We start from the raw sequence: 144,179 nt of genomic DNA on the forward strand, positions 1-144,179 counted from the left end.
ACTACCAAATTTCACAATATTTATTAAAGAGCTGATGGTCTATATGTTATGTACTGAATTATAGGTTCTACTGAAGGTGCTTGTATTACAAGACAATGTTTTGTTTTATCATTTATTGTTTCTTTTTTAGTGGAATACCACAAACATTTATTATATATTAAATATACACAGGTTATCATTTTGTTAATAAATAGATATTAAAAAAAAGTAACAAATATTTTTAGTGGAAAGCCACAATGTTATTACTTGGAAATTTAAAATTTAACTGACCAAATTTTCTATTTTTACAATATTTCTAAAAAATGGTTTCGTTTTAAACTGACCAATAAAATTTAAACATTTATGTTTCTTAAATAACAAACTGACCAATCAGGTTTCAATACAAAATAATGTAACATAGCCACATAGAATTTATAACAACAATTATTACCTGGATATTTTATCAGTTATAAGGTTTAACAACATGATAAGTACAGACAGCTTAATTGTCCTTATTACCTATATATTATAAAACTTTTAGCACAGTTGATTGGACAAAGAGGAAAAGCCGCATTTTAATCTTTCAGTTACATAATTTTAAATTTGACATCTGTTATAGAAACATATACTATTTGTAACTTAACATATTTGAAATTTCACAAATTTTGTTTTGAAAATATGACCTTTTAGAAAATAATTATATATGTTTAAAAGAAAATTATCATGGAATTCATTTTCGATGAAATGCATATTGCATTATTGACATAGACTATTTTTTCTTGGAATTCCGTTGTGCCAATCAATTTCAATTTCTAGATTATGTGATAATAACCGAAATTGCGTCGGTTTTACTCTGTATTTATTTATATTTATACAATTAAAGTATTTTTCAAATGCGTACTTTTATTTATTTATATTTATTTCTGAATACCAAGTTTGTTTATATATATCTTCTATTCTTTATGATTTGAAATGATATACATGTATTAATTTCGTGTTTATGTAACCATAGTTTAAACATATTTATTTAAGCTCGATTGCGAAACAAGTTCTTGTAACTTATGTTTATCACTTTCGAATCCGCTTCTTGGAACCAACCCAGTATTGGTGTCAAATGAAGAAACATGGTCGTAACCAGAGTAGGGCTCGAAAACAAGTAGCCATAGTAATAATGAATTCAGTATCAAAACGCTAAAAAGTGTAAAATCTGATCGGACTGCACTGACGTTTATACTTGCCATCTACTGTACATTTTGCATTGTCAAGTCACTATACGAGTAGCCTTGGACACTCAGAGAATTAATCAAAGTACTTAAGTTTACTGACGGGAGGCCATTAATGTACATGTAAAATGCATTTCGCAAGATCATTTAAACTGCAGATTAATACTTCTTTATTAGCTCTCGAACGGAAGGGTCATCGTTTCCTTTCTACGCTCAAGCTCACCCTGCAACATTTTAATTATTTTTCCGTTTTGGACTCCTATTTCCCTCTATTTGCATATCAAAGCCACATTGGACTACATGTATATATGTAGATTTAACGAGAGATATTTCAACTCATTTTGTATTAACAGTTCAAGAGATCATAAAAAATAGAGAAAAACAGAATCCCTAAAGAAAGCGCAACACTGCAAAATTGAAAATTTTGCATGCTTGGTTTGACTGAGCCTGTTCATGGACGGTAGTGGTTATTGCAAGCTACCGTCCATTCCCCTTAGCACCGGCTTAAGCAGACTATGGGAACAAAAATGTGAGAATTACAAACTAAACTAGAGTCTACTCAATAAAGATAATGTAATATGAAAAATCACTCAAGTCCTACCGCCTCCGTGGTCGAGGGGTTAGAGTCGATGACTTCTAATCCCGTTACCTCTCTGGCGTGGGTTCGATCCCCGGGAGATGCTTTGGTAGTTTAGCGCGGAGGAAGGTAGTCTAGTTCTGGTGTAACTCTCCAGGAACGATGGTTAGGAAACTACCCGCCTATATGACTGAAATACTGTTGGGAAAAGGCGTAAAATGAAACAAACACACACTCAAGTCCACTAGCACCGATTTAAGCAGTACCGTTAACAAAACAATCATTTAGAGAGACCATAAAACTATTACGAAATTAAAATGAAGTACGGGACCAAAAATACCTTATATTGTTTGTAAAAGGGGTCTCTCGTAAGACCAAAAACATGGAAGTGTTAAAACAAAATGTGTTTATAATACTGTTTTCGAGAATTCGTAACAAGAACAATTTGAGAGCGGGATGCTACATATCTTTACCCAAGGTGAAAGTACAACTATTCAACAATAGGGTCAAATGATCCTAAATCTCTCACCTGATATCCGCTGCTATAGAAGTTCATAACTTTGTTTGTATCGTTTATTAAGTCATCTGAGTTGAACAAAAGTGTAAAATTATCAAAGCGGTAAAACTTGAAAATTTGTAAATTGACAGGAAATTGTGTGATATTTTGTGTGTTGGTTTTTTTATATAAAAGGCTGCATATCTTACATGGTGTTCACAGGCATTTATTACAGTCTGATAGCCCCTGGGCATGCTTTGAATGAACTGACTGGTGATTAATTGTGGAATTTGTGTTTCACTCCTCTTGAAACGCATCACAAAGTTCTGCAAGAGTGTCCCCCAAAACATGTCCAACACATGTTCAATCGGATTAAGATCCTGGGTAAGGCAGACCAAGGCAAGAGATCGAGTGTTACGCGTGTAAGGTATTGGACAAGAGCTGTCGGTAGGACAGCAACGCTCGACTATTCTTAGTGCTTGATAGTAAAAAAAATGCTTGATACAGTTACCTCCTCCTGTTTACAGGTTGGGGTAATGATGGTGAACAAGTGTGCAAAGTTTCAAAGCCATATGTCAATGGACTTTGAAAATATTTGAACTAATACAAAAACTTTAACGTAAATTCTAACTTGAAAAAGGGGCATAATTCTGTCAAAATGCTTGATACAGTTACCTCCTCCTGTTTACAGGTTTGGGTAATGATGGTGAACAAGTGTGCAAAGTTTCAAAGCCATATGTCAATGGACTTTGAAAATATTTGAACTATTACAAAAACTTTAACGTAAATTCTAAGTCGAACAAGAGCTGTCGGTAGGACAGCAACGCTCGACTATTCTTAGTGCTTGATAATAAAAAAAATGCTTGATACAATTACCTCCTCCTGTTTACAGGTTAGGGTAATGATGGTGAACAAGTGTGCAAAGTTTCAAAGCCATATGTCAATGGACTTTGAAAATATTTGAACTATTACAAAAACTTTAACATAAGTGGTTACGCCGACGCCGACACTCGGGTGACTGCAATAGCTCTACTTATTCTTATCGAATAGTCGAGCTAAAAATGAGGCGCGAGCATTTTCCCATTAGAAAACACCTGGGCCAAAATGTACCTGCAATGGGCTACCCGTATGCAAAATCTCGCGAAAACCTTTTTGCGTCAAGGGATTCGATTGGAAATAAAAGGAAAAAAAAGGAAAAAGGGATTTAAGAGAAAGAACTTTTTTTAGCTGATAAGCAAATTAATTTTTCCCAAAAAACTGCGTAAAAGAATGAAAACATAATTAAATTTTAAACGGTACTCATCCCTATCACAAGTGCCAAATACCCTACGCCAGGCAGACGTAAGAAGCAAGGGAAGTTTTGAATTGGCATGATACATTTTGGCCCCTTTTGAACAGAACTTTTTGACAATTTTCATTTTCCTTTTCTGTTAACGTTCTTTTCTTCTAGTTACAAGCATATTTTTTTGACAGAGGGCAAGACAAAATAACAGTTATTTTTACAAAAAAAACTTTATTTTGTAAATACAACAAAATAACAGTTTTCTGGAACAAAATGTTTAATACAATTTTTTTAAAAAACAAGAGGGCCATGATGGCCCCTGGATTGCTCACCTGACACACCGCATCCAACAATGTCTTAAACAAGCATCATGACCAAGTTTGATAACAACTGAGTCAAACAAGTGACCACTAGTGTGTTATAAAGATTTTTCCATATTTGGGCAATGTGAACCTAATTTTTGACCGACACGACCCATATTCAGACTTGACCTAGAAATCATCAACAACCTTCCTGACAATCTCCAGGAAATTTGGATCAAAACGCAGCCACTAGAGTGTTAAAAAAGATTTTTCTATTTTTAGCTCCTGTGACCTAGTTTTGACCAGACCATGACCAATCTTAGCTACTTGACCCAGAAAACATCAAAACAACATTCTTGACAAATTTCCAGAATATTTGAATCAAAACTGCAGCCACTAGAGTGTAAACAAGCTTTTTCTATTTTTAGCTCCTGGGACCTCGTTTTTGACCTGAGATGACCCATCTTCGAACTTGACCCAGAAATCATCAAAACAACCTTCCTGACAAATTCCAGAATATTTGAATCAATACTGCAGCCACTAGAGTGTTAACAAGCTTTTTCTATTTTTAGCTCATGTGACCTAGTTTTTGACCGGATATAACCCATCTTCGACCTTGACCTAGAAATCATCAAAAACAACCTTCCTGACAAATTTTCCAGAATATTTGGATGAAAACTGCAGCCCCTAATGTGTTAACAAGCTTTTCTATTTTTTAGCTCATGTGACCTAGTTTTTAACCCGAGATGACCCATCTTCAAACTTGACTTAGAATATCATCAAAACAACCTCTTGACAAATTTCCAGAATATTAGATGAAAACTGCAGCCATTAGAGTGTTATCAAACTTTTTTCTTTTTTTAGCTCCTGTGACCTAGTTTTTGACCTGAGATGACCCATCTTCGAATTTGACCTAGATATCATTAAAACAATCTTCCTGACAAATTTCCAGAATGTTTTAATCAAAACTGCAGCCACTAGAGTGTTAACAAGCTTTTTCTATTTTTAGCTCCTGTGACCTAGTTTTTGACCGGAGATAACCCATCTTCGAACTTGACCTAGAAATCATCAAAACAACCTTCCTGACAAATTTCCAAAAATATTTGGATGAAATCTGCAGCCCCTAGAGTGTTAACAAGCTTTTTCTATTTTTAGCTCCTATGACCTAGTTTTTGTCCAGACATGACCCATCTTCGAACTTGATTTAGATATCATCAAAAACAACATTCTTGACAAATTTCCAGAATATTTAGATGAAAACTGCAGCCACTAGTGTTAACAAGCTTTTTCTATTTTTAGCTCCTGTGACCTAGTTTTGACCAGACATGACCAATCTTAGTACTTGACCCAGAAAACATCAAAACAACATTCTTGACAAATTTCCAGAATATTTGAATCAAAACTGCAGCCACTAGAGTGTAAACAAGCTTTTCTATTTTTAGCTCATGTGACCTAGTTTTTAACCCGAGATGACCCATCTTCAAACTTGACTTAGATATCATCAAAACAACCTTCTTGACAAATTTCCAGAATATTTAGGTGAAAACTGCAGCCATTAGAGTGTTATCAAACTTTTTCTATTTTTAGCTCCTGTGACCTAGTTTTTGACCTGAGATGACCCATCTTCGAATTTGACCTAGATATCATTAAAACAATCTTCCTGACAAATTTCCAGAATGTTTTAATCAAAACTGCAGCCACTAGAGTGTTAACAAGCTTTTTCTATTTTTAGCTCCTGTGACCTAGTTTTTTGACCGAGATAACCCATCTTCGAACTTGACCTAGAAATCATCAAAACAACCCTTCCTGACAAATTTCCAAAATATTTGGATGAAATCTGCAGCCCCTAGAGTGTTAACAAGCTTTTTCTATTTAGCTCCTATGACCTAGTTTTTGTCCAGACATGACCCATCTTCGAACTGATTTAGATATCATCAAAACAACATTCTTGACAAATTTCCAGAATATTTTAGATGAAAACTGCAGCCACTAGTGTTAACAAGCTTTTTCTATTTTTAGCTCCTGTGACCTAGTTTTTTTGACCGGGACATGGCCCATCTTTGAACTTGACCTAGATATCATCAAAACAACCTTCCTGACAAATTTCCAGAATATTAAATTTTGCGATGAAAACTTGCGGCCACTAGAGTGTTAACAAGCCTTTTTCTATATTTTAGCTCCTGTGACCTAGTTTTTGACCCGAGATGACCCATCTTCGAACTTGACCTAGATATCATCTAAGCAACCTTCTTGACAAACTTTCCAGAATATTTGGATGAAAAACTACAGCCCCTAGACTGTTAACAAGCTTTTCTATTTTTAGCTCCTGTGACCTAGTTTTTGACCGGAGATGACCCATCTTCAAACTTGTCCTAGATATCATCAAAACAACCTTCCTGACAAATTTCCAGAATATTTGGATGAAAACTGCAGCCACTAGAGTGTAACAAGCTTTTTTCTATTTTTACCTTCTGTGACCTTGTTTTTTACCGGACATGATCCATCTTCAAACTTGACCTAGATATCATCAAAACAACCTTCCTGACAAATGTCCAGAATATTTGGATGAAAACTCAAAAACTGCAGCCTATAGAGTGTTTAACAAGCTTTTTCTATTTTTAGCTCCTGTGACCTAGTTTTTGACCGGAGATGACCCATCTTTCGAACTTGACCCTAGAATCATTTCAAAACAACCTTCCTGACAAATTTCCAGAATATTGGATGAAAACTGCAGGACTAGAGTGTTAACAAGCTTTTTCTATTTTTTAGCTCCTTGGACCTAGTTTTTGACCGGAGATGACCCATCTTCGAACTTGACCTAGATATCATTATAACAACCTTCCTGGACAAATTCCAGAATATTTGGATGAAAACTGCAGCCTCTAGAGTGTAACAAGCTTTTCTTTTTTTTAGCTCCTGTGACCTATTTTTGACCCGAGATAACCCATCTTCGAACTCGATCTGTATTTTTATTGAGACAAACATTCTGACAAAGTTTGATGATGATCCAATCAAAAACTGTGACTGCTAGACTGTTAACAACCCAATTGTTGACGACGCACGACGACGCACGCCGGACATAGGCCCCCATCACTATACCTCACCTTGACCACTTCGTGGTCAGGTGAGCTAAAAATGAAAGACTAAAGAAAACAATAATTACATAAAATATTAAAATTTATCAAAAGTCAAACATGACACTTATAAAACAACACAAATGTGACAAGAGTACCAACTAGGTTGGGCAAATAACGCCCAAATGCAAATTTGTTTTAGTAGTCAAAATTTTGAAGGTTATAGATAAAAGAAGAGGCCCATTGTTAGTAGAGAGATTTATAACTATAAGTCAATGGTTATGGCATTTATCTTTTTGTCGAGATAAAGTTATGTTATACATGCCAAGCAGCTATGTTTTCCTGTCACAATAACACTAACGATGACATGTATTCTAGTGGAAAAAGGGGTTAGTTTGTCCACGTATATATTCTGACAGTAAACAACAACAATGCTTGGGTTGGAAGGATAACAGTTTATCCTACAAATTATATTACACCAGTTCCATATATGGCACAAAAGCACAAACTATTACGCCCTAAAAAATAAAATCCCATTTTGCAAATATTTTATTACCCTCCCTTTTACATTAATAACACCAGTACCCCCCACAGATATTCTTCATGTCATTGATTTATACAAAAAACTTACATTGCTAAAATCAATTGCTCTTCACATTAGTAGGTTTTGGAGGAAAAAAGACGTTTAAGGCATGTTTGCTATAATTAAATCTTTGTATATGTAAATCACGTGTTCCCACCCTTGAGTAGAGCTATTTTTTTATCAGAGTGATGACTTTTGCAGTTTTTGTAGGTTCTTCTGGGCAATGATTTTAACGCAACTTGTTATACATAAGAAGACATACATGTTAATAAGTTTTCCTATCTGACCCCTGGGGGGATACCCATATCGACCCCAGGAGCACGATTAATATCACTTTTCGTAAAAGTTTCATATGGCAATGCTCCATTCAATATCAAAGTTGTAACAAAATTTTGAGGAACATGAAAATGTGTTGTTTTTTTTGAGGTTTCAAAAGAAAAACGTGGAAGTCAGTGGAAAAACTCTGCAACTAAAATTTTTGTAATTCTTCTTTTTGAAACATTTACCAAGAGGTATCAGAAAACAGATACAGAATCTTTACACCTTTATAAATATCAGTCCATCAATTTTAATTAGAGAAAGACTGCCCAACAAATAGGGCATAAAATATTGTCACATCTAACAGCTGCATGTACTCACAACATGTCTTATTCATGTCCAAAGTTTTGTTACCTTACCTTGTTGATAGAGAAATTTGTAATTTACCCTCTATATCAAAGCAGTAAGGCATTTGCATAGTTAAGCCACTGCATCGTTCCTGGGTAGTCAACCAGTACTATTTATCTTCCCTCTTTCGCAAGGAACTGATAACACTTCAGTTATGCCAGAGCAGAGGTATCATACAAATGACCATGAAAGCGATTTTATGACCAATCACAACCAAAGTTACCTTAAATCTCAGGGAAACGAACCCAGGTCACCTAACATACCTTTAAATTTGATCTGTTTATACTGACATTCACAACTTATTTGTAATATAGTGGATTTACATATTTTAAGTTTCATCAGTTACCATAAATAACATTGCTTTACTTCAAAATACTTAAATCAGATACACCTAAAATCTCCTTAATAATTATAATATGTACAGAAATGTCAAAAAATTTAAATTTTGCTTAAAAAAACAACTTTTCGAGTAATATAGTTTGGTAAATAAAGGGAAGTAACATAATAGAAAACTAAAACATAGGAATGTAACATTTTAAATTAATTAATACAGACACTGTACTCTCCCTTTGTTATAGACCTATAAAGCACTTTGAATGAGTTAGTGAGACCCTAGGAAGGCCAAACGTGTGATCTGCATATCTTCTCATTATAATAACATTCTACAAACCAATTTAATTTCCTTCCATTGGTTCAAAAGAGACAGATTGAACTTAAAAATTTTGAAATTCATAAATAATGACTAAGTGTGACATTTACCAGAGAAAGGAAAAACATGTGTTCTGCGCATTATCTAATTAGAGTTTACAGTTCGGTCAAGTACGTTTGGTTGCAGACACGAAATTGCTAAGAGAGGGACAATATTATGTGCATAACATTTTACACCAAATCTTTTCAAGCGTATAAAAATGAAACCTGTGAGAGAGAAAAACTACAAATCATCACAAATATTCTCTATACAAGTTTCACAAAATATGATATACCGAAATTATATATTAAATATACACAGGTTATCCTTTTGTTAATAAATAGATATTAAAAAAAGTAACAAATATTTTTAGTGGAAAGCCACAATGTTATTACTTGGAAATTTAAAATTTAACTGACCAAATTTTCTATTTTTACAATATTTCTAAAAAATGGTTTCGTTTTAAACTGACCAATAAAATTTAAACATTTATGTTTCTTAAATAACAACTGACCAATCAGGTTCAATACAAAATAATGTAACATAGCAACATAGATTTATAACAACAATTATTACCTGGATATTTTATCAGTTATAAGGTTAACAACATGATAAGTACAGACAGCTTATTTGTCCTTATTACCTATATTTATAAAACTTTTAGCACAGTTGATTGGACAAAGAGGAAAAGCCCGCATTTTTAATCTTTCAGTTACATAATTTTTAAATTTGACATCTGTTATAGAAACATATACTATTTGTAACTAACATATTTTGAAATTTCACAAATTTTGTTTTTGAAAATATGACCTTTTAGAAAAATAATTATATATGTTTAAAAGAAAATTATCATGGAATTCATTTTCGATGAAATGCATATTGCATTATTGACATAGACTATTTTTCTTGGAATTCCGTTGTGCCAATCAATTTCAATTTCTAGATTATGTGATAATAACCGAAATTGCGTCGGTTTTACTCTGTATTTATTTATATTTATACAATTAAAGTATTTTTCAAATGCGTACTTTTATTTATTTATATTTATTTCTGAATACCAAGTTTGTTTATATATATCTTCTATTCTTTATGATTTGAAATGATATACATGTATTAATTTCGTGTTTATGTAACCATAGTTTAAACATATTTATTTAAGCTCGATTGCGAAACAAGTTCTTGTAACTTATGTTTATCACTTTCGAATCCGCTTCTTGGAACCAACCAGTATTGGTGTCAAATGAAGAAACATGGTCGTAACCAGAGTAGGGCTCGAAAACAAGTAGCCATAGTGATAATGAATTCAGTATCAAAACGCTAAAAAGTGTAAAATCTGATCGGACTGCACTGACGTTTATACTTGCCATCTACTGTACATTTTGCATTGTCAAGTCACTATACGAGTAGCCTTGGACACTCAGAGAATTAATCAAAGTACTTAAGTTTACTGACGGGAGGCCATTAATGTACATGTAAAATGCATTTCGCAAGATCATTTAAACTGCAGATTAATACTTCTTTATTAGCTCTCGAACGGAAGGGTCATCGTTTCCTTTCTACGCTCAAGCTCACCCTGCAACATTTTTAATTATTTTCCGTTTTGGACTCCTATTTCCCTCTATTTGCATATCAAAGCCACATTGGACTACATGTATATATGTAGATTTAACGAGAGATATTTCAACTCATTTTGTATTAACAGTTCAAGAGATCATAAAAATAGAGAAAAACAGAATCCCTAAAGAAAGCGCAACACTGCAAAATTGAAAATTTTGCATGCTTGGGTTGACTGAGCCTGTTCATGGACGGTAGTGGTTATTGCAAGCTACCGTCCATTCCCCTTAGCACCGGCTTAAGCAGACTATGGGAACAAAAATGTGAGAATTACAAACTAAACTAGAGTCTACTCAATAAAGATAATGTAATATGAAAAATCACTCAAGTCCTACCGCCTCCGTGGTCGAGGGGTTAGAGTCGATGACTTCTAATCCCGTTACCTCTCTGGCGTGGGTTCGATCCCCGGGAGATGCTTTGGTAGTTTAGCGCGGAGGAAGGTAGTCTAGTACTGGTGTAACTCTCCAGGAACGATGGTTAGGAAACTACCCGCCTATATGACTGAAATACTGTTGGGAAAAGGCGTAAAATGAAACAAACAAACAAACAAACACTCAAGTCCACTAGCACCGATTTAAGCAGTACCGTTAACAAAACAATCATTTAGAGAGACCATAAAACTATTACGAAATTAAAATGAAGTACGGGACCAAAAATACCTTATATTGTTTGTAAAAGGGGTCTCTCGTAAGACCAAAAACATGGAAGTGTTAAAACAAAATGTGTTTATAATACTGTTTTCGAGAATTCGTAACAAGAACAATTTGAGAGCGGGATGCTACATATCTTTACCCAAGGTGAAAGTACAACTATTCAACAATAGGGTCAAATGATCCTAAATCTCTCACCTGATATCCGCTGCTATAGAAGTTCATAACTTTGTTTGTATCGTTTATTAAGTCATCTGAGTTGAACAAAAGTGTAAAATTATCAAAGCGGTAAAACTTGAAAATTTGTAAATTGACAGGAATTGTGTGATATTTTGTGTGTTGGTTTTTTTATATAAAAAGGCTGCATATCTTACATGGTGTTCACAGGCATTTATTACAGTCTGATAGCACCTGGGCATGCTTTGAATGAACTGGACTGGTGATTAATGTGGAATTTGTGTTTCACTCCTCTTGAAACGCATCACAAGTTCTGCAAGAGTGTCCCCAAACATGTCCAACACATGTTCAATCGGATTAAGATCCGGCGTAAGGCAACAAGGCAAGAGATCGAGTGTTACGCGTGTAAGGTATTGAACAATAGCTGTCGGAGGACAGCAACGCTCGACTATTCTTAGTGCTTGATTAGTATAAAAAAATGCTTGATACAGTTACCATCCTCCTGTTTACAGTTTTGGGGTAAAATGATGGTGAACAAGTGTGAAAAGTTTCAAAGCCATATGTCAATGGGACTTTGAAAATAATTTGAACTTAATTTACAAAAACTTTAACGGTAATTCTAACTTGAACAAAAGGGGCATAATTTGTCAAATTGCTTGATACAGTTGCCTCCTCCTGTTTACAGGTTTGGGTAATGATGGTGAACAAGTGTGCAAAGTTTCAAAGCCATATGTCAATGGAGGGCTTTTGAAAATATTTGAACTATTACAAAAACTTTAACGTAAATTTCTAAGTCGAACAAGAGCTGTCGGTAGGACAGCAACGCTCGACTATTCTTAGTGCTTGATAATAAAAAAAATGACCTTGATACAATTACCTCCTCCTGTTTACAGGTTGGGGTAATGATGGTGAACAAGTGTGCAAAGTTTCAAAGCCATATGTCAATGGACTTTGAAAATATTTGAACTATTACAAAAACTTTAACATAAGTGGTTACGCCGACGCCGACGCTCGGGTGACTGCAATAGCTCTACTTATTCTTATCGAATAGTCGAGCTAAAAATGAGGCGCGAGCATTGTCCTGCATTAGAATAACACCTGGGCCAACTGTACCTCATAGGGGCGTACCTGTATTCAAGAAACCCCGGACAATCCCTTTTTGCGTCAGGGGAGGTTGATTGGAAAAATAACAGGAAAAAAAAGAGAAAAGGTCTTTAAATTGATGAAAAATTATTTATGATAAGCAAAAGAATTTTAAACCCGTAATAACTGCGTAACAGAATGAACATCATAATGTAAACTTTTAAACGGTCACTCATCCCTATCACAAGTGCCATACTACCAGCTACGCCAGGGCGTATGACTTTGTAAGAATGCAAGGGAGAGTTTTAGAACTTGGCCTATGAGTACTATTGTGGCCCTTGTGAACAGAACTTGATGACAATTTGCTATTTTCCTTTTCTGTTAATCGTTCTTTACTTGCTTAGTTACATAGCTATATGTTGTTTGACAGGAGGTCAATGACAAAATAATCATGTTATTTATACAAATAAACTTTATTTAGATAAATACAACAAAATAACAGTTTTCTGGAACAAATTGTTTAATACAATTTTTTAAAAAACAAGAGGGCCATGATGGCCCTGGATTGCTCACCTGACACAACCGCATCCAAGCAATGTCTTAAACAAGCATCATGACCAAGTTTGATAACAACTGAGTCAAACAAGTGACCACTAGTGTGTTATAAAGATTTTTCCATATTTGGGCAATGTGACCTAATTTTTGACCGGACACGACCCATATTCAGACTTGACCTAGAAATCATCAAAACAACCTTCCTGACCAATTTCCAGGAAATTTGGATCAAAACTGCAGCCACTAGAGTGTTAAAAAGATTTTTCTATTTTTAGCTCCTGTGACCTAGTTTTTGACCAGACATAACCAATCTTAGTACTTGACCCAGAAAACATCAAAACAACATTCTTGACAAATTTCCAGAATATTTGAATCAAAACTGCAGCCACTAGAGTGTAAACAAGCTTTTCTATTTTTAGCTCATGTGACCTAATTTTTAACCCGAGATGACCCATCTTCAAACTTGACTTAGATATCATCAAAACAACCTTCTTGACAAATTTCCAGAATATTTAGATGAAAACTGCAGCCATTAGAGTGTTATCAAACTTTTTCTATTTTTAGCTCCTGTGACCTAGTTTTTGACCTGAGATGACCCATCTTCGAATTTGACCTAGATATCATTAAAACAATCTTCCTGACAAATTTCCAGAATGTTTTAATCAAAACTGCAGCCACTAGAGTGTTAACAAGCTTTTTCTATTTTTAGCTCCTGTGACCTAGTTTTTGACCGGAGATAACCCATCTTCGAACTTGACCTAGAAATCATCAAAACAACCTTCCTGACAAATTTCCAAAATATTTGGATGAAATCTGCAGCCCCTAGAGTGTTAACAAGCTTTTTCTATTTTTAGCTCCTATGACCTAGTTTTTGTCCAGACATGACCCATCTTCGAACTTGATTTAGATATCATCAAAACAACATTCTTGACAAATTTCCAGAATATTTAGATGAAAACTGCAGCCACTAGTGTTAACAAGCTTTTTCTATTTTTAGCTCCTGTGACCTAGTTTTTGACCGGACATGGCCCATCTTTGAACTTGACCTAGATATCATCAAAACAACCTTCCTGACAAATTTCCAGAATATTAAATTTGGATGAAAACTGCGGCCACTAGAGTGTTAACAAGCTTTTTCTATTTTTAGCTCCTGTGACCTAGTTTTTGACCCGAGATGACCCATCTTCGAACTTGACCTAGATATCATCTAAGCAACCTTCTTGACAACTTTCCAGAATATTTGGATGAAAACTGCAGCCCCTAGACTGTTAACAAGCTTTTTCTATTTTTAGCTCCTGTGACCTAGTTTTTGACCGGAGATGACCCATCTTCAAACTTGTCCTAGATATCATCAAAACAACCTTCCTGACAAATTTCCAGAATATTTGGATGAAAACTGCAGCCACTAGAGTGTAACAAGCTTTTTTCTATTTTTACCTTCTGTGACCTTGTTTTTTACCGGACATGATCCATCTTCAAACTTGACCTAGATATCATCAAAACAACCTTCCTGACAAATTTCCAGAATATTTGGATGAAAACTCAAAACTGCAGCCTATAGAGTGTTAACAAGCTTTTTCTATTTTTAGCTCCTGTGACCTAGTTTTTGACCGGAGATGACCCATCTTCGAACTTGACCTAGAAATCATCAAAACAACCTTCCTGACAAATTTCCAGAATATTTGGATGAAAACTGCAGGCACTAGAGTGTTAACAAGCTTTTTCTATTTTTAGCTCCTGTGACCTAGTTTTTGACCGGAGATGACCCATCTTCGAACTTGACCTAGATATCATTATAACAACCTTCCTGACAAATTTCCAGAATATTTGGATGAAAACTGCAGCCTCTAGAGTGTTAACAAGCTTTTTCTTTTTTTAGCTCCTGTGACCTAGTTTTTGACCCGAGATAACCCATCTTCGAACTCGATCTGTATTTTATTGAGACAAACATTCTGACAAAGTTTGATGATGATCCAATCAAAACTGTGACTGCTAGACTGTTAACAACCCAATTGTTGACGACGCACGACGCACGACGACGCACGCCGGACATAGCCCCATCACTATACCTCACCTTGACCACTTCGTGGTCAGGTGAGCTAAAAATGTAGACTAAAGAAAACAATAATTACATAAAATATTAAAATTTATCAAAAGTCAAACATGACACTTATAATACAACACAAATGTGACAAGAGTACCAACTAGGTTGGGCAAATAACGCCCAAATGCAAATTTGTTTTAAGTAGTCAAAATTTTGAAGTTATAGATAAAAGAAGAGGCCCATTGTTAGTAGAGAGATTTATAACTATAAGTCAATGGTTATGGCATTTATCTTTTGTCGAGATAAAGTATGTTTATACATGCCAAGCAGCTATGTTCCTGTCACAATAACACTAACGATGACATGTATTCTAGTGGAAAAAGGGGTTAGTTTGTCCACGTATATATTCTGACAGTAAACAACAACAATGCTTGGGTTGGAAGGATAACAGTATCCTACAAATTATATTACACCAGTTCCATATATGGCACAAAAGCACAAACTATTACGCCCTAAAAATAAAAATCCCATTTACAAATATTTTTATTACCTCCCTTTACATTAATAACACCAGTACCCCACACAGATATTCTTCATTGTTCATGATTTATACAAAAACTACATGCTAAATATCAATGCTCTTCACATAGTAGGTTTGGAGGAAAAGACGTTTAAGGCATGTTTGCTATATAAATCTTTGTATATGTAAATCACGTGTTCCCACCCTTGAGTAGAGCTATTTTTTATCAGAGTGATGACTTTTGCAGTTTTTGTAGGGTTCTTCTGGGCAATGATTGTAGTTATACATAAGAAGACATACATGTTAATAAGTTTTCCTATCTGACCCCTGGGGGATACCCATATCGACCCCAGGAGCACGATTAATATCACTTTCGTAAAAGTTCATATGGCAATGCTCCATTCAATATCAAAGTTGTAACAAAATATTTTGAGGAACATGAAAATGTGTTGTTTTTTTTGAGGTTTCAAAAGAAAAACTGTGGAAGTCAGTGGAAAAACTCTGCAACTTAAAATATTTGTAATTCTTCTTTTGAACATTTACCAGAGGTATCAGAAAACAGATACAGAATCTTTACACCTTTATAAATATCAATCCATCAATTTTAATTAGAGAAAGACTGCCCACAAATAGGGCATAAAATATTGTCACATCTAACAGCTGCATGTACTCACAACATGTCTTATTCATGTCCAAAGTTTTGTTACCTTACCTTGTTGATAGAGAAATTTGTAATTTACCCTCTATATCACAGCAGTTAGGCATTTGCATAGTTAAGCCACTGCATCGTTCCTGGGCAGTCAAGCAGTTTACCAGTACTATTTATCTCCCCTCTTTCGCAAGGAACTGATAACACTTCATTTATGCCAGAGCAGAGGTATCATACAAATGACCGTGAAAACAATTTTATGACCAATCACAACCAAAGTGACCTTAAATCTTAGGGAAACGAACCCAGGTCACCTAACATACCTTTAAATTTGATCTGTTTATACTGACATTCACAACTTATTTGTAATATAGTGGATTTACATATTTTAAGTTTCATCAGTTACCATAAATAACATTGTTTTACTTCAAAATACTTAAATCAGATACACCTAAAATCTCCTTAATAATTATAATCTGTACAGAAATGTCAAAAATTTAAATTTTGCTACAAAAAAAACAACATTTCGAGTATTATAGTTTGGTAAATAAAGGGAAGTAACATAATAGTAAAACTAATACATAGGAATGTAACATATAAATTAATTAATACAGACACTGTACTCTCCCTTTGTTATAGACCTATATAAGCACTTTGAATGAGTTAGTGAGACCCTAGGAAGGCCAAACGTGTGATCTGCATATCTTCTCATTATAAGTAACATTCTACAAACCAATTTAATTTCCTTCCATAGGTTCAAAAGATACAGATCAAACTTAAAAATTTTGAAATTCATAAATAAAGTGTGACCTTGACCAGAGAAAGGGAAAATATGCGTTCTGCGCATTATCTAATTATAGTTTACAGTTCGGTCAAGTAGTTTTAATTTAAATAAATACAGAGCAGACACGAAATTGCTAACAGAGGGATAACATGTGCATACCATTTTTTCACCAAATCTTTTCAAGCGTATAAAAATGAAACCTGTGAAAAAAAACAACAACAAATATTCTCTACACAAGTTTCACAAAATATGATATACCGAAATAACCGGCCACTCACTTGTTTAAGGAATTGTTTTTGAAACACCAACAAAATTCAATATCTTATGTAAATATATTTTTTTTTCATCGTTGTAAAAATCATTTTTTTAATACGTTTTTTCAATTAGGAATTGGACTTTTGCTTGTTGCTGTAGAAAATGGTGATAATAAAGCAATTACAGAGTGTTAAATCTATATTTTAGGATGAAGAAATGAATTTACTCACAAGCAAGTTTTACGTCAAATATTTTAAGGATTGCTCCGAGAATGATTCATAACCGATTTGGACAAAGACTTGTGTAGAGTTGTAAATTATTTCAATTATCGGTAGGAATCATTCGGTATATTTCATGGTTCATCAATTAGATATTTTGATAATGATGTAATTTCCATTACAAAAATCATCTTAATATAAATTTACATGTAGTTTCCACTTTTCAAAATATAACCAATACAATTTCAATATCACATAATTTTGATAGTACTATTTTAAGTGTTCAATTTCAATGTGTATTTATATTTGAAAATTATCCGTCAGAAAATGACCTGAATATGTACACATGATCAAATCATTCACCATCTTCATCGTTTGAGTGTTTTTCTTCCACAACTATATCAATATCAAGTCGGTTATATCGTTCTTTTAAGAGAAGAAGTACGGGTAAACACAGAAATACTGATCCAACCAGGCACCAGTTCTCCCACATAGTCCCTGTAAAAAAATCAAACTTTTTGTATAAACTGCATAAAAAATAATTGAAAAAAGTTGACAAATGTTTCACTCACATCAATTTTGAAACCATTTCATAGCTTTTAACGTAACAAAATCTTTATAATACCTTTAACAAAAGGTTTATACGTTTCTAACCCACTTAAAATCCTAAGTTAAAAAAAGAAAATACATTGGATTTGCAATACAGAGGTCGCAAGTTCAATCCTCGGACAAAGAGAATTTTTTTCCATGAGTGATGATCCCGGACAACCTCTAGTGGTAATCTGCATCTAACCATTTATTCAGAAACAAGGTCCTGAATGTACATAATCAACATTTTATGCTCAAGTAAACTACATGATAGCATGTAAAACTGGAGTACTTTTAATAACAATAGTGCATGCATCTTATTTATATGTTTTTTTTTCATAACATCACAAGAATAGTGATATATTTTCAATCTTATTGAGTGTTAAGGTAACTAAAACTGCCATGACCTAACAAAGATACCCAGGAACACCATTTTGTCAAGAGGATATTATAAAGTTTCATATTGATAAATCGTACTGAACTAAAGTCCTGCTTTGGATAAAGAAGAAGTATGAAAATTAGAAAAGACAAAACTCCACACAATATACTTTTTAATTGTAAGTGTATCCATCCATGAAGTTTTTTGTTGATATCTTCGATTCTTATAAATTTGTTATGCTCAGTAAAAAAAAATTCAGAATGAAAAGATTCAAAATCAAGTGATTTGAAAAAGTTGAAGACTTTCTTTATCTTGAAAAGTATCTTGATGTCTCTTTGTTAAACACCCCTGTCTTTTTGCATGAGAAATCATGGCAAGTCAGGTAGGTCTCCTGAATGCTTAAAATGCAATTGGCCTTTGGAATAAAAAATGTGCAATTGGCCTTTGGGATTCCAAAATAAAATTAAAAAGGTCATTACTGGGAAAAAATGCATTATCATTTCCCTCCTAGCACATCTACATTTTTGTATAAACAATTCAAGTGAAGTGAAACAATACGTATCTTGTCACTTCATATAATTATTATTTCCTATATGTAAGAATGTGCCTACTCATTCACATTTGATATAAGACATATCTTATAATAACTTTGCCTGTTATTCTTTCGGTCATTCATCTTTTTTTACATTGATATTATTTGTGTGCATTTGCAAAAGCTCATAGTTGACATCATTTATTTTGCATGCATTTAGTGTAAATAACGTTTGTTTGCTTGTCTGAGTATAAATTAATGTTTTTTCTTGAAGTTAACAATATTTACTTAATTGTACAATTATATATGTATCTGTAACTTTTTTTCTTTTCAATAAAAAGAGGATATTGATTGTCGGTTTAATACTGACTTTATGTAACAAGTTGAATAAAAATATATTATGCAATAGATAGATAAATACGGAATCCCTAAAGAAGCCTCTGGTAGTTTCACAATAAGAGTGTGTTAAACTTTGTTTTCTAGTTTAAAAATATCATAACCAGAGTTCATATATGAAACCTCATAAAGGTTTCTGTAACATATAATTCTATATATCTTTTTACCACTGAGTTTATTTCTCTTTTTTTACATATTTTTGTATTAAACTATGGCTAATTATTCTTATAAAATTAATGAAGGTAAATAAAATTTATATAAGAAAGATCAAAATGAAAAAATAACTTAAGAGTGCTTTTGTTGTTTTTCTGCTTTTTGGATATAATTTGAGAACATTCAACTTCCATTTCCTTCAATTTATATTCTAAATGTAAAATCCTCACACATTTTAATCATTTCTATTTCATTCAGCTCGGCAGGAGACTCTAAACACGTCCAACGAACTCAGGATTTCACAGAATTAGTCCTGGGTGCAGTACAATTCCTGTTTACCAAAAGACTTCCGCAACACGTAAATGTCTAAAATCATGTTTCCTGCCATCCTGTTTTAAATGACTTAAGAAATATGTGATGACTTACGAAATGTTTTTACATTAAAATCCAGAGAAATATGACAGATTCAGCATGTATCAACTGGCTAATAGTAAAGCGCAAAAGCACAATTAATACAGGTGTAAATTCCAGTAAAAAAACAACCATATTTACCTATTGGAAGCAGCTGTACGCAAAGAAACAATAATCCTGCAATGTTATTCACTAAAGTCAGAACGAGATTTGTAACCCCTTCTGCCACTGGATACGTCACTTCACATGCCATTTCAAAAAACAAGGGAGATGCACCACCAAGGAAAACATTTGCAATGATGTAGGTAGAATATATCACAGCTGAAAAGCAATAAACCAACTCGTTTCCTTCAAACATTCTTGGTTTATACAGAATTTATTTTAGCTTGATTCTGTAGGAAGCTATTAGCTTATAAACACACTTTCAAATCCATTCCTGGAACCAACCAGTTATGAGCAATTAGTGTAAATAAGTAACAAAATTCTTGCTCAGAAAACAACGACTTGCCCCTGACGGGGTTTGAACCCATGCGGTTAGCGATCATTAGATTACTAGTCCAATGAGTTAACCACTCGGCCATGCCGCCACTTACATTCTTATATCATCAACAATTTGTATAAACTACTAAATTTCACAATTTGTATCAAAGAGATGATGGTCTAAACCAACTATTTTATTCCAAACTTTAACTGAAAATATTTGTGCCTGTAGAGAGAAAGTATAATATCATATTCATATTCACTAAACCATGTTAAATATAAATTTTCCACAGTAACCTTTATTCTTCTGATAATACATGTATACCAAAGGTTCTATTACTACCGACACTAGGGCCATTACGGTCCTTGAAAGCTCATTTAAGATCCATTGCTGGATAAAGTTATAATGCACTAGTTCTTCAAATGCACAAGTTGGTGATTGGGTCATATGGAGGTGAGCCATTTTTCACAATAGGTCCATGTTTAATGCACTTGTAACTTAAGCTGTGGCAATATAGGAAATGCTTTGTGCAAAATATCCATTACAAAATTCTATAGACAGGTTACCTTTATATGACACCTGTACATAAATCTGTACCCACTTACATACATGTATTTCTATTTTAAATAAAAGTTATCATCTTACATTTACATATTCACACATTTCTTTCATAATTACAAACCATGTGCAAATCAAGAAATTGTGTATCTTACAATTGTTAGTGTAATGTACTTTATAACAATTTGATTGAGTTTTTTTTTCTATTTCTGTTTTAAGGATGGGACAGCTAGATTTTGTCACACAGGGTGCAAACTTGATGCCAACAATAGATTTTTTTTAAACGACTGCATGTATTGGATCACTTCTGAGAAGTTCTCTGTCATCTGTCTGTCTGTCTATCTATCTGCCTATCTGTCTGTGCTTACATTTGGATACTTATGTGGGTTCAGAAGAAAGATTGACACATTTAATATGAACTGTAAAATTGTAGCATAGAAGTAAATTTTATTTTGCAAGTACCACTACCGTCCATGAACAGCTAGGTTTTTATCAAACGGAGCCTGCATCATTTTCAATTTTACAGTGTTGGGATTCTGTTTGTCTCTATTTCAATATGTTACTTTAGTTTATATAGTATTAAAGCTTAGACTAAAATCAGCATTGAGATTATGATTCTATATCATGTTTGATTCAATCAAGTTGAATCCTTTTTGAAAAAGATTTCTTAAATTGTTATCAATTATTTTTGCTTTTGTTCATATAAATTTCCTATATATAAAAGGTTTTTATCTACCTTTAAGTTTGTTTTCATTTTTTCTTGATAAATGGCAATGGAAAGAATGATGATCCAGTCAGAAGCACTTATCACAACAAAATTACATGAAAATTGCAGACTTGGTTTGATTGACTCTCTACATAATGGGGAACAATAAAAAAGTGCATCATTCTTCACATTCCCTTAGAGCATCAGCATGAATGGTACTCAATTTTCAACACTTAAAGTGCTGGAATTATTGAGCCCAAATGACCAGAAATATATAACAACACTGAAATAATTAATTTAATACATTGATAACTAATAACTACTTATATTAACTAATATTCATATTAATTTCATGTTAATAGTGCAGGTCAATACACTATAGGTCTTACATTTTCATTTTTATGCCTGTTACCCTTCCCTATAACATGTAACCCTTCCCTATAACATACAAAAATATATTTATGTAAACTGTCTTGGATGACAGGACAATGATATGTTCATTTCAGAGGTTATTAACTCAAAGAATATGCTTGCATGTACAGGGATAAAATATTTGAGCTAAAGACATTAACCTGAGCATGTACATGTTTATGCCCCCACAGAGTGGGAGCATATAGCGTTGCACTTGTCCGTCCGAGTGTCCGTCCGTACGTCCCGAAATCTTGTGAACGCAACTCCTCTTATACCGGATGGCAGATTTTGCTTAAACTTCCAGGGATGAACAACCTTAATGTGTAGATGGTAGAAAAGAAAGGAATTTTCGCTCTGACCAAATTTAACAGAATTATGGCCCTTTGTTGATTTTTTCACTATATACTATGTAGAAATTTTGTGAACGCAACTCCTCTTAAACCGGATGGCAGATTTTGCTTAAACTTCCAGGGATGAATAACCTTAATGTGTATATGGTAGTAAAGAAAGGAATTTTTGCTGCGACCAAATTTAACAGAATTATGGCCCTTTGTTGATTTTTTCAGTATATACCATATAGAAATTTTGTGAACGCAACTCCTCTTAAACCGGATGGCAGATTTTGCTTAAACTTCCAGGGATGAACAACCTTAATGTGTAGATGGTAGTAAAGGAAGGAATTTTTGCTACGACCAAATTTAACAGAATTATGGCCCTTTGTTGATTTTTTCACTATAAACCAAATATATATGTTGTCAGTGGGGGCATCTGTGTCCTTTGGACACAGTTCTAGTTTCAACTCAATATTTCAAGTGGTGATCAAAAGGATTGGAATTCAATTCTGAACATTTGTAGCTTTAAATGTTATTAGAAAGGTCTACAATAAAGAATAATATTAATACGGCATTGCATTCAAAGTGTTTTAGTCAATCAGAATTAGCCACAAATTGTTAAAAAGTTTTATTATTACTATTATAGGGTAATTATGATCTGTAAAAAATCTTTCTTACTAATAATATGATGACAATTGCCTCACAGAATATTTCTAAAACAATCATTGCTTCAGTTTTTATGTTTTTCTGAAACGAGTTTTGGAAGATTTCAATAAAAAAATCTTTTACATAAGGATAAATTATTGACGTGTGTTTATATTAAAAAGAAAAATAGAAAATAAAAATCTCAGAGGGAACATATGTTTCCTTTTTTATCTGTTCAGGATTGAGTATTCAGGAATATGTTTATGATAGAATTTATGTAAAAACATTTAAGAAAATTAATACATTTATTGGTACACTTATAAAAATAGCATAACAAGGGAGTACATCCAACCTTTTGGTTGTTTATGTAAATGTTAAGAGCACATGGACAAAGTGTCACTGGTATTCAGTAATTTAAAGGAGCTTTATAAAGCTTTTAGTGAGGCAAATATTATTACTTTATATTAGCACTTAAACATATATGGACATACTTGTTTTTGAAATTAAAAGGCATACTAATTTGACTACTCCTGTTTTCTGTTGATTGCCTTTATTTGAAATTAAAGTACAAGTATTTTTATTTCATTAACAGTTTTTGCATATATATAAAATGTACTTTTCAAAGTGTTTATTTCAAAAAAATTATTTTATTTAGATCATAGTAATTAATATCAATTTTTCTTTTAAAGGTCCTTATCTTGTACCAGAACAGAAGTTTCACCAGAATAGTACAGAAGCTTTGAATTCCAGGTAAAAATTTATACATTATATTCCTATATTATGTTTTACTGTGAGTGAGTTGGTAATTATGTATGCACATTTATATCTTTCTCGCAAAGAACAAATAAGTAGTGGTAATATAAAGTGGGACAGCTTTTAGATGACCCCTAGTTTAATTAAGCTTATAATTTGAAAGGTCAGTAAGTCAAAGGTCAAGGTTATTGTTGTGTTGACTATTAAAAGCTTGTCAAGCCGATAACTAGGGAAAGCTTTTGCCTAAAGTCCTAGGATTTGGTTTGTAGGTTTGTCATGATTAGTACATGACCCTTTAAAATTTTGAGGTCATTTTGTCACACTGGTCATATTGGCACTATGTGTAAAATTCTTGTTCAATAAATCATTTGTGTTTGTTTGATTGGGTTTCGCCATACCGACACATTTTAGGTCATATGGCAACATTCCAGCTATTGATACATTCCGTAAGTGGAGATGCAAAAATAAATCTATATACCCAGAGTGAAGATGTGAAAAAAGACAAGAGCTGTCAGTAGGACAGCAACGCTCGACTATTCTTAGTGCTTGATAGTAAAAAAAAAAGACTTGATACAGTTACCTCCTCCTGTTTACAGGTTGGGGTAATGATGGTGAACAAGTGTGCAAAGTTTCAAAGCCATATGTCAATGAACTTTGAAAATATTTGAGGTATTACAAAAACTTTAACATAAATTCTAAGTCCAAAAAGGGGCATAATTCTGTCAAAATGCTTGATAGAGTTACCTCCTCCTGTCTACAAGTTGGGGTCATGATGGTGAACAAGTGTGCAAAGTTTCAAAGCCATATGTCAATGGACTTGGAAAATATTTAAGGTATTACAAAAACTTTAACATAAATTCTAAGTCGAAAAAGGGGCATAATTCTGTCAAAATGCTTGATAGAGTTACCTCCTCCTGTCTACAGGTTGGGGTTATGATGGTGAACAAGTGTGCAAAGTTTCAAAGCCATATGTCAATGGACTTTGAAAATATTTAAATTATTACAAAAACTTTAACATAAGTGGTTACACCGACGCAGACGCCGACGCCAACACAGACGCCGACGCTCGGGTGACTGCAATAGCACTACTTATTCTTATCGAATAGTCGAGCTAAAAATGAGTCTTTTCAGTACATTTATATCTATGAATATTAATTTACATCAGCACTTCGAAATAACCAACTTGTTACTTCAGGCATGTTTATTTAAAAACATAAGCTTGTTTACCATCAGTATCTGGTACCACAGAGATCAGAGCCAAAGTAAACAGAAGGAAACAGCCACCACCAACAATGTACAAAGCTATTAAAATCCATTTCATGTGCTTGGCAAATATATCAGCACCCCTAAAATTATAGAAAAAAACAAAGGAACAAAAGGACCCTGATAGGCATGGGTTGCACACTTATGTTCTATACATGTAGCTTGTAAAGTCCTTAATTATTCAATGCAGAAATAGATTATTAAATCAAATTGATGATGGCCATTTTTACCCTATAGCTATATATGAGCCCCGTCATGACAAAACCAACATAGTGCATTTGCGACCAGCATGGATCCAGACCAGCCTGTGCTTCCGCGCAGTCTGATCAGGATCCATGCTGTTCTCTAAAATACCAACTCTATTACAAGTAGAAAAACTGACAGCGAACAGCATGGATCCTGATCAGACTGCGTGGATGCACAGGCTGGTCTGCATCCATGCTGGTCGCAAACGCACTATGTTGGTTTTGTCATGGCGCGGCTCAAATATCTCATAATGGCTAAATGCTCACATAATATCTCTTCAGAAAACTATACAACTGATAACCTTTACATAAAATACAGCAGAGAGAGCAACCACATCTCATCACCTTAATGCAGTAACGGGTTAACTCCTTATATGATATAATAGGAGTTAACCTATAACTGCACTAAAAACAATTAAACATCACTCCTGAACACATTGAGACATCCTACACACAAAATGTTAACCTGACACTTGATATACTGGTCTGGAAATGACCTATTTAATTTAAAAAGTCAAGGATGAAAAAAAATATTTATAAACCTGATATATAAGATTAGGACACTGATAAATTTCCTACCTTGCTACAACAATACAGGCAACACATGTACCTACAACTCCATAGAAACCAAGCCAGGCTGCCTCTGTCTATAATTTATGATAAAAAGAGGTATAATTAATATTATGTATAGACTAGGAGATATCTATGGAAATGAGAGTTAGGAAAACAAAACAGTCATGTACTTAGATAGAAAAGTAAACAATTAATAGTCAAGTAGAGATTGGTGTCCCAAGACCTTAAAATTTGACCAATGTCAATTAGAGGTCTCGGTGACATTTCCAGAAGTATCACCAGGATGACCATGAGGTGTATGAAGTCCTAATAAGATATCAGATGCATCTGATTACACTTATTTTCTTTTTCTTTTTCAATTTTAATGGAATATAACAAATAACATGTAGAAAACTGTTCCCTATTTGCAGATGATTATGACTATTTTGTGGAATGCAAATATTCCTGAACATTTAGCAAACAGTTATCTGACATTTGCTTTTTTCTCAACACTGAACAGCAAATAACCCTCATGACCAAATGGTAGTTTTTCAAAATGTTTGACAATATTTAATGTCTAATATAAGAATCAATAAGATCTTTGGCATGGTAACTGTTTGCCGCTCAGCATGCACTATTTTTCATTTTACAATGATGGAGAAATAACATATGTATAGCAGTTTTTCTACTCTGAATTGATGAAGAAATGTTTCATGTGATTCGTTAAAATTATGTAATATACCACATAATATGGCCACCCTGATTATACTTAAGCACAAAAATATGGTTGATATTTTTTCTGACTTTTGAAAAAGTGAGAATTGTTCTACTATCACAACTCCTGATGGAAAATGATAATGATACATTCACAATAAAAAACACAATATAAATAGATAATCAAACTGGTTATACTTGAGATATGTTATGATCTTTGAGATTGACATCTAACACACCATTAAAACATCCAAGGATACCCATTGAAAGTCCATATATGAAGCAGATCAACCAAAATGTACGATTTCTAAAATGAAAGTAATATCTTATAACAACATCGAGCACTGTATATTTATTTGAAATATAGTATAATAAGTTATATGCTTTAATTGAAACGTTGTTCATTGTAACTGGTATTTTTGTTGAATAAATATGAAGTCTAAGAAGCTTCTTTGCAGAAGGCATTACTATTATAAGGAGATATTATGGAAGACATCCAAGCAGTCTGCAAGGTATTAAACTGCTGGTAGCTTATCAAAATTTTGGTATTTTAACACTGAAATCCCTTCATCTAAATATGGACTGTTCCAAAATCAAAGATGGAACAATACTATATACAAATATAGCAATTTATGGGTTAATTAAGCACCAAATATAATCCAGAATTGGACCGGAGACCTTAAGTGCATACTATGAAATACAATCATATAAAACTCCTTTAAAGTAAATCACCAATTCATTTTGTAATGATAACTTATAATCATTCATATTGATCCATATATTGTTGTTATGTCTGTCCAATACATTGGTCTATAGAATACCCTATAGTTTGCACATTGGCAAAGCTAAATCTTATGATATCATGTGTTCAAAACAATATATTAACTTATTCTAAACAAAAGGAAAACTGTACCAGTAGTTTTACTGAATTTGTACAAGGGTGGGCCAATATGTAATGCAATAAGAAGTATATTTTCTTATTTAGCTTGTGATTCTTGTGTTTGTATAAGCTATGCTATGCTTCGAAGTATTTGTTTACAAATGATACCAAAATAATGTGTGTTGTCAACCGATTAAGAATTTTATTCACATTTAAAAATACCTTACAGGGTAAACATGGTAAACGCTCTTTTAAAAGTTCTGAAATATGGGCTTCCATAAAAGCAGAAGTAAAACAACGAAAATCTGCTGTATTTTTTTATAATGATATTTCTAATATTTATGCCAACACTGAAGTATTTTAGGTAAATGTTTTAAGGTGGATGCATAAATTCAAATATGTGTACGAGTAAATTAAAGATGCCTATAAGTCTGGTAGAAAACGCTCCTTAATTACTGACAAACACATTCATTAAGTCAAGCTTATCATTGACAAAGATGCCAGATTTCCATTTATCCTGATAGCTCATAACGCAGGATATCAAAAGGGTCAAACCCATACGAATCTGAGAATCACTTAAAAGTAAGGCGAGTAACTGCCAGTCATGCAGATACCCTATTTGCTAACATTGCCCACAAAGTATTGCCAAAAGACTGAGAAGTGTCAATAAACATAGATGTATGCTATTTTTTCAATACCCGTGGAACTATTGTCAAATTCCTGTTTTAAGAGGCCTTTCGGAGTGTCACATACAAGTATTATATAGATGTCGCTTTAAGAAAATTAAAAAAATCATACTTCTATGAAGTTAGTCCTGCATGAGACTGATATGAAAGGCCTGTATTTACTGCATGACAATGCTCCCGCACACAAGGAGCTACTGTAATAGAAATTGACTTGGGTCGACCATTTCTCAGTGATTTGAAATATATACCTAAAGAGGACTATGTTGAAGCATTTAAAAATTGGATTAAATGTCTGTAAAGTTTGTATTTCTGAAGGAGGAGATTATTCTGAAGGTGGAAATAGAAAATTGTAAAACTTCTGCTATTTTGATAAATTTATTGACCATATTGCATTGTCACTATAATATTGACCCACCCTGGTCCTATAATGAACTTGTTCAGAATTTATTTTTTTTTATCACAATTGAAATTTAAATAATAATTCAAAATATCTAAACAAATAAAATTTAAACATGCATTATACTCACCCTAAAAGTTTCAAAATTCCTAACTTAAAGTCAAGCCTGACCAAAGATGCTGTGGGGCTTGGAGGAAGTGGTGGTTTGGATGGGAAATATGTAAAAAACAACAAGAAACAAAATCCTGAAAATCCGAATGCTGAAACATAAGAAAAATAAATAAGACAATTAAAATAAATCAATATGAAGAGATCTGATATATAAATGGAGACAGAATGCAGTTTTAATGCTCAACTGTTAAATAATCTATTTATGATAAGAGTTAAAACGGGGCATAACTTAAAAAATATAGCTTTCAGAATTATGTTCCTTGACTAACATTAATGAACCTTATGATAATAGGGAATTATTCCAAGTTTTATGTTGATGACTTTTAAAGGTTTGAATAATGGGTTAGATCAAAATTGTTGCATGACCACAACAATGGTAACACAGCAATCACAATACCTGTAGCTAAAACTAAAAAAAAAGTATTTTAACCCACTTAAAACAAATCAAGATAGAGGTATCTTTATGATTATAATATAACCATTAATGGTTATTGTGTACATATGACTGTATGTTGTAATCATATGAAGTTTTGAAAGTTTTGGCAAACAATACTTCAGTAAATTAGAAGAAATTATTTAATGTAAAAGAGCACTCACCAAGCCCAGTCACATCAAATTTCCATGTAACAGTGACTTAAAATATGGTGCAAATTTCTTTTGATTTTGCAAGAGATAAATAAGTTACTTTGAGAATACTAGTACATGCACATAAATTTGCAACAAGAAGTTAGTTTTTACCTATCTGAAAAGAGATTGATATAAATAGACAAAACAAGAACAATAGGTGCTGCATTAAGAGCAAATTAAAGCAACCCTGAGTATTAATGGAACAGACATTATATATTTTGGGAATCCTGAATTGTCAACTTTGCTCATATAACAAAAGCCTTGTTGACATGACTGCCAAAACAATAAATATGTTAAAGAGAAGGATATTTCATTATCAAAGAGTTCTTTGGTAATTAAGACTAATGGCAGATGCAATACAGAAGGTAAATAAAAACACAGCTTTACAGTTTGCCCTTTTTCATGTAGTCACTTATTCGTATTTCAAGTTCTAAGTAAATCTTTTGGAAAGTTTAAAAGTAATGCTCTAGACAATAAAATAATTGAAAATAAGAAAACTGGAGATATACATTTAAAACATACTAGACATTTTATCAGCCTCTATATTTCTCATTTTTCCTGTTTACGGTATTTGTTTTCAACTTTCAAGACCATCCCTTAAATGGTCCAAGAGTTCAGTGCTGTTTCAAAAGTAATTAAATGAAATTAAACATTTAATGAGATACAAGGTCTAGATAAAATAATCGTTCCTGATCAAGGCATAGCCCTTAATTGGAATCTATCTTTATAATAAGTCTCAGGTAAATACCAGACTATAGTTTTTTAGTTAAATAATATGGCCAAAAAAAATGCATCAAATTCAGGAAATCATGATCATTATACATGTAGTATTTGTTCTTTATCACTACATCTCTCATAAATGCCATTTGTTTTTATTAATTTTTATGTTTCAATTCAATTATACATATTTAGTATCTGAACAAAAAAGATACAGAGAATTGAAATACAAGGACACTAAATAGAGTTGAATAACTTCAAGAAAGGTACCAGACTGTTACGATTCTTTTAAATTTTAATTACAGTATCTCATTTCAAACTCAAGTAATTGTCTGGACCCTTGAAGTGGACCAACCTACCAATCGACAGACCAATAAGCTCACTCCTATATACCCCCCTTAGTTTGTGGACTTAATATGAATTTGAAAATAATTCTACATATTACTTATATTACAAATTATAAATGCAATAAGATATTGATAAGTTGAAACTTACAATAATACATATACCTCATAACAGAGTCTCTTTCAGCAGGTACATCATATTCTGTACAAGAAAAAATATAGATGATATTAAAACAATTGGAGCTGCGTCACGACAAAACCAACATAATTGGTTTGCGACCAACATGGATCCATTGACCAGCCTGCGCATTGGCGCAGTCTGATCAGGATCCATGCTGTTCGCTATTAGTTTCTCTACTTGTAATAGAGTTGGTTAAAGAAAACAGCATGGATCCTGATCAGACTGCGCCAATGCGCAGGCTGGTCAATGGATCCATGCTGGTCGCAAACCCATTATGTTGGTTTTGTCGTGACACGGCTCTTTATAATACATGACATTCACTACATTTGCCTACAGTACAAAAATTAGGTATATGAATAAGTAAGATAGATGCTTATCTAAAAACAAGAGGACCATGATGGCCCTGGATCGCTCACCAGAGATTCGTTAAGATAGTAATTAAGTCACATTGGATTTGTCTTTTTTTTCCAGGATACTTAGTACATAATCTTAAATTTTTTTTGTAGATATCTGTTAAAAACTGCTTCATGACAAATATCTTAGCTTTTTGGCAATTGAAATTTCTCTTAAGTAGACTGAATTATAATTACTTGTTTTCCTTAATAAGCCTATATAAATTCAGTGACCACAGGGGCATGACTAATAAAAGTTTTGTATAGGACCACAATATTATCATGCTTCATGCAAAATACCTACATCCTGGCCATTGTAATTTGAGTGAAAAAGACTTTTACATATTTTATCTAATTTTGTAAAAATACACCTAGGTATTATTCCTGTAAAGTTTGTCAAAATCAGTCTTTAAGGCAGAAATGTTGTTTAAAGAAATTGTGAACAACAACAAACAAAGCACACACTGCCATCACATATGCTGACACTTCAAAACAGTTAAAATCCCTCATATGTTGCTCCTTATGAGCTGCTTAAGTACTATTTTTGTACATTTTTTGCCATACATGTTACTCAATATATAAGCAGGTAACAGTATAGCTTTGGGTAAGATTTTGAATCATTGCAGGCTGGTTTGAGTCTTATACTGGCAATAAAAACAGTATATGAGCCGCATCATGACAAAACCAATGTAATGCGTTTGCGACCAGCATGGATCCAGACCAGCCAGTGCGCATCCGCATGGATCCTGATAGCGAACAGCATGGATCCTGATCAGACTGCGCGGATGCCCAGGCTGGTCTGGGTCCATGCTGGTTGCAAACCCATTATGTTGGTTTTGTCCTGACGCGGCTCATATAATTATAGCTTACCTATAAACTGTACTCAGAAAAATTATGTATACATTACCTGGTGAAGAACTGTTTGAAACATTTGAAGCTGATAACAACACTCCATAACTGTCTAATAACTGCAAACTGTAATAAAATGAGACTTCATACATCTGCATGTTACTACAAGTAGAGGTTTTGATGCTAAAGCATCAAGTCGCCCAATAGAAATATGATTGTATAATCATAAACATAAGAAAATATCAGTTTAATGGTTCAAGTATAAAGAAAAGAGGAACAATATTTTGAATAATGTTTATTCATAAAACATCATATATGAAGCAAACTTGCTTTGCAATATTGTCAAGAAACTGCAAATTTTTACTAGGTGAAGGGCAATAACTCTACAGAAGTGGAATAAATCCACAATCAAACCCCAAAGTGTGAACACATGCTGACCAATATTTCTGTAAAGTTTCATAACTTTAGGTCAAATACTTTTTGGGCTATGTGTGACAAAACTTTAAGGGTCTTGTCCTAAAGGATGTTGTGTCTAAAAACAAATTTATAGCCAGTTACAGCAAAAAAATAGCAAAGTTCAATTATTTGACCTTAAAGGTCAATGTCATTTATGACTCAAGGTCATTCTGGCCAACTTTGAAGGAACATTCCAAAGGATAGTTTTGTCCAATTATGAAGAGAGTTCATTTATTCCCAATAAAACCATAGCCCCTTTTAGGTACATTTTGGGATATTTTCTAAGTTAAAAAGGGCATCATTATGTAACCTAACTATCACAGTTATGAAACTTGACAGAGATAATTTCATTGTAATATTACTTTGATCCTCCAAGTATCTAGTTAATTTATCTCTCAGTTCCTGAGATAGGATGGGATGGGGGACAAAGTGATTACTATATAGCCCCTCACCCTACTCTATGTTAGGTGGTTGTATAACAAATTTATATGTGCAAGTACTTGAGATACAAATCAATCATGTAAAGTTTCACTCATATTGCATAAGTAGTGTAAGAATAAAAAGAATAAGGAAAGTGAAACACACGAAACAAAGTGGGTCAGGTTTCTATAATTTTATTTAAGACCTACGTTTCGGCTATTCAATAGCCTTCATAAGGGTACAGATATATCAGAATTTTTCATCTAAGGTACAGTTTTGACGGTTCTTTTTGTCACGTGATCAAATCAATTTATAGAAGTTATTGTTAGGTGGTTCTTTTGTCCTTATATAGTTATTTGTATGAATAATTAGAAAATAATAATAATAAATGTTTAAAGTTATTGTGAAGTTATTGTTTATTTAATTAAAAATACCATAGATCGAGTAAATCATTATTTCCATGTGTTTTGTGTATAGAAAATCGTCTTTTTCGTCTTGGCAAATTGTTACATCTGAGATTGTATGTGTCGGCAAATTTTCGTTGGATCTAAATGGAGAGTCCGGTAATGGTGATAGTGGTTCTTCTACTGTCATTTCCTTTATCATTTGTGTGCAATTAAATTCCGGTGTAAATTGTTTGGCTAGCCAATTTTTTTGTCCTTGAACGATTCGAAATTTAGGTATAATTGTTGGTTTCGTGTTTAATGTACATTCAAAAGGTGGTTGCCATGGTTTTACTGGTTTGATTTCGTCTAAGTCAGTTGTTCTTTTCTCCGTTTTAGTTTGGTACCTGTGCATTTCCATGCCGTGTATTTTACGGCAGTGTCTTTTTAGAATGTCCCTTCTTGTGTATTCTTGATCACAATGGAAGCATATGAACATCGTAATTGTTTTCTCATGTGTCTTGTAGTGTCGGTTGAAGTTTATTTGGATCCTTTGATGAATTTATTACATTTTAAACATTGCCGTAATTTTTTTTATTTCAGTTTGAATGAATCTGCCGGTGCTGGTACTTGCTTGGAATATTTTTTCATATCTGTTATTTCCATTATTGTATTAAGTTAAGTCCGTTAGGTGATTTCGTTTTAAATAATTCAATGTAGGTTTCTTCTGTTCTAAGGCGGATGTTTATGTTCCTAGGTGTCATTGTTAGAACTGTGACGTCGAATTCTTTAATGTTGTGTCCGTTGGCGGAAAAATGTTTAGAGACAGGTTTTACGTCATTTTTATTACGTATGTCATTGATATGTCCATACAGACGTTCTCGAATTGTGTTACCCGACTGACCAATATACTGGATGCCGCATTTTAGGCATGAAATTAAGTAGATGATGCTGCTACTTGTACAATCATAAGATCCTTTAATTTTGAACGTTTTTCCAGTTGTGTTAATTTTGACATTAAGCTTTGGTTTTAAGAGAGAACATGCTATACAATTTCGGTAGCAGATATTGGAACCTGAGGGATGTGTTATGATTTTAGGATCGGAAGATCTCACTAAGATGTTCCTAAGATTGTCAGGTTTACGATAAACTGTTAAAATTCTGTGCTTCGTTAAATCTGCTAGGTTAGAATCGGTTTTTAGTAAATGTTCATATTTGTTAATGATTTTGTTAATGTTAGGTAATCTTGGGTTGTTAGTGACAATTAACGGTATTATTTCGTGTGAAGAGTTGTGTTTTGTGTCATTAAGATGGTTGATTTTCGCCTTTTTGATAGCTTCTCGTATAAGTGCTTTTGGATAGCCACGTGCATGTAGATTATCGGTAAGTAGTTTGCTGCATTCCAGAAATGATTCTTCAGTGCTGCATATCCTTCTAATTCTAAGAGCTTGACTGTAGGGTATACTTTTCTTTTGGTGTTTCGGATGGAACGATGTGTAGTGGAGGTACATGTGAGCATCAGTAGGTTTAGTGTATAGTGTGGTGGATAAGTTCCCATATGTATCTTTTCTGACAGTTACGTCTAGGAAGTGGATCTCTTTATCGCTGATGTCAGATGTAAATTTTATTGTGTTGTGTTGACTGTTTAAGGCCATGATGAAGGAGTTCAACTCCTGTCGAGAATGTGGCCATATCAAAAAGATGTTGTCTATGTAGCGCCACCAGACCGATGGTGTAATTGGGTACGTTTTTAGGAATTTTTGTTCAAATTCGTGCATGAATAATATTGCTAGACTTGGTGCACATTTGGTGCCCATGGTGGTTCCCGATATTTGTTCGTAAGTATTTCCGTTAAATTCAAAGCATGTTTTCTTTAGTATTAAGTGTAAGAAGCCTAAAAGTATCCAAGTTTTCGGTTCTTTGAGACTACGTTTTTCCAGTGCGTGTTTTACTGCTAATATACCTTCTCTGTGTGGAATATTTGTGTATAAGGCTGTGACGTCAATAGTGACAAGTAGAGCATCTTCGGGTGCATTTTTTATTTTCCTAATGCATTCTAAAAAATAATTTGTGTCTTTGATGTAAGAAGGTATGTCTCTTGATAGGGGTTGTATAAAATAGTCGACGTATTCAGATAATTTTTCAGTTGGACTGTTACATGCTGATACTATGGGGCGTCCATGGTTTTTGGTTTTTTGTATTTTCGGAAGTAAATAAAAGATAGGTGTTCTGCAATTTTTAGCAGTGAGATATTCAATATGTTTATGTTCAAGTAATGAGTGTTTTTTAAGATAGTTTAAGAAGGAGTTAATTTCTTTACATGTTTTATTGGTTTGGTCAGTGTAAATTGATTTGTATACTGTTGTGTCTCCCAGTTGTCTGTTAGCTTCTGCGATGTAATCAGCTTTGTTGAGAATGACGACGGAGCCACCTTTATCTGCTGGTTTGATTATGATTTCTGTGTTGTTTCTGAGGGTGGTGATAGCCCTGTATTCATCTTGAGTTAGGTTTGGTTGTTCCGGTGTCCGTTGTGTCTTGAGTGTATCCTGTTGTAACATGGTAAGAAATGCATCTAGATGTGCAGATTTCCCTGGTTGTGGAGTCCAGCCTGAAGAGGGTTTGAATGGGTCCGTTCTTTCTTGTGTGTTGGTGTTTTTCATAAAAAAATGTTTAAGTCTCATGCGTCTGTCAAATAATAGGATATCGCGGTGTAGTTCTAATTTATCAATTTTAAGTGGTGTGGGGCAGAAAGTTAGTCCTCTGCATAATATCATTTTTTCCGCAAGGTTAGGTTGATAGTTAGAGAGGTTGGTTACATATTTGGTGTAATTCTTAAGTAGGAGATCACGTTTGTATTTTTCAATCGGTCTAAATCGTCTATTTGGCATGATTTTGTGTATTTAGTTGTTTTCAGTGCCTAACTGTCCTTGTTTATTCTGGTTGATGGTTTTCTTTTGGTTAAGTAGTGTAAGAGAAAAATTTCTGACAACACTTTAAAACATAAATCTAATTAAAGGGGCATAACTCAGACAAAAATCATTGAAATGAAAAGTTATCACCATAATAGCACAACTTAAGTTTGGATGAAATTGCACCAGCAGATTTTGAGGAGTTGTCCAGACAAGTTTTGTGACAGGACAGACTGACATTCTTAATAATGAGACAGTACATTTACTTATATGGCTACTCTTGTTCTCTTTATTGTACTTTTAAGCCACATAAAGGAAAATAGCCACATAAATGCCTTATGGAATGAATGACATTAAAGAGAAAGTACAGTTACCTATTGTTCCTCTAGCCACATAAGTATCCATATGTAAGCTTGGAGGGACAGCACTGAGGATAGACAGACAACAGAGAAGTGAACCCTATATGTTGCTGCTACTCTGTAGCACGCAAAATATGTTTGAGTAGGGAATGCTTGACCAGTATCTTTAATAATTTAGATTTCTTTTGACTATAAAAGGTGCCTACCAATAGACGTTATCCGGAACTAGGCAAATGTGGTTTTTTCCCCAGCTAATCTGTAGGTACAAACTAACTTTAACTGTTAAAGCTTCATGGTGCACTTCACATCACTTCACATCACAACCTGTTCTGCTTATTTTCGAAGCTGCATGTAACTGTAAAAAGTTTGTTTGTACCTACGGATCATCTGGAAAAAACCCAAATATTCTTAATTCTGGAGTAAGTCTATAGATTAGGAATGCATAGATCCCTGACCTGTCTAACTCTAATTATCAGATTAGTGGATACAGTAAGAATTTCACCAGAACATTATAATTTGTTAACAAAAGAGCATGTCAATGTTTGTTGTTTAATGTACTGTTATTCAAGGTGAGAGTAGGAATCTACCAATAAGTATTCACAGTTTGTATTGTTTTTCACAGTTAATGTTACAGTACACATTCACCTAAATATTTACAGTTATTCTAATATTAATATGATAAGATACTTGTGTACTCTACATCGATATTTTGTACTGTATTCTGTTTGTGTATACAGTGGACGTAAATAGCACAATAAAGTATTGAATTTAATTATGTTTTATACAGGTTCCGTAAAATATACAGATATAGACTATAATGATTGACACTGGTGCAATAATGATTACAATTCACAGTATTCAAATTCATTTTCTGACAATGCTTTTGATATTAAAAAAAACAACATCTTTTTAATGAAATTGAGGTCTTAATTGCTTTACGACAATATATTTTATCTTTTTATTGCATTGTTACAGCCTTACAGGTCCCCGTTAAATTTGAATATTTGGTCTCCTACATTAACTCTTTATAAACAAAGTTACAACAAGAGATGTATGCAAAGATTTTGTTACAAAATAATTCACAAAATGCTGCAGACTTATCAACACAAACTCACGGGGGGGGAATCACGTGACCTTGTATAGTAATACCCACGAGAAAATGGCGACTGCTGAGCCCCGGTAAGTACCTTATTATGTTAAATTAAGGTGACAAACATTTCTTAAATCAAAACAAAACCTAGCGTATCATATGCGCGTTAATTTTCTTCAAATGACAATACAAAGTGCATTATCCTACGTTTTGTGGTTTTTGAGAACATTGTTTGAATTGTGTGAAAATTGCACATTCAGCGATAGTAATTTGCACGAAGCGATATAATTTGGTACCAAAATAAATCAAAATAAGCTTTCTTTAGGCTCTTAAGACACCAAATCAATCATTTTATTGACATCTGTTCTTGTAGAATTCCATATAAAATTTTGTTTGAAGGTCTGTAGCCTACAAATGCTCTTTGCAAGTGTTTAGTAAGTAAAACGAACAATTTCTGGATAGTAAGTTACACGAAAACAAAATAGTAAGTTTTACGCACAGTTTCCAATAGCTTACTTAAATGTGACGAAACTATTTTATAATTCTTTTGGTTTCAAATTTGCAAGTGTGTTCCGTCTACGGTGACAGAGAAACAAATATCGAGAGAGTATTTTAATAATAATTCATATTATTTCATAATACATGTATTCATATTCATATAATTTCATAAAAGATTACTTAACTTAAAATAACTAAATGAGACATTGACATTGATACTCAACAATGTACGTTACACTTGGCCCTTTTTCACGTTAGACTGGACCCACATCCGTTATCTTTAGAACTAGATTTATAAAGAAATAACTGTGCAGAAGGAAATATTACAACACCATCATTTATTTTTCAGTATCTGCAATTTGGACCAAAAACGCAAAGGAGAAGACATTCGCCATTTCACATTGATATTTAATGCCATCATAGAACTGGTATACAAAGTTCTTATTAATTTTATTCTTACACTGGCAGATTTTATGAATAAACCCAAGAAGTTTTGTTAAAATGTTATGCATTACTATACGTTTATTTTCTTACCATGTGCAAATGTGTTGCGTCGTAAACTCTTACTTTTTGTTTGTGATAGAGTAAGTAAATAAGATATTCAGTGCGTCCATGGCGGAGTGTTTAAAGTCCCTGATTTTTATACACATGCTTCTCACCGCTATGGATTCTAGTCCGACCAGAGTCCTTGAATTCTTTCATCAAACTAGCTAACAAAACGTCGGTGCTTTAACTCAGGTGTCCCGACATTGACGGTGTGATTTGAAACCCAGCATCTAAGATTGTTTTATGTAAATATTTTTTTACTCCACTTGCCTTCATATCTTTGACCGTTTGATTTCAAATATTCGTTTTTCTTTGAATGTCCATTATGCCTCTTAAATGCTATCATTTTAATTTAAAAAAAAATGTTTATTTTTGGTATCTTGTTACAGTTTCCGAAAACATACTCATTTGCTAGATACTCAAACTATCTTTTACATCTTTGGTTCTGTTGGAAAATGGTATACCTTTAGTGAATAAGTATTTCGTATGGAAGTCAAAATACTACTTTGTTTACATTTTGCTACCTTAGCGACACATCACTTAATATAATGTTCAGTGCTACCTTTTTCAGTTGTAATAAAATACTATCATACGTTTTATCCATTATTTAAACATTATCAAACACATGTTTTGGCATTTCTAAAGAATTTAAACAATATGGATTTCTGAGGAACAATGTGCCTTTAATCATAACTTGTATCACTGTATCATTGTTGTTTGTTGTTGTTGTTTTTTTTTGTTTTTTTTTTGTAAGAAGTTATTTTGTTCTTGCGAATTCTTCAATATATTTTCATAAATTAAGTAACATAGTGACTAAATGTAACAAATACCGCCATATAAAAACATCGATCAGCATTCAGTTAATAAACATCACCATACCAATTAACAAGCAATTATATTTGTTCATTACAGTAAAATGAGGGCCAAGACACACCTGAAACTGCAGAGGTCAAAGAACTACTATCGCCACAGAAAAATAACACTGAGCCGTGTAATATCAAATCCCATCAAAAGTTCATTTGATATATTATAATAGCAACCAATTAAGCATTCGTCCTATAGACAAAAATGTGAAATATTTGATCTTGCATAATTGAAATAAGTATTTTCTATCTCTTAACATATGAACTTTAACTTTCTTTTAATGTATATGTATGCTAATGGAATCTGTGCGTGAAACTTACTATTTTGTTTTTGTGTAACTTACTATCCAGAAATTGTTCGTTTTACTTACTATACATTTGCAAAGAACATTTGTAGGCTACAGACCTTCGAAAATATATTTTATATGGACTTCTACGATAACAGATGTCAATAAAATGATTGATTTTGTGTCTTAAGTGCAGAAAGTAAGTTTATTTTCATTTATTTTGGTACCAAATTATATCGCTCCGTGCGAATTACTATCGCTGAATGTGCAATTTTCACACAATTCAAACAATGTTCTCAAAAACCACAAAACGTAGGATAATGCACTTTGTATTGTCATTTGAAGAAAATTAACGCGCATGTGATACGCTAGGTTTTGTTTTGATTTAAGAAACGTTTGTCACCTTAATTTAACATAATAAGGTACTTACCGGGGCTCAGCAGTCGCCATTTTCTCGTGGGTATTACTATACAAAGTCATGTGATTCCCCCCGTGAAACTTATATTCACACTTCAATGCCTTCTGGCAAATAAAGTGAATATCAATTGGTCATGAACAACAGCATTTTTTATAGAGGGCCACTTAAGGATATTTCTTGTGGAATTTGGTCAAAATCCATAAAATGGTTGACCATAAATGGCTGACCATAAAATGGTTGAGTAGGAGATGGTGGATGATGATGAATATGAACAACTGACTGGGCTGGTGGCCTATGAAGCAATAAAGATATTGTATTGTATTGTATTTATTGTATTGTATTGTAACTGACAATAAGCACACTGCCATCAAAAAAGCACATATCTGAGCATTTGGTGCTCAGGTTAGCTAAATACTAATAGCATTATTCCTTCACAAATGATTGAGATAACGGAACGTCAGTGGTGCCTGAAATAATGCATGGAAGGGCACCTGAGGTCTTCCTCCACCAGTAAAGCTGGAATGTTGCCATATGACCTAAAATGTGTCGGTATGGCGTAAAACCCAATCAAACAAACACAAATGATTTATTGAACAAGAATTTTACACATAGTGCCAATGTGACCAGTTTGAGAAAATGACCTCAAAATCATAAAGGGTCATGTACTAATCATGACAAACCTACAAACCAAATCCTACGACTTAAGGCAAAAGCTTTCCCTAGTTATCAGCTTGACAAGCTTTTAATAGTCAACATAACAATGACCTTGACCTTTGACTTACTGGCCTTTCAAATTACCGGGTAAAAGGGGTCATCTAATTATGGCCATGGGCAGTGTCCCTCCCACTTTATATTACCACTTTTTATTTGTTCTTTGCGAGAAAGATATAAATGTGCATACATAATTACCAACTCACTCACAGTAAAACATTAAACGAATATAATGTATAAATTTTTACCTAGAATTCAGAGCTTCTGTTCTATTCTGGTGAAACTTCTGTTCTGGTACAAGATAAGGACCTTTAAAAGAAAAATTGATATATATTACTAACTTTGATCTAAATAAAAACAAATTTTTGAAATAAACACTTTGAAAAGTACATTTCTTATATATACAAAAACTGTTAATGAAATAAAAATACTTGTACTTTAATTTCAAATAAAGGCAATAAACAGAAAACCTACAGGTAGTCAATTTAGTATGCCTTTTAATTTTAAAAACAAGTCTGTCCATATATGTTTAAGTGCTAATATAAAGTAAGAATATTTGACTCCATTTAAAGTCACATAAAGCTTTATAAAGCTCCTTTAAATTACTGAATACCAGTGACATTTTGTCCACATGCTCTTTACATTTACATAAACAACCAAAAGGTTGGATGTACTCCCTTGTTATGCTATTTTTATATTGAGTGTACCAATAAATGTATTAATTTTCTTAAATGTTTTTATATAAATTCTATCATAAATATTTTCCTGAAAAGATAAAAAAGGAAACGTATGTTCCCTCTGAGAGTTTTATTTTCAATTTTTCTTTTTCATATTAACACACAATCATTTATCCTTATGTAAAAGATATTTCTATTGAAATATTCCAAAATACTTCTCTTACAGTTTTTCAGAAAAAACATAAAAACTCAAGCAATGATTGTTTTAGAAAGCTTCTGTGAGACAATTGTCAATATATTATCAGTTAGAAAGATTTTTGACGGATTATAATTACCCTATAACAGTAATAATAACAAGTTTTGGCAAATTCTGATTGGCTAAAACACTTTGTATGCAATGCCGTATTAATGTTATTCTTTATTGTAGACCTTTCTAATAACATTTAAAGCTACAAATGTTCAGAATTGACTTCCCATCCTTTTCATCACAACTTGAAATATTGAGTTAAACATGTATATGCTCAGGTTATTGTCTTTAGCTCAAATATTTTATCCCTATACATGCAAGCATATTCTTTGAGTTAATAACCTCTGAAATAAACATATCATTGCCCTGTCATCCAAGACAGTTCACATAAATAAATTTTTGTCTGTTATAGGGAAGGGTTACATGTTATAAGGAAAGGTTGCATGTTATAGGGAAGGGTAACAGGCATAAAAATGAAAATGTAAGACCTATAGTGTATTGACCTGCACTATTAACATATCAAAGCACAGAAGGCAATGAATTTGTTTGGGTCTCAGAATGTCAGAAAGGTGAAGGTTGTAAGACTATAAACCAATTTGTTTGTAAAGTGTCACCAAATTCTGTTTCCAGTGTTATAACTAGTATAACTATAGTGGTTTTAAGACTAATAGCAACACTGTTATTCAATTCAATGTTTATTTGGCTTAATCAATTAAAAAAAAAAAAAAAAAAAAAAAACCTCTTGTTTCTAAAGCGAGCATGTAAACCCCTCGACCACAGGGAGTTATAAGATAACATCCTGAAGAATGCGTTAAAATATGTTAAATGATTAACGTTCTCTTCGTTAAATCTTTAAAAATACTCACAAGTCAGGGTACAGATAAAATTCGTAAACTCACCTGAAAGCAGTTTGTGTGTTTCGATTATTTTATAGTTTTAATGCTAACATTTATATTTTGCATAACTTAAAAATTTAATAAAGTTTCTATTCTACGATATAAATAAAGATTTACTAACCTAATGTCCATAAGTATCAATATAAATACCAATATGTTAGATAAGTCAAGCGTCAGAAAATGGTTGACACTGACATCTTCTCACAAGATCCGGTTGGGGTTCAAATCGTTTATATACTGTGGAAGCAGTTTTTATAGTTTCATAGCAACTTGAACTTGAACTTGTAACGGGAGACTTTTCAATGAAAACAGCCATTTTTCACAAAATGCTCATGCAGTAATGGGTTAATACTATATAAACTAAAGTAACACATTGAAATAGAGGAAAATAAGAATCCCAAAGTAAGCCTGAAAAATTGAAAATGATGCAGGCTTGGTTTGATTGAACCTAGCTGTTCATGGATGGAAGTGGTAATTCCAAAATAAAATTAACTTCTAGGGTAATAGTTACCTATGATTTTACAGTTAATATTAAATGTACTCAGGTGTTGATCTTTCTTAAAAGTGCTAATGTAAAATGTTAAATGCAACCATATATACTACTCCAAAGTATCATAATTTTGTTCTTTAACCAAACAATAGTTATGATCAAAAATCAAATAAAGTTTAATTTCCACTATGTATATCTTCAAATAAAGAGGGTTTAACAAAAAAGTAAGTGGAGCACCATGTGGTCTAATGGTGGTTTAAATGTCTTTTTTATCAACCAAAGAGTCATGGATGTGAGCCACATGAAGTCTACAGAACAAATGACATCAAGGAGAAAGTACAGTTATCTTTTCTTTCTGAAGCTACATAAGTATCCAAATGTACGCTCAGACAGACAGACAGATAGACAGACAGATGACAGAGAACTTCTCAGAAGAACTCCCTATATGCAGTAGCTACTCTGTAGCAAGCAACACAAAATCTTACAAATAGAACATGTTACAAAAAAGAAAAGTCTTAAAAAATACAACTCTTACATTCTCTAACTTTTCAACTGGTGACAAAATTGTCTGTAACCTTAAAAAAGAAATTATAAAAAAAATAACTACAATCAAAATTGTTTATAAAACATTACAGAATAATGTAAGTAAAAATTTCATGATCTGCAACATGGTAAGAACAATTATAAAGAAATGTTAGTGAATTTTATATGTAAGATGATAATTTAACAGAAAGAATAGTATTATTCAAATCTCTTAATGATATCATTAGTGTACAGGATCTTCTGCCATCAAAACATTTAATATCAATATTTGTATTTAATTTTTAGCTTTTTAATTCATTTTTTAATTTGAATATTTGATTTCAGTAAATTGCGTGACACTTAAATAAACAGAAAAAGGAATAATGTTGTTTTCTATAAGTACATATTTACATTGAATATTTCATTTATAAGTATATAATAAAGAGCCCAATTCATAACAAATATTTGAATAATTTCTGACAATGCATACAATCTGTATTTATGTTAAAAACTTTATTACAAGAATAAGATGGTACTGTAAAAGGGAGGGGTATACCATGCAACACTGCAGACAGGGAAAAGGAAACAAACTTGCATAAATTTATCAATATTTAAGTGATCTTTATCTATGGTACTAGCATGATAGTATATAACAGAAGCTAGGTAATTATCAATCTCCTACGCAGTGATCTCCCCTTATCAGTACAGAGATCTCTGCCATCACAAACATTTAAATATCAATATTTTGATATTTTTTAGCTTTTTAATTTATTTTTCATTATTTTGTATACTTTTGATATTTTTTTGATAAAATATAGCGGACACAGGTGCAAAAAGTTAAAAATAAAACAGAAAGAGAAAAATGATGTTAGATTTTCTATGTAATGGTCGATATTTACATTTGAATTTCGACGTTATGTCACGTGACTTTCATCATCATGTGATGTTTGTGAAGGCAGTGATTACAATTCTGCCAAGGGAGGTAATCACTGTGAGGAGTTTGGGTAATTATGGATAGGATAACATTCATTATATAGCAATACCCAGAAGGAATGACACTGCCAAACCAAGTGTGTTTGTTACAGTTGCTATGGCAGTGGCCGTTGTTCTCTGCTCTGGTGGGAACCATTCGGCAGATAGAGAAGGTGGCGCCCCCATTGCAATAGGTCCGGCAAGGCCATTTAAAAACTGACCAAAATGAATCAGTCTGAAAAGGAATACATGTATCATTTTCATATTATGTTTATAAAGGTTTGTATTTTGTTTTCAAAATTTTAATTTTCTTATATAATGCATATTCTGGCTATCCTACTCATTAATTATTGTCAGCTTGTTAAACAAAGTGTATATAATCGAGCCGTGTCACGACAAAACCAATATAATGGGTTTGCAACCAGCATGGATCCAGACCGGCCTGCGCATCCGCGCAGTCTGATCAGGATCCATGCTGTTCGCTATCAGTTTCTCTACTTGTTATAGTGTTTGTAAGTGAACAGCATGGATCCTGATCAGACTGCGTGGATGCGCAGGCTGGTCTGGATCCATGCTGGTCACATTAACCCATTATGTTGGTTTGTCATGACACGGCTCAAATATTAATTCACATGCAGTTATACTTTAAACTCTTATTTTGGTATGGTTGAACAATTGCCCAGTTTCTTTCTAGCTGTTTCAAGTTGAAGAAGATCTTATTAAATTTCTCATCCCTGCAATATCTCAGACATGGGCATGCATGGCCGGAGAAGCAATCATGTTTCATTGGATAGATTTATCAAATGTAAGATTTTAACATCCTTGCATGGTTTTTTTGAATGGCATTTAAGTGTAAGACAGAAGATCTAGCAGATTTAAAAGATTAAAGAAAAAATATCTGAAAGATTTTTCGGAATAGAGTAATAAACCTTCTGACATATACTGTGGGTAATAATAAGGAACATATATTTGAAGTTTAAAATAAACACCTCAAGAAATAAAAAAAAATTGTTTACAAAAATTGAACAATTTTTAAGTTCAAGGGGGTAATTCTGAAAATATTCGTGCTAGACTAATAAACATTATCAGATATGTAGGTGATGATAAGGGACATATATTTGAGGTTATTCCCTTCAGAAATTAAAAGTAAAAGTAAAAAATATTTTTTTTGCACAAAAATTCTGATTAGTAATCTGAACACAGACATTAGCACCAGGGTGAGTAGAGTAAAATTTTGAGTCGCGTCACGAAAAAATCAACATAGTGGGTTTGCGACCAGCATGGATCCAGACCAGCCTGCGCATCTGCGCAGTCTGATCAGGATCCATGCTGTTTGTTATCAGTTTCTCTACTTGTTATAGGGTTGCTAAGCTAACAGCATGGATCCTGATCAGACTGCATGGAGGCACAGGCTGGTCTGGATCCATGCTGGTCGCAAACCCATTATGTTGGTTTTGTCATGACACGGCTCAAATTTTATTGAGACCATCTAAAGCATCAGCCTGGAAGCATTAAATTTTATAAACAAGAGCCACCACAAATTAAAATTTCAACAATGTCTTGTCCAAAAGATAGTTGTGTTCAAGTATGAAAACAATCGATTCATTTACATACAAAGTTACAGCCAATTATAGCAAATAATGTAAAATTACAATAATTTGACTATCAAAGTCAAGGTCATTTATGGTAATTCCCTACCAGCAGCCTATCTTTCTATCTAAATAGAAGCCTCGCTTCATAGATAAAGAGGTTACAAGTTGCTGGACTATATAGGAATTTTTAATCTATACTTTTGAATTATTTCACAGTGTTGTATCTTAAATATAACTACTATATTGTGACTTTTAAGAATTTAATAGTGTATTTAAGAGTGTTAATTCAACCTGATTATTTATGATATATGATAATTTCATAATCATTTGTATCTAATCAAACGATGGGACTAGCCCAAAGAAAAATTTATAAGATATTTGTTGTACATTTGCTCGGTACATGTTACACAATGTCCATAAGGTAGTTTATGCTCATATATGAAGACAATCAATTCATAAATAAACATAAATAAACAAAGTATAATTATTATTTAAAAAATCAAGCAATATTCACTATTTTGATAGTCAATGTCAAGGTGGACACCAGATGCAATATTTTCACGAGTGGTGTAGCCATAAGTGAAAATGATTAATAGCTGGTGTTCATGAGCGAAATTTCAATCGTAGTACATGCAAAACAAACAAATTTTCTATTTATTTCATGATTTTTAAGTGATTTTTAAGTCATTTTTACTTGTTTTGCCATGTAACATCATGTGTTCTTCTTCATTACGTCATCACATCATGATGTCACCGTACCAATGTTGAAATTTAGTTCTGTAAAATTTCTTGAGTTTTGTTACAATTTTAACACAATATATGCAGTTATTAACTTGCTTCTCCTACTAAGGAAGCAAAATTTAAATATGACAGATTTTATTCTTTAGCTTTGAAATATTATTTTCATCCGCATTCAAATATTATTTGGCTACAGCGAAATTTATCAAGTAAAAATTATCAATCATAATTTCACTTCCCACTGCAAAGTATGTAATAAAGTCTAGCTATTGTGAGAGTTATACTTTATATAATGTCACTGTAAAATTATCAAAATATAATCTCACTATAAATTATCAATTGTAAATCACTGTCCACTGAAAAGCATTTAATAAAATACATTCTCATGCATCAAATTGCCTTACTAACTCAATTAAACTTAATTTCAATTTAATCACAAACAAAAAAATAAATTTATCCATTTGATTTATCAAATACATGGCAAAATCAACTGCATGTTAACAGTACAAAAATTCTGCTCTACAAATTATCATAATTACAAGTACATTGTTATTTACACATCTTTTAGTTTGAGTCTGTCAGGCATTACTGTATGAAGTTAACACTTGTTTATTTGTTTTTTTTGGGTGGATTTTAAGCAAATCTTAACACAGTTTTGGTCATATCTCAGCAGTTCTTCTGCCTAAGTGACTTTCTTTGATAACTAACAGGTAATTAACAATGCCCCCCCCCCCCCCCCAACTAAATAAGAACTACATATCCCATATTACATGTATGACCATTAGACTGCCATTGATATTATTTGTCATGGAGAAATTTTCAGGATCAAACCAGGGGTAACAAATCCTCTAATCATCTCCCCTGCAACGCAGACAGAAAATTAAATTCAACAATAATTCAAATGTAACATTAAACATGTACTTTGCATTCATTGCAAATTTTGAAAAAAGGGTAATTTCAAGGAATAAAACACTTGAATAAATATTTTATTGTTAAAAAAATTTAAAAATACATGTATGTCTTCTATAAATCACAGGTTAAAGATTCTTGAAACTATAGCTTTTAGGATTGCACATAAACAACTTCCAGAGTTCATTAACATTTAACATTTCTTTGTTTTCCTTTTCTCACATTATATTCACTTTTTGCTGTTGTCTGAAAGTTGTATGAACTTTGCTGTTTCTAAGTTAAGGTACTGTACTTTAATAAAAGGGCTTGTTGATGTTTTTCTGAAATTTTGACATTTATAAGCATGAGATATTGTCATGATCGGAAAAGGATTGAATTTACTGCAATCCTATATAGCACTGCGTTCAGGGAGTCCATATTTTCCCATCACAAAGATATAGGAATGCCATCAAAATATAGGATTTTTCAAGGAACAAAATAAAGGAAATCATAGGAATAGAAATAACAAGACAAAGTAAACCACTGTTCGATATATTTCAAAACCAAATTATACATTGTAACTTAAACATAATGAAACAAAACTGTACCGTAGCATATAAAATGAACAATGCTGAAAGTACAAAAAATATCTTTGATTTAAAGTATGGAAGAGATTACATGAAGTACTTCCTGTACTTAGCAATACAAAATGATACAGGATTTCAAAACCTAACATGTTACATAGAATTTGAAACTCCCTTTAAAATAATAAGAAATACATTTTAAGAAAATTTTCATTATTTTGAATGGTGCCCTAAAAATAATTTTCATCTTTAGTAAAAAAGGCATTTTTTATTATGTCTATTTACCAAAATAGTAATGCCCTACTTGAAACATAAAAAAACTTTTATACTGTTCTAGAATATGATTCCATAAAACATTTCAAAGTATCAGGTATATTACAATTATTGATATACAAAAAGCTTAAGAATGATTCAACATAACCTTCTGAGAAAGTAGTTGAACTATTCTCAATGTCTACTTAGCAAGATTGCTTTGAATGAACATCAAAGAAGACTTCACTTCAGGTATAGAATTTATTGTTATTTTCTCTTCTTGCCTTGAGGAGGCACTTTGTTATCTGCAGAGGAGACAGTTAAAGAACTGTCTTTTCCAACATCTGTCTTTTCCCTTCAATCTACCTCTTTATATTGTACGTTCCCTTAAAGATCCTTTTTCTTTCCTTAGTTTTTCAATTTTAAAAAAGGGCTATAGTTAATCATTTGAGCAACATTTGCACAAGCTTAGAATTTCCCTGACAATAAGATTTCAGTGTGCTTTAAACAGTCTTCCTCTTTTGATAAATCTTTTCTAACATTGAAACATTTTTTTCTTAATATACATGTAACACTTTTTTGTTATTTCAGGAATTTAATACTGCATAAGAATGATAGTTTTTAAATGTAACCTGCAAAAAAAAAAAACCTTCACTCGTCAACTTTGAAATATTTCAGAAGTATGTTTGTTTGTTATCTAAAAAATATTCATTTATTTATAAGATAAAAACAAACTGGCTGAGCTGGGCATGGTGACCATACCCACAGGAATGAAGAAATATCAAAGAGGTATTCAGAGACTTTTAATAAATTTATTCCTTCAAAACACCACTTTCCTTGCTTGTAACACACAAGAACTTTTTCCAAAAAATATAGGAATTTATAATAATATTATGAATTTTGGCCAATATATTATATATAGGAAAATATAGGAAATTATAGCACAATGGTCAAAATACAGGAATATATAGGAAAATATAGGAGCTGCCAGTGGATGCCCTGTATATTCTATCTGATACATTAGTACATAAAGTTCTTAAGTACCTTAATGAATATTTGCAACAGAACAAAATTCCACTGATAAAAGTAAAATTCAATAAATAAAAAACTACTACATACGGAGTTGCAACAGAAGACTTGGAAGTAATGCATCTTAAACCGGTTCCAGCAGCAACCAAAAATGCACTGAGGACACAAGCTGGTCGTAAACCTGAAAGAAAAAATTTTGGGTTGAGGAATATATGAAAAATTGTAAGCTTTGGTTTAGCAAACACAGGGGCCATGATGGCCCCGAGTTGCTCACCAGAAACAACTGCTTTTCAGTAAAAGATAAAAGACTACCGAAGAATGCTACAGACAATGTTCGGTGATCATCCATCAATCAGTTTGTAGAAGTAGACTTTTAAAGATATTTCTATTTTAAGCTTTAGGGGTCAATCATTCAAATGAATATGAGCAAATTTGATACAACACTACCTAAGAATACTGACCAGACAAATTTTGGTCATCATCCACCATTTAATGTATAAGTAGAAGAAGATGTTTAAAGGTTTTTCTATTTTTTTCTCTGTTGATCCCTAAAAGGGGCCAAATGAAATGACATAAGCAAATTTAAGTGTGACTGTCACAAGGATGCTAACAGACCAAATTTGAGGTAAATCTGCCCATCAGTTTCAGAGAAGAAGATGATTGTTGACACATGACGCTGGAAGCCGGAGTTACTATGATCCCCCTTTGATATCAATAGCTCACCCTGAATCTTCTGTTTTGTTGTGTTAAAAAAAATCATGATTACCTTTTTTTCATATAACTTTTTATGTGCCAGAAACTGGCCTGAATAATATATTGATCAGTGTACTGAAGATCTAGTTATACATTAAAAAGGAATGGATATAGTTATGAGTTTAGGATAATCCATTTACTCTTGCCTGCAAAAATTCTTTTAAATATCTAAACAATCAATTAGACACGAATAAGCTTGACTTTTCCTTATTTCTAAAGTTTGACACACTAAAGAAAGAATATTGTAGTAAAGAATACTCCCCAAAAAAATGTTTATTCAAATATCATAGTTGACCTTGAAGGTCAAGGTCATTCAAAGGTCAATGTCACATTTGAATTAACATGTCAGTTCTGTTAAATGTTCCTTTTTCTGAAATATATACATCAACAAATAACAAAGTTATGACAATTGAAGCGAATTTCAGTAATGGGACCTTGACAATAAAGGCCTGAATTAAAGGCAAGGTCAATTTTGTGCTCACACATACACAAGCACCCATACCAGGTAAAAATATATACCTTCCTTTGCCATTGCATAGAGAGGGTTATAAAAAAGATACAATCTAACCTATTTGCATGATCCTTAAAACAAATCTTAACATACCTTTCACATCAAGTATCCAAGAAAATGCAAAAGTCCCAAGAAGGTATGAAATTGGTCCCCAGTTTGTAAGTAATGACAGTCCAGCTGTATCCCAGCCAAAGACACGTTCACCAACAGCAGAGATAGGGCTAAATGTGTTCCACACAGCGCACTGGGTCATTGCCATCATACCATATACAAACAGGATATACCATCTTCTCTTATATACCTAGATAATAGTAAACTGTTGTTTAAAGTGACATTATGCTCTTTTTTTCATTGTTGAGATTAATTGATTTTATATTTCAAAAGACTGACTGTTATAATGGTGACTCAGACCAACTTTCACCTGTTCTCTCGCGATGGGGATAATGTCACTTTAAAAGACCATTTATAAGAAATATAATTGTTTAATAATCCCCCTACTTTTAGTCCAAATCCCCTGCTTTTTAAAGCTAAATCCCCCTATCTGGGTGGCTGGAAATATAGACATATAGGCAAAATTAAAACTGTTCAATAGAATTTCTTTAAACTTGGCATATTGTTAGAATATGATAACAGAAACATTTTAAGCAAAACAAAAATTGGGGTCACCGTTCTCTTTTTGAGTTATCTGCCCCTGAATCAGACTTTTCTACTTATTTGAGAGCACAAAAACTATATACTTGTATTCACTCTGGGTAAACCCAAAAGAACATCAACTCAATTTTTAGAATAATCACATCTACCTGATTTTTATACATTCCTGACATTGAATTTCTCTATATATCTGATATTTTATAACACTGACGAAGATAAACGAGAGTCCAACATTGTAATTGTTAAATAAACCTTAAAACTTATCAGTGTTAATAGTTTTTTCCACTTGATTAATTATCTTTAATAAATTATAATGGTGAATTAATTAACTAATGAACAGACCGTGACAGTAGGAAAACAATTTGTTCTTTTGGAAAAAGGAAGATACATAATACTTGTATCATAGTTTGGGGACCTTTCTGTTGAAAATGTGTCAGAGTTAAATCGTATATATATATACATGCACAATGCGTTAACTGGAGTGCAGGTATTAGTTACCCGCACTGCAGAGCATGCCCATTGATTGGTTCATTTTGTCTGAGGTTTACATATAGTGACGACGGGGAAAGGGAAAGCCATAGAAATATAATATTCAGATGCTCGTCCATTGGTTCCTTTTTTCTGGGGTTTCATATTGTGACATCAGGGAACGTGTTTTTATTTTTGACTATGATACAAAAGAGAAAGAACATCAAAACACTCGGCAATCTGATTTATACTCGGGGGCTATGCCCCCTGAAAACAAATCAGATAGCCTCCTGTTTCGATGCTCTTTCTATTACATATAGCATTCAGCCCTCACCTTGATGTTCAGTTCTTTATCCTGAATCTGTTGAACCTGACTATACAAATCCTTGTTTTGTCCTCTAAAATCATGACCGCCATCTTGTGATTGCTGGACTGTTCCATATTGAGTACGGGTTTTGTCTATTATCAGCGACTGTGATTCTTCACCATCGGACAGCGTCATGTTTAATAAATCTTTGTGATGTAAATCTATAACAACAATACTTTACTCATACCTGGAAATACACCATTATAAAATCATGATATTACAATTCCTACATCTTGCAAGAATCATGGGGAAAGGAGTCTTTTAAAGTCAACTTGAAGCAGTGGTAGCTGTCAGCAAAAACTTTTCGTGATATTGGTTATTCAGCAGCACAATCACTTAATCTTATACCACAGTTGTTATCTTATACCAAATTCTTGCTGAAATCTTAATAATTAATGTTTAAATGTTCAATGTCTGTATTGACAAACACTAGTGTTCAATCACAACATCATAATGAGACGTAACAGTCAGCACTGTAGATTCTAATGCTGGAGAAAAATGATTTTCAAGTTAAAGTATGAGCAACAATATAGCCTACCTCCTTTTAGGGAGGGTAGAATATCAACTTTGAATTCAAGTTAGCTTTCATCAAGATAAGAATATACTGTTTGAAAGGGTTTAGAATATCCTGTCAGAAAGGGTTAAAATATCCTGTTTGAGAGGGCATTAAAATATCTTGTTTTAGATGTCTTAAGAATATCCTGTTTGAGAGATTGCAGAATAGCCTGTTTGAGAGGATTTAGAATATCTTTTTTGAAAGACTTTAGAATATGCTGTTGGAGAGACGGTAAAATATCCTTTTGAAAAAGGACACATTATTACCCTGATTCAGTTCCTGTCCTCTTTAAAAAAGGTAGATTTAATTGCTGCTCATACCATAAAATTATCAACAAAACAAAGAAATCATATAATTATGTTTAACAAAGTCTATGATAAACATTCAAGTTTTCAAATGCTTTTATCATAGAAACTGATGTTGGAAGTATAAGTGTGTATATATATATAATATATATATATATATATATATATATATATATATATATATATATATATATATATATATATATATATATATATATATATATATATATATATATATTCACACATATCTTCACTTACGGGGCCTATTTATAAGACCGAGTTGAGTGGCATTTTTTCATGCAGTCAGTTTTTATATATGCCACTATGTAGGCATATAATGACATTTCCAAACAACAGAACTAAGGGGTACTACGTTATATATATCAACTATATATTTAATTTTACCATAGGTGAAAACATATTGACCAATAACATAAAACCCCATTAAAAATATATACATTTGTGGGACATATATCATTTACTACTAAAACCGGCCTACGGGCACTATGTTAGAAGGGTAGCCTACGCCCCCATACATCGTTTTAAACATGCCAGAGTTGCGAGGCCTTATGTATGCCCCACATTAAATATAAACCCCACAAGTATGGTCTCAAATAGACCGATGCCCGTAAATGGAGGAATGTGACTGTATATATATATATATATATATATATATATATATATATATATATATATATATATATATATATATATATATGTATGTATTCAAAAAAAAAAAATAAGAAAGCTTCACTTAAGTCTATATAATCTAAATAAATTTACTGTCAAACCAAAACAAACATAAATAAACATATCATAAACTGTCAAATCACTTGAATAATGTTGTTTTTGGGGGTTTTTTTTCTTCAAAATTTTTTTTTCAAGTAATAGGAAAAAAATAATTATTATTGCATATTATGCAATTGAAAATATGGTTATAAATTCTGAAAAATCTTTCATTAATCGCACATAACTTGTAAATTATTACTTAAATGTTGATCTTTTTACTTTTCCTAAAATCAAAGTACATTTTTCTTAAGTTTGATATTTTTTAAATATTTTGGCTCATCTTGAGGAGAATATAATTATAAAGGTATGCAATATAAGAAAATGCAACGCTCTTTGGATTTACAAAGTATGCTGACTGATATTTCTTGTCAAGAAAGATATTATCAGAGCAACAATTCTGAACTAACTAAGACAAAAAATTGAAATGCTATAGGCTAGTGTAAATCTTATTGATTGACATTAACTTTGGTAAAATATATAAATCATTATTTTGATCTTGTTATTTTTTGAAAAAATGTTTTCAAAAATATAACAGAAATATGAAATATTAGGGAAAAAATTATAGTTAAGGGGAGACAATACGATTTTGATACAATTTTCTGAGGGACCTAGGTTATTTCCCTTCATAAAATCTTTCAGTACCTAAATAATAGACATGCACAAGAATTAAAAATATTTCAGGTTTTCCTGAATCAAAGTGTACAAACAAATTTATTCGAAAATAAACGCAGCAGGTAGATTAATGTAGTGTACTGTGAAACTTTAAAAGTAAAACTTTGTTTGTACCGAGGGTATAAGCTTGGAAAAACCGACATTTGTCTAGTTACAGATAACATTTAATTCATGTATAATCTCATAATCTGTAACAAAGTGCACACACATGAAAGTGTGTCTATTCAAATTTCTAATCAAAGTGCATGTAAATAAAAAAGTAGAAAAATAGTTCACTTTAAAGTAACTGGACATGCATGTATTTCTTTATCTAAGGGCAATACTTTACAGGCATTATTCATGAAGTTTTTGTAGATACTAATTGCCTGGGGCACAATGCTTAAAACCAAACTACACTGGGATTGTTCTTTTTACATGAAGGGGTATGAAATATTTTTATGAGTCACTTGTGTTCCATTTCATGTACATGTATATCTTGACTAATAACTTGTGTGTCTGACATTCCCCCACAGAATAATTTCCCAGAATACTTATTTCAAATCTGAGTTAGTTATTATATCTCTTTACATAAATGAAAGTCATTTATATCTACATTGAATGAAAGTGAGTTATTTCTTGATAAATGTATTGATGAAAGTCAGTTCTCCCTGATGAAAGTCAGTTATCTCTTTAGATATCAAGGTGTAAAGTGAATATTTTATCAGCCCCAAGTGTCAGTGTTATCAAATTAAGATAACATCTTAACATTTCTTTCAATGGACGTAGGAAATTATATAATGTTGGACATTAAGGTAAGTACAAAGTTAAATCATCCATAACAAGACCAAAATTTAACGAATACTAACACAGATTTATACTCCATGATACCAAGTAATTTAAGAAATAAATTTTCAAACAATGCCCATGTTATCAAACTTTATCTTGTGAAATACATGGGTTACATACTAGTGATACACAAAGACAGAGTCATCAGTTTTATAATTTTAAAATTAGCAAATTAGAAATTATTTAAGATATTGGCTCATATTTTCAGTATATTAGCAATTAAGAAATTGCACAAATGGAAAACACTGCCCCAATAATAGAGCAGAAGTTAAAGCTATTATGCAGGTATTTACTCTTATTGAAGAGTAGCAAGAATACTGCATGCTCACACTAGGGGCCAAAAGGACCAACAACATCCTCAGCCATGAGGAGAAAGTTATACGCTGAAAAAGGCACTGGTGAAGCCACAGACAGCATCAGATGATTATAGAGCTGAACAGGTAGCACTTGTCAGGCTGCACACTGGCCACAACAGGCTGAATGCACACATGCACGAATATGCTGTTCAAATCGCCTATATGCTCTAGTGCCTTTGAAAATTAAAAGGCAGAACACTTATTACAAAGGTGACCACATCTAGAGTAGCTGCAAAGAAAAGCAGCAAGCACCCCACTGGAGGAGAAACTCTATGGGAATCTTGAGGTCCTCCAGAAGACTGAACATTTCATCGCTGTGGCTGGGGTAGTTGTAGAAGGGTGAACAAGAAGAAAAAGAAGCAATTAAAGCTACATGCCTCCAGATAAGCAAACATATTTATATATCAATAAAAGTAAAATTGAGAAAAAAATTTACTAAAATTTTAGAAAAGTAAAAAGATTCAAGATTCAAATAATAATTTACATGTTATATGCGATCAATGACTAAATTTACAGAATTTATTACTATATTTCTACTGTGTTACTAATGAGTAAGGGTTATTTTTGCAAATTTTGACATCTTTTTGGTAATTTATGTAGGTTTCAAGTTAATTCATAATATTTTATTTATTAATATACATTTTCAAAATTTCATGAAAATTAGCATGAATCTGGAGGAATGCTGCTTTAAGATATATGAGTCGACCCATACATGCTGTAAGTCCCGGAACGACCGGGATTGTCACAAAAATCAGCCAACCGTCCCGGAGGCATCCTGGAAAAGATCTGTCAGGGTAAAAATAAAAATTTGATAAATTATTTGCAGCAAGAACAATGTTCCAATAAATATTATGCAATTATTGCATGTTAATTATCCTATGATGTTGATATCAGACATTTTAGAAAAACATAAGAACTGTTGACACTTATCCACTGATTGATAAATATATATGTGTGACCTTTCTCGTCAATTCAAAGATTGTAACACTGAACGTGTCAACAACTGTACCATATAAATGACTCTAATGTATATTTGAGAGTAACAAGAATTTATCTATAAATTTTGAGGACTGGAAGAAGAAGGTAATATATTTGTACAGACTATTAAGTTATTTTAGGATGCATGTTAAGTTATTGATATACCAAAACCTGTGACATACTAGATGTAGTAAGCAAATCCTAAAAAAATACCTTTGCTTCCATAAATTTTCAGATCGGTATATCTTCCATTTTGATATCATGTGACATTCTTATAGTCACGTGCAAAAAAGAAATTTGATTGGTTTAACTACTAACACACGCATGCGCATTAATCTGATATTACACTTCCGTAAACACAACAACAACAACACGGAAATAAAATTCACATGGGTTTTTATATGACGTTTATTACAATATGCATACGGTGACATTAAAGATTGATTAGGTATTCTCCAATTGAAAGTGATTTTCAAAATGGCGGAGGGAAGCGAGTTGCAAGAAGATTGTGTTTTAAATTCAAAATATGTTCAGATTCCTCTGGAAGCGCTGAATTCAAGTTGCAGAAGACACATTGCTTTACACTTAAACTTAGAAGGAAGTTTAAATGAAGACGTTAATTTGATGAATGATTTCAGAGGACTGGCAGAAATGGTCGGTTTTGGATATTTAGAAATTAAGAATTTCGAGAGAGAGAAAAGTCCGACAGAGCAGTTACTTGAAGATTGGACCTCCAGACCAGAATTCTCACCAACTGTAGGAAACTTGTGGAGTTATTTGATGTCTTTAGCAAGGTTTGATGTTCTCACTGACAGTAAAAAATTCATTGGTATGTATTTGAAATATTTCATTGTTTACAGATTTTCATAATCTTTTAAAGTGAAAGGTTTTTCACACATAATTAATATCCCACTGACACCAAATGTCCCTGCTCCATTGGAATAACACAACGCTTTACCTTTTGATCAGCCCTGCTTAAATTTCCACCCTGTATTGTAAATTAATGGCAGGTCATTTCCTCTGTTATGATTTTTTCCAAGAAAATTCATTTGCCTTAAAGCCTCGAGCTTAACTTGGATGATATGGCACTTTGGTTTTTATATGGGCAACTTATTTTCCCTTCTCAATCTAGTAAGGATTGGGAGCAGCGTCTAAAACGGCAGATACTTTGTAATAATTTAGTGCATGCTTAAACAACATACAATAAATAAAGAAAATGCACTCACCCGAGTAAAGCCAATTTATTATATTTAATTATGTTGTCTTCATATTTCGATTGCAAGACAGACTGAGTTTACAAACTTTCACAGATGTCCTTCTTTACCTGTACCATCGTTTATGTAATAAAAAGCCCTGGCGCGAAGTATTTTGGGCTATTATGATATGATGCACTTAGACCAAGGATAGTTTGGATAGTGTATAAGAACAATTCTAGAAAACATTCTGTAAAAATATCATATTATAGAATTTAATCTTTTTTATTATAGAGAGAGATTGTGACAAATATATTGAAATCAAATCCAGATTTAAAACTAACCAGAAACCAATTCAGGATAGCACAGGTAATGTATAGTTATGTACAGCTAAAAATTTATTTTAAGAATTACTTTATACAACTGATAGAAAATTCAGTTTTGATAAAAAAAAAAATATTATTAAAATTTATTTCTGCAACTGTTCACTTACAGTGACATTTTGAGTGAAAGTGGGGAGTGTACAAGTAAAAGTAAAAATAACTTTACATTTTGCCAAAATTGCTTTCAATTTGATTATTTATTTATTAATGAGTTACCCACATGTCTGAAGGAAATTTCTATTAATTCTGTACTTCAGAATTTATTTATTTTCATAACTGATTCAAGATATAAAAAAAATTAATTGGATGGGTAAATTGTATTAAATACTTTTGCTCAAATTGATACATTGCTTGAATCAGTTCTCATGAAAATGGTTCAGGGTACATGTAATACAATATGGGTTCAGTATGCATTTAGATGCATTTAATGTAGAAAGATATGCTAAAAAATATATAATAAACTAAAAAGCATATCCTGGTTTGTTAATTAGTGAATCAATTAATCAGATCAGTTGTTTTGTTTTTTCAGTGTCACAGACATTAGATCATGATGTTGATGAATCTGCTGTTATGGCTGTCGATGATGGTAATGTTCAGTTTAAATGAAGACGTTAATTTGTAATGTTTAGTTTGACTTATTTGTAGTCATTTCTTTATGAATTTATAGTATATGTAGCTATATATGTTGATAATATCCTTTAAAATGTCAAATAATATTACACCCATAAATGTTTCAAACTTTCTAAGCTCTAAAACTGAAAATAATTACAATCAAATGTATAGAAGTGCATACATATATTTATTAAAAGATTTGTATGAAAACATGATTTTATCCAGATTAGTTTTAGTATACATGTAGTCTTATGATTACCTATGCCTTTATACAAAATTTATTTAAACATCATTTAGAATCATGTAGAATTATCTTTTCAGTTATTAAAGGCATCCCAACAATATACGATGCATTTGTGTGCTATAACCCAGAGGGAGAAGACTTGATATTTGTAAGGAAACTTATCGAGAAACTTGAGGATGAGAATGGTCTGAAACTGTTTGTACCTTGGAGGGACGACCTTCCTGGTGCCTCACACAATACTGTTACAGCTAAACTGATTGAACACAGGTTATTATTCACTGTTGTTTTTTTCTCATTCTTAACCTACTGAATTGATGTATTGGATTTGCCTTATTTTGAATTGAAACAGTTCATAAAAAGAGATAAAGGCATTCAGTATCAAAATACAGAACTTGAGCTACCAGCAGTATAGAGGCTAGCCTGGTTCTAAACTTGAGCCGCGTCATGACAAAACCAACAGTGGGTTTGCGACCAGCATGGATTCAGACCAGCCTGCGCCTCCTCGCACTCTGATCAGGATCCATGCTGTTCTCTATCAGTTTCTCTACTTGTAATAGGGTTTGTAAGCGAACAGTATGGATCCTGATCAGACTGCGCGGATGCGCAGGCTGGTCTAGATCCATGCTGGTCGCAAACGCATTACTTTGGTTTTGTCATGACACGGCTCACTTGTTATTGAGGTAGGTTGACTAATATGTAAAAACAGTCACAAAACATTTTTTTATTGTTATATGTAGTATAACTTTTCAACGTACAAGTATCATTGAAAGTTTACTCAAAACTGTTTTTGCATAATAGAATAAAAAGTTATGTATCAAATAAGAAAGTAGCATAAAAAACATTTTGAAAATTTCCAGTAAACTAGTAAAAGATGACAAATCTACCTGGTTACTGGCCCCGTGTTCATTAAGTAAGGATCAGGATCAAATTCACATTTATTGTTCTATAAAACTAAAAATTATACTTTTTTTGCTAAACTTAAATGGTACTAAATCGAAATGTGAAAAATTGCTGTTTTCCAAAGAAGCAAACCTATTTTGGGATAGAATTGACAAATAACTAAACAAAAATAGAAATAATCTGATCAAAATAAGGATCAGTTTTAGGATCAAGATCAATATTTGGATCAACTGTAAAATGCCCTTATCTTGCAAAAGTAACAATAACTGTATTCTTAAATTTCATGGACATACCATTTCAAGTCCAATTTTATCAAGTTATTTCTAAATATTTAATTTGAGGTTTTAACTTTGATCTTGATCCTGATTCTTAAATCTTTGTGAACATAGGGCCTGGTGACTATGTTTTGAAAAGGAGCAATCGTGCCATTTGAGACTGAAAGTTGTTGTCATCTGTTATACATGAAAACTTCTGAAATTACTTTATTTTGTTGAAGAAATGATTATGTATAAGGGCAAACAAGACAGACAAAGAGATAATTAGGGCTTCAATCTTAAGTGATTGGGTTTATTGTTTTCAGATGTAGGAGGATGATCATTGTTATATCACCCAGTTATTTGCAGAGTTCAGCTTGTGATTTCCAGACAAAATTTGCTCATGGTCTTTCACCAGGTTAGTAACTAGATGAAATTATTCAGTTATTTTAACCGAGGTATGAATTTTGAATGTATAATCTCATTGTCAGTTTGTCAAAAAGGTGACTTCTCATCAGAAACTGCACTATCAAGAACTTGGCTACTTTAATTATGCCCCCACAAACAAAGTTTAAGGTGGGTTTATAGGAGTCAGTTTGTTGGTTGGTTCGTCTGTCAGTTTCCTTCATGGTTTCTGGAAAATAACAAGAGTTTGGAATGAGAAGTTGTAATCAAATTTGGTAAAACAACCTTATGTGGAAACCCCCGTTTGTATTGCGTTTGGACCCCTGGGGTCAAGGTCACTGTTACTAGAAATAGAAAAATGGTTTCCGGACAATAACTTGAGTTAGGAATGAGATATTGTAATCAAACTTGTTGTATAGCAAGGTTTACCGTTATATAAAGACCCCGGTTGGTATTGCATTTGGACCTCCCAGGGTCAAGGTCGCCATTACTAAAAACAAGAAAAAAATGGTTTCCGGACAATAACTAGAGTTATGAATGAGATATTGTAATCAAACTTGGTGTATTGCAAGCTCATATGAAGACCCTGGTTGGTAATGCATTTTAACCCTCTTGGGTCAAGGTCACTGTTACATAAAATAGAAAAAATGGTTTCCAGACAATAACAAGAGATAGGAATGAGATATTGTTATCAAACTTGATGTAAAGCAAGCTTGTATGAAGACTCCGGTTGGTATTGAATTTGGACCCCCTTGTGTCAAGGTCACCATTACTTAAAATAGAAAAATGGTTTCTGGACAATTTTTAGTGTTATGAATGAGATATTGTAATCAAACTTGGTGTATATCAAGCTTATATGAAGACCTTAGTTGGTTTTGCATTTTGGAACCCTTGGGTCAAGGTCACTGTTACTAAAAATAGAAAAATGGTTTCTGGACAATATCTAGAGGTAGAAATGAGATATTGTAATCAAACTTGGTTTAAAGCAAGTTCATATGAAGATCCTGGTTGAGATTGCAATTAATTGAAATAAATCTTTGTACACAGTTGATACTTCATTAACTATAGGTTGAGGTCAAATTTTTCTTCAGACTACTTATTTTTCAAAAAGTGAAAGTTGCTTATGGGGGTATTAATCACCTGCAGTGGTCTGTCATATGTGTCATAACCTTATGAAGTTGCAAGAAACCTTTTGGTTCTAATAGTCTCATCTTAGAGTTTTTCCAAAACTGACTTGTCAAAAGCTTAGAAATTTGACCATATTTGGCTTGTAGCATTGTCTTACTTACCTCAACAAAGGTTTTATCTGTCTATTTGAGAAAATGACAATACACCAGTGTCTCTTGCAACATAGACCTGTTCATATAGAATTATATCTTTAGGAATATACTCTCAGAAACAACAATGCAAATAGCTTTGATAAATGATATATGAAACATAGCATAGCTGCATTGTGGCTGTTACAGAAGTTGAATAAAAAAAATGCCCCTTGATGTCTTATTGATTTGCATAGACTTCCAAAGGCTTTTACAATTTATAATTGTGTCTGATACTAAATGGTCCAGATATTTTGTAGATTGGACTTCCTCTTTCTTTTTATTTCTTTGTGTGCTGGTTTGTTTTGTGACATTCAGTTACTGGTGTTTATTTTAGGTTCACGAAATAAGAAACTGATTCCAGTGCTGATACAAGACTGCACCATTCCTGAAATTTTGAGACATATCACCTGTTGTAACTACACAAGGAAAGAATTACTGGAGTGGTTTTGGACAAGGCTTGTATCCTCACTTAAGGCACCTTTAAACCCTTCTGAATGTAAGTTCCGAAACCAAAATGTATTAAATACGTTGAATCTGGATACTTCATCATCGGTACCTGGCTGGTCAGATTCAAGTTCTAGCCAGGGGTCAAGTTCATTGTCAAGTGTTGGTTCCAGTGGAACATCAGGGTCATCGTCAATGAGTACTTCAACTTATTCCTCTGGTTCCTCCTCGGATACAAGAGGTAATGATTACATTCAGCCGACAGCAAACTACCCACCTTATCTGGAACTGTTATCTGCCTCTCCACCATTACCCAGGAGATCAAATGATTATGAACGAATCAGTAATATTCGTCGTTTACAAGGGGTGGATAACTCTGCTTCAAATGAAGTTGTTGCTGATACTTATGGTCAAAGAACAGCTCATTACACTCAGCCAATAGCTACTCGGGATAGAAGTCAGTCGCCTAGCAACGCAGCCAATCGGGGATACCAGACTTTACAAACATCAAGTTCAGCAGGCGGACAGACGCAGCAGAATTTGTCCCCTCTTGCTAGAACAGATCTGTCATCACAAGGCAGTTCTCCAGGTGTCAATCGACGACCCGTCCCACCAATCCCTACACAAAACTCCTGTAAACAAAGTGAAGCAAAAGAATATTTTTGCTGAAAAGAAACATATTGTGAACCTTAATGTAACACATCTTTAGCTCCCCTGAGTATCAATGCCCAGAGGTGAGCTTTTGTGATGACAATGTGTTAGTCATCCATCATTTATTGTTTCTTATAACAACATCTCAGGTGAGTGACCTAGGGCCCGTTATCTGTCTTGTTCATTTAAAAGGATCTGTTTATAATTATAATTACTGACATATATTGGAAGCATAGACATATCAAATACAGTGTACATACTGTAGAAAATGAAAAAATATACAATTTACATTCTTATTTTAATGCTGAGATAAATTTATGTTTAAAGATACATGTTTTTTATTGGATATCTTTTATTTTGCATTTGAAATTTCTTTCATGCTATCAGCTGTATAAAGATGTATATAGGTATAGGCATTTATGAAATAATATGCTTTGTAGAAACATTTAAGTGCTGTTTTATATTGTATGATAAGTTTTTCAACTTAGGTTTTTGGGAACTTCCATTAATTACATAGTGTTTAAAGTTACCATTACTGCTTATGGTTTGAATCTCACTAGGACTTCATATAGTTTATGAAAGGCCAGTGGTTCCACATATTGGCCTAAAAATTCTTGAAATAATGAGTTACCTGAATTCTGTTTTGTAAAATAACATGTACAATGTTAGTGAGACTTTGAAACATTGCTCAACAAGTTTCAACTATTCAGAGGGGTGTCCTCAGCCAATGGTTTAGGTCATTGTCTTCAAACCACTTGCCTCTCACAGCTCAGGGTTCAATTCCCGCCATTGACTTTGAAATCTTTCATGTAAGGAAACTATCCAGCTTGTACCTGGCCATTGTCCTGTCTAAAATAATGCACAAAGAAGCACCTGAGGTCTTTCCTGCTACAAAAAATCTTTATTGTCGCCATATGACCTTTACAATGTTGATGAAATATAAAACCCAACAAACAAAAAAAACAAGAAAAACTTATTTCAGATGTGTTCTTCACCTGTATATCTACCTACTTACAATTAGCATCAAAAATAGGTTTGAACTTTTTATGAAAAATGGATCAAACCAGTTTTTTTTTACCACTTTAGTAGTTATTACTATAATGATGTTCATTTGAGAACTTCTTAAATATCATTTTCAAGAAATAAGTAATTTCCATATACGCCATGTGGTCAACCACAATTCAGTAATGAAACTAAGATGTTGTTATGTATTTTAATTAAACAGTCATGTATTTACGATGTGATAATAGTAAATGCATTCCATGAACTTTCTGTCATAATCAAAAATTGATTAACAGTAAACTATTCTTTTTATTATACTTATACATAATGTGTATCTTGAAAAGCAAACATTTTTTCTAGATTGTTTTAATTAAGTTTAAAGTGTAATGTTTTAGCAGTCTAATGAGAAATTTGTTATGGACTTATATTGCACAAATTTGACATTAGTATTGCATAATTATCATGTTTTTACATCTTGTGTTGCTGAACTACTTTGTGTGATAAATGTAGCTAAATTCTTTAGTATAATGCATTATGTTGCAACAGATCAAAATACCTACTTTTTTCTATGAAGATCACTTTACAATGATCTATACACTAAGCAAGCATTTTCCTTTTACAAAATGCTATCTTTTTAGTCCCCTACCGGTTTACCGGAGGGGACTTTAGGTTTTCCGTCCGTCCGTCTGTCCGTCCGTCTGTCTGTCTGTCTGTCTGTCTGTCTGTCTGTCTGTCAGTCCGTCAGTCCGTCCGTCCACAAAACTGGATCCCGCGATAACTTGAAAAGTGCTGAAAATATTTTTATGAAACTTGGTATATGGATAGATGGCAGTATTGAGATTATGCACATCTTTTTCTTTTCTTCCTATGTTGAAAATTCTGGTTGCTATGGCAACAAATAGGCTGAAAATGTGGCAAATTTTACACATAAACTGGATCCAGTGATAACGCAAAAAGTACTGGAAATATTTTTATGAAACTTGACATATGGGTAGATGGCAGTCTTGGGATTATGCACGTCTTTTTCTTTTCTTCCTATGTTGAAAATTCTGGTTGCTATGGCAACAAATAGGCTGAAAATATGGCAAATTCTACACATAAACTGGATCCAGTGATAAAGCAAAAAGTACTGGAAATATTTTTATGAAACTTGACATATGGGTAGATGGCAGTCTTGAGATTATGCATGTCTTTTTCTTTTCTTCCTATGTTGAGAATTCTGGTTGCTATGGCAACACATAGACTGAAAATATGGCAAATTTTACACATAAACTGAATCCAATGATAACTCAACTTTTCCAACAAGTTTACTTAAAATAGAGAAAATTGAAACATTAGTGAATGGCCAATGGCCCTTCAGAATGTTGATGGGGTTCTAACCGGTAGGGGACTTATGGATTGCTTGCAATACTATGATAATTGCTTGTTACAATTGTTAAGGTGTAAGCTTATTTAATATTTTCTTTCTCTTACTTAATTCTATTTACCAGGTTATTGCTATTGTTGTATAATAAGTGTACCTTTATTGATAACATTGTGGGCCTCCATGGCTTACATTGTGGGCATTCATGGCTTACATTGTGGGCATTCATGGCTTACATTGCGGGTCTCCATGGCTTACATTGTGGGTCTCCATGGCTAGCATTGTAAGCATCCATGGCTTACATTGTGGGCCTCCATGGCTTACATTGTGGGTCTCCATGGCTAGCATTGTAAGCATCCATGGCTTACATTGTGGGCATTCATGGCTTACATTGTGGGCCTCCATGGCTTACATTAGTGGGTCTCCATGGCTAGCATTGTAAGCATCCATGGCTTACATAGTGGGCATCCAGGGTTGGCATTGGCCTCCAAGGATACCATTATTGGCCTTCAAGACTGACATTATAGGCATCCAGGGTTTGTATTATTGGCCTACAAGGATCACATTATTGGCCTCCAGGGCTGACATTATAGGCATCCAGGGTTTGTATTATTGGCCTACAAGGATCACATTATTGGCCTTCAAGGATCACATTATTGGCCTACAAGGATCACATTATTGCCCTTAAAGACTGACATTATAGGCATCCAGTGTTGACATTAGTTTCCAAGAATCGCATTATTGGCCTTTAGGGCTGACATTGTAGGCCTGCAGGGTTGGCATTATTGGAGACTGTAACTTAAACCCAGACTAAAAAATAAAGAACTTTCTTGTGACAAAATATATGATTACTATTCTGAGCACTGTCAAAAACTAGTTTCTTTGATTTTATCAGTGTATAAAAGTTAGCCTAGTTACATTTTGATTAGATCTGTTAAATCATGTATATTTTTCCATACTGAAATTTTTTTCCAATTTCACCTTTTTATATCAGATATTAACAATGCAATAAAAGGAATGAAATTACAAATATCTGACATTTGTTTGAAAAGTGCAAAGGACACAATAGTTCCAAAAGTGTAGTTTAGCTAGATTAAAAATTGATTATTGTAGTTTTCCTTTAATGTTTTGTTTTGTTGTTGTTGTTTTTATTTGTTTGGGTCATCAGACCAAACAAATAATGGTAGCGAAATTTCAGAGTCTAATGCTGTTAATTGCAAATGCCTAAAGTAGTCCACTTTTTTGAAGCGGTTACTTCCCTTTATATGTACACTAACGCCGAAAAATTCAGGGGAGATCAATGCGTAAAGGGCATAATAATTTTCAAGCAAAGTAGTTCCCGAATGGTCGAAGATTTCTAATATTGTTTCATTCTTTATAGATATACATGCTTACAGTAAGCTCCATGATTATTATGTCTCCCCCACCTCGGGGGGAGACATATTGTTTTTGCCCTGTCCGTCCGTCAGTCCGTCCGTCCGTCCATTCTTCGTTTCCGGACGATAACTAGAGTTCCTTTTGACCTACAGCTCTCAAACTTCATAGGATGAATGGTCTTATTGAGCAGATGATCCCTATTGTTTTTGGGGTCAGTAGTTCAAAGGTCAAGGTCACAGTGACCGTTGGTCAATTTCTCGTGTCCGGATGATAACTAGAGTTCCTTTTGACCTACAGCCCTCAAACTTCATAGGATGATTGGTCTTATAGAGCTGATGATCCCTATTGTTTTTGGGGTCAATAGTCAAAGGTCAAGGTCACACTGACCGTTGGTCAATTTCTCGTTTCCGGATGATAACTAGAGTTCCTTTTAGACCTACAGACCTCAAACTTCATAGGATGATTGGTCTTATTGAGCAGATGATCCCTATTGTTTTTGGGGTCAGTAGTTCAAAGGTCAAGGTCACAGTGACCGTTGGTCAATTTCTCGTTTCCGGATGATAACTAGAGTTCCTTTTGACCTACAGCCCTCAAACTTCATAGGATGATTGGTCTATATAGAGCAGATGATCCCTATTGTTTTTGGGTCAGTAGGTCAAAGGTCAAGGTCACAGTGACCGTTGGTCAATTTCTCATTTCCGGATGATAACTAGAGTTCCTTTTGACCTACAACCCTCAAACTGGGGGGAGACATATTGTTTTTGCCCTGTCCTCCGTCAGTTCCGTCCGTCCGTCAGTCAGTCCGTCCGTCCATTCTTCGTTTCGGGACGATAACTAGAGTTCCTTTTGACCTACAGCTCTCAAACTTCATAGGATGAATGGTCTTATTGAGCAGATGATCCCTATTGTTTTTTGGGGTCAGTAGTTCAAAGGTCAAGGTCACAGTGACCGTTGGTCAATTTCTCGTTTCCGGATGATAACTAGAGTTCCTTTTGACCTACAGCCCTCAAACTTCATAGGATGATTGGTATTATAGAGCTGATGATCCCTATTGTTTTTGGGGTCAGTAGGTCAAAGGTCAAGGTCACACTGACCGTTGGTCAATTTCTCGTTTCCGGATGATAACTAGAGTTCCTTTAGACCTACAGACCTCAAACTTCATAGGATGATTGGTCTTATTAATCAAATGATCCCTATTGTTTTAATGGTCAGTAGGTCAAAGGTCAAGGTCACAGCGACCGTTGGTTAATTTCTCCTTTCCGGATGATAACTAGAGTTCCTTTAGACCTACAACCCTCAAACTTCATAGGATGATTGGTCTTATTGAGCAATTTCGTTTGACGCCCGCCTGCCATACGCTGATTGAATAACCAGGATTTTCAAAATTGAATACCTGGTTAAAAACAAACAGTTTAGGAAGCATCTTCTCATACAACCTTAACAATAGAAACCATCCATAGACAGCCTTCATTGAAGTGACTACCGGGTATTTACATTATCTTATCTCCATTTCCATTCCTGTTTCCATTCACAGTTATTCTCAGCAGTGGGGGAGACATGCGCTTTTTTACAAAAGCATCCTCTAGTTTAAATCTGTGTTTAGCGTCGAAATAATAAGAGTTACAAACCCTAATTTAGAATAATATGGTTTTCTTCAGATCGTTAACATATAACTTCACCGTGGCCGAGGGGTTTGCACGCTCGCTTGTGAATCGAGAGGTCTCAAGTTCAAATCCCAGTCGAGGCAACTCTTTTTTTTTTTCTTTTTTTTTTAAGTCCAATAAACATTGAATTGACTATCAGTGTTGCAATTAGTCTTATAGCCAATTTACTACAATTAAAACAATGGAAAGCATTGGCGGCACTATACAAAAACAAATTGGTTTATAATCTCACAACCTTCACCTTTCTGACATTCTGAGACCCAAACAAATTCAGCGCCTTCTGTGCTTTGATTATTTTCTTTGTTTCTTTTAAGGTTAAAACCTGCACATCTCAACTCATAAACAGCTGAATCTGATTTTCAAATATTTTTAGATAACATTTTTTATTTTTGATATCTTAAAACTTTCAAGATATTTTATATGTCTTTTTTCCATTCTCTATATTTGATTCATATTTTTTATGATTTATATGAAATTTTATTGTACATGTAATTGCTTTTTTGAACTATTACAGCATTGTTTTCAGTTTACTGTGCTTAGGGAGACATTGTTAGTTATGGACAATATTTCCCAAAATTATGCTTCAAGTATTTATTTTATAATATTATGAAATAATGATTATGCATAACCACGACTTTCTAACAAAGCAGTGGTGAAAGATTGCTGTGTACAGACATTGTATTGGTTAGTAAGTTATGTCTGTATATCCACCAGTCAGTAACCTATTCCAATATGAGAATCCTTTGAAATGTTTACCTCAGATTTTGATGATGTTGTTAATTTTGACTTGTAGATACATGACTGCAGATGAGGTCTGTAGGTTAAAGTTCGTGAAAAAGCATCTCCCACTAATAAGTAGTGAAAGTGTTAGCCTACAGTTAGACATACAGATCATGAGGTGATTGGTTAGAAGGTCAAGGCTGACAATCACATAAATTTGTCCCAAAGTCATAGCTTAAAAGTTTTTAATTCCTATCAATGCTGATGTGGCAACAGGTCATGGCCATGATGATTTTAAACAAAATCAGGCTTACAGTCATCAGAAGTTGGTGGTAATTTGACTGATTTGTCCATAAATGTTTCATGCACATACATTTCATGTTTTAGTATGAATAGATACACATGTAAATTTGGTGATATTTCTAAATATATGATTGACAAATCATAAATGAACTTTCTTTGGTCATCTCTGAAGTATGATATATAATCTTATTTTAAGGAGAGCAGTGGTTAAGGTGTCTGTCCCTCAGCCCAGAGATCATGGGTTTGAGCCCTATGCTGGTCACGATCATGTTTCCTCATATAACACCAGTACTGGTTATTTCCAGCTTCTTTTACACATACAGACAAGAGTCCTTGGGGGTGGGGGGGGAATAATTTTCTTCAATAAGACTTCATTGTTTAGAAACTTTTTATTGAAATTGATTTGTTGATTTAGCAGCATGTAAGATTTTAAATAGTTTATTGTTGTGTGTGATATGCAATTTTGTTTAGTTGTTTTGATGAAGATTTTATAGACATAGTTTATAAGTTGTTGTTTATATTTTTTATCAAATATTTGTAAATAAAGAAATTGTACAGTTATTTCAATTATGTTTTTGTTGATTATTACAGCTAGCAATATGTAGAACAAGAAGTTTAGTTTAGTTTGGTTTAGTTATTAATATACAGGTTTGATTTTACATGGTTATCCATCGACTGTGCGTCCATCGGCTATGTGTGAATCCATGTGTGCGTCCACAATTTCTTTAAACACCTTCTTCTCTTAAACCACATGACCTATTTTGTTGAAACTTTGCAGGGATGTTTCTTGCATGAAGCTCTGCCAAAGAATTAAATTCCATGAAGAACTCTGGTTGCCATGGCAAGAAATTTTTTTGTAAAAAACCAAAAGTGCTAAAGCTAAGATATTTGACATGAAACATCTTCTAGTGGATGTCTACCAAGTTTGTTCAAATAAAACCCCTAGGGTCAAAATTGGCCCGGCCCCAGTGGTTATTGATTTTACTTACACATGTATGTATATATTAAAAACTTCAAAAATATTGTCGTGAAAATCTAAAAGAGGTAGAGCTTAGATATTTGGCACAATACATCTTCTAACAGATGTCTACCAAGTTTGTTCAAAATTGACCCTGTCCCAGGGAGCATTGATTACCCTTATATGTATATAGTAAAAACCTAAAAAATCTTGTGACTATTCAAAAGCACTATAGATAAGATATTTGGCATCAAACATCTTCAAGTGGATGTCTACCAAGTTTGTTCAAATAAAACCCCTACGGTCAAAATTGACCCCCGCCCCAGGGTGTCATTGATTTTCCATAGATGCATATAATAAAAACTTAAAAAATCTTGTGACAATCCAAAACCGCTATAGATTAGATATTTGGCATGAAACATCATCTAGTGGATGTCTACCAAGTTTGTTCAAATAAATGCCCTAGGATCAAAATTGGCCTGGCGCCAGAGGTCATTGATTTCTTTATAAATATATAGTAAAAACTATTAAATCTTTTTTAAAATAAAAGACCTAGGATCAAAAGTGACCCCGACCCGAGGATCATTGATTTTCCTTTTATTTACATGTATATAGTTAAAACTTAAAAGATCTTCTTGTGAAAATCCTAAAGACCTTAAGCTTAGATATTTGGCATAAACCAAGTTCTAGTGTATGTCTACCATGTTTGTTGAAATAAAACCCTTTGGGTCAAAGTTTGCCCCACCCAAGGGGATCGAGGTCAACAGTCAATCCCTAGCCAGGTCAAATGTTGGTTTTCCCTCCCTTTTTCTATCATCTGTTTATTAGCTCACTTCTCGCTTAGTGACAGGCTGAACTGTTTAATAAAATGGCTGCCAGACTTAAAATTAGAAAACAATAACATCTAAACATCTTAACCACTGGTTCAGTTTTGAAATAATTTTACACAAAAATTTCCTTGGTAACAGTGTACAATTGTTTTTTCAGATTTAGCAGTCCCTTGTTTTAAAATTGTGCAAATTTGACCTTTAAACCTAGCGATCCAGGGCCCTCTTGGCCCTCTTGTTTCTTGTGATACCAGTACTGGTTAGTTCCAGGAAGCAGACTTGAAAGTGATTACTATACGTTCCTAGAATTTTTCACAATCAAGCTTAGATTAACGTGTTTGAATTGATTTAACTAAATGAATAATTAATACTTTAGTTGAATTGATCACCACCAAACTTAGATTGTAGCATCCTGTTATTGTCTCCTATAAAGTTTGGCAAGTAGGCAGCACATTCTATATAAATTAACCAGGACGTTTTTTTCTCTTGCTCTATTGGAGATACCAATGTTTAAAATGTTTGCGATGTAACTTCAGATACAAATAAATAAACTGAATTTGGTTTGATATTGCACAACTGCAAATACAGTAATCCCTTTGTTTTCGTATTTGATGCAAGTATATACGAGGTGTGTCCGTACTAATGATTTTATGCCTTTAGATTATACCAACAGTAAAATATACATATCAAGATTAGGTCTGCCTTTAAAAAAATAAGTCTATAAGAAAATTATTATGATCAGCTAAAACAAATGCGAGTACATGTACATGTATTTTAGTAAAAAGAACTTCCTGAAACACAATGAGGACGTAATTATTTGTTCTTGTGATTTAATAACGCCTATAAAATTACGTACATATACGAGGGACGGTCAGAAAATATCCGGACTTTTCATGCTCCTCTCTTTCCACGTGCAGCTATATACACACATTATATATTGGTGAAAACTACATTCATTCGCCAATAACGTGGTCAGTTTATTTTCAATGATAGTTGTGTATACACAGTATTTTGCCCTCTGATATATGATACGTGTTTCGTCTATCATGGACTCTTTGTTAGAGGAACAACGCTCTGTTATAAAGTTTCTGGTTGCAGAAGGTGAAAAGCCCTGCCACATCTTTCAGTGGTTTAAAAAAAGATTTTCTGATAAATGTGTATCACGTTCAACCTTCTACAACTGGGTTTCTTATTTCGTGAAGGCAAAAACAAGTGTTTTGACAGGCCTAGGACTGGGCGGCCAGCTGAGGCGGTGACCCCAACAATGGTAGCAAATGTTAAGCTTTTGTCACAAAAAATCGTCGAGTAACTTTGGAGAATGTAGCCAACAAGTTTAGCATCGGTAAGGCATCGCACACACAGATTTTACATGAACACCTAGGCATGAGCAAGGTAAGTGCCAGGTGGGTGCCTAGACAGCTGTCCGCAGATCAAAAGGCAACCAGAAGTAACCAATGCAAAAGAACATTTAAGTCGTTTTAATCGTGAAGGAGATAAGTTTTTGTACCGCATTATCACTGGAGATGAGATGTGGGTTCATTATTCCGAACCTGAGACAAAAGCTCAGTCAAAGCAGTGAAAACGAGCTGGTTCCCACCTCTTAAAAAGTTTTAGCTGTCTTCCTTCGGCTGGCAAAGTCATGCTTGTTGCCTTTTGGGATTCTCGAGGAATGATACTTACTCATTTCATGCCAAAAGGTCAAACTGTCACCGCCAAGTACTATTCTGAAGTAATTCTGAAAAATCTCAGGGAAAAGCTGAAGTAAATGCGTCCCAGGTAAAGAAATGTCCTCCTTCTTCACGATAATGCCCCCTCCCATACCGCCGAAGCTACAGTGGAGATTATGAACTCTTACAAATGGCAATTGTTGTCTCACCCTCCTTATAGCCCAGACCTCGCCCCCTGTGACTTTTTTTTGTTTCCAGAACTGAAAAAATTGCTTGCCGGAAAGAAATATAAGACCAGGGCGGCTTTGATATCTGCTGTTACACAGTACCTAAAACATAGGTCTAAGTCATGGTTCACAGCGGGAATACAAAAGCTCCCACGAAGATGGCAAAAATGCGTAGACGTAGGTGGAGAATATTTTGAAAAAGAGTAGAAAGATTTTTTTTTTAAATGTTGAATGGTTTTCGAGAACGAGTCAAAAGTCCGGATATTTTCTGACTTCCCCTCGTATAGTAATCCGGGGGATTTTGACATTGTTTTTTTTTCAAGGGAAGACTGTGTTTCAAATCCAAATAGATGTATGTTTAGATTCCTCTGATAAAATTCATAGAATATGAAATAGTGGAAATTTATGAAAAACTCTTAATCGCAGTAAAATAAAGATAAAGGTGAAGCTTGAATGGAAACAAAACGGAAGACGCTGGAGAAGAAATAAAGAAAGACAATATAGTTCCGACCATTGCTAAAAATATGACTCTCTAGACTCCTAAATAAAGCAGATTCAGAGATAAGGTTACTTTGGAAATATAACAGGAAGATCGGCCATTACCTGATGCAAAGGGTAAAAATGGAAACAGTGAAAAGTAAGAATTCTGCTAACTTAAAAAAAGAAACGTGAGTGTTCAAGTCGTCACGATTTCTGTTAATGAATTACTAACTTTCAATTAATGTACAAGAGAATATTATATAACACAATATTGACAGAGGAATCATTGCCCTTTGCAATACTCTCCTTGAATGGTGGAGGGTTACAAACATGGTCAATCAAGTTCAACTTTTGACTAACGCGCTTTTATTTGTTTGTACAAGGGGACATAACTAATGTATATTTATTTGATGCCAGGCTTTAAGTTTCTATAGCCGATTAATGTGTTACATTCGGTTATTTTATAACGATATGTTTCCAATTATAGACTATATTCTTATCTCTATGACACAGAAATTGGTCTCAACTATATTCATAGAGTTGTTGAAATTGTAATATTATTAATAATTATGGAATTACTTTTAGAGGGGATTTTATTAGGTATCTTTATATATCTTTATCATTTATTGCTCTTTTTTGTTATGAATGAAACAGAATTTTACTAAAATAATAAATTATATGTTGTCTTTCGATATTATCGCAAAGACTTCACTACATCTATTATTTTAAAAGAATGAATAATTGTGGTTGAAGTATCAAAAGAAATGATAAAAGATAGCATGCTTAAGTATTGATTTATAAGTGATAGCAATGTTGTGTTTTTCTATATACTATTCTGGTTACAGTATTTTTCAGCAATGGTATATTGCTATGTACTGCCAGCGTTAACTTTTGTAAGTATTGTTTATTTTCTGTTAGTGATATAGTGTAATGCAAGAAAATAATTGAATAAAAATCCTATACCAATAAAATAATAACCGTACAACTGTATACTTTTAGAAAAAAATCTCACTGATAATTATTGTCGTTAAATATTTTGAAGATATGGATAAAGGCTTCTTATCGGGACCAAAACTCCAACTATTTCTACATGTCATATTTAATTGTATCAATGCGAAGAAATAATAAATTCTAAATGTATGCAAATTTATTATTATCACCACCACCATCATCATCATCATCATCATCATTATCTTTTTTTTTATTTATTTATAAAATTTTGAATTCCATTTAAAAAAGGTGATAGATGTAGTAGTGGTAGAACCTCTATTATCAGTTCATTGCAGTTATATCATTCAAAGGTCCATTAAGCCTCAACAATGTTATCATTTGATTTCTCAAAAACTGATTACTTCTGGTCTCCTGTTACATTTTCCAAAAAGGTACTCATTAATCAAAATCATATAGATGAACGATCTTTTGTCTCTTTTGCTCTTTGGCAAATTGTATACTGATAGTGATTAAGTATTATGTATCTATATTTAACATAATATATAAATAAGTCTTCTGTTTCATTTGAATCACAATTATTACAAGGTAGACCAAAGGAATATTTAATGCATTGCTTACATGGAAATGTACTGGGTTAAGCCACGAACCATCCAAACTCCACTATGAATAATTTAATGTACTCGGATCAAAATCCAATTTTCTTACATATGGGATCTTTAAACAAAATATTGCTTCGTAGAACCTCGTAATGAAATACAAAAAATATATGTATCTTATGTTTCTATAGTTACGGTACAGCCATCGTTGGCAACTGTAGAAAAGGAAATTGAATCAACGGAAAAGTCTATCAGTGCACCAATAACGGAAATATATACAACTAGACAACCTATTGTAATATCAGTGACCGGAAAACAAAGCACAGGGCAGGTAATCAGTACAAACAATGTCACAACTTTGCTGTCACAAAATGACACAAGCACTAGGGCGGTTACAAATACACATAGTGTGACAACACCGATCACTCCAGGCGACACAAGCACTACATCTTCACTATATACACACAGTGTAATATCAGGAATGCCGACGGAAACAAGCGCTAATTCTAGAAATTGTCCAAGTGGGTTTGTTCATTGTGCCGACGGAAATTGTGAACCTTATGAGTCACTGTGTGGAGAAGGAGGTAATATAGCTAGCTATACATTTGCATGCACAACCCTTATTACATTTGTGTATGTTTCATACAGTAATTATGAACTATTTGTCATAATTATTTATTATTATCATATTTTTACACTTTCTAACACTGACAATTACATCAAGAAACATGATTTTTAGTTTTGACATGTATTATTTTCTTCTAAATCTTATTATCTTATTGCCAAATATACATATGACTGCTTCTTTACAATATCATAGGAATAGTGACGGTAGTATTTCCAACTGATGTAACAACAGGTTCCCCCGAGCGTTCTACGGGCCATTTATCCAGTGGATTTTCTAAAGGTACTTTATATGTATAGGTTAGAGTGCATATTGGGTGTTCTTCGTAGATAAGAAAGCTAAAAAGGAGCGGAGCTTGCGAAGCGACTGTAGCTTTCTTATTTACGAAGAACATCTAATATGCACTATAACCGGCTCCGCCCACTTGCGTTTTATAATAAAACGTCCAGTTTATATAAAATCTGTTCTATTAAGATTTGAAACCTGAAAATTTGAACAATCTTCGTCGGTGATTGGCTTAAAAATAATGGCGAGCACTAAATATTGTAACATATTACTAACAACATTTGTGACCTTTGGTATTTCACATATAATATTTTTCTTTTAGTTTTATTATTATATTCTCTCTAAAAGTCTGACAATTAAAACAATTTTAAATATGTTTGTGAATTTTTAAAAAATATTTTAAGCAATCAGTTTAAGTTAAATTATTTCTTGTTTTTCTTAATGTATTTTTTTTTTGTAACTTTTGTTTATAATGACATTGAAAGCAATCTTAGATATGTTTGTGAATTTGTTTTTAAAAAGCAACAACTGAAAACACATTAAATTCATGAATTGTTTTGATACATTTTCAGCCGTAACAGACAATACACTAGCTGCAACAACACCAACCGTACAAGTAACTACAACACCGGTTGTCTTGGCAACAGATAGCAGTAATTACTTTATATTATGAATGATAAGTACTTAAATTACAATCTTTCTTTTAAACATAGTCAAGTATCAATATCTTCTATAATATCTTTATGTAGGAAAGGACATGTTGAAGGTTTATTTCATAAATTAATTAAATTAGCTTACTCCTACGAAAAAGGAAGATTTTAACGTGTGTCATTTACACTCGGGGTAGTTTTGTATAAATGTTGGCTTTCGTCGTGATTTGTACCTTGTATATCATATTACAATCTTATTATAATGTGCAGATGGACATGAAATTTGTCTAGATGGTTGGGAATTGTGTATGGACGGTACATGTGAACCATTCCACTGGCTTTGCACTGAACATGATGGCTCAGCTAATTTTACAAGTACGTTTAATAGTATTATTTTCATGTAAACGGCTTTACCTTAACAATATAAAATATCAAATTGATCCATCAGAAGGAAATGAAACACGTACATTGCTACTGGTGTATTTGATGAGAACATTTCAGTAATTTTAGCGTTTTGATTGTCCTTTGGTTGTTATGCTTTAGAAATTTGAAATAAATGGAGTTTATCTCGCACAAACTGTAAAGTAGGTGATTCTTTTCTGTATCTTAAGCATTACAGGCCACCGAAGCCCCACCAACCAGCCCTGTGGTAACTTTAAGTCCTGCCGTAACTTTAAGTCCTGTGGTTACTTTACAACCAATAGTAACTGAAGCTGTATTAGAAACATCAAGTAAGCCATTACCTTATCCTTCAGATTCCTGATATATATGATCAAAAACATAAATGATTATTTTTTTTATAGTTTTTATCAGTGGTTTCTTTTCATTTTCTTTCTATAATGCTATAAAAGATTTTAAATAAGCGGTAAAATTATACTTGTAACTAATTTTGGGATAAAGATAACCTCGCGGGTTTAAATTTTTTAAATTTTTTTGTTGCTGTTGTTTTTTGTTGTTGTTTTTTGTTGTTGATGTTGTTGGTTGTTGTGGTTGTTTTCTTTTAATTATCAAAAATATGAAAATATTAACGTATTAATATATCGTTGTTACCGCCACATTAGATTAGAATCAGTAAAGACTTTGGGATATCCATACAGACAAAGTGTTTATAAATCTCAGCAATTTATTTCTCACATGATTTCGAAGTGAAAACTTACAGAATGTTGCTTTATGTTTTCTTTTCATCAACTTAAATCAGCAGCACAAATGGTACAAACAACAACATCTCAGATGGTACCGGAGACGACTGTTACTGACATAGGTGAGGAAATAAAACATATTCAATGAAAAAATGAGAATGTCGTATTGCATTTGACTTTTGGTTTGTCTGTTGTTGTATGGTATTTCTTTTTTTTCTTTTTGAAAAATGTCATGTACATTTTATTACATGTATTTATTGCATTATTGCACAAGAAACTGTTTCAGCTGTAAAATTAATTGTACAAACATGCACATTCTTAGATTTATCAAACCTGATTTTGTTTATATATAAACATGAGTCTTGATTGATCAGTTATAAAAATGATTATTGCCTTAGATTATAAAGAAACTCATTATTGTAAGGAACTCCTGGATCAAATATGTTTACCATTTCTTATCATTGCAGTTCCTCAAATAGTGACGTCATCGTCCGGAACATGTCCGAATGGATTTGTCCAGTGTGTAGACGGTACTTGTGAGCCGTTTGAGGCACTTTGTGGAGATCAAGGTATAATTGAATCTTTTCCTTATGTGTTATATATGTAATAATTGGTTAAATTTATATTTTATGCCAGCCAGTAGACACGTCAGTTTGATATTTCATTTGATTTGTATAATTTCGAAAGATCGTTGCTTGTACGATATTGTTGCCCACGTTTCCTTGTAGTTCTCTCAGATACTAAGATAATTGCGAATATGTGATTATAAGTGATTTCATTGCTTTACAGGTATTGTAACAGTTACATTTCAAACCAATTTACCCACAACTGGAACCTTATCGCCTGTTTCAGGAAGTGCTGTCACAAGCAAATCAACATTAGGTACAGTTTATATACTTCTATTTTAATGTCACGTTGGCGCTTATTTCATTATTTGGAACTCACATGAATATATATCTTAAAATTTTAAAAAAAATTGGATATAAATAAAACAACATTCATGCATTTCCATTCGAAATCAATCGGCACTTATTAGAATGAAATTTTTGTAACTTTTCTAAATCTTGGCGACCATCAGCTGCATAGCTGTATTTTTACAACAATAGTAATGACCATAGACCATAAACGTAGTATTAAGTTAATGGTAATGGTTGGGACAATGGTACTGTCGCGTCATCTTTGCGGTGATGCATCACTTTGAATCATTTCCCTTTTATGTCGCGTCTACTTTGCTAGGAATAATGTTATTGTTCCGCCGCGCATCGTTAGTGGTGATACATCTAACATGAAAATCTTATGCCCCGTCTACTTTGCTAGGAACACTGTGTTATTACTGCCGGGCTTAATTTTCTGTGAAAACATGGAACATTAACCTGTTATGTCGCGTCTCCTTTTATGACACAATGTTATTGTACTACCGTGCTTACTTTGTGGTGATATGAATGAAACATGAGCATCTTTTGTGCTAGGAAGTTAGGAACAATGCTATTGATCTGTCGTTTGTGATGATGTATACTGCAGTATTTGATATTTATAGTAAAGAAAATCTTTGATGATCTTTTCTATTTGAATTGAACCGAACATTGATCAACACATTGCTCTGAACATATTATATTGATATATGGAACTTAATATTTTTTGATATTAGAAAGTCTATCTACTTCAACAACTGTCCCTACAAGTACAACTACATTTGCTGTTGCAACAGATTCCAGTAAGCAGTTTATTCTATTTAATATAGCTGAAATCAAATGTGTATAAGAGGGGTGTTCCAGAAGAAATATTTATTTTTCCGTTGCATAAAATCCTAGTGTAAAATGGCAACAAATCAATGCATATCCGTATATACCTGATGTCACATGATAGCTAAATGCTTAAGTAAACACTTTTTGACTTAATCATGTTCCTTTTCAACTAAACGCTTTAATGCTAAGTCGATTTTATTCTCCTTAACTATTTAATTTATTTCGAATGTATAAAAATGATAATTATTTTTCCTATTCCAACCAAACCCCTCCCACAACTGAACTTTATGTGTGAATTTACATTTTATATATACACACTTGTTTGTTTTTTTTGTTGTTGTTCTTTTTTTTTTCGCTGCATCCGACGACCGACTGCGCTCAGTTAAAGTTGATTGTAAAGTCTAATATAGGTATGTGTACTTTTAAATACTTATCATTAATATCTCCAAGATAGTCGGAGAGAGAAGTGCGTGAAATAGTGAGAATTGGTGTAGAGTACCACATTGTTGAATAAACTTGCTCATAAAGATGGTAACATAGTAGTAAACCTGGTGCATAATGGCTTTATAACAAGAGAAACATGAATGGCTATCTGACAACTCTCAGATATTAACAATTTGTAGTTAAATAGATCTCAAAAATTATTCTTTTATAGTATATGTGAATCATGATAGCACTGTATTAGTGCTTATAGTATAGAGCCCAGTGATATAATTATAATGGTGTAATATATGCTGATCATTTAGTCTGTTCAATCTCTTCTCCATAATATATGAAAATTACTTAATACTCTAATAATTCTGCTATATAATATAATGTAACAAATACTGTGACACCTGAAGCAGGTTTTGGTGTCAATTGTCACTTTCTGCTTAGATTTGACTTGCTAATATAGGTCTCGAATCTGAACTATAGTTCAGACGTTATAGCACAATTATAAATCATTGCACGATATAAGTCACAAACTGTAACTTGACCCAAGTTGAACAAATGTCTAAGTGATAATAAATATAATTTAGAACAGAACAGACATATAGCGTTTATCCTTGATTTTTGGGCTCAATTACATCCCACTCGATATCAGTGAAATACATATTACATATAAATGTCAATAATCTCCTAAATTATACCACAAATGTATATTATCCACATATACATAATGATATATGCTACTTTAACCTATATATGACAACTTAAATTACCATTAAAAAACCCATATACAAGTTTATCAACCAATGTATTCCATTTTAGCCCGGACTATTCACGATAGAATAAGTAGAGCTATTGTAGTCACCCGAGCGTCGGCTCGGTGTGCGGCGTCTGCGTCGGCGTAACCACTTATGTAAAAGTTTTTGTAATAGTTCAAATATTTTCAAAGTCCATTGACATATGGCTTTGAAACTTTGCACACTTGTTCACCATCATAACCCCAACCTGTAAACAGGGGGAGGTAACTGTATCAAGCATTTTGACAGAATTATGCCCCTTTTTCGACTTAGAATTTACGTTAAAGTTTTTGTAATACCTCAAATATTTTCAAAGTCCATTGACATATGGCTTTAAAATTTTGAACACTTGTTCACCATCATTACCCCAACCTGTAAACAGGAGGAGGTAACTGTATCAAGCATTTTGACAGAATTATGCCCCTTTTTAGCTCGACTATTCGATAAGAATAAGTAGAGCTATTGTAGTCACCCGAGCGTCGGCGTCGGCGTCGGTGTCGGCGTCTGCGTCGGCGTAACCACTTATGTTAAAGTTTTGTAATAGTTTAAATATTTTCAAAGTCCATTGACATATGGCTTTGAAACTTTGCACACTTGTTCACCATCATTACCCCAACCTGTAGAGAGGAGGAGGTAACTCTATCAAGCATTTTGACAGAATTATGCCCCTTTTTCGACTTAGAATTTACGTTAAAGTTTTTGTAATACCTCAAATATTTTCAAAGTCCATTGACATATGGCTTTGAAACTTTGCACACTTGTTCACCATCATGATCCCAACCTGTAAACAGGAGGAGGTAACTGTATCAAGCATTTTGACAGAATTATGCCCCTTTTTCGACTTAGAATTTACGTTAAAGTTTTTGTAATAGTTCAAATATTTTCAAAGTCCATTGACATATGGCTTTGAAACTTTGCACACTTGTTCACCATTATAACCCCAACCTGTAGACAGGAGGAGGTAACTCTATCAAGCATTTTGACAGAATCATGCCCCTTTTTCGACTTAGAATTTACGTTAAAGTTTTTGTAATACCTCAAATATTTTCAAAGTCCATTGACATATGGCTTTGAAACTTTGCACACTTATTCTCCATCATGACCCCAACATATAGACAGGAGGAGGTAACTCTATCAAGCATTTTGACAGAATTATGGCCCTTTTTGGACTTAGAATTTACGTTAAAGTTTTTGTAATACAATGTACCTCAAATATTTTCAAAATTCATTGACATAAGGCTTTGAAACATGTTGAAATTTTATGCTCTTTTTTGAGAGCATAATAGGACTCTCTCCAAGGCCTATAACTGTAATATGGATTTAAAGAAAAATTTTGCCTTTTTCTTTACTTAGAAAATTTTACCTTTTAATCAAGTTTTTTTTTACAATCAAGCACTAAGAATAGTCGAGGGTTGCTGTCCTACTGACAGCTCTTGTTTGAAATGATGGTAGGAAAAGACTAATAGAAATCAATGGTTATTCAACGTGATGACTTTATTAACACACCATTCGCGCGTTTATTGTCATTATTTCTGTTATTCATTCAGTCTAGAAATAGAAATTTATCGCTTATTATGTATAAGCTTACGGGGAGTCCGTGGACGAGAGGTTAAGGTATTTGACATCCAACTATTTGACCGTCACCACTGTTGGCTCTAATGCTATGAGGGACCTTGGATTCTTTTATGTGAGGAAGCTGTCCATCCAGCTTGCGGAACATCTTACTCAGCTGCCCTTGTGCGTGTGTTATAATGCACATAGGGGCACATGAGATCTTCCTTCACAAATAAAGCTGGAAGGTCGTCATATGACCTCTACTGTAATTGTGCGACGTAAAACCAAACAAAAAGTATATTAGCTTAGATAAAGAAAAACGCAAGTCATAAAGGATTTTTGAAGCAAGATTTGATCAATGTAAAACATTTTATCATAGATATAAATTACATACAGCAAGGTAATCAAATCCTAAGCTTAGATGATTTTTAATATAATTTTTGAAATACAGCTCGTTAAAAACGTCAACTAAAGAAGATAATTCATTGGTAAATATATCGATTAAAGTCACACTTAAACCTTGTCATGTCCTTAGATTAAATTCAAACACTGACATTTCACGCAAAAGATACATCTTAAAATGAACTGGTCTAAAATGGACACATTTTTGTATAAGTATTTTTCTTTTAAAACAGGAATGTATCATTTGAATGTACTTGAAAAGAAAATATTGATAAAGTTCTAAATGGTTTTGTATTCGCATTTTTACGATGAATAATAATATTTTATTCTAGATCATCTTAATATCTACTTTACAAATATATGTTATATTGGATCATGTATCTCACACTTGCAAACACCATCAATATAAAATTCTTTCTTTGCTTGTTGTTTTCCCTGATACTAAATTCTATTAATGTATAATTTATTGTATTAAAGACTTTCCATTATAGACCAATTCACTTAAATGTACGTTATGTAATGTAAGAAATTATAGCAACTCATAATGTTCTAATCTGATGGAGAAACTTTATTCCCGCCTGATTTCGGAAATCCTCGGATTACAAACACTGTAAGAGTAAAGAGCACGACCTGAAACGACATACATAATTGTTTCTTGTAAAACTAGACACATCTACTTAACAACAGCAAATAAATATATAGGAGTTCATCAATTCTTAAAAATATATATATATAATATATATATATATATATATATATATATTAAACTATTTCATATAAATGTCCTAAATGGTATTTATGCGTGATTATGTCCATTTAATAAATGCTAGAATTACAGCGACAATCATGTACATTATCCGACATATGCACATAGGCCATCTTAGAATTACTTGCGATAATGTGAGTTTAACTTAACTTGTCGAACCTATCGATTAAAGTGTCATCTTCAACAAACACAGAATAGAATGTCGTACCCAACACGCTAAACTGTCAGTTATTTACATCGTCAAATCGGAAAGGACCACAAAATAATAAAAGAAAAAATACAGCACTGCTTTTTTTGGATACTTTGATTTATATTTGAAATGTTCACCGCTATTTATATATTCTGAATCAATTCCAGAGATTATCATTTGACATTGCCTGTCCAATATGTTAAACATATTTTCATATTTAGGACAGATAAGGCTGTTTGACATTATCTTTGCATGTGTAAAGTTAAATTGATTTAATTAATAGATTACTTTAAGACATTTTCTTTCGAGCGATTTCTTTCCGATGTTAAATGATATGCAACATTCCGAAGTTGCCACCAAAGACAAACTTATAAAAATGCTGGTGCATCCACTTTTATTATTTTCTGTATCGTCGGACATTATTACATATATATGTATATGACAAAAAGTGAATACCTGGAAAACTCCTATTCCTGCGAATAGACCAATGGCCATTCCTTGGTTCTCTTCAATTTTGGCCCAAATAGCTGCATAACAACCTTTCTGTAAGATAAAAAAATAGTCATAAATACACAATTACGAACCATGTAAAAATGTTTCGTTACTTGTTTGGAAAATGATTTGGTTGTTGCAAACACAATCGACATTTGTATGCATGCTTCATCAGAAACGCTCTTGCTTTAAGACATTCAGTATTAACTGTAGAAAGATAACTCTAATACCTGTTCTATCTCCCTATAGATGATAAATTGTTTTGATTTATATGTGCCAAATGTTTAACATTACTGTAATAATGTTTCAAGATGGTGTACTATGTACAAATCTTAATAAATTATTTGTTCTGTTCTGTTGTTATGTTGTCATTTTGATGCACAGTATATTCTACACCTGTAATTAAGTATCTTACTTGTCTTTTTAGCATTTTATTTCCTTTTCTATCTCTATAAATATCAATATACCTAAGGACTGTGAAAACGCACTGTTTGTTTAGGAGTGTATATAACCTAGACACTTATTACATCATTATATTTTTATAAATTTATTTTAGGCACCAATATTTATCAAATTGATTAAGTGATAATGAAATAATCGTATGATAAAAACAGTGCTTGCTCCACAACAATAGAAATAACACTTTTGACTTCTTGTACGAGACGATTGCTGGAACTTCATTGTTCCCAAAGTCGTGCTTTTGTTTTCTATTTTTCTAAACTGTCATATTACTTTCGTAACGGTACTTTTGCTTATAAAATCATTTAACGTTAATTTTTTCTCAATAATTGAGTTCAACGAATGAGTGATTTATGTTGTTATGTTTTCTATGAAATGGGATTTAATATTAAAAGAAATTTTCCAATCTAAGTAGACATCCAAGTGTATATAATTATTAAAAATAATGTTTATAAGTTTACATTTTGTTTATAAACAAAATCTTTTCAGGGCTATAATTAACTCCGCATGAACGATAAATACCTCACGAGATCGTAAATATCCATCGGAATTTAATTGTACAGTTCAATTTACGAAACCAGTGGGGCAGTATTTTAACATTTTAAACAGATTCAAATTTTGCCCCACACATTTGCCAATATCAACTATTGGTCAATCACCATTATAAGAGTCAGTCTTTTGATAATTAGAAAATTAGCATAGTGTCGCTGCAATGTTTTATAAGTTGATATTAGCTACATATTTTATGGAATCTTTTTATATTAATTTTCGTGTAAAAGTCCGTATAAAACAGGTGTTTTCAAAGCTCTTTGTTACTGTTACCTGAATATAATCTACAGAATGTGGCGCCGGTGAAGAGATAATGTCTCGAATAGCCTTCTGCTTATCATTAGCACAAACTATTGGGGCTTTTATTGTTATCGGAGATGTTGACATCGGTGAATGAACCAGATCTTGAAACTTGCTAGGATCCAATTTGTGATCCCATTTTGTCACTTTTTGGAAATCATCTGGACCATCTACGCCGCAGCATTCCAGCTAACATGAAATAGGACAGATCATTAAATTGACAAAAGACAGTGTTTCAGGCATACTCTGCTACAAATATCTTAAACTAAGTTAATATTTCAAAAAAGAACAAAAACATCTGCCATCCAACCTCTCAAATATATATAGTTTTCGCATTTCCAATATGTAATATATATGATAAAAAAAGAGAGTTTGACGCCTTGAAATGTCTTAAAATAGCCCTTTCCCATTAACCATCACTTCTCTTAAATGTCAGCTGCAAGTGTGTTCTTATATATATTGACAGAAAAAAAGATGATTTACAAAATGCTCTTATAAAATGAGTTAAGAGAGTTCGAGTTAACTTTCAAATTTAAAATAATTAAACATTACGAACCAGTCCCATGATAGCATTCCAGGCAAGGGAAATAGCACTACTGGAAGTGCTTCCTTCGTATAACATCAGGGCATCCATCAATGGTTCTTTAATCTTTTCGTCTATCTGAAATAGTAGAAATGCGGGTGAAAGCTCTTTTGCACTAAGTAAAGTAATACGTTTGTTACGAATCGTATTAAAATTTTAATACGAATGACATAAAACATCTTTGGAATTACAAACAAATAATCTATTGTTCAAAACGTTAAGTTTATGTTTAACAAATTTGTTTTTTTAATGTTCTTTATACTCACTATACTTCTGTTTGAGACAAACAAAATGGCGACTGTGGCTTTTAAACCCAGGGAAAATTGCAGTGGAAAAGGGGCCCCCCAAAACTGAAATTAAAGACAGGGAAAAAAGTTTTTTATTAAAAAATAAACAAGCAGTGGTTTAAAATGGTTTATTTTGTAAGCTTTTCAAAAAGGTTTTTTTTAAAAAATGATTAATTTGGGAAAACTCACCCAAAGATTGCATCCATTTTTTAAATTTTTCAGCAAAATTTCCCCAAAAATGCCCCGACAAAAGGTGCGAGAATGGTCACGCCCACTATAATGAACGCAGTTGCCGCACCGCCCACAAATTCGGAAATCTTTATATTCTGAAACGATATTTTAAGACATATAATTCTTCTTTTGCCTACCAACCTTTGACAGTAATTTCAGTAATTTTCAAATCATTTTAACCACTTTCCATTTTTTCTTTTAAAATAAAACAGAAGTGTCAAGTTGTCCATAGTCAGTAAACATACAGAACAAAAGTATAATCAAAAAATGTCATTCAGTTGATTTATCATTCTCTTTTGTCCATGAATCCATAAAATACAAACTGAACTAAAAATAATGGCAAAATATAGTTAGTCTAGAAACACTTTTGGGCAACTACATGTTCAGCATTATTATATTAACTGTACCTATATAGGCATTTCGAAAACGGATGATTTATGATACGAGATTAAAACAGAAGAAACCTCTAATTTGTTTCCAATTTCCTCTGGGAGTTTGGATTGGAATGCTGAGATCAGTTCTTTTCCATACTTGTCCACATAGTCCGTCGCAAATTTCACAAAGAACCCGGCAACAAGTAATGTCAGACCGATCGCCTGCATATTTAATACATGGACTAGATATTATATCTACATCATTCATACAAGAAAATATAGCATACATGCATAAACTCTAACACACTCATTTTAGAGTATGTTTATATATCTCCAATCTGGTGTTACGTGTATGTAAGAGCTTTTTGTTTCAAAATATGTAGTGTTAACTTAAAAAAGCAACACAATTATATACATAATGCATTAAAACACCAAAATTATGAAGTCGAAACATCTTAAATGTCGATCAGAACTTTATGGATTAATTGAATATATATGATATCAATTTATATAAATATAACAAAATCGATAGAATTTTTCTAAATTCATGTATGAAATAAAAAGACGATGACTTATATAAGAATAAAACTAAATGCCAAGCAAAAAATGTATAAGTACTTATATGCTTTAACTTAAAAGTCTATATTTTACAAAATCCGAAGACCTTTTCAAAATACAAATTAATGTAGTATCTACTAAAGCATATTACATGTACTTTTAAGGCAGTGTCACAATTTCGTCTACTTAAACTCTTTTCATTTCTATTCAAATCTGGAGTCTTTTTAAAGATTAACAAGACTGTCAGGGGAGAAAGGTAATACTATTTTTTATCAAACTTACTTACACCAAAGAATGTATTGAGAAGCACTATTATTGTTGATCCATACCTCTTGAGTGCACCCATGATGGTATTACACGATAGAAATAAAATAACACAATACTTTTACACTGATTCCGCCATTTCCTGACAAGAAAAAAATATATAGCTTTACATATATGGACTACAATATTTAAGTATTTATAATATTCTTATTAATTCTTCTAGGTCTTTTTGCATGGCAATACACTTCTAGAAATATGTTCAGACATTTAGGCATGACATCAGTAAGAACATCTTCAAATGATACATATCTTTCTTTATGACCAGTATGTAAATGTTTATATATAGATATTTGATCCGTAAACATGATATGTCATAACGATATTTCATATAAAAAGGTTAATAATTGATCATTAAAGAAGCACGCCTCCAGATTCATGCTAATTTTCATGAAAATTTGAAATTGTATTTAGAAAGACAATATTGTGAAGTATCCAAAAAGAAGCAATTTACACTCAGAGTCCACGTCAATTGCCAAAATGAGGTCAAGATATTCAAAATTAAAGCTTTAGAAATATTGTTATAATTACTGAAAAGCAATTCCTGAAAATCAATTACATGACAAGTAAATTATTACTTAATTCTTGCATCTTTTTACTTTTCTAAGATCTTAGTACATTTTTCTCAGGTTTGATCTTATTGAAATATTTAGGACCATCTGTTAAGATTGAACATCGGAAGTCGCATCTTTTATTTATTTAATTATTTATTTAGATAAAAAGTAAATACGTTTCATTTGATTAGCATAAAGAGTATAATGTATACTTAGAAAAAAATTGTTTGCGCAAGCAATTTATTTATTTTCATAAATATACAAATTTTCAATATAATTTTGTACTTAATTAATTATTGTTGATAAATAATGTATAAAAATACTCAAATAATCCGGTTATTGTTGGTAAAACAAAACAAAAATAAAATGACGGTATCCGTTTAAATTTCAACAGTCAAATGGGGGAAGTTGAAATTATTTTCATCTAATATTTAACTAATCGGTCCTATATCATACATCGACTTATACAAGCTTTTCCCTTGTTTTTTTATTGATTTTAACAAATCCTTTTATCTTTTTCGGTCACAAATTTAGAAAATTCACTAATCCGGCCACAGGATGATACATAGGTTGTCCTTCACTAATACCATTATCTATCAATACTGTTGATAACTTAATGTGGTTATTTTTTAAATCAATATGAACGACTTAAAGTAAATAATCGTTTAGTTTTGATCGGCGTGAGCGAGGCTTCTCATATTCATTAAGAAGGACCTAAATTCTTGTTTGAGTTTAAAAATAAGTTTACATTTTGAGTTTTATCCTATGCTAGTAATCGACTTTGCAACAGTCAGTTGTAACCCCGCCTTACATCATAGGGACTGTGAGGGAGTAAGTTAGAGAAATTATGAACAAACTTCCACCATGCCAGCATTACCGACATTTAGTGGGTATTTCACAATCTTAATGTCCCAGCATGCGGTCTTGTTTTCACCGGTGCATTTCAATGGTCAGATAGCTACCCGATATTCCTAGGGAGCGGCAAACGTGGTTTCTTTAGACCAGTGCACTTTATAACGTACGTTCATCAATATTTCATGTTATATGTGTTAGAACAATATTTGTACAGTCTTTACTAAGGTCGACGACGACGATGATGATAATAAAAACAGCATCATTAAATTATAAATTTAAACGTATCGATGGTTATTTCGATCATACGAAATGCTTCATATTGTATTTGTGGAAATAATTATAACGTACATGTTTGTATATATAAACAAGTTCTACATTTCCCCTCCTTATCCGAAAGGGGAAGCATTCAATACTAGCCGTGTGCTAAGATAATAAATGTTCTCTCTCTTGTTATAGTGTAGGTAACAGTATATTTATCTATATTATGTTTTATCCACCAATAGTTTTACAGGTTTTTTATTCTACGATAGTTACTGAATGACAAGGGATGATATTTATATATATTTTGTGGAAAAAAAATTCAAACCGTTAGATCTATACAGAAAAGGACTAGAGGTCATTTTTAAAGATACATTTTTTTATTTACTTTCCTTACATTCGTCTAAGGGAACTTTTATCATATACATTATACATGCACAGTGCGTTAATTGGAGTGCAGGTATTAGTTACCCGCACTCCAGAGCTAGCCCATTTATTGGCGGTTTACTTATAATGACGACAGAGAAAGGGATAGCAATAGTAATATCATATTGACCCTTTCGCTGCCAGAGGGTTATTGTTTTATTGACTTAGGGTTTTCTAAAAAATTACTATATTATTAATTAATATAATTATTATTATCATTTGTTATTAGTATTATAATAATTATATATGTTTCCAAATATGCTTGTATAATAATAATTATTGTCGATGGTATAATTTTCTTTATAGTTATTATTATTTTTATTATTAATTTATTATTATTATTATTATTATGATTATTATTATTATTATTATTATTATTATTATTATTATTATTAAAGAAACAGCAAAGGCCGTCCATATGGCAAATACGCCGAAAATAACAGGGACGGCATAAGTCGTCCCTATGGCAGTGAAAGGTTAAGATGCTCGTTCGTTAATTACCCTTCTCTGGGATTTCATAGTGTGACAACGGGGAACGTGTTTTTATTTTTGCCTATGATACAAAAGAGTAGGAACATCAAACACTCGGCAATCTGATTTATACTTGGAGATATATCAGATAGTCTCGTGTTTCGATGCTCTCTCTATTACTTTTCTTTTTGACATTTCTAAAAGTAAGATTGCCAACACGTGCAGCTTAGGGGCATAGAGAAAAGGGAAAGTTTATTGAAACAAAATATTATAAAACAACATCACTTAATGGATTTGTCTAGGAGAATATATTCATGTACCAATGACCCGTTCACTCATTTAGCGTTTTGTATAAACAACATTGCACGAAATAACATTTACATTATACTAGTAGCACATAAAATAAACTAAGCAAAATTTGTTGAAAAAAACCTTAGACTATTGTTCATGGACAATATGGAAATAAAAATTATAGTTAAAAAAACAACAACAAAGCTCCGCTATAAGAACTTGATAAAGACATTTGATATTTCATATTTCGTCAATGGTCTTAAATACCATACCAAGCGTATTTATAACACGTAACATCCTAGTTAAATGAAAATGTTGCCAATTTCAATGCTGAGCAAAAAGGTTACATTTTTGAAGTGTTTAATTAAGGTATGTCTGAAAGCCTACAAAACTTTACCATACCAGCGCAATGGATTGCCTGAACAAGTGGTAAACAGGTGTTTTTTTATCCTCGGATTGGCTATGACTAGTAGATGATCCCAGTTAATTTTGGAGTTAGTCAAAACTACAAAACGCATTATGACGGTACAAGGGTATCAATTTGTCTGCGTGGACTTACTACAAAAAGCTTGCCTGACTAATACCGGTAACTAGAGAACGATGGAAAAGACTAGGAAATTACAATGTATCTCTATTTATTTTGAATTTGTCTCTTAATCTCAAAGTTACCATAGCCTGAATCACAAAAAGCTTTAAGCCACTATACTAATAAGAAAAGGACATTTTGGCCTACTGTCCTAAGACTCGTATTCAGAAACTATACATAATCTCAATCTCAACTCAAACTCGCGAAAGGTCTCCTAAAGTGACGCTGGAAGGGACTAACGATAATTAAACTTGTTCTATAAAATAGTGTACAATGTATTTCACAGAAGTGGAAAAGAAAATTGTCAAAAGAATTAGTTAATAAAAATCTGAATGTAAATGAAAAAAATGATGTTTTTTTAATATTTCAAAAACAATTATTTGTTTATAACATAAACATTTACATATTCAAACGCAGACGACAAATCACGTAAGATCATCGATCATCGGAAACAACATGGACGGTCACATTGAGAAACATAGCAGCAGCTGTATCCATTAATAAGAGAAAAATGCAGTGGAGTAACCAAAGCCAAGCGTAGCAAACAAAGGAAGACAAATTCATTATAGGCTTACTTAGATTCAGCAAAGTTTGGACTACTTAAAACAAAGCTTTTACACTGATTTATATTTAAATATCCTTTAAGATACAAGTATGAAGAAATTTGCATCACTGACTTTGACATAGGAAACGTTTTATATTTCAATTTAAAGCATACATTTCAAACAGAATAGACGCTTGACATTTCCTTTTACGAACGTGTTTATTATTGCAATAAATCACATATCATGATTGGCAAAAACGCATGAAAATATTACAATATCTTTAATATTTTAGGTCTAAGGTCGTAAAAACAAAGAGCATGAAAAGGGAATGGAGCTTTTAAACATAAAGGTTAGAAATGAGCAAGAGGGACTCAAGTGTGCATTTTCAATTGATAATATGATGTCCTAGAAAAATTAAATCAGCAAATTGTTTTGAATATCACATTTTTCACTTTGAAATGAACCTGTCGCGTAAAACCTTAAAGCTCTCAGAAATTGTAAAATAGGCGGTAGCTGAATGCTCTTTTAATGATTCATCTATCAGTCCATATATAAATTGTGCACACTTCTTCATAAATCGTAATTTCTGATAACAATCAAATCCATTTAAATGTACATGAATACGGGGTAAAACTGATTCAAACCTAAGTGGCAGTAAGTACGATTGTTTTGATAACAATTCTAGATTGCCCCCTACTAACCACACACATTCTCACCAAACTGTCTGTATAATCTGAATACCAGAACAGAAAAGAAACTTTATTTCTTGGTTTAAGCATAAAAAGCTCATCACCATATTACATATCCAAATACAACATATTGTTACGCTACGGTCCAGCTATATGGTACCAGGCCCCTTTAATCCTCTTAAAAATGTGGTAACGTGCTCAAGACTTGGCGACCAATAATCGTACTGGACTGTAGAGAACGATATTGTATTTACGAACAATGAAACGATCACAAATATAACAATGTTCTATATAAAATAGAAATTGTTAGGGTTAGGGGGACTGTTGATACTTGATTCGGATGACTGTCAAAGTCTATATAGATCTATTTGGCTGAAATATGCTATTACGACATCTGTCAATAGTGGGCTACTCTGTATGACTCTGTATGGCTAGGACACTGTACTCCACAGTACTTGATAACACTTCCTTACTTCTGGAGGTACGCCAGTTTAAGATTAAAATTGAGTCACAAAGAAGAAAGACTGTTCACAGTTTACTAATTTTAATTAGTGTTAAACTGTTAATAAATTAAATTGTCAAATATTCAAATAACAGTATTGTAATTAACATCAACACATGTATATAATTCAGTCTCAAATATCCGATAGCTATGTCTTACATAGACTTCACATATATTATTACCGCGACTGCCGTTTAATTTCTATTCAAAATATGACAACGTAAATATAAAGTTTGGTCGAGTCAGTGACCGAATTAATGTGTAACAAAAATGATAAAGTTCTTATCAATTATTCTTAGACAATAATTGATTAAATGTAAAATAATAATCTAAAGACTACGTTTTATTTTGCCTTAAAAATAAGTAAAATTTGCCGTTCAGAAGAACACGACATTAATGTAGACTAACCGAAAGTTAAATGAAAACTGACTGAAGTTGATCGTTTTCTGGCCTATTTATACCAAATCTGAGAAAACGAACATAAGAAGGTTCGAAAAATGTTCAACTGTACGTTTTGGTCGGTTGACAATGTTCGACGTTCGAAAACTGAACATTTGACGTTCGGAAACGATCAATTCCATACACAAAGAACGCTGTCAACCAACCGAACGTCCGAACATCAACAATTCTTAGCTAAAGTTCTATGAAACTTTACATAAAAATACGATAAATTGATACATATAATATTTATAAAAATGACTAGTACCATGGATTGACTATAAGTTTGTTGCTTTTGATGAAACATAACTTTGAAACGGTTTGTTTACTGAGTTTAGGCAGCAATTGCTATTGACAACGGAAGTCACACAACCCATAATGCATCAGCGAACAACAACAACACCTGTCAAAGTTTATCGAGTAAAATTACGATAAATGCTACTTTCTAGCTAAATGTACGCTGATTATAAGAAAATATGTAAACAATTAATGAAATAAATCATTACTCTTTATAATTCTGACATAATTTATAGTTGTCAGTCTCTCAAATTAACAAATGAAGCGTTTATCGGTACATGTAAAATGTAAACAATGTCGATAATGACGTACGACCTGAGTAAACAAATGAGATTATATCATTACCCCCCTCTTATTAAGGCAAAGCTCCTGCTGCCTTCTTACAATAACAAAAATAATGAAGTTTATGCACCTTTAACATAATCATCACAAAACTCGGGCATTGACCTTTAAGACTAATAATGTAGGGAAGCTCCGTTTAAAGTAAAAGTACTATCTTAAGCATATGAAACACAGATAATGAAAATTATGCATCTTATGTATAGACACATTTAAACAGTTTATGCACATTTCACTTTCATTAATTAATAACAGTCTTAAATAGTCATTCAAATGTTATACACAGTGTTCATCAATAATAATAATAATGATTAAGTATTATAAATAGCACCAAGTTCAATGTCAATGTCTATAGTCCATGTTCCATGTTTACACTTCTCACAATTTTATATTTCAATATGTTTCACTTTTAAATGTACAGTCTATATTTTTTTTAGATATTCATAATAATTCGATTCACTAGTTCATTGTCTATGTTGTAGATATCCATGTAATAGTAATTATCACAGTAGTAATTAGCACTTTTTAATTAATTAAATGTTTGTCACTATTTCACAAAATAAAATATCACTTCCAATGTCATTTTGTTTGTTGTTGATTTAATATATATATGTATGTTTTATGCTCAACGGCTTAACACTGTCAAAACACATGTGAATAAAACGTTAGTCACACTTAAAAAATAAAGTGGCACAATGTCACATAGTTAATATTGTATCTAAGTCCCTTTTGAAGAGTGACGTCTCTTAGTTATGTACAGTTCATTTACGTTATTGTGTTCATACTTTTTTAACGACGCTTTTTAGTGGCATATTTTCTTTTCCTTTGTTTGTATTTTTACTTTCAGTGCTTGGAGAATTCTCCTTGTTTCGTGACCGTTCCATCTGGGTGATTTTTCTTTCTATTCGGGCTAATTCGTTCACTATTTTTTCTTGTGTCTTTTCTTGACAGCGGATGGCCCGTGTGTTGCTGTTTATTGCCTCCACAATATTCTTCATTCCTTCCACAGTAGCAGAGGCTATAGCCTGCAGTGTACTGGCGATCTGGCTAGATTCTTCCTCCAACCTAGGTCGCTTCCTAGGTGGTTCCTCTTCACTGCCATCAACGTCTGTCTGGGTTTGGATGGATGTCATAGCGGGTCCTCTAGTTACATCTTGGGCCTCGCGCAGTAGGGGATCATCCTGGTTTAAACTCAGTAACCCCGGCAGTAGGTCTTCTGTACCTCTCTCGTCCAGGCATGGGGTGCTTACTGAGCCAGGTGATCGGCGCCTGAGAATTGGGGTGCTTAGATGCCCTACAGTATCCAGTGTTGGTGGAACAGGTGCTGTAGGTGGAGGTGTATTGATCCTTCCAAATACACTAGCCAGGTCTCTGGCATCAATGGTGATCAGATCGCTTGTCTTCTGTGACTGACTTTGGAAAGTCCCCATAGGTGTACTCAGGTTTGGGAACTCTGGTCTTAGATTTGCTGATGGCATTACCGGCAGGGGCACTGTCAAGCCTGACTGTGGTGGTTGGCGACCAAGGTCTGATTGAATGGTGGCGGAAGCCTGTCTGCTTGGCGCAATCCATTGCGGCATCACCAGTCCATCCACCATTGTAGTCTCATCGTCATCAGCAAAAAGACCATCAGGGTCGTTCAGTGGGTCCTCCTGATTCATTGTATGACGTGCGTGCCACCTCAACGACTCTTCTTTACTAAGGACCACCATGTCACGGTCTCCTACATATATAGGGTTAGCTGCCCTCTTCAGCACCTGGGTGTAGTCAGGGGTCCCTGACTTGACTTCCTCATCTCTGTGGCGCCTATACTTCTTGATATGAGCTACCAAGGTTTCCCGGTCCTCACACCTGAAACTGCACAAGGTGCAGTAGAACGGCACCCTATCCATGGGAATATGGGTCTTCAATACATGGCCCACCATTCGACTCTTCCTTTCTATTTTGTTACAATGTGTGCACCTGTACGCCCTTCCTCGGTTTTGAAATTGTGAGAACATTCTCTGGAATTATAAAAAGAAACTTTGAGTCATCCCATAAAGTATACCTATATAATATGTTTGGTCACTGACTCATTAAGGTTACTCCGCGGTACATCTTACTCCGTGGTACGTATTACCTATCCGACAACGATATTAATCCGGGATTTAGCCGTTACCCATTAATTTCCAGTTATCGTCGTTTTCATTGGCTGAGAAGTAAATGTAAACATTGCAGACAGCATCAGCTGTTAATTAAACTTTACAAAACGTGTTAAATCATTCAAATGAGGAGCATTTTGTGCTATTACACTGTAAGTTACCATTTGTCTTTACAAACGTTCGATAAGATTGAACTTCATACGGTTATAGTAATAAATTTGCGGGTCAAACCGTTTAAAACGCATTGTTACAAATAAAAGTTTTACTCGTTTCGTACACAAATTTTCTCGAATCATTGTTTGATTACTCCACAAACTGCACAATATAATAATCGTTTGTTTAAATACAGTTTATTCACACAAAAATAGAATAAATGTTCACATCAGCAATTAATGTTACACATGTTACACAGTTTTTAATGTACATAAATTACAGTTTCTTTTAACAATATATGCATACACAGACAATTGATTGTCAACAAATTTAATTCTTCTTAATGAGATTTGCTGCGCGAGTCACCCATTTAGGAGGGTTTTTTCCTTCATATAACTTAAGTTTATTATGGTGGACTGTACGCTTAGTTCCATCTTTGTCAAACTGCACTACAAAACTAATTGGCGAAAATTTCTCTACAATAAGATAAGGTCCATCATAAGCTTTCTCTAACTTGGGAGTCACTCCTACTTTTCTTGTTTCATGCAGGCACCAGACGATGTCACCTACTTCATATCTATGGAAGGACAACTTGGCATCGTAAATATCTTTACTTCGTTTACCACTTGACAAGAGGTGTTCTCTCGCCACATCATGTGCTCGCAACATTTTGGTTCTTAATTGCTGGACATACCGGTTCTCATTGATAACCTCTTTGGACATGGCATTCGCATGATTGAACATCAAGTCTGCAGGCATTCTAATCTCGCGACCAAGACAAAGGAGATTTGGGGAAAGGTTTGTCGCTTCATTTGGTGTACATCTGTAGGCACCAGCCAAACATCCTAAGTTAAGGTCCCAATCTTCTATAGCATCTTTTTCTGCTTGTAGGCAACTCTTCTAATGCGACATAGATTACTTCCTTCACTCGCATTCTCTTCTTGAGCTATTACACTCGACCACTCTTTCGATTCTTTCTGCTCTACCGATTACAGCATCTTGTCTTAATAATACATCACAAGAAAAAGGATTAAGAACACGAACTTTGCATGTAACGCCATTATTGATATTCACAAGGGAGGTAGCCATTAATAACCTATACCTCTCTTTGAAACTATCAGTTGCCTCTATAATAAATTCAGCACACTGATTATTGTCGTCAGCTTCTGATCTCTTTACAAAAACATCAACCAGTGCCTCGGACTGGCCAGGAATAGTTAAATTTTCAGCCACTACAACCTTTCTTGCTGCCTCACCCCTCCCTACCTGGAAGCATGGAATCTCAACCCCATCCAGAACTATTTTGTCTTCACTCAACAAAATATCTGCTGCCCCATTTTCACCACATCCCAACACATCATATCCTAGCAAGACGTCATCCTCAATTTCAGCTACCTTAGCTTCCTTGACGACTTCTAGAGTACCCAGTGTCATTGTGAATAGGGCTTCTCCCCAGTCAACTATGGGTTTTCCATTTGCAGCTCTTAAGCTTGTAGTTTTCCTCAACTTTGGTTTAACTTCTTCCTTGATTTTATTGTAAATACGCGATGAAATCAGAGTTCTTGACGCACCAGTATCCGCAGTGAATACTACAGGTATGTCTTCAACAAATCCTTTTAAATATATACCGGCATATAAACGATTAACATTGTTAGAGTTAGAAAAGGAATCTTTATCAAGTTCAGTAAATTCTGGTTCATCAGTTATCTGCCCTTGGTCATTTTTTTCTACTGGGACCTCTCTTTGGGCACAAGAGTTGGTCCGTTGAAGTTTAAAGTTTCAGTATCTCGAGCCCATTTATTCTCTTGTTGATTCTGGTTATAGGACTTATTTCTTTGCATTAGTCTTTCGGGGCAGTCTCTAGCAAAGTGCCCAATCTTGTGACATTGAAAACACTCTACAGCTCTTTTTCCTCTAATTTGTTTATCTACTTTAGGCTCATTGGCTTTAGTTTGCTCTAATCTGTTAAGTCTCTGTAATATATCAGACATATTATATTCCTGGTTGTTTTCATTCTGTTTTCCATGGTTTTCTCTTTTATGATTTGCAAATTTCGTAAAGGTATTGGGAAAGTGTTCCCTTCTTTGATTTCTCTGCTCGTTGCTTTTGTGAGGGTCTGCTTCTGCTAAGACATCATCTTCATCACAAGCTCTCCTAGTGCTATTACGGTGTCTCCGCAAACTTCTGGTCTGTTCAAGATTTACTACATGGAACACAGCATCATCAATCGTCTCAGGCTCCTTATGATATTCTACTTCATAGCATACTTCATCATCACGCAAACCATCTAAGAATCTACGCACAAGATCATCTTCACGAGTTTTCCTATCTCGAAAACCATGGGCTTTATCATATAAAACCTTCAATTCAGCTGCGAACTCCTCTGCGGTTTCACCTACTCTCTGGTTTCTTTTACTAAATTTGACTGCGAAAGATCTAGGGGTTTCGATAACCCTATACCTGTTATTCAACTCATCTATTAACCTTCTGTAATTTAATAAAATGTTAGGCTGTAGCTGTGTGAACACAAACTCTGCGGCTTGTCCTTCAATACGTGGCAATATTTGATCTAACCTTGTCTCATCTGACCATCCGTAACGCTGAGCTATAGCTTCAAATCTGGCTATCCATACCTTCCATTCTTCTTTACCAGTAAACGGTGCTACTTTAAAATGTGTACCTTCATTTCTATTGTTGGCACTGTACCTTGACACAGGATAATGAGTGTAACTACTGTCATCATAATTGCCGGTTACACGGGGTGGCTGTTCATACCTATCCGATACAACATTTGCATTACCGGTTATACGGGGTGGTGACTGAAAATTCACATATTGGTCTCTATTAGAACCAGATACACGGGCTGTTAGAACGTCTATTTTGGTCATCTTGAGGGATATTTACATCAGGTTGATAATTACCAGATTGTACATGAAATCTTGAATTAATAACAGGGTCATGTGTACTTTGACATTCTTGCCAATTTCTTCTATACATGTGTGGGAGTCTACCATAAGGGGGTACATCATCAAATCTGTGGTTGTTTGAGTTCAAATCAACTTCATTAGCTTTATTACTATTGCCATTATTGAAACCTAAAGGTTGACATTGAGACTGTTTCAAACTTCTCAGTTCAGTGACTACATCTTTTAAAACACCAGTTATACTGCTAAGGACTTCCTTCACATTATTTGTTTCAGGTGTACTTTGTAAGGTTGGTGATGTGTTTACACCAACATCTTCATGATCACTCATCATATGTGATAGGACTGACATGTTATCATCTTCACTTTCATGACTTTGCCCTGCCTCATCATTTGGGTTGAAAAATATGGTATGGTCACTATTGACTGCTTGTACTGTATTCATCTTGGCGTCTAAAGTCCCACTAATAAAGCTTGGATTCGTATCACTGGATTTGATGTTTGATTATCAAATCCCACCGCTGCCACCATTAAATGTTACGCTACGGTCCAGCTATATGGTACCAGGCCCCTTTAATCCTCTTAAAAATGTGGTAACGTGCTCAAGACTTGGTGACCAATAATCGTACTGGACTGTAGAGAACGATATTGTATTTACGAACAATGAAACGATCACAAATATAACAATGTTCTATATAAAATAGAAATTGTTAGGGTTAGGGGGACTGTTGATACTTGATTCGGATGACTGTCAAAGTCTATATAGATCTATTTGGCTGAAATATGCTATTATGACATCTGTCAATAGTGGGCTACTCTGTATGACTCTGTATGGCTAGGACACTGTACTCTACAGTACTTGATAACACTTCCTTACTTCTGGAGGTACGCCAGTTTAAGATTAAAATTGAGTCACAAAGAAGAAAGACTGTTCACAGTTTACTAATTTTAATTAGTGTTAAACTGTTAATAAATTCAATTGTCAAATATTCAAATAACAGTATTGTAAATAACATCAACACACGTATATAATTCAGTCCTAAATATCCGAGAGCTATGTCTTACATAGACTTCACATAAAATTATTACCGCGACTGCCGTTTAATTTCTGTTCAAAAATATGACAACGTAAATATAAAGTTTGGTCGAGCCAGTGACCGTATTAATGTGTAACAAAAATGATAAAGTTCTTATCAATTATTCTTAGACAATAATTGATTAAATGTAAAATAATAATCTAAAGACTCTGTTTTATTTTGCCTTAAAAATAAGTAAAATCTGCCGTTCAGAAGAACACGACAATAATGTAGACTAACCGAAAGTTAAATGAAAACTGACTGAAGTTGATCGTTTTCTGGCCTATTTATACCAAATCTGAGAAAACGAACATAAAAAGGTTCGAAAAATGTTCAACTGTACGTTTTGGTCGGTTGACAATGTTCGACGTTCGAAAACTGAACATTTGACGTTCGGAAACGATCAATTCCATACAAAATGAACGCTGTCAACCAACCGAACGTCCGAACATCAACAATTCTTAGCTAAAGTTCTATGAAACTTTACATAAAAATACGATAAATTGATACATATAATATTTATAAAAATGACTAGTACCATGGATTGACTATAAGTCTGTTGCTTTTGATGAAACATAACTTTGAAACAATTTGTTTACTGAGTTTAGGCAGCAATTGCTATTGACAACGGAAGTCACACAACCCATAATGCATCAGCGAACAACAACAACACCTGTCAAAGTTTACCGAGTAAAATTACGATAAATGCTACTTTCCAGCTAAATGTACGCTGATTATAAGAAAATATGTAAACAATTAATGAAATAAATCATTTCTCTTTATAATTCTGACATTATTTATAGTTGTCAGTCTCTCAAATTAACAAATGAAGCGTTTATCGGTACATGTAAAATGTAAACAATGTCGATAATGACGTACGACCTGAGTAAACAAATGAGATTATATCATTATAATACATAAATGACATATGACATGAACATATATAATTGCAAAATAATGGTTTATGTAATGTGAGAATGTTTAATGAGATAAGAAATTACTTTAAAAAAATTGTATATAATACACAAGAATTGGTCTATCTTTACCTAACATTATCAATTTAAGCTACAATACATTTTCTTTTATGTTTGAGAAATTCGTTAATGTTCATCAATAGAATCCACAAAAAAGAAAATTCGCAGTTTTGTGACAAATGAAGGGGAATAACTTAGGTATACATAACCAGTATTAACATTTACTTCCCCTTATTAATTCATGAATTCATTTCTGTATGATAAATGAATACCTTTACTGATTTTGTATGTTTTTTTAAATAAAGAAAAACCCACACAAAACAGACAAATAACCAAAACAAAGAAAACTAGACTTAATTATAAAGATTAGTTTTGTATAATCTGAATACCACTTTACTGAAAAGTTGATGACTGTCTTGACCATTAGGCAATTATATGGGATTTACTTATTACACCTTTTGTAATTATAACAACTGTTAGAATTTCACCTGGCGGGTATTCATTTTATTTACACTGTCTTTTTATAGGAACATGGTGAGGTTTGATGCGCCATTAACCGGTTTAAACTCCCCAGCATAACTTATGCTGCTGACCGTTCCAAGGCGGCGCCACTCAGATGTATGTATTTGTTGTTTTGTACTATTAAGGTGTTTACACTTTTAAGTCTAAGGTAAGTATCTTCCTTTTTGCCCCTAGGTTTATTTTTCCGGTTTCCTTGTGTCCCCTTTTTACTTTGTGGGCCTATTAATCAATCAAGTGTATTTAATTTCCTTGTCGGTTAATATTATTTCCTTTTATGTATTATTAGAGTGATAATCATGTCCGTGCTTTGCCTTGTGACCTGTCCTGTTTTGTTTGTGGTCATCCTTGGCTCCTTATTCCTTGGTCGTGTGTGTTACGTTTATTGAACGCCACCTTTCCTTGTTGATCTTGTTTATCATATTTTACTCAATAGAGTGAGTGAAAGTATCGATTCAGAATACGGGCTGGAGGTTTATCACCCCTTTTGATTTAAGGCCTGGCTGTCAGCAACGCATTTCAATGAGCCTTAAATATAAATATCAACGTTGTCATATTTGAATAGTTCTTCTCTTCAAGACATTTACAAATGAAAAGTCCGTGTAACATAAAAAAGGTGTTTCAAGTGTGGAGGAGGGAGCATACATCTTTTACAAACATGCCATGTCTTTGAAAGTTTCTGTTTAATAACTAAGCAATCATATATTGGATGACACTGTCAAACAACATCGGCTAGACCACGTTAAGAATTATTTTTGTAATTTTTATAATGCAGTCGTTTCAGAGGACAAAAGTCACATTTATTTCCATGAAAAAAATCATTGCAAAAGTTTTAAAAAAAATAACTCAACAGCTACATGATTGAGACATATATTTTATTATTTAACTTAGAAAATACAAAAGACATAAACACGATTATTTTTTTTTATTTATTTCTTATTATTGTGTAGTCTGATAAGTTTATCAAATTAAAATATTGGTTTGCAATTATCTACATAAATTTGATATTTTTCATTATTTAAACTTATTGATCCTTAATCCATTTCGAAGTAGTCTTTTCAGCGATATAGGGCTTTCATACTATTCTTGTTATGAAATCTTGCCAGACAGTGTAATTTCTCTTCTGAAATAATTTTCATCAAACTGTGTAAATAATTAAGATATAATTCATTTGCTTTTGACATTTTAAGGCTAGTATTAGGTTTCCGTAATCAAAAGAAGTCTATAAAGAGAGCCTTTTAAGAAATATTCTAGGTATAAAATATAAATGATACTTAGTAATTTGACCTTTACTGATATAAACACATAAGGGTTGATCTTGATCTAGTTACTAGACAAGTATTTAACATTCACTCCTAACGTCGGAAATAGCAGACATGAAAACCCCGTTTTTGTCTTTAAATCATTGGACAACATTGGACACTATTTAATATGATAAAATATTTCGCTGTGTACATGTGCTTTCAGAGTTTTAAAATCATATTTTACTCAATAGAGTGAGTGAAAGTATCGATTAAGAAAACGGGCCTAAGATATTGAGGCTTGTCACCCCTTTTGGTTTTAGGTCAGTCTGTCAATGGTCAGGGTCACGATGACCTTAGTTAATCAATTTCAATGCTATGGTTATCTTTGCGCTTTATGGAAAAAAAACTTCTTTTCATAGAAAATATATGTTTAATTACAGAACTAAATATGCCTCTGTAATATCTTGCAATTGATTGCAACAAAGCTGTAATCATATCTAAGATTTACTTACGTTTAGTCACCAACGTATTTCAATGAGCCTAGAATATCAAGATCAACATTGCCATAGTGTTACAGTTTAATCTTACTCTTAAAATCTTTACAAATGAACATTCATGTAATATAAGAAGTTTGTGATAAGTGTGGGTGTGGGGACATACATCTTTTACAAACATATCATGTTCTTGAAAAGTTCTGAATAATTACTAAGCAGTCATATATTGGTTGACACTGTCAAACATCGACTAGACCACGTTAAGAATTATTTTTATTGCATTTATATAATTCAGTCGTTTTAGAGGACAAAAGTCACATTTATTTCAATGAGAAGATTAATTGTAAAAGTTAAAAAATAATAACTAAACAACTACTAGTACATGATAGTGACACAAATCTTATTATTTGACATAGTAATTACAATAAGCATAAACACGAATTATTATTTTGCTGGGCTACTTGCTGTAATTATTTTGTAGTAAAAAGTTTTTTTTATATGATATAGAAAAAGTAAAAATATAAAGTAGAGCTGCAAAGAATTATTTTAATCAATTAAAGATGCAATTATCATACTGGGTGTCTTATATATAAGGCTTGTAAACGAGTTATAACGCTTATAGACGAAACAAGAGACTTCTTACATATTCGTGTTTTTATGATAAAGGCTACTGACTTCGAACGTTGCTGTTGGTTCTAATCCTGCAACATGTGCAAGGGACTTTGGATTTCTGCCTGTTAAATGGTTATCTAGTTAGCTTAATGAACGTCGACGATGCTACTCATGTGTCCGCTCATCCCTTAAATAATGCACGGCGGGGCACCTGGGTCTTTCTCCGACGGTAAAGCTGGAAAGTCGCCATATGACTTCAAACAATTAAATTCACAATAAAAGATCTGTGCCAAATAAGGCCAATTCCTTACATAAACATCATATACATCATGGTTAAATGACGTTTTGATACAGTGGTATACAATACCATTGCTACTTCTTTGACATCTTTTTAAATTAAATATAAACACATGTTGCAGGTCAATAAATGATGATGCAATTGATAAGTAAGTATTTCATACATTATAATATGAGCAATGTCACGACAAATGCAACATAATGGGTTTGCGATCTGCATAGATCCAGACCAGCCTGCGCATCTGCGCAGTCTGATCAGGATCCATGCTGTTGCTTATCAACTCTACTTACAAGTAGAGAAACTGATATCAAACAGCATAGATCCTGATCAGAGTGCGCGGAGGCGCAGGCTGGTCCTGATCCATGCTGATCGCAAACGCGCTATGTTGGTTTTGTCGTGACGCGGCTCAATTATGTATTATGCATGTGTAATTGTTTCAGTATAAGTAAATGGAAATTGTATTCATACCATCTAGAGTGTTTGTCAAAACATATTCTTTTTTTTTGTTCTTTTTTATAGTGTGTTGTTGTCTTTGTAATTCATCAGAAGTCTATATGTAAAATTAACATGTGTTTTTTGTATTCAGAACGATGTACATTCCCCCTAAAAATAGAGATATTTATTAAACTTATTGATCCTTAAACCATTTTGTAGCAGTCTTTTCAGCGATTTTGGACTTTCACTTACAGATATTGTTATGAAATCTTGCCAGACAGTATAATTGCATGTCCATTTCTCAATCTCCTGAAATGGTTTTCCTCAAACTATGTAAATAATTAAGGTATAGATTATTTGCTTTTGACATTTGAAGGCTTACATATTAGGTTTCCAAAATCGAAAGAAGTCAATAAAGGAAGCCTTCTAAAGAAATATTCTATGTATTAATTACAAGTATCTCTATAATTGAGACTTAGTAATTTGACCGTTAGCAAACAGAAAAAAACAATTTACACCTGGCATATAAACACACAAAGGTTGATCTGGTTACTAGACAAGTATTTAACATTAACATTGTCATCTAACATCGAAATTAGCAGACATAAAAACGGTTTGTCTCTTAATCATTGGACAACATCGAACACTATTTATTATGATAAAACATTACGCTGTGTGGTATTAAAGTCGATTGCGCTTAGACGAGGAGAGCAATAATTTCGCTAAAAAGATCAAAGAATCAGAATCTGGAGCAGGTATGATCCCCAGAGAGAAGATAAGTAACAGGGTTAGGATTGTCAGAAAATACACCAATCCCAAAATCTACAGGATTGTGCACATTACACAATGTCATACATACTGCGGAAAATTTTTATATTTGACTTCTAGATGTGACCTTGACATACTGAACTAGTTTGAACTGCTTCCTAGTACGGTAAACATCTATGCCAAATATTATCAAAATCTTTCTGCGCATGTATAAAATATGCTGCATAATAATTTTCCTTGAAGACATCGAGTACTTGGTAATGGTCATTAGACTGTATCTTTTTGTACATATTTACACATCATTTTGTGTTTTATCTATTTCGTTTTATTTATTTCGTCTAATGTAACCATGACCAATTTCATTTTCAGTTTATATTAAACCAAGGCATATTATATGCAACTGGTTATAACAAACAAACAAACAAACAAATAGAAAATTAACTGTCAAAAACCACTAGTATCGCAATAAAAAAATACAATTATGACTAGCTCAATAAACAAAAAGAAGATCATATTGTTCATTTCAATTACTGAATTCAATACAACATGTATTTGACAATGTAACACATGGGAACGAAGAATGAAAAGTATTAATTTTCTAAATTTTGATATAATGTTTTTACAAAATAAAGATAATTTCAGTAGCATCTTTTTATCACAACTATTCATTAATGTGTCAAGTTTAAAAATATTTGGATGAATATAGAACCTGTGAAGAAGAGATTTACGTTTTATGTCATTAAAGTACGAACATTCAAATAAGAAGTGAAATTCATCACCAATACCTTGATACGGACATAAGGTACAGAGCCTTTAATTATGATCACTTGCCTAATGTCTGCATTTTTCAATTGATAATAGACCGTTGTAAGAATTTCACTAAGCGGGGATTCATTTAATTTACACTTCCGTGTCAGTTAGGAACAGTAAGGTTGGGCGCGCCTAAAACTGGATTAAACTTCACATTGGTGTTACTACCAATGACCCTTCCAAGGCGGTACCTCTCAATGTTCCTTTACGTGTTTCACATGTCTTTATTGATACTTCTTTTGAATGCCTACATGTCAAGTGGTGTCTACCTTACAAATTGTCGTTAATGGTAAGTATTTTTTCACCCCATTTCTCCCCTATCCCCCCCCCCCTCTCATCACCCTTACAGCCCTTCTCCCTTTAATTCTCATATGGGCCCCTTTAAGTTTTTATTATTTCATACATTACGTGTCCCTCTCCGTTCGCCGTCCTTGTGTCCACTCCCGATTGTTTTTCTGCCTTCTGTGTGCCCGATTGTGGCGGCTTGGGAGTGTGAAAGTTACTTTCAGCAATTCGCGAAAAAATGTGAAATCGCCATTGAGTACATCATTATATGTAAAAAGATGACGTGGCTATTTCTAATGTTATTTTATCTTATCATGTTTTATTTTACTTCCTTTTCAGACGTTTCAATAACAGTTTTGCTCAAATTAAAACTTTGATTAAACAATGTCTGACATTTTAACCATTTATAGATTTTATGACATTTTCATGTCAAACGTTTGCACTTTATTGCTGTTTTCTATATAAGGTAAAAATTCTGCAGCAACATTTGAAGTTGAAGATGAGAATCATTATTCTTATAAGTTTCCCCGGTGAAGATATTTCACAGAAATTGTTTTGTCTTCTTTTGTTAGATCAGATTCGAATTTATGTCTAGTTATAAGATACATAGCATTGCCTGGGCACCATACAGAAGCTAAGAGAGCTATAAACGTGCGTGTTATCGTTTTAAGTACTTTTGATAATTTAGAATGAATGAGTCCATAATGAAAGGTTTGTAATACCCTAAGTAATTATGTTGATTGTTTTTTGTTTTTTTTTCATATTGGATGTGAAATCATAACACGAAATAATTTGAATGGCTACTGTTGGTAAGTGTAAGATATATGTTTTTGAAATTACTATTGTTTTTATTAGTATTAAAAAAATATATGGCAAATAAGCCAATTTTTGAACAATCAAGTTGTATGACACCTTTTTGGCGTAAGCAGACAACAATAAGATATTACAAAACAGGATTCGATTTCAAAAAGAAGTGATTGTTAATGAAAATAGGATTGTTTCAATTTAGAATCATAAGTAACATCGACTTTCAATGCTCTATTTATCACTTGTACTTATTTTTTTATTGATAGCAATGCAGTTCTGTTTAATAAATAGATTCAGTCAGTACTTAATACGGATGTAATGTACAATGCCTTAAAAGTTGGTAGTGCCATAATTTGTTATGTAAATGAGTCGGATAAACGGTTAGCCAGTCCTTTTTAAAATGTTTTTTTTTCAGTTACCATTTCCTTCATTCCAATAGATTTGAATTTGTCTCAAGAAAATTGTAATACCATTACGAATATGATTAACATGACAACAGAGTAGTTGTATAGTTTTAGATATATTGATGCAAACTTGTCTTAACGCTGATTTGGCCAGCTCTAGGTGGCGTGTGAGAGGTAGCACTTTTTACCCCAGTACTGGTCTCATTGAATCAAATCAGTAACTTATAGATTATCATTGTTTTCTTACCTCTTTAAGAACAACTCATTCACAGAAATATACACTAAAAAAAAGACATACATGTGAAACAGTTTTTAATATTATTTTTTTTTATAATTTATGTATGAATTACTGTTTAAGGCGGTACTATAGCATATGCTATTATAGATATACAATATAGGACAATTAAGAAATGAAGAAATGTTGACAGACAGTTTTCTGCAAAGTTGGTATGCATCTATTAATAATTCACCAAGATTACAGACATACTGTACTTTCAAACATTCTTTTGAAAAGGAAAAACATTTACATTGTGTCCAAGAAAGCAAGTACATTACTGTTTTATCAAGGTGTCAAACTTCCATACTTTATACATAGAATCTGGTAGATAAAATAACACCCATAGAAACAAAGAAACAGCGAATATGTAACTTGTGCAATAAGAGGTAAAAAGATGGTGAATATCACTTTCTCATTGTATGTCACCACTACAAAGAACATTTTTATGCCCCCACAATGTGGGAGCATATAGCGTTGCACTTGTCCGTCCGTCCGTGCGTCAGTCCGTCCGTCCGTCCGTGCGTCAGTCCGTCCGTCCGTACGTCCCGAAATCTTGTGAACGCAACTCCTCTTAAACCGGATGGCAGATTTTGCTTAAACTTACAGGGATGAACAACCTTAATGTGTAGATGGTAGTAAAGGAAGGAATTTTCGCTGCGACCAAATTTAACAGAATTATGGCCCTTTGTTGATTTTTTCACTATATACTATGTAGAAATTTTGTGAACGCAACTCCTCTTAAACCGGACGGCAGATTTTGCTTAAACTTACAGAGATGAACAACCTTAATGTGTAGATGGTAGTAAAGGAAGGAATTTTTGCTGCGACCAAATTTTACACAATTATGGCCCTTTGTTGATTTTTTCACTATATACTATGTAGAAATTTTGTGAACGCAACTCCTTTTAAACCGGATGGCAGATTTTGCTTAAACTTCCAGGGATGAACAACCTTAATGTGTAGACGGCAGTAAAGGAAGGAATTTTTGCAGCAACCAAATTTAACAGAATTATGGCCCTTTGTTGATTTTTTCACTATATACTATGTAGAAATTTTGTGAACGCAACTCCTCTTAAACCGGACGGCAGATTTTGCTTAAACTTACAGAGATGAACAACCTTAATGTGTAGATGGTAGTAAAGGAAGGAATTTTTGCTGCGACCAAATTTTACACAATTATGGCCCTTTGTTGATTTTTAGTCCCCTACCGGTTTAACCGGAGGGGACTTTAGGTTTACCCTCCGTCCGTCTGTCCGTCTGTCTGTCTGTCTGTCCGTCTGTCTGTCCGTCTGTCTGTCTGTCTGTCTGTCAGTCTGTCAGTCCGTCAGTCCGTCCGTCCACAAAACTGGATCCCGCGATAACGCAAAAAGTACTGAAAATATTTTTATGAAACTTGATATATGGATAGATGGCAGTATGGAGATTATGCACGTCTTTTTTTTTTCTTCCTATGTTGAAAATTCTGGTTGCTATGGCAACAAATAGTCTGAAAATATGGCAAATTTAGCACATAAACTGGATCCAGTGATAACTCAAAAAGTACTGAAAATATTTTTATGAAACTTGAAATATTGGTAGATGGCAGTCTGGAGATTATGCACATCTTTTTCTTTTCTTCCTATGTTGAAAATTCTGGTTGCTATGGCAACAAATAGCCTGAATTTCAAGATTTCTGATTTAAATTTTTCAGCTTTTTTACTATATGTTCTTTATTTCTTAAGGTGTTTACTTCAAAACTTTAAATATAAGTTTCTGGTCATCAACCACATCATATGTGACAAGGCTTATAACTCTAGCACAAAAAAATATCAGTATTACCTCCCTTGAACTTAGATTTTTTAGGGGAAAAAATGTTGTCTTTTTTAAATAACTTCTTTATTTCCTAATGTATCTACTTCAAACTTCATATATATGTTTCTTATTATCACTCGACATTTTTGAGAAGGTTAAATACTCTAGCAAGACTATTTCCAGAATTATGTCCCCCTTGAACTTAGATTTTTTTCGAGAAACTGGTATTTTCACTCCAACTTCTTCATTCCTTATAGGATTTACTTTAAAATAATATGACAAGGTTGTATAAACATAATTTCCTTACTAAGCATGGAAACTTAACACATTACTGTGATATAGACAAACTTATTTTATTATGTTTTGTGGTTGATATTTTCAAATACAGACTTCATCCTCAAATTCATTATAAATGGTAATATACAGGAGTGTATGACAATTAAAGAACTTTTTGAGGGACCGGTAGGGGACTACTGTATTGCCCGCAATACTATCAAATGCTTGTTTCATTATATACTATGTAGAAATTTTGTGAACGCAACTCCTCTTAAACCGGATGGCAGATTTTACTTAAACTTCCAGGGATTAACAACCTTAATGTGTAGATGGTAGTAAAGGAAGGAATTTTTGCTGCTACCAAATTTTACAGAATTATGGCTAGGGCTGCAACGATACACCAAATGTTCGATTCGATTCGATTTCGATTTTAGACACTTCGATTCGATTTTTTTCGATTCGATACATTTTTGATTACTAATTTATCTTTGGTATAGTGGTGAGTGGCCTTCAACCTAGTGCTTTGCTTTTCTGTTGTAATATAACTATTATATAAACTTATTTGACTTAATAATTGTGTTTATGAGAATAAAAAGCTCTTGTCTATTTGGAAAATAATTTTAATCAGGCAAATAATCATTAATCTCAGTAACATGACTATCACAGATACCTTCTGCTGACTACTGACTAGAAATTTAACAAAGTATGTAAATTGTAAAGTAAATAATAATGAACAAAGTTTCACAAGGTTGTCAGAACTGATATTCAGATATTCTGTTTATAATTCCCATAATATGTAAAATGAATATTCAGATATTCTGTTTATAAATTAATTCCCATAAAATGTAAAATGAATAATCAATCCTAATGTCTGTGTTGTCACACAATACTTCTTAGTCTAGTAATTTAGTAAACAACACAGAAAAAATGAAATTCATGAAATTATCACTTTTTTATGCCACCGCAGCATCTGCGATGCGGTGGCATATAGCGATTCACCTGTGTGTTTGTTTGTGTGTGTGTGTGTGTGTTATATAGATTATATAGTGAACTTAAAAAATCTTCTTATGAAAAACCACTAGTCCAATTTCAACCAAACTTGGCAGGATTGATCCTTGGGTGAAGGGCTTCCAAAGTTGTTCAAAGAATTCCATTCCATGCAGAAATCTGGTTGCCATGGCAACCAAAAGGTATTATAAGAATAAATTTAAAAAATCTTCTTGTAAAGACCCAAAAGGCCTAGAGCTTAGATATTTTGCATAAGGCATTGTCTGGTAGACCTCTACCAAGATTGTTCAAATTATAGCCTTGGGGTCAAAATCGGCCCGCCCCGGGGGTCATTGATTTTCACTATATGTACATATAGTAAAAACTTAAAATACCTTCTTGTAAAGACCCAAAAGGCCTAGAGCTTAGATATTATGCATAAGGCATTGTCTGGTAGACCCTTACCAAGATTGTTCAAATTATAGCCCTGGGGCCAAAATCAGCCCCGCCCTGGGGGTCATTGATTTTCACTATATGTACATATAGTAAAAACTTAAAATACCTTCTTGTAAAGACCCAAAAGGCCTAGAGCTTAGATATTTTGCATAAGGCATTGTCAGGTAGACTTCTACCCAGATTGTTAAAATTATAGCCCTGGGGTCAAAATCGGCCCCGCCCCGGGGGTCATTGGTTTTCCTTATATGTATATAGTAAAAACTTATAGTAAAAACTTAAAAAAATTTCTTCTAGCAACTGACAAATGCTAGAGGTTAGATATTTTGCATGAAACATTGTGAAGTGAACTTCTAGCAAGATTGTTCAAATTATAGCTCTTGGGTCAAATTTGCCCCCACCTCGGGGGTCATTGATTTTCAATATATACATATAGTAAAAAATCAAAAATCTTATTGTCTGAAGGTACAAGGCTTAGAGCTTTAATATTTGTTAAATGATTTCATCTATAGGTACTCTACGAAAGTTGTTCAAATTTTGCCTCTAGTGTCAAAATTAGCCCCGCCCTTGGGGCTATAGGTTTTCCTTATATGGAACCTTTACCAAGATTGTTCAAATTATAATTGTTTGGTGGACCTGTATCAAGATTGTTTTGAATTAAATCTGATAATAGGAATCAGATAGGTCAGGCATCTATGCATTATGACAATCTTCAAAATTGTATAGAAACCAAAAAAATCTGTTCCTACACTACTATTTAGTGTTGTATTAATGCGGTGGCATAGCATTTTTCTCAAATGCAATCTTGTTTCCCACTTGACTAAAGAAATAATCATCAATCCAAAATATGCCTACTTACTGTAGTACTAATCAAACTTATTTTGGGAAGGCCAGGACACGGATAAAGCTTACAAAACAAGTCCACATCCATGATCGTGTTCGTGTTTTCGTTTCATATGTTGCATTAAATTAAACGTACTGCAGGACTTTGGATATGACACGTCCGTAAAGCATACTTTGCAAGTAGCTTTATCCGTGTCCTGGCCTTCCCGAAACCCAAAATGTTCCCAAACTTTTGATTTTAATTTTTTAGGAGGAATTTTTAATTTTATTTTATCAACATTGATGTTGGTAGCCATTTTGACTTGTTTGCCGAAAATAAAACATTACGCGCCCACTGATTGGATGACTGAGTTTTAACTGGCCAATCGTATGTAACGTGATGAAGCGCGAAGGGAAAGACTAAAACTCTCACTTTTTTCCATGTTTATTTGTGGGTGGGGAATCGAATCGAAAATGTTACAGTTGGTATCGGGAATCGAATCGGCGCTCATAAAACCGGTTTTCGATGCATCGAAAGGTATCGTTGCACCTCTAATTATGGCTCTTTGTTGATTTTTAGTTTTCAACTTGTGGCACATGTAGTCCAAAAAATATTTGACCTAGAGTCATAAGATTGACAGAACAGTGGCGTGTGGGGGCATCCGTGTCCTATGGACACATTTCTAGTTGTTATGTGAAAAGCAAACACTTTTCAACAATACATTTGATAGTCTTTTGTCGTCAGATTTAGAGAAAACTATATGTGCCCTAGCTTGAGTTTTGTATTAGGTAAATCATAAACTCATCTCTTTTTTTTCTATATAACATGTATTATTGAATATTTCATGTCTGATTTGTTCCAATCATAACTTTGATTCTTCTGAAAAACAGTATGCATGAAAAGTTAACTGCACATGTGTATTATTATTATTTGGCTTTAAGCAATGTTACTAAATTGTATATTGTTACATGTTTAATAAAATTTGTATTCGTGCTATTGAAAAATTATGAAACAATTTTTTACATACTATGTTTAACCAAAAACACATGCACTTTTATAGTACAAGCTGTTTACAATATAAAAGTATTATATTGCATACATTTAATGGTTCATATTAAGTGAAGTAATGTTTTCATAAAAGAATGAAAAGCAATCAAAATATTTAAATTATCGCTTTAATTTACCAAAAGATATTTAAAAAAATCAGATGTATAAAAAGTTCAGATTATAATATAATTTCAATCATGTATTCTTGCAATATTTAAAATGAAAGAAAAAATAAATGAGAATCACTTCAATCAATTTTTTTTTTCAATAACTTGCTCCTTAGAGAGTAATTAACATACATTATATTTGAACAAACCGAAAAGGCACGTGATTGTCGATTCAAACATTTACTCTTAGGAAAATTCATTTTCAATCAATAAAAATATTTCATAACAAATGGAATTTTCCCATAGGTACATTTGTACTTTAAATTTTCCATTGTTTCTCTACTTTAACTGAAGCCTTTTGTATGTCTATTGGTTTTATTTTAGGTACATCAGACAACGAGATGAAGCTCTAGATTGGAAAAATAGGTCAAACAAATATATTACATCCTTTCAAACATTTTTAGGTCTCAGAAGCTCACACCTGTAATTCGTGATAAAAATCAAAATTATTTACGTTGAACCTTGAATATCTTCATTCTACTACTGTGTTATTTTCCGGCCATGTTATCTCTTCTGTTGTTTTTTTTTTCAATTTCCTTACACCATTTATTTCTCTGTCCTTGACCATATTTATATTCTTTTCATTTTCAGTTTAAATTAATGTTTATATATTTTTCCAAGCACAATTCATCCATTTAATTTATGTTATTCTCCCGTTGATTGTGCAATACATGTATTTGAGAAGATAAGGATAAGCTTTGAAGCAGTTTTCGCCTAATTTATTTACCGCTTTTTGCGCTATTTGTATATCTATATCCCAGTATGCTTTTGTAAATACTTCATACTTTAATTCTCACATCTTTGTTACAGTGATTTTCATTATTTTAAAGGGCTTTTCCGAATTTTTATTTATTTATTTGTTTATTATTATTATTATTATTTTGTCGTTGTTGTTGAAATGTTTGTGCATTAACTCTGGAAGAACAACAACTTTGCATTTAAACTCCGTATTTTCCTTTATATAGTCAAGCATATTGTATTCCCATTACTTGTAATGGTTTTTCTTTAGGGATTCTTATTTTCTCTATTTTATCGCCACAGTATCGTTGTTCAATCAGAGGTCCTAAAAGATCGTTCAGCACGACATTATTGGTGTGTGTGTGGTATTTATATTTCTAACAATTCAACCTTTTTTGTCTGGGTGGTTCCAGTATTCGTACTTGAATAAAGTTGAATCACTCTTAGGATATGTTGCCTGCTTTTTATATTTTTGTCTTTTGACGTCTTGGCTTCATGTCCTCTGATCCCTTTACAACATTACATTGTCTTTAGTTTAGTTTTCTCGTTTATTGGACACGCTTTCTATTACTTGGGGACCGTGATAACCGCCTTATGAACACATCTGTAGATGTTTCTAAATTCAAAATTTAACCTTCTCATGACTGTGTCAATGTTGAATTCTGCTTAAAGCCGGTGCCAGAGTGTGTGGACGGTAGTTTGCATTTGGCAATACCGTCGATGAACAGGCCAAATCAAACCGAGTCTGCTACATTTTCAATTTTGTTGTTTCGACTTATTTTAGGGATTCTTATTTTCTCTATTTTATTGTCTTCTCTGAATAGATACGAAACTTGATGATAATACTTTCGAATTGATATTGCACACTTGTGGACAAAAACAATTTATAACAATTATAAAGATAGCATTAACTCGGGATTGTTTTGTATGCAATATAATGTGTTTAAAACATTCATGTAAAAATCTGAATAATAATATTAATTGTTCTAGACTTGGATCGCACTGAAAAACATCGGCTAGATTACGTAGGGATTAAAGAGACGTTTGCTGTAGTGTTTTAATATAGAATTATATACACGATGAAAACTTTAAAAACAAATTTATCTAATTATAAATTTTAACATATTATTATTATTTATAGATTATTTACTTATTATTATTTCATGTTCGATTGATTGTTTTTTTTTTGTTGTTGTTGCTTTTTCTGATGTGCCTTGTGCATTAAGATATCTACAATTATAATTTTCAATAAATCACTGAGTATTATGTAAAATATTTATATTTATGCTTGCAATAAACATATTCGTGTTTTTCCATATTTTCATCTAATATGTGTATGGAGATTTATTTGTCATTTTATATAACATTATAATGTTCTTCAAATGCTTCATATAACATTTGTGCTTAGTAGAATTTCATTTAAACACCACACACTATTAAACTATTAAAGGATTAAATATAATTGCGTAAACAAAATCCGCTTGTTTTTTTTTTTTAATATGATTCCATTCATCCCGATTGTGAAGAAAGTTTGTAGCGTATCTGAACCACTCCTGGATCGTCAGATGGGGAAACATGTTCGTGAACCCTGACACCTTAACAAAAATGGTTTGAGACGGATAAAATCCAAAAGTATAAACGTGACAGTTTCACAACAATCTGAATACAAAAGAACTATATATGTTTAAATTATACGTTTTATGGACGTAATAGCATTGTAAATATGCTATTTATCCACTGAAAACGAAATGACAGAAAAAAGAGGGACGACGACTATAAAATATATCAAACGACAATTTAACATTTTTTGCAGAAAAAAATTGTCAAAAATAGAAATCAGCCTGGGAAATATGCTGAAATATCATATATTCATGACATTGATTGTATGTAGATTATCTCCTATACCGCCTCCGTGGTCGAAGGGTTAGAGTTGAATCCAGTTACCTCTCTGGCGTGGGATCGATCCCCTGGAGATGATTTGGTAGTTTAGCACGGAAGAAGGTAGTCTAGTACTGGTGTAACTCTCCAGGAACGATGGTTAGGAAACTACCCGACTACATGACTGAAATACTGTTGGGAAAAGACGTAAAATGAAACAAACAAACAAACATGTAGATTATCTACCAAATCGTAAAATTCTTCTCATTTTAAATAACTATGATTTTAATCAATGACCTCGAATTCTCATTTTACAATGCAGTTATACCATAGTTACAGTTCCTATATCGTTCGGTCAAAACAATACTTTTTGAATGGTTTACTCATAACGTTCGCAGTTCAATGTGATAACCACAGTTTCGTAATTTTATAGAATTCTGATTCTACGTTACAACACAAATATTAATTGTTAAAGGGTGTTACATTAGGCTATGTTATGAAGTTATGTTTGTTATAGTCAGTCCTTTCAGTTCTTTGATTTTAACCAATTCCCTCCGTTGAAATAGCTTAACATCATAAAAGACAGAAATGATTTGCTTGTGACATTCATATGCTTACTAGAGTATTTTTTATACCAGTTCATGTTAAATGTTGAATTCTGCTTAAGCCGGTGCTAGGGGGCGTGGGCGGTAGTTTGCACTTGACAGTACTGTCCATGTACTGTCCATGAACAGGCTCAATCAAACCGAGCCTGCAACATTTTCTATTTGGCAGTATTGTGCTTTCTTTAGGGATTCATTTTTTTCTATATTTTCAAGACTTAACTCATTCGTACATTTTAGTTTAAATATTTTTTTAACAAACATGCTACAAACGAATTGTTTTAACACCAAAACTTCCAGTTTTAAATAAATGTTGTTAATTTTTTTCTTCCCCTTCGGTATCATTGCGTCCAGAACTTTTAATTGTTGTGAATTGAGTACCTCTCAAGCCGGTACTAGGGGGCGTGAGGGATATTGCACTTTTCATTATCACTCATGTACAGACTCAATCAAACCGAGTCTGCAATTTTCATGTAAGTTTCCTGTTTTTTAATGCTTCCGAGGGATCATTTTTTCCAGATTTAAAGTAAAATATGGCATGAAAACTATATTTATTGTTGTTAAACCATGTATAGCATGTAAACTAATAATGATTTTACTTGACTTTTATCGTCATTAAAGCTATGAATGATGACTAGAGACATGCAAAACAATTTTATTTCTGAAATTTAAGTAAAAAAATCAATTGGCAAACACATTATTAGAGGATTACATTTATTTTGTAATGTGTTGTCTTATAGATAAAGTTGGTAGAAAAGCATTTAAAAGATATTGAACCATATTGATACGAAATGCTTAAATTACCATTATCTGTAAGCATTAATATGCGTAAAATTTTCCTGTAATGTTTATGTATGAAGAATATAATATTACTACACTGTGTTACTTTTATATTTAAATGTAAGTGCATTTTTTCGAGTGTAATTTTTTAACAATATTTTGGCTCATTTTGGGGCGTTCTGCTATAATTATAAATAAGCGAGCTAGCAATATTTCTACGGACATTTCAACATTTAATCTTTTATTTGATTATTATAGGAGCATAAATACATCCTTGTTGTATTTACAAATACTACAAATCATGACATTTCAAAATGGGAAGTGATTATTGTCAGTACATGTCACAATAGGATGCTATTGTCATTATATTTTATATATTTTAACATTATTTTGTTTATATTAGAATAGTTTTTATCAAAAAAACCCTGTTTTGGCATTTCATGTCTGGCTAGAATTTCGCTATTAATCTAATTGCTGTTTGTTTTCTATTTAGGATAGCAATTGAGACACACCTCTCGAATAATGTTCTCGGTTTTGTGTTGCAGCTGAAATTTATTCTTATTTTGTTCCTGATATTTTTATATTGATAACAAATTTATTTCCTCCTTTATCAACAACAACTACATTTTTATCGGTTATGAAATACATGTAAACAATGATCAAGTGCTCACTCTCTCTTCAACTGACAGAGCTATGAAACTAAAGTGACTGTATATATGTTAAGTTATGTCTCATCTATTTTCACAGTTTATACCAAAAATATCATAAAAATGTACACAACCATTTTATATAAGTTTTATATGAGACAAGAAAATCGTACAAATATGAAACTACTTGTCATTTTCTAAAGCCGGTACATTATGTGTTTAAAAATAGTTTAAAATATTTGATCAATTGTATGAAAATCGAAATTTGTGAGAGAATACTGATTTCAGGCAAGGTGATGCAGCTTAAATATTTTTACTTGTTCAATTAATCGAAATAACTTAATAAGTTCTAGTGACTAAACCTTACTTCTTATAAAAATAATTGTTTCGGGTTCACTTAATAGCAACTTATAATTTATACTTCTTTTTTAGAATCTAAAACCTTATAAACTTCTTAGTAGCTTAGACATATAGTAGTGGCGTGTAACAACATAATAAGTATTCTAAATATACAACATATTGCATTTATATATTAGAATATATAATATTAGACGTATACTTTGATGCAAGAATAGGGCCAATTGATACACCCTTTTTCGTGAATTAACATCGGCAGAAGCCCTTACACTTTTTAAATTCCTCGCCATGACGAATAGAACTTGAAATGCTTCCTCGTGTTCATGACTGAAAAGGTGCATTAACCCTCCCTTTCCAACAATTTTGTCTTGTTCATATTTAACGATTAATATAAATCAAAGCACAGAAGGCGCTGAATTTGTTTGGGTCTCAGAATGTCAAAAAGTTGAAGGTTGTGAGATTATAAACCAAATTGTTTTTGTATAGTGCCACCAGTACTGTTTCCTGTGTTATAACTGTAGTAAATTGGCTATAAGGCTAATTGCAACACTGATATTCAATTCAATGTTTATTTGGATTTAAAAAAACTGCCTAAAATGGAATTTGAATTCCAGACATCTTGCTTCCTAAGTGAGCGTGTTACGCCTCGATATATTTTGTTCACGGTAAACATGCTGTTAGCACTGGTGTGAATAATCATGGAGCTTAATATAAGCATGTTTGTTCTTTTGTTTTGTTTGATTGGGTTTAACGTCAGACCGACATAGTATAGGTCATTTGGCGACGTTCCAACTTTACTGGTGGAGGAAGACCTCAGGTGCCCTTCCGTGTATTATTTCAGGCACAATCGGGCACCTGAGTAGAACCACCGACGTTCCGTAAGCTAGCTGGATAGCTTCCTCACATAAAAGAATCCAAAGTCCCCGTTGGGATTCGAACCCACATCGGTGAGGGGCAAGTGGTTTGAAGTCTATTAACATGTATATCTATAAAGAATAACACAATATTAGTAATCTTCGACCAATCCGGAACAATTTTTTCTGCCCCGAGAAGGCTTGAAAATTAATGCTCCTGTCATTTAACAATCTTAACACAGTGAGCTCCCCTTAATTTTTCGGCGTAAGTCTACTTATAAAGGGAAGTAACCGCTTCGAGGAGTTTGGACTTCTTTCGGTTTTTGCAAATAAGCACATCCGGTCTGACGATCCAAACAAATAAAAACAATAACTGTCGAAATGTTATTGACTTTTTCAATTATGTTGTTGTTGTTTTTTTTAATACAAATCTTTAACAAAATTGAGACTGACACTATCAAAATGGACAGGATGTTTCAAGTGACGCATGGCAGCTATAAAAAGATGCCCTGTACTTCATTTCAGTGTTGTTATATATATATCTGGTCCCCCAGAAATATTGATTCCAGTACTCCTAATGTTGAAAATTGAGAACCGCTTAAGCCGGTGCTTGGTGTGTGAGGAATGCTGATTTTTTTGACATCCCTCATGTACAGTTTTCATGTTATTTTGTTGTGATAAATGCTCACGAGCGATCACATTTAACTTGATTTTTAATGGAATATGAAGATAACTTAATTTAACTTTTAAATTTTTAATTAATCTGTTAAAACAAATACAACATATATATAAAAGTATAGCATATCAGTTGCTGAAAAGAAGTTCAGATAATTAATTGCTGAGTGCTACGTCCGTCGCGATTATATGAAGTACTGTGCATACTAACTCAGTACCGTGCTATATTATACAGCAACGCACTGAAAACAAGATTTATTTTCTTATCATAATGATATAATGTTAGTAGCTGTATGCAAGTTTATATACTGTAAACACAAGCAACTGTTTAAAACTGAATATAATTCAAGGAATATAATTCTGGAATATTTTTGTAATTTACAGTCCATTCGTGTAAAAAATAAACACATTAAATATATGACGCAAAGCAATATAACACTTCACCTTTACAGTGATCTAGCTTCATGACAAAAATATTACAAATAAATTGTCCTCTGGTTATAACTAATTGTCCTCTGGTTATGACCATTTTTAGTAACGAAACACTCAAATAAAACAGATTGTGTATTTTAATATTTGTTTCTATTACTTAGTCATTAATAGTAAAGAAACCTAAATAGCGACATTCATAACAGTAACAGTAAAAAGACAATGTTTAATAGCATAGCTTTTTGTAAGTTGTTACATATGGTAGTAATTGGTAAACGTTTGTTTAAAAAGTACGTAATTTCAAAGACTTTAGTATATATATTAAAACGAAATCGCAATAGTCACTAATACCAGCACAACCAACTGTTAAAGTAAAAGAATCACTATAACAACAGATTTGATTTCTTTTTAATGACGTATGATAATTGTTCAACGTTTGTATCGAAGTAAACAATATATACGTCATGTATCTCATTTACGTTGACCTAGTTAAAAGACAAATATGTCACACATGAATCATCGTCAATCGGACAGTAACATCAACATATATACCAGATAATAGTTTCACAACAACAGTTTTTGTGTTTAATTCTTTATTATTATTAAATGTATTTTCTACAATAATCTCTTTTAATAAGTAAACTCATTTAACATGCAATTCAGTAAGTATGCTCTCCGCTATATGTCAGATGTTATAATAACTGAAAACTTATGATGCACCAATTTAACACAATTTAAGATGTATTTTACACCTTTGTTCAGTGCAAGTGCACTGACATGTTTGAAAATATATGTATTTAATAATGTTATTCTCATGAATAGAACATCTTTTTGTGCGACATTACTGAAATTGCATGTAGCTCAATAAATAGTTTACGCTCTTTGCACATATACTGTGTTCGTATAACTTTTAGCTCTTCTTTTTATGTCAGACCTTTTGAACAACTTCAATGATTGTTTACCTATTATTAGACAGGTTGCTTGTTGGAAGCATGGTGATCTACTTCATATAAAATATGTATTTGAACGAAGCAGATACTGCACTTTTTTAAAAATAACTCCGTTGATTTGATTGTCCTTTCTGTAATAATCTTTCTTTAATTTGCGTTTGTTAATATTCGGGTAAAAGTAGGTGTTGGTGTATGAAAGGATTTTGACAACAGCTACTTTCAATGAAAACAAATAATTTAAGTGACATTATGCCCATCCAAGTGTGCAGGAAAAACTAAAAATCACTAAAACATTTTGCCGTAATCGTTTTCAATGTTAAATTCTGTTTCAGATATGAAATCAATAACTCGAAAATGTTTTTGTAAATATCCTTTGTAATTTATCGGTAACGTTTACTTGATAAAAAAAAGTGACACAGTCATTGTAAATTTAAGGTCGATCACAATTAAAATCATGAAATATATGGAAAAATGGTCATCTCTCAGAAGCATTTATCTCAACAAAATTACATGAACATTTCAGACTTGGTTTGAATTAGTCTGCACGTGAGGAAAAAATGAAAAAGTAAAACATCCATCACGCCCCTGGCACCGGCTTGAGCGGTACTCAATTTTCAACGCACAAAAAGTGGTTGATTCAATGATACCAAAGACCAGATAAATATAACAACACTGCAATGAGGAACGGGGCAACTTATTTACAGCTGCCACACGACACATGGCACCTCCTGCTGTGAAGTATAAAATCTGGAAAAAAGGATGCAGAAGCATTAATCGCAACAAAATTACATGAAAATTGTAGACTAGAACCCTTTGAAATGTATTGCAATTTAACATCAACTTGATAACGAAAATAATTGACATAATGTTACTTAATAATTTAAAAAACGACTGGTCAATAATTACAAGGGGAAAAATATTAATGAATATTCATTGAACAAATATACATTTAAGAATACATCTGTATTCAATACAGTAAATTATCACGACTGACAAATCATTGAAATGTCATTAAAACGTTTGATCGACTATACACTTAGTGCGAAATCAAATTGTTGTTATATTCTCTTGGTCCTTTGAACGCTATCACTGTTAGGGGGTAAGTTAATCAAATGATTTCTAAAGATTACTTTATAATTTAATATGAATGCGTCCCATTGCCAGAGGCTGTTGTCCTGTAATGACCTATCTTAAAAGGTAAATAAAATAGGAGATGTATCATCGCTGTACTCTAATTCGAGTGTTTTTACAAATGAATATGGTTGTATAAGTTCGCTTGATGTAGCAAATCAATCAGTTATGTGGCTTCTACTTCAATTTTATAGCACATCAGGAAATAATGTACGTACCGATATTGCGATTGTTGTTTACGACAAAAAAGTTCTTATATAAAGAATTTTTTGTTTGTTATATGGCTTTTGCTTTTAAATTATTATGTACGGCAGTAAGATTTTTTTGTCATATACATTTCACAAATGAGAATTAATTAAAAGTAAATAGTGAACTAAGATAGCACGAAATGACATAAAACAGCATCATTTAGCTTGAAATATGATATTTTATCAGTTGAATTAATTTTAATCTTGAAGAATGACTGGCATCTTAAACTGATATGTAACAACGACACTAGGTTTTATCTACAATCGGGTTATATGGCGTTTCGAAACAAAACGTTTTGTGTACATCGCCGAACAAAAGTGAATTAAGAACCTCATATATGATATGATTGATATAAAAAAAGAAATAAGCTATCTCAAGGAAAGAAATAAAAATGTCAAAAATAATATTTATTTACATAACAATACATTATACTTAATTTTATCAGAAAATCGGCTTCAATATAGCTGAAAATAATAAATTATTAAAATTAAGTCATTTGCCCTTAAGTCATCACACTAGCATGTCTAAATTGATGTGTTGTGGCTATAAAAGGTTGTCCCGCACTGTATCTCCGTGTTGCTTCTGCTTTCCGGTCATACGTATCATTTATGTCTTTGCTCGGAAGCATTCCCTCTCATTAACAAATTCAATAAATCCGAATATGAGATTTTCAACAAAAGTAAAACTTATTACATCCGAAGATTTTACTCAATAAATGTACACCTTAAAATCTTTTCTACTTATTTCGAATAAGAAGGTTTATAATCAGACAAAATCCATAAAATGTCGACTCAACATCAAATTTAAGTCGGTACCTAAAGTAATTGTCTTTCAAATTCTAGTTACCAGAAATGGCTGAAATAGTGGTATTGTTACTTTGTAAGATTTAAGGGGTATAAAAATACAAATGGAGTGTTGTAAGCAAAGAGTTAATTGAAATATGAGAACAAAGATAAATAAACTCAGCCAACAACAAAATCCAGTAACACAGAATCATCGATACGGTATCCAGTAGGGCATAGAGCAAAAGACGTACGTTTTTTTTTGGTAAACAATTAAAGAAAGGAAAACTAAGGAAATCACCCCTTTTTTCACTACGGGTATGATTTACATAAAGTGTAGTACTTTAGATTTTACGAAAAACAGTTACTAGAAAACGGAGGGTACAAAAATAGTAATATATACATTAATGTTGTTCTAGTTACATGAAGAGTATAATTATTATATCAAGAAAGACAAAACAAGACAAACATTATTTCATTAACTAAAACTTTCAGGTACTGAAACACGTTTTGTATTTCTTGGTGAAATGTTTTTATTTAATACGAGGATAGGATCTTTATATATTGTTTTTCTTCTCTTATTTGAAATTGAATCATATACACAATCATAAATTCAACAATCTACAAAATTGATATTTTGCACGTTTAAACAGGTACGTATATATATATATCCGGTTTAAATAATTAATATCTTCGTTATATGCATTGGAAATAAATGCACTAGTATATATTTTCAACTAAACGTAACATATTAGGTCTATTTAATTTTGTGAAACTTAATTTATTTGATCATGAAATAAATTATTGTCGGAGAAATCTTTCAAATTAACCTGAATCCGATTCTTATACCACGTGACATATCAATCACCATAATATTCAAACCTACGAGTAATACAATCAGATCATAAATTGCCAATATATATATATATATATATATATATATATATATATATATATATATATATATATATATATATATATATATATATATATATATATATATATATATATAGTGTCATTAAAAAATCTGGCAGGATTTGTTTTAACGAATTACCAACTTTACTTGACCTGTTGTAGGGAACGCAGTTCTTTTATTCAATTAGACTTATTCAGTAAGAATTTATTAGATTTCAATACATTTCTGTTAATAAAATGTTTTTACTCAAGGATAAGCATAGTATATCTTAGGAAAAGTTCATATACATTGCTCATAAGATGAATGATTAAAGTGGTCTATGTTAAAAAGTTCAAACTTAAGATCCATTTGAATCATTGGTTGGCATTTTAAACTATAACATAACTCTCAATTACGATGTTTTATATCTGACCGCATTTTAAGTAAGTTTAAGAGAATGTATATAGTTTTTCAATATTGTCATAATAAAATTAATGTCAGTTATGCGATATGTCATGAAAAAGTCGAAAGGTACACAAATTTCGCATTAACTTGGCTCCAATTAAATTACTTAATAAAATGATATGACCACAAACTTTACAATTCAGATTTCTCCGTTTTTTTAATCATTTAGATGTCATCGAGTTACTATTAACGTTCTTTGTATTGTAGTAATATTGTCTTGAAAAAGAAATAACATAAACGATTAAATGAATTGACATCACTGCATACTAGTAAACAGCATCACATACTTTTTAAAACATGTACGAGTTTTTCGTCAGATGACAGACAGACAGACATTTTATTTCAATCAAAAAGGCTTATAAGCCCATGATGACATAATGCAGCATATTTACAAGATAACGAACAGTGCATCTGTTAAAATAAAAAAACATTATCACAATATAATTATGACTTTACAGGAGAAGGTCGTAATAACAACTTATTCGTTAGAACGTAGAACAATGCAAATATTAATTTATGTTTGTCTTACACTCACGTACTTCTTATTTGTTAAAATGATTGCATGAATTAAATGTTCTGTTCTAGAAATGTTTAGCTACCCAAAAATAATATAATTTACCATGATATTAATCTATGAAGTAGTGTCACAACAAACATAATTAATGTTCACTACATTACACAAATCATTAAACTAAATTAGTTTATCTATATATCTTACCTCACTATTGAGCCAAGATACATAGATTATATTATATATAGATTCCTATTATGCTAATAATCCCATATTTAATCAGTCTTACCGAAACGAAACTGTAAGAGCGATAGTATGGATAATTATATAACATATGTAAGACATGTGTTTGAGATATATACTTATGCGAATATCAATACATTTCTTATTAAGATGTCCATATGTGAATAGTTTGTTTTTTTTTGATGATACATGTTTAATATCAATAACTCAATATGGCCGTGGATCAACTTTATGAGGGATATTTCGTACAAATCTTCAAAACAGGATCAGTTTTATTAACACGTACATTTTCTTTAAAACCTGAAACGCTTTTAGATTTATTATATAATTTTAAGATATGCCAGCATATACAAGTAATACGGTACGTTGCCACTTATTTTATGAAAATTTGCAAACCAACTAACATATTGCCCCGCCTATAGGACGTACATTACCTTTTTTATGAAAAATTGCAAACATGTTTCCCCGCATCAAGAACACATTTAAAAGACACATTTCTCCAAATGATAAACAAAAGACATGAAACAGACTTTTGCAATTGTAAAATAAAAATTAACGAGAACTTTAAATGAAAAGAATGGTCAATGTAAATTTCTGGTGAAAGCATTAGGTGATTTAACAGAATAATTGTTCAATCGCAGGAAGCATTTTATAAGGAACTGTTTTCTTCTACAAGTTTCATAACCTACATAAATTTAATAAAGGAGAAAATTTAATCGAATTTAAATATTTTTTTACATTATTTTCTTTTACATAATAAATTACATGAAAATATATTTTACCAAAAGAGTATGAAGCTCTCTCCATAATCAAATTAAATATAAATGGTAATACAATATGCAATATATGAACTAAAATGTACATATCATTTCTACATTCCGTTTGCTTTCTACATAATGTGTACTATCTTTTCTAAATCAAAATTCATAACTGTTGTTAATTAATTAAAAGGTAAAACTTACCGATTTTATTTAAAGTTAAAGCTCATGTATGAATTAAATTTAGAAAATGAATACATGGCTTGGTTTGACGTTTAATCTAATAAACATGTTATGTTTGAGAACAAAGCAAGATAAACAATAATTTGTAACAAAGTTAAAAACGCCCCCCGCCTCGGGGAAGTTTTATATTTCAAAAGATTGAGGTATGGAGTCCAAAATTATGATCAATGCTAGATCTGCAAATGCAACAATAAATTTATTAAAGAAATACCAGTAAAATGAAACACGGAATTTAAAAATATATAATGTTAACCTTTGACCTCTAAGTGTGATCTTGACCTTGGAGGTGGGGTTGCAGGTATTGTGTATGACATATCGTCTTATTAATATTACTATTTGTGCCAAGTATTTTCAAAATCCCTTGAACTATGAAGGAGTTATGGATCGGACACCAAAATATACCCAATAACAGACTATGTCAATCTCTGACCTCTAAGTGTGAACTTGGAGATAGGGACCCATGTTTTGCGCCTGACAAATCATCTTATTATGGTGATTATTTGTGCAAAGTATTTTTAAAATCCCTTGTTCTATGAAGAAGTTATGGACTGAACACAAAATATACCCTACAACAGACTATGTTAATCTTTGACCCCTATGTGTGACCTTGATCTTGGAGGTAGGGACACGTGTTACGCCTTACATAACATCTTATAATTTTGACTATTTGTGCCAAGTATTCAAAATCCCATGATCTATAAAGAAGTTATGGACAGGACATATAAGAGACTCTGTTAACCTTTGACCTGTAAGTGTGACCTTGACCTTGGAGGTAGGGGTACAGGTGATGTACCTTACATATTGTCTTATTATTGTGACTATATCTGCCTAGTTATTTCAAAAAACGAAGAAGTTCTAGATCAGACACAAAATATACCCTAAAACAGACTATGTTAACTTTTGACCTCTAAGTGTGACCTTGAACTTGGAGGTAGGGATGAAGGTGTTGCGAATGACACATTATCTTATTATAGTGACTATTTGTGGCAAGTATCTATGAAAAAGTTATGTACCGGACACAAAATATACCCTCTTACAGACTATGTAAATTTTTGACCTCCAAGTGTGACCTTGACCTTGGTGGTAGGTGACCGGTTTTGCGCATGACACATCGTCTCATTATTGTGAACAATTGTGGCAAGTATTTACAAAATCCCTTCAAAGATAAGAAAGATATTAACCAGACACGACATAAACCATCAAATAGACAATGTTGACCTTGAATGAGAAGGCGCGACCTTGACCATGGAGGTAGCGGTCTGGTTGTTGCGCATGACACATTGTCTTATAATAACAAACATTTGTCCCAAGTTAATTCAGATTTATTTGATAAATGACAAAGTTATGAACCGGACACGAAAGTGTGACGAACGGACGGACGGACGGACAGAAGGACGGACAGACAGACGGACGGAGCCTATTACTATATCCCTCTTTTTTTCTTCGAAAAGGCGGGGGACAATGAATAATTTAGAACATGTGGGTAGTAGAAGCAGCAAAAAAACAAGAATGACGGTGACATAAGAAAAATCTGTTTTGAGAAACGACCAAGACTAAAATACATGGTGATTGTTTATTTTATTAATTGTAGATTTCATTGCCCATCTATGCCTTTATAGCATTTACCGTTTGCAGAATATATAAATATCTGGAAAAAGTGGTACCCCGAAGTATTAAAACTAGCAAAATTACATGAAAATCGCAGACTCGGTTTGATCGAGTTTGCACATGAGGGATCATGAAAAAGTGCAACATCACTCAAGCCCCTAGCACCGGCAATTTTCAAAACTTAAAAGTGCTAAAATCAATGATCCGGAAGGACCAGAAAAATAAAACAAAACTTAAGTGAAGTACGGGGCAACATTTTGCGGCTGCCTCACGATACTTGACACCTGCTGTTGTGATGTATATATGATCATCTAGCGGTAAAAGTGATCCTTCGAACGAATAAAAACAGCACAATTACATGAGAATTGCAGATTTGATTTGATCGAGTTTGTACATGACGGATTATGAAAACGTGCAACATCCCTCACGCACCTAGCACCGGCTTGAGCTGTACTGTGTCGATGTGACGTAAAACCCAATCAAACAAACAAAAAAAAAACAGGCTTGAGCAGTACTCTTTTTTTTCAACAAAATCAATGATCCTGAAGGACCAGAAAAGTATAAAAAAAAACACTGAAGTAAAATACGAGGCAATATTTTAAAACTTGATATATCTGCAGAATAACCTTTTGAAGTTCTTGCAACGCGATAACAATAATAGATTTTATTTCAATAACCAAAATCAGATTTTGCAAAAAACAATACTTTTACATAACTTTAATAAGCCATATACAAGTAATAGATATTATCGTACTTTTAAGAATATATAATCAACATAATTGCTGCGTTTGAAGAAGTTGTATCAGTAAAATATGAAGAAAAAAGTTCACTTGACGAATATGTTAAAATCTTGTAATTAACAGCTGAGAGAATATTTCCTAACTATTTCCACGTATAGTTCGTTCGAAAAAAAAACATGATATCTTCATATGTAAGAACATGCCAATTCTTCAAAACAATTGCAATCTGTTTCGAATCTTTGTTAAATTGTTACAAAAATTATGTCGATGACAAATGCAGTTCAGTATAAGATTACTGTTGGGGTTATCGTCCTCTGATTCAAACTTTTCCCAATGACATATCGATAAACACAGGAGTTATCGCAACATATTAAGTAATATGAGTAAATAAAAATCCGGATAAAGTGTGATTCCTCGGAAGTTTTAACCACAACAAAATTAAAATGAGCATGAAAATTGGAAACTCGGTTTGATTGAGGATAATGAAAAAGAAAAAGCAAATTCCCTCGCATTCACAAGACCTGCTTGAAAAACTGTTTTCTACTGTATTGTCTCTTTTATGCTACAACGCAATTAATCTTTGAAGAAAAAAATGAATCTTTAAATATACTCGTAAGCTAGAGGTTCAAACTCGGAATGGCAATATTTTTGTTAAATCAATACGTTATTAAGCTTATCGTTTGAGAATAGTTATTCTGAATTGTTCCATTATCAACACTTCTTTTGTCAACGACAACCATTTATTTACTTGACAACCATATTAATATTTTCATTTTAACGATAAATATATCAAATAACTATAACCGTCTTATTGTTATTGACTTACTTGCCTTGTCGTTAGCATTTCCTTATATACAGTACATATCTAAATAAAGACGCACGTAGGCAGATTATATAGAATTAGCTAACAATCTCCTTTTCAGTAACCTATAACATTTTAAATAGAAATAAATGAGACATATAGAATCTAGTCCCTATCTGCTAGTACGTGCAAAATTCATGATGTCTGCAGAACACAAGAGAATTCGTAATCTCAAACAAGGGACATAATTTAATTGGTTCTATGTTTCTTGTTTTGCAAAACTTTATGTTTGTTTACGCGTACGAATAGTCTGACACGGTCACAAAAGGGACTAATACTTAAGAAATAATATTGGTCTGAGCGGTGTTTATCGGCTATATAACACCGGCAAGGAGTTTTGGTGCATGGGATGTCGCATCAAAACGACAAAGCCGGTGTTGAATAGCCGATAATCACCGCTCAGACTGATATTATGTTGATTGTAACAATATAAAATAAGGAAGATCATTAATGTTTTTTTTTAAGCGGAAATAACTTCCGGCACCCATTTTGCGTATAACGCTGTTCGATTTCGCACATAAGAAATAATAAGAAAAAAGCTATTTTATCAAGTTTTCAACAACAAAAAACTTACGTCTTAGAATGGATTGTATTGTGTTTGCATCAGTGCCCAAGTTATCATTCGTGTATGTTTGAAATGACGTCAGCGTTTATGAATGAGTTGTATACGGAGCAAGCAAAGCCGCCACTTACTGTTTTTGGGGCTCATGCATCCTAGCACACTTTCCGCGTCTTCCCGGTCTACTTTGTAGGCCATTCTCCTCGGAAACAGGAAAACAGCAGCAGGGCTTCAGTCGGAGATCAATTAGATGATATGTTTGTCATTTATGATATATGGATATGAATAAAGTCCAATTGTACAAAACATAAACACATTAAATATCTAACGTATAACAATATAATGCATCACCTTTACAGTGATCTGCATTGTGTACACCGGTCTTACTGACATATTTGAGAGACCGGTGTGTATACTTTGCAGTGATCTGGCTTCATGACAAAACTATCATTTTTAGTAACGAATCACTCGAATAAAACAGATTGTGTATTTTAATCGTAAACAATTAAAGGGGTATTACAGTAGTTAGTTGTTTTTCTAAGTTATTAACAATAATATTATATAAGCGTGTCACAATTAAAATGTTATATCTGATGCGCAGTTTAGTTAAAACATATTTATTCCCGAATGTATATATAATGTACATACAAATATATAACAAACAAAACATTTCTACACAATAGAAAAGGATGAGAATGAAAGACAAGTTCTCCTTTGGCGAACTATATGGTTTGTCTTAAATAAGTTTATAATTAGTGTATACTAGACAAGGGAATAAGTATTAATTATACACACATAAAAATATATATTTACATATAAACTTTAAAGATATACTATGCTCAAATTTGATATCAGGAAATATTGATAATTGCTACACAGTCTCTTTGTAAATATGAAATAAACATGTTTTTGACTTGACACAAAGTTGAGATGTCATGTTTAAAACTTTGCACGCTACAGGTCATCACAGTATGAATGATATAGTGTCGTTAAAAAAATGGCATTTTTTTTAAGGAAAGGCCAACTTTACCTGTCCTATAATAGAGAACGTGACTTCCAATGCATAGTTTATTCATTTTTTATTCAAATTAGACATATTCAGTAAGAATTACATAGGTTGCAATTAATTTCTTTGATTAAAATATTTTACTCAAAGATGAGCATAGTATATCTTTAATAGAATAGTATAACTACAAGTAGATGTCTAAAATGTAAGAATATATATAAAAGAAGAAAACAAAATAGTGGAAAAGAGAATAAAAAGGGTGAGAGAGGATTATAGTCTCAATTAGAATGGATCTAAGTAAATCTTTTCGTTTTTTCTATATAATTTTGTACATTTGTAAATATAATAACGTTGTCCTTGTATGTAAGAGATGGGTCACCATAGAGAAGTTTATAAAGGTTTATGCTTAAGTCTTGCAAGTTAAGGAGGAATGTTCTGCGGACGGCATCGTATGCACAGCACTCGAAAAAGAAAGGTTGGGTAGTTTCAATTTGCCCACAATTACACAAAGGGGACAAAGAAATGTTTTTCAAAAACAGGTGGTGATTTAATGCACTGCAGTTCGTTCGAAGCCAAGTGTGAAGGATCTGCAGTTTACGATTACCTGTATAAAAGTATGCTGGTGTATATTTTCTGTCCGTGTTTAAGTAAGTTTTAAATGAAGATACTGTACGGCTGTTTCGTATTGTAACAGGCAAGTTGTTCCAATCACGAATAACTAGTGGCAAGAAAGAATTGTGGTACAGAGTAGTCGAAGTCCTTGATGTAATTCCTCTGATATCTTTAGAGTTTCGTAAGCTGTATCGGGATTGATCTGGATTTGGTATTACTGATGAGATATAATCTGGAGTTTTGTTCGACTGCATATTGTGAAACATAATTAGTTTGTGTTTATATCGTCTTTCGGATAACGATTCCCAATTAATTTCTTTCTGCAAAGTTTCTGATGAGATAAGCTTGGTTGCACCAGTTGCAATGCGTGCACATTCATTTTGAATCTTATCAAGCTGTTCGAGTTCATATTGGGTACAAATACACCAAATTACATCACCGTATTCCAAAATAGGTCTAATGAATGCTATATAGATAATTTCCAAAGATTAACGATTCAGAGAGAATTTCAGTTTACGCATTATATTAACCCTTTTCCAAGCTTTATCAGTTATGTATTCAATATGTTTGTGCCATGTGCAGCCAGAAGAAAGAAAGATGCCTAAATGTTTGTGTTCATAGACTTCTGGAATTTGTTCAATGAAGGGTGATGCTGACAGTTTCATGCGCAGTTTGGTTTAAGATTGGTAAATCAACTGTTGATTCATTATTTATACTTATGAATGTTGTGCAACACTATTTAATGAAAATAAAAGATTATATTGTGTATTTGTTGATTGATACTATACAGTTGTATATAGAAATGCACTGTGGTTAAAATTGCATAGATAAGGAATACAATGTAAATTATTGAGAATTATATTGACATCTTGTGTTAGGTCATGTCACAATTATTCCTCTTATTTTGAGTAAGCTGTAGGTTTAGGGCAAATCATTACTCTTTTCTCTGTTCTAAAAAGATCAAGAATTGTTTTTACAGGATGACTGATATAGAAGAAGTTATCTTACTGTTGCTGATGATGTGGTAATATTAGGGAAAATCCCCTCAAGAATTACAATTTCATTTAGAGAGATTATATGAATATTGTAAAAGTTGGGGATTAGAAGTAAATACAGATCAAACTTAGATTGTTACATTCAGGAAAAGAGAGAATTTATTAGAAAATAAGTTTTGAACATATAATGGTAATGAAATGAAAGTATTAAATGATTTTAATTATCTATGAACCGTTATCAATTACACCGGAAATTTTACTATAAATCAGGAATACATTTCAGGTAAAGCGTTAAAGGCGCTTAATGTTTTGCTTTTGCATTGTAAAAAGTTTAGTTTTAAACCAAAGTTATTATGTCAGCTGTTCGATTCTTTTGTTGGCTCAATTTGAGTTATTCTACCGAAATTTTAATTGGGCTTTTCAAAATCAAAACAAAGTGAAAGAATAAATTTAAAATGTTGTACCTGCACTGTTAAACATATGTTAAAAAGCTTTTGTGTGACTATGGTTTTACAGATGTTTGGAATTACCCACATGATGTTATATTTAAAATCTTTATCCCGATATTTAGACAACAGATTATTGATTGTAAGAATTATTTTTTCTTACTATATTGCCTGAACATTTGAGACGACTTGTTACTAGATTAAGTACTGTACTGCTGCATACAAGCTGGTAGATATGCTAGAAATACAATATCAAAGAAATAACCACTACTATCAATGTTGTTTTTTGAGAAACTTAGAAGACGAATTTCATTTTGTTCTTATATGCCCATGATATACACATATTCGTAACCTTTATATTAAAAGATATTATTTTGTTAACCTAAGTATGTACAAATGTGTTTGCATTGCTATAAAGTCATAATAAAAATGAGCAATGTAAACTAGAATTTTATTACAAAATGATAGGACTTTTAGAATTACAGTATTAAGTAATGTTCAATGATAGATTCCTACAAATCAAAACCCCAAATCGGTGTTAAAAAGCCGATACACACCGCTAAAACCGATATTATTTCCTAAAGAATTTAAGTTTCATTACAATTATTTATTTCTTTATATTATTTATATTGCTGAAATCTTTATATTAATTGCACTGAAGAGTTCATGTTACTATTATTATGTATATGATGATGAACTATGTACAAATCAGAAATAAAAAGTTATGTTCTATACTGATTTAATCAAATACCCTTGGTTTCTAGTACTAAGTCATTGATGGAAAAGAAACTGGAATAGCGACATTCAAAACAATGACCACCGTAAAAAGGGCAACGTTTAATAGCATAATTATTTGTAAGTTTTAATATTTGGTAATAATTGGCACACGTTTTTTAAGTGCACAATTTCAAAGACTTAAGTATATTAAAACGTAATCGCAATAATAACTATAATGCCAACACAAGCAACAGTTTAAGGAAAAGGACTGCTTAAACAGCTGATTTAATTAGTTGCTTTTCATGACGTATGGTAATTGTTCAACGCTTGTAAATACACATGTATCTCATTAACGTTGATCTAATTAAAAGACAAATATGTCACACATGAGTCATCGTCAATTGGACAGTAACATCAACATATATACCAGATAATAGTTTCACAACAACAATTTCTATGTTTAATGGTCACATACATTTTGCATTTTCATTATTATTTTCTTTTTTAAGGAAAAACAAAATTTATAGTGACATGATGCCCATCAAAGTGTACAGGTAAAAGTAAAAGTCACTTTGCATTTTGCTGTAATTGTCTTCAATGTTATTTTCTGTTTCAGATATGAAATCAATAACTCGGAAATGTTTTGTAAATATCCTTTGTAAGTTATTAGCAACGTTTACTTAACAAAAAGAGTGACATAGTCTTTGTATATTTTAGTTAGTTTTAATACATTGTCCCAAATATTTTTTATTATAATTTTGGTCGATCACAATAAAATTGTAAAAAAATCTGGAAAAATTGTGATCAATCGGAAGCATTAATCTTAACAGAATTACAAGAAAATTGCAAACTAGGTTTGATGGAGTTTGTACATGATGGATAATGAAAAAGGGAAATTCTCTCGCGCCACTAGCACCGGCTTGGTCAGTACTCAATTTCCAACGCTCATTTGTGCTTGAACCAAGGATGCCGAACAGCAGGAATAAAAACACACTGAAATGATGTAGCCTAAGGGGCAGCTTTTAACAGCTGCCACACAGCACTTAACGCCTGCTGTTGTGAAGTATAAATATGGAAAAAGGATGATACCTCGGAAGCATAAATTGCCACAAAATTACATGAAAATCAGACAAGAAACCTTTGAAACTTGACAACGAAATTAAATGAACGTAATGTTACTATAATTTAAAAACTGACTGGTCAATATTTACAAGGGAAAAAGAATATTTATGAGTATTCATTGAACAAATATACATTTCAGAATATAAATACATTTGTCCTGTAATGATATTAATTAAACGGTATATACAATAGGAGGTATATCATCGTTGTGCTCTAATTTGAGTGTTTTTTTACAAATGAGTATGTTCGTATAAGTTGGCTTGATGTAGTACATCAATCGGTTATGTGGCTTCTACTTCAATTTTAAAACACATCAGGAATAGACTTCAAGTAATAAATGTACGTACCGATATTGCGACTTTTGTTTTTGACAAAAAAGCTCTCATGTAATTAATTTCTTGTATGTTATATGGTTTTTGCTCTTACATTGTTGTTTACGGTATTAAGATTGTTTTGTCAGATACAATTCACAAATGAAAATTTATTAAAAATAAAAGGTATGAATGTAAAAAAGATCTAAGATAGCACGAAATTACATAAAACAGCATCATATAGCTTGAAATATGATACTTAACAGTAGAAATAATTTTAATCTTTATATGAAATATGATAAACGAGATAAACAAGGAAAGGCGGCGTTCAATGAACAAAGAATTACTGACATCTTAACCTGTTATGGTGACAACGACACCATGTATCTATCCACAATCTGGTTTTTTTCACATTGAATATGATTTTCATAAAGTGAAGAACTTTAGATTTTACGAAAAACAGTCACTAGAACACGGAGACTACTAAAATATCAATAAATTCATTAATGTCGTTCTAGTTACCTGACCAAGAAAGGCTAAAAATTGTTTCATTAACTAAAACTTTTAGGTACTGAAGCACGTTTTGTCTTTCTTGATAAAAATGTTTTTATTTAATACGATGAAATTTAAGGATCTTTATTTTTTCTCTAATTGGCAACTGAATCATATACACAATCATAAATTTGAGATATGCAGTAACATTTCTACAAGTTTTTAATAGATTGCACGTTTAAATTATCACTGTCTTTGTCACATGGATGGGAAACAAATGCGCTAGTATATAATTCCAACTAAATGCATTGTATACTCAATGAACTAGATGGAATATATTGGGTCTGTTTAATTTTGTGAACCTTAATTTATTTGATAATGAATTGTCGGAGAAATCTTTCAAATTACCCTTGCATCTGGTGCTTATACCACATGACATATTGTGCAGCGGGGCACTGGGAACTAATACAAAAGTCGGTCCAGGATTTATTTTCTTCGATAGACCATGCTTGTAGAATATGCTCAATTTATGTGAAATCAATCCCCACTATATTTTCAAACCTATGAGTAATACAATCAGATTATTAGTTGCCAATTACATAATTCAACTACAGTGAAAAATTAAAACAAGTTATATTCCATTTGAGACTGAAGATAAACTATGCACAAATTTGATATTAGAAAATATTGATAATTGCCTCACAGTGTCTTAAAAAATAAAATAAACGTGTTGTGACTCACTCAAAGTAGATATGTCATGGTCACAATATGAATATATACTGTCATTAAAAAGTGCCAGGTGCTTTGTTTTTTGTTGTTGTTGTTGTTTTTTTTTGTTTTTTTTTTGTTTTTTTTTTTTTTTATTTGATTTATTTGGAAGGGGGGTTAGGGAAATACTAACTTTATTCTTTATTTGACATGCTATAGGGAAGGCAGCTTCCCATTCGTAGTTATAGATTTCAATACATTTCTGTATTAAGATATTTTGACTTAATGATAAGCATAGTACATCTTTTAAAGAAAAAAGTCTATATGCATTTATGGGGGTTGCGTTCATTGAACACCACCTTTTCTTGCTAATCTTGTTTATCATATTTCATAAGATAAATGCTTTAAGTTCATTTGAATCATATTTGAATCATTGGTGGTCTTTTTAACGATTACATAACTCTCGATTACAATGTATTATATATGACCGCATTTTAATTAAGTTTAACATAATGTATATAGTTTTTCAATATTGTCAACAAAAGCAGCTGATAAAAAGAAGAATGAAATGTCATGAAGAAGTCGAAAGGTACACAAGTATTGCATTAACATGTCCCTAATTAAATAACTAGATGAAATAATATGACCACAAACTTTACAATTCAAACTGTCTCCGTTTTTAAACATTAGATATAAACGAATTACAATTAAGGTGTTTTTTGTATTTTTATTACAGCAATATGGTCTGGAAAAAGAAATAACATAAACGATTAAATGAATTGACATAACTGCATACTAGTAAACAGCATCATATACTTTTTAAAACATGTACGAGGTTTTCGTCAGATGTCCATATGTTAATTATTTTATTTGTTGATACATACTAAATATCAATAACTAAATATGGTCGTTGAACAACTTTATGAGGGCTATTCCGTACAAATCTTCGAAACAAGATCAGTTTTATCCTGAAATGCTTTAAGATTTATTATATTATTACAAGATTTGCCAGTATATACCAGTTACACGATACGTTGCCACTTATTTTATGAAAATTTGCAAACATATTGCCCCGCAAATAGGACGTACATTGCTTCATTTTATAACAAAAATGCAAACTAACATGTTTCCCCGCCTCAAGAACACATTTAAAAGACACATTTCTCAAAATGTTAAACAAGTGACTTGGAAAAGATTTTTGTTATTGTAAAATAAATATTTACGATAACATTAAATGAAAAGAATGGTCACTGTAAATTTCTGGTGAAATTTAACGGAATAATTGTTCAATCGCAGGAAGTATTTTATGTGGAATCAATTTCTGTTGTCAGCTTTACTACATACATAAATTAAATAAAGTAGAAAATTTAATTGAATTTGGTTTTTTTTTTACAAATTTTCTTTTATATGATCAATTACATAAAATACATTTTACCAATAGAGTAGAAAGCTCTCACCTTAATCAATTTTTCACAAATTATCAATAAATGGTAACAAAATATAAAATATATTAACTTAAATATGTACATATCATTCCTACATAGTGTTTGCTTTTTACATATATGTAATTTGTACTATCTTTTCTAAACCAAAATAAATAATTGTTGTTTATTTAGATAAATAAACAGGAAACATTACTTATTTCATTCATAGTTAAAGCTCATGTATTTATTTAATTTAGAAAAGGAATACTTTGCTTAGTTTGACGTTTAATCTTATTGACATGTTATGTCACAAAAAGCAAGTTAAATGAAATAATAAGAACATATGGATAGTAGAATCAGTAAAAGAAAACAGATTGAGGGAGAAATAAAAGAAAGAAAAAATATTTTTGAGAAACGACCAAGACTAAAATACAACGTGATTGTAGTTTTTTTTAAATTATATGTATCATTGTCCATTAATGCCTTTACAACTGAGTGAATGCATTAACTATGTGCAAAACATATAAACAAATATCTGGAAAAAAAGCTATCCCTCGGAAGCATTAAAACAGCATATTGACATGCAAATCGGTTTGATCAAGTCTGTACATGAGAGATTACGAAAATGTGCACCACCGCTCAAGCCCCTAGCATTGACTTGAATGATGCTCAATTTTTAAAACTTAAAAGTGATGAAAGGACCAGAAAAATACAAAAAGCGCCACAATGCAACGAAAAGAGGTTTTCAACCAATTACTTTTGATGTGAAAGGAAATTGGAATGAAATATAATCCCAAGTTGCCTCTTGATATAAGCTACCCACATACTAAATTTGGTGTCAACATGTCTAAGCAAATTCAAGTTATTATGCGGAGACCTAATTTCTATTTTAAGCAACAGTTGACGTCCGCGAGCCCAAGAAGTGTCATGATTTTAGGTACCCATATACTAAGTTGAGTGTCAATATGTCTAAGCAAGTGGAAACTGAATTTAAAATTTTAGCAACAGTGACCTTGACCTTGATCAAACGCATCTGGGTAGCAATCCTTAAGATATTGTCAATAAAATATATAATATATCAAGTAGTGTCTTGATAAAAGGTACCAACATACTAAGTTTTGTGTCAGTTGGTCTTAGCAAGCGGAAACTTAATTTATAATTTTAGCAACAGCGACTTTGACCTTGATCAAACACATCTGGGTAGCAATTCCAAGCTGCCTCTTGATATAAGCTACCAAGATACAAATTTTGAAAGCAAAAAAAAGAAGTTATTGAGCGAAAACTGAAATTCTATTTTAGCAATAGTGACCTTGGCTATGATCATATACACTTATGTAGCAATCCCAGGCTAAGATTTGATATAAGGTACCCATACACCAAGTTAAGAGTCAATAGGCCTAAACAAACTCAAGTTATTGAGCAGAAACTGAATTTCGTTTTAACAGCAGTGACCTTGACCATGGTCACAGGCATCTGGGTAGTAATCCCAAGCTGCCTCTTGAAATAAGCTACCCATACACCAAAGTTGGTAAGTTGGTGTTTATAGGCCAAAGAAAACTCAAGTTTTTGAGCAGAAACTGAATTTATATTTTAGCAATATTGACCTTGATCTTGATCACAGTCACCTGGGTAGCGCTTCCAGTCTTTTGTGTCATGAGGCCTTCGCAAACAAATGTAATTGAGCAGGAACTAAATTTCTCTTTTAAGCAAGAGTGACTTAAATCTTAATGACAGACACTTGGGTACCGATTCCAAGCTGCGTCTTGATATAAGCTAACCATACATCAAATTTGGTGTCAATAGGCTTATATAGGCCATATACAAGTAAAAGATATTATCGTACTTTTAAGAATATATAGTCAACATAGCTGCTGCGTTGGAAGAAGAGGTTTCAGTAACATATGATTTCTTATTTTAGGTATTATCATCCTAAAGCATTACCTATTCAAATAGGTAGTAGCTGTTAACAACATTGAAAATGAGGGCCGTTGGTTCAATCCCCGGACGCGTCAACTTTTTTTTTTTTTTTGTCTTTTAACATTATTTCTGTATCTCTCATGTCCCATTTGGAAATAAAAAAGTTTTGATTAGGTTTAATTGGCTAAATTATGCTTAATCTAGTAATAAATATGGTACCTTATATTTTCAAAGTGTAATAAAATCAAAACTAGACAGTAAAAGTTGTTTCATATTTTACAAGATCAATCAATATACTTCTTAAAAAATTTATATAGGCACTCATTTTAAGGAATTTTTTTTAAATTAGGCTCCCTAAGTAGGAAAATGGTCAGACACGTGGTAAAAATGGGTGGGGTAGGGTACCATTTTTATACAGATTTCATAAATTTTAAGTAGAAACCGTAATTTTGCTTATGTAAATTGTTAGCTGAATTGTACTATTTGTTTCTTACCAAAAATTAATGGGAAAACATTTTTCATAAGAATGTAATTGCAGATTATTTAAAGGTTCCCCATTTCTAAAAAAAAAGGCCCTCGTAACATCCTAGCTTGAGTTCAGAAAAGTGGCCATAGCTTTATTTCCATACGGTAAACTTTGTTTAAATTGAGCATACAGGTGAACTTTAAGGTATTTATCTTACCTATGATGTCATTTTTTAGCTCCTTATAGTGCCCATTAGGGTCGTAATATCTTAATCTTGTAATTAACAGCTGAGAGAAAATTTCCTTACTATTTCCAGGTATATTCCGTTGGAAAAAAAACATGTTATGCTTATATGTGAAAACATGCCAATTCTTTAAAACAATTGCAATCTGCTTCAAATCTTTGTTTAATTGTTACAAGAATTATGTAGAGGACAAATTCAGTTCAGTATAACATTACTGTTGGTATTATTGTCCTCTGATTCAAACTATTCCCAATGACATATCCGTAAAGACATGAGTTAACTTTAATCATCATAACATAAGTAACATTTATTTAGTAAAGAAATCCGGATAAAGTTTTAACCACAACAAAATAACATGAAAATTGCATACTCGGTTTGATTGAGTCTGTACATGAGGGATAATGAAAAAGTAAAAGCAAGCTCCCTTACGCCCAGTAGACCTGCTTTAAAAACTTTATATTTTCTAGAGTATTGTCTATTCTGTCATGCAATTATTCTTTGTCTAAAGAAAAATGAGCTTTAAATTTAAGCAAGAAGTTAAAACTCGGGATGACAATATTTGTGTTAAATAATTACCTTATTTAGCTTATCGTTTAGGAATAGTTATTCTGATATGTTCCATTAAGAACACTTCTTTTGTCAAGGACAACCATTACAATATTAACGTTTTCATTTTCAAGATAAATATCAATTAACAATAACTGTCTAATTGTTATAGACTTACTTGCCTTGTCGTTAACATTTCCTTAATAAACAAACACGTAGGCAGTTCATATAAAATCAGCTAAGAATCTCTTTTTAATAATCTGTAACAATTTAAATAGAAATAAATGAGAAATATAGTCCGTATCTTCAAGTACGTGCAATTAAAGTCCAAAAGTATATTGTGAGGTGAGTGAACATGTGAATATAAAAATAAGTTTTCATGTTGCAATAATTCCTTTTGATTTAATAATTGACTTTGCTAAACAATAAATAACGCACGGATCCTAAGGAATTTAATATCCATTAGAATTGTACCGTTCAGTTAATAAAGAGAGTGGGGCAGTCTTTTTTATATTTAAGGCAGGTTTATAATTTTACACTAAACGTTTACAAATATTACCTGTTAGTCACCATTTTAACAGTCAATCTTTTGATGTCTTCTCAGAAACCGTTCTTGAAGGCACAAAAGTTCATAAAAAACTGGCACTAAATGCTATTCTCGCAAAAAAATATAAAGAGTATTTATCGATATAAACAACAGTAAAACAACATTGTCTCATATTTATTTTGTTTTGTTATGTTTTCAAAGTAAATCGAAGAGTTAACCAGATATTTGAGAATGACAGATATTTGTTTACATCGACAACTGTCCGTTTGGGTGGTCCGTTTCTTAGAAAGGGCAACAACCAAGATTAGCGGCGATGTCTGAATTTCGTATTTCGGACATAGATATTAAAGACTTGGTTGCTGCTCGCCATTATGCGATAATGGCCCTCGAGTCCATAATGTCATTCGGGCCTGCGGCCCTCAGGCCATTATGCACATCTTCGGGCCATTATCGCATAATGGCGAGCAACAACCAAGTATTAACCTCTAAATAACCGCTTCAAAAAAAAAGTGGACTACTTTCGGCACTTGCAATAACCAGCATTAGAGTCTGAAATTTCGCTTCGATTATTTGATTGGTCTGACGACCCAAACAAATAAAAACCAGTATCCGTTGAATACTACGTCATTACATTAATTGTACCTTGTCCTTCTGTCCTTTTTGAACAGGTCTTTGACATCTTAGCTGTGATATTCAGGCTTTTAATCTCTGATGCCGTTTAAAATTCCATTTTACTTATTTTCATTTATTCTTTTCTAGTTTTTATAGGGCAGGCGCATTCTTTTACTTTGGACCGCTTTTCAAGGAATGTCACTGTCGTGTCTCATTGAATGTTCCGTGATAACCGCCGTATGAACACCTTTGCTGATATTTTTAAATTCGAAACTTAAAGAGCAGTTTCTTATATCTGCCTGCTTTGTTTTTTTCGGAAACTGAACCACAATTTTTTTTATAAAAAATAAATGCATTGTCGTACGTTGAATAGTCTCAGATGCATTTTATATTTTCATTTAATGATATAGATCTACATGTCATTCTTCATATTACAAAGTCCGCTGTTCAACCGACGCTTATTGAGTGAGTATATATAAAATTATATACCTTACATTCTTTCAACATCAATTATTCAACTGCTGTTACAATTTTTAATTAAACATGAATAGAGTTACTGCGTCAAACAATAATATAAATTTTAATGACATGACATTCCCTCTTATAATAAACAGATTGCTATCGTCTGCACTATGGTAGTTGTTCATATTTTGGTTCATTGAACGCCGCCTTTCCTTGTTGATCTTGTAACGAGGATCACAGTATATTACATAATTAATAATCAGGTGAGCGATATAAAGACCATCGTGGCCTTCTTGTTGATTATAGTGTTCATTTCTTAAGGTTTAACATACACATTCAAAATCAAATTGGATTATTAAAGGGCTACCTTGTTAGGATAAGGATGTTCAGGTTAATGAAAAGCGAAGAAAAGGGAGACCAATGCGTATGAATTTTGATAAGCGATATATATAATGCTTGTTCGA

The 144,179-nt window shown here is 32.6% G+C and overlaps 5 protein-coding genes and 2 long non-coding RNA genes across 8 annotated transcripts; 4 read left to right on the plus strand and 3 right to left on the minus strand.

Moving 5' to 3' along the window:
• Positions 1–17,373: 17,373 nt before the first annotated feature.
• LOC132740220 (solute carrier family 49 member 4 homolog) lies at positions 17,374–57,161 on the minus strand. 2 transcript variants are annotated; one of them, XM_060728081.1, is made up of 14 exons: positions 57,054–57,161; positions 52,327–52,546; positions 50,967–51,174; positions 49,700–49,790; positions 44,598–44,761; positions 40,971–41,031; positions 31,841–31,908; positions 30,512–30,562; positions 28,632–28,761; positions 26,737–26,845; positions 25,852–25,919; positions 24,992–25,110; positions 20,020–20,199; positions 17,374–17,917 (listed from the first exon to the last, which is right to left on the minus strand). In XM_060728081.1, the coding sequence occupies exons 2-14, from the start codon at positions 52,492–52,494 to the stop codon at positions 17,775–17,777; spliced, it is 1,560 nt and encodes a 519-aa protein (XP_060584064.1). In that variant the 5' UTR covers positions 52,495–52,546; positions 57,054–57,161; the 3' UTR covers positions 17,374–17,774. The 2 variants fall into 2 exon arrangements, with proteins under 2 accessions (XP_060584064.1, XP_060584065.1); XM_060728082.1 differs by lacking the exon at positions 57,054–57,161 and adding an exon at positions 56,575–56,650.
• LOC132740222 (uncharacterized) lies at positions 37,421–39,783 on the plus strand. The gene is made up of 3 exons (XR_009627123.1): positions 37,421–37,488; positions 38,247–38,325; positions 39,356–39,783. It is a non-coding gene; the product is annotated as an uncharacterized LOC132740222 (long non-coding RNA).
• Positions 57,162–57,181: 20 nt separating the features above from the next.
• LOC132740221 (myeloid differentiation primary response protein MyD88-like) lies at positions 57,182–64,881 on the plus strand. Its single transcript, XM_060728083.1, has 6 exons — positions 57,182–57,669; positions 58,328–58,402; positions 58,946–59,002; positions 59,350–59,539; positions 60,753–60,844; positions 62,485–64,881. The coding sequence occupies exons 1-6, from the start codon at positions 57,318–57,320 to the stop codon at positions 63,261–63,263; spliced, it is 1,545 nt and encodes a 514-aa protein (XP_060584066.1). The 5' UTR covers positions 57,182–57,317; the 3' UTR covers positions 63,264–64,881.
• A 9,432-nt stretch (positions 64,882–74,313) lies between these two features.
• LOC132740225 (mucin-2-like) lies at positions 74,314–79,840 on the plus strand. Its single transcript, XM_060728085.1, has 11 exons — positions 74,314–74,433; positions 74,679–74,726; positions 75,572–75,964; positions 76,201–76,287; positions 76,863–76,943; positions 77,211–77,315; positions 77,552–77,671; positions 78,139–78,201; positions 78,547–78,648; positions 78,869–78,961; positions 79,728–79,840. The coding sequence occupies exons 1-11, from the start codon at positions 74,403–74,405 to the stop codon at positions 79,838–79,840; spliced, it is 1,236 nt and encodes a 411-aa protein (XP_060584068.1). The 5' UTR covers positions 74,314–74,402.
• A 3,098-nt stretch (positions 79,841–82,938) lies between these two features.
• LOC132740219 (tetraspanin-18-like) lies at positions 82,939–86,646 on the minus strand. Its single transcript, XM_060728080.1, has 5 exons — positions 86,612–86,646; positions 86,319–86,423; positions 85,736–85,951; positions 84,419–84,505; positions 82,939–83,636 (listed from the first exon to the last, which is right to left on the minus strand). Exons 2-5 carry the CDS (start codon positions 86,394–86,396, stop codon positions 83,556–83,558), a joined length of 462 nt encoding a protein of 153 aa, XP_060584063.1. The 5' UTR covers positions 86,397–86,423; positions 86,612–86,646; the 3' UTR covers positions 82,939–83,555.
• Positions 86,647–93,241: 6,595 nt separating this feature from the next.
• LOC132740223 (uncharacterized) lies at positions 93,242–101,567 on the minus strand. The gene is made up of 2 exons (XM_060728084.1): positions 101,200–101,567; positions 93,242–96,370 (listed from the first exon to the last, which is right to left on the minus strand). Exons 1-2 carry the CDS (start codon positions 101,236–101,238, stop codon positions 95,147–95,149), a joined length of 1,263 nt encoding a protein of 420 aa, XP_060584067.1. The 5' UTR covers positions 101,239–101,567; the 3' UTR covers positions 93,242–95,146.
• Positions 96,467–97,462, plus strand: LOC132740224 (uncharacterized). Its single transcript, XR_009627124.1, has 2 exons — positions 96,467–96,660; positions 97,211–97,462. It is a non-coding gene; the product is annotated as an uncharacterized LOC132740224 (long non-coding RNA).
• Positions 101,568–144,179: the final 42,612 nt, after the last annotated feature.

This window comes from Ruditapes philippinarum, unplaced genomic scaffold (genome assembly GCF_026571515.1).
Source record: "Ruditapes philippinarum isolate M1 unplaced genomic scaffold, ASM2657151v2 ctg4655_1_1_1_1, whole genome shotgun sequence".
Classification (NCBI taxonomy): domain Eukaryota; kingdom Metazoa; phylum Mollusca; class Bivalvia; order Venerida; family Veneridae; genus Ruditapes; species Ruditapes philippinarum.

Bases quoted from the DNA above. Each gene is read 5' to 3' on its own strand.
- LOC132740220 (XM_060728081.1), bottom strand. From the start codon at position 52,494: ATGACGCTGTCCGATGGTGAAGAATCACAGTCGCTGATAATAGACAAA. The intron at 44,762-49,699 runs GTATGTAGTAGT...ATTCCTTTTCAG, and splicing joins AAGTCTTCTGTTGCAACTCC to ACTGATTCATTTTGGTCAGT. The intron at 20,200-24,991 runs GTAAACAAGCTT...ATTGCTTTTCAG, and splicing joins TGTGGTACCAGATACTGATG to CTGTGATATATTCTACCTAC.
- LOC132740221 (XM_060728083.1), top strand. From the start codon at position 57,318: ATGGCGGAGGGAAGCGAGTTGCAAGAAGATTGTGTTTTAAATTCAAAA. The intron at 57,670-58,327 runs GTATGTATTTGA...TTTTTATTATAG, and splicing joins TGACAGTAAAAAATTCATTG to AGAGAGATTGTGACAAATAT. The intron at 60,845-62,484 runs GTTAGTAACTAG...TGTTTATTTTAG, and splicing joins TGCTCATGGTCTTTCACCAG to GTTCACGAAATAAGAAACTG.
- LOC132740225 (XM_060728085.1), top strand. From the start codon at position 74,403: ATGGAATTACTTTTAGAGGGGATTTTATTAG. The intron at 76,944-77,210 runs GTAATTACTTTA...TATAATGTGCAG, and splicing joins TGTCTTGGCAACAGATAGCA to ATGGACATGAAATTTGTCTA. The intron at 78,962-79,727 runs GTACAGTTTATA...TTTTGATATTAG, and splicing joins CACAAGCAAATCAACATTAG to AAAGTCTATCTACTTCAACA.
- LOC132740219 (XM_060728080.1), bottom strand. From the start codon at position 86,396: ATGGATGCCCTGATGTTATACGAAGGAAGCACTTCCAGTAGTGCTATT. The intron at 85,952-86,318 runs GTTCGTAATGTT...ATTTCATGTTAG, and splicing joins GGAATGCTATCATGGGACTG to CTGGAATGCTGCGGCGTAGA. The intron at 84,506-85,735 runs GTAACAGTAACA...TTTATCTTACAG, and splicing joins ATTCTGTAGATTATATTCAG to AAAGGTTGTTATGCAGCTAT.
- LOC132740223 (XM_060728084.1), bottom strand. From the start codon at position 101,238: ATGTTTCATCAAAAGCAACAGACTTATAGTCAATCCATG. The intron at 96,371-101,199 runs GTACTAGTCATT...TTATAATTCCAG, and splicing joins AGACTTATAGTCAATCCATG to AGAATGTTCTCACAATTTCA.